This window comes from Giraffa tippelskirchi, chromosome 8, assembly GCF_054371585.1.
Source record: "Giraffa tippelskirchi isolate mGirTip1 chromosome 8, T2T-mGirTip1v1.2.pri, whole genome shotgun sequence".
In the NCBI taxonomy this organism is placed as follows: Eukaryota; Metazoa; Chordata; class Mammalia; order Artiodactyla; family Giraffidae; genus Giraffa; species Giraffa tippelskirchi.
Genome location: NC_137282.1, coordinates 66,761,513 through 66,894,864, shown reverse-complemented (window position 1 = coordinate 66,894,864; position 133,352 = coordinate 66,761,513). Strand labels below are relative to the sequence as shown.

At 54.9% G+C, this 133,352-nt stretch overlaps 16 protein-coding genes across 16 annotated transcripts; all 16 read left to right on the top strand.

Moving 5' to 3' along the window:
* The first annotated feature begins 5,573 nt into the window (after positions 1–5,573).
* Positions 5,574–7,383, top strand: LOC145517264 (uncharacterized). The gene is made up of 3 exons (XM_081519539.1): positions 5,574–5,766; positions 6,166–6,478; positions 6,731–7,383. Exons 1-3 carry the CDS (start codon positions 5,632–5,634, stop codon positions 7,357–7,359), a joined length of 1,077 nt encoding a protein of 358 aa, XP_081375665.1. The 5' UTR covers positions 5,574–5,631; the 3' UTR covers positions 7,360–7,383.
* A 5,832-nt stretch (positions 7,384–13,215) lies between these two features.
* LOC145517254 (uncharacterized) lies at positions 13,216–15,033 on the top strand. Its single transcript, XM_081519527.1, has 3 exons — positions 13,216–13,408; positions 13,808–14,120; positions 14,373–15,033. Exons 1-3 carry the CDS (start codon positions 13,274–13,276, stop codon positions 14,999–15,001), a joined length of 1,077 nt encoding a protein of 358 aa, XP_081375653.1. The 5' UTR covers positions 13,216–13,273; the 3' UTR covers positions 15,002–15,033.
* A 5,825-nt stretch (positions 15,034–20,858) lies between these two features.
* On the top strand, positions 20,859–22,665 carry LOC145517250 (uncharacterized). Its single transcript, XM_081519522.1, has 3 exons — positions 20,859–21,051; positions 21,451–21,763; positions 22,016–22,665. Exons 1-3 carry the CDS (start codon positions 20,917–20,919, stop codon positions 22,642–22,644), a joined length of 1,077 nt encoding a protein of 358 aa, XP_081375648.1. The 5' UTR covers positions 20,859–20,916; the 3' UTR covers positions 22,645–22,665.
* A 5,836-nt stretch (positions 22,666–28,501) lies between these two features.
* On the top strand, positions 28,502–30,311 carry LOC145517225 (uncharacterized). Its single transcript, XM_081519495.1, has 3 exons — positions 28,502–28,694; positions 29,094–29,406; positions 29,659–30,311. The coding sequence occupies exons 1-3, from the start codon at positions 28,560–28,562 to the stop codon at positions 30,285–30,287; spliced, it is 1,077 nt and encodes a 358-aa protein (XP_081375621.1). The 5' UTR covers positions 28,502–28,559; the 3' UTR covers positions 30,288–30,311.
* Positions 30,312–36,065: 5,754 nt separating this feature from the next.
* On the top strand, positions 36,066–37,953 carry LOC145517125 (uncharacterized). The gene is made up of 3 exons (XM_081519387.1): positions 36,066–36,336; positions 36,736–37,048; positions 37,301–37,953. Exons 1-3 carry the CDS (start codon positions 36,100–36,102, stop codon positions 37,927–37,929), a joined length of 1,179 nt encoding a protein of 392 aa, XP_081375513.1. The 5' UTR covers positions 36,066–36,099; the 3' UTR covers positions 37,930–37,953.
* Positions 37,954–43,786: 5,833 nt separating this feature from the next.
* LOC145517215 (uncharacterized) lies at positions 43,787–45,593 on the top strand. The gene is made up of 3 exons (XM_081519483.1): positions 43,787–43,979; positions 44,379–44,691; positions 44,944–45,593. The coding sequence occupies exons 1-3, from the start codon at positions 43,845–43,847 to the stop codon at positions 45,570–45,572; spliced, it is 1,077 nt and encodes a 358-aa protein (XP_081375609.1). The 5' UTR covers positions 43,787–43,844; the 3' UTR covers positions 45,573–45,593.
* A 5,835-nt stretch (positions 45,594–51,428) lies between these two features.
* LOC145517270 (uncharacterized) lies at positions 51,429–53,234 on the top strand. Its single transcript, XM_081519545.1, has 3 exons — positions 51,429–51,621; positions 52,021–52,333; positions 52,586–53,234. The coding sequence occupies exons 1-3, from the start codon at positions 51,487–51,489 to the stop codon at positions 53,212–53,214; spliced, it is 1,077 nt and encodes a 358-aa protein (XP_081375671.1). The 5' UTR covers positions 51,429–51,486; the 3' UTR covers positions 53,215–53,234.
* A 3,660-nt stretch (positions 53,235–56,894) lies between these two features.
* Positions 56,895–63,030, top strand: LOC145517187 (uncharacterized). The gene is made up of 3 exons (XM_081519453.1): positions 56,895–59,263; positions 59,663–59,975; positions 60,228–63,030. Exons 1-3 carry the CDS (start codon positions 59,027–59,029, stop codon positions 60,854–60,856), a joined length of 1,179 nt encoding a protein of 392 aa, XP_081375579.1. The 5' UTR covers positions 56,895–59,026; the 3' UTR covers positions 60,857–63,030.
* Positions 63,031–66,713: 3,683 nt separating this feature from the next.
* Positions 66,714–68,523, top strand: LOC145517291 (uncharacterized). Its single transcript, XM_081519568.1, has 3 exons — positions 66,714–66,906; positions 67,306–67,618; positions 67,871–68,523. Exons 1-3 carry the CDS (start codon positions 66,772–66,774, stop codon positions 68,497–68,499), a joined length of 1,077 nt encoding a protein of 358 aa, XP_081375694.1. The 5' UTR covers positions 66,714–66,771; the 3' UTR covers positions 68,500–68,523.
* A 3,657-nt stretch (positions 68,524–72,180) lies between these two features.
* On the top strand, positions 72,181–78,316 carry LOC145517185 (uncharacterized). Its single transcript, XM_081519450.1, has 3 exons — positions 72,181–74,549; positions 74,949–75,261; positions 75,514–78,316. The coding sequence occupies exons 1-3, from the start codon at positions 74,313–74,315 to the stop codon at positions 76,140–76,142; spliced, it is 1,179 nt and encodes a 392-aa protein (XP_081375576.1). The 5' UTR covers positions 72,181–74,312; the 3' UTR covers positions 76,143–78,316.
* A 3,694-nt stretch (positions 78,317–82,010) lies between these two features.
* Positions 82,011–85,959, top strand: LOC145517297 (uncharacterized). Its single transcript, XM_081519575.1, has 3 exons — positions 82,011–82,192; positions 82,592–82,904; positions 83,157–85,959. Exons 1-3 carry the CDS (start codon positions 82,058–82,060, stop codon positions 83,783–83,785), a joined length of 1,077 nt encoding a protein of 358 aa, XP_081375701.1. The 5' UTR covers positions 82,011–82,057; the 3' UTR covers positions 83,786–85,959.
* A 3,252-nt stretch (positions 85,960–89,211) lies between these two features.
* Positions 89,212–93,601, top strand: LOC145517186 (uncharacterized). The gene is made up of 3 exons (XM_081519452.1): positions 89,212–89,834; positions 90,234–90,546; positions 90,799–93,601. The coding sequence occupies exons 1-3, from the start codon at positions 89,598–89,600 to the stop codon at positions 91,425–91,427; spliced, it is 1,179 nt and encodes a 392-aa protein (XP_081375578.1). The 5' UTR covers positions 89,212–89,597; the 3' UTR covers positions 91,428–93,601.
* Positions 93,602–96,853: 3,252 nt separating this feature from the next.
* LOC145517183 (uncharacterized) lies at positions 96,854–99,093 on the top strand. The gene is made up of 3 exons (XM_081519448.1): positions 96,854–97,476; positions 97,876–98,188; positions 98,441–99,093. Exons 1-3 carry the CDS (start codon positions 97,240–97,242, stop codon positions 99,067–99,069), a joined length of 1,179 nt encoding a protein of 392 aa, XP_081375574.1. The 5' UTR covers positions 96,854–97,239; the 3' UTR covers positions 99,070–99,093.
* Positions 99,094–104,938: 5,845 nt separating this feature from the next.
* LOC145517300 (uncharacterized) lies at positions 104,939–108,882 on the top strand. The gene is made up of 3 exons (XM_081519579.1): positions 104,939–105,115; positions 105,515–105,827; positions 106,080–108,882. Exons 1-3 carry the CDS (start codon positions 104,981–104,983, stop codon positions 106,706–106,708), a joined length of 1,077 nt encoding a protein of 358 aa, XP_081375705.1. The 5' UTR covers positions 104,939–104,980; the 3' UTR covers positions 106,709–108,882.
* Positions 108,883–120,225: 11,343 nt separating this feature from the next.
* LOC145517276 (uncharacterized) lies at positions 120,226–122,016 on the top strand. The gene is made up of 3 exons (XM_081519551.1): positions 120,226–120,402; positions 120,802–121,114; positions 121,367–122,016. Exons 1-3 carry the CDS (start codon positions 120,268–120,270, stop codon positions 121,993–121,995), a joined length of 1,077 nt encoding a protein of 358 aa, XP_081375677.1. The 5' UTR covers positions 120,226–120,267; the 3' UTR covers positions 121,996–122,016.
* Positions 122,017–127,870: 5,854 nt separating this feature from the next.
* LOC145517241 (uncharacterized) lies at positions 127,871–129,661 on the top strand. Its single transcript, XM_081519512.1, has 3 exons — positions 127,871–128,047; positions 128,447–128,759; positions 129,012–129,661. The coding sequence occupies exons 1-3, from the start codon at positions 127,913–127,915 to the stop codon at positions 129,638–129,640; spliced, it is 1,077 nt and encodes a 358-aa protein (XP_081375638.1). The 5' UTR covers positions 127,871–127,912; the 3' UTR covers positions 129,641–129,661.
* Positions 129,662–133,352: the final 3,691 nt, after the last annotated feature.

Below are 133,352 nucleotides of genomic sequence, written 5' to 3'. Positions count from 1 at the left end.
AAGACTCCACTGGAGAGTTCTCATGTTTATGTCCTTTGAACTAGCCTTTGATAGCTGAAAGGACGTTGTACGTCCTTTCAAGATACCATGTGCCAAACGAAGCCCTTTTGGCAAATGCCATCATTATCTCCAGGCAGGCATTGCTGTTTGAAGGGTGCCATCTCAGCCAGAAGGCAGAGGCTGAGCTCCTCTTGTTGCACCAGCTCCCAAAAGAAGCCAAGAAAGGGAGCTGGAACAACAAACCACCCCAACGCCCAGGAAAGCGTTCTTCATGACAGAAGGCTAGAAAATGACCCAACATCCTTGTGGCCCAGAACCCCTCTAGAAATTCACTGTTCCATAAAAAAGAGAAACAGATGGGAAGTTCCAAGGAGAGGCAATGCCCATGGCCAGTGTATTTTAGAGACGGCCTGACCGCTCCGGGGAAGACACGCACTGACAGAACCCCTTGGGAAACAGCCGTGATAGTCCTCACTGTCGTAAGGGATTCCTCTGGGGACAACCTGCCCTGGGCACCACACGAGGGAGCAGACCGGCTTCTCTTCCTCTGCCCCCACACCATTCACTCATGAAGGCAGCTCAGGTGTTCTCATGCCCTGCCTGCCTGCCTGCCTGGCTCATCCGTGAGCTGTGACCACCTCCAGGACAGGACTCCACCTTCTGCTCTCTGTGTACCGTGAATCTGCACACAGTGGGCTTTCAGAACCTTAGGAGACTTGAGCCATTCCCACTCGAGCCAGAACCCTCCCCAGGAAGGAAAACAGCTGTGGAGTCCTTTTGGCCCCAGCACTGGTTCCGAAACCCTGGCGGCTCCTAGAGCCTCTACGGTGTGAAGAGGGAGGTCCCTTTTGACAGAGCTTTCCGGCCGTCAGATCTAAGCTGCTGTTTCACTGTCAGCTGTGTCTCTTCCGTTGCAGTGTTGCAGGTGGGCCACGCTGCTCCAAAGGAGCTCACAAGCTGAGTTTCAAGGGAGGTATTGAGAGGACAGGGATGGCTACAACGTGCTGCAAACTGAGTGAGGGTCCCCACAATCCTCAGCAAAGGTGTGTGGTGTGCAAGTGGGGAGTAGAGGGCCCCCAAGTTCCAAAGGAAGGGAGGTACTCGGGAGCTAAAGCCCTTGGCTGCTGTGGTAGCAGCTGCAGATGGCAGCTCGTCCACAGTGCACTTCGAATGAGGTCATATGAGCGGGACTCTGGAAATGGCTCCGAAATCCAGAGAAAGGGGTCAGGGTATGTGGGAATCCGGCGGGGGTGGGGGGTGGATGAAGGAAGGTGTCCTTCCTCTCTCCAGTGCAATTTGGTTTGGTGAGTCTCAAAGCTACCAGATGGCACTTCCCAAGTCAGGCCCCCGCAGGAATCAGGGTGGGCTGCATGCCTCGGCCCCTGCCACAGGGACAAGCCACACCAGTGGCCTCCCTGAGCTCCAATGGCCGGATCTGGGGGTTCTGTCTGGGTGCACACCTGCTTGTTCTGGCCAAGTTCCCCGCTTCTCTGAGCACCAGCTTCAACCTCTCGAATGAGGACATCGATTGCTACCTTGGCACGTTACTCTCTTCATCCTGTGAAGACTCATTAGGCTTATCCTACAATTACTAGCTGGCCCGAGGAGATATCTCCTGAATCCAGATTAAGCTGGAGTCTCCCAGGCTCATCTGGCATGTCTTCCCTGAAGTCTGCCAAAACCCACACCCTTGCGTTTCCAGGGACTCCCCTTAGCCAGCTGGGCAGAAAACCCAGCATGTTTCAAACAAGCTGACAGACAAGCGGGAGAGGACTCACGGGCAGACGGCTTCCCTCAGGTCTCGGGTGGAGCTCTGGGACCACAGCAGCAACAGGCCATCCCAGTCCCTGGGCTCAGCAGCGCCCTCATTCTCACGCCGGCGGCTCTGCCCTGAGGGGAGCAGGAAGGTCACCAACTGCCGCAGGCGGACCTCACGCCCCTCCCACTTATGGAGCCTGACCTCCCCCGGCCCCACCCCTTCCCCTACCCCAGCAGGACGAGAGCTCCTCTTCCCCTGGCTTCTAACGTGAGGCCCGGCCCTGGGCCCCGATTGGGCACTGCCCCAGTCCGGAGCCAATCACAGTGGCCAAGGAGGTGGAAGGCACCGATTGGCCAGGGCCAGGTCATGTGACCATACTCCCCAGGAAACTCAAATATTACCAAGATTCCCTAAGAAACCAATGAACAAAATTATCCAGTAAAGGCAAACCGTACTTTTTAATGAGGCCAAAGTCACAGAAAAAAAAAAAAAAAGCTTCACAATGAAGTGCTCAAGGAAGCTACAAAATAAACTTTCAAAAAAGTTTAGTAGTTTTTTTAATAGGGTGACGGAGAGCTATACCTATCCCATATATGTGAATTTAGGTTTAAACTAGATTTCCCTTGGCTATTTTATAAGACAAAAAAACCCACATCACCCCCTTTTACTCCCCCCCACACCCAAAAAGTGTTTTAATCTATTGAATTTTTGTGTCCTCAGTTGTGTCTGATACACGGCAACTCACGATCTCTACACAGCCAGGCTCTTCCGTCCATGGAATTCAGGGCAATTTTTTCTGTCACAGTAAATGCCCACCCTGGGTGATCCAAACGGAAGGGCTCAGAGGCTCCTGAGAGACTAACTCCTTTCAGCTGAGCACAGAGCTGGCTCCTCACTGGGATGCCTGTGGCCTGGGGCTCCCAGAGGGGAGAGCAGCACTCGCCCCACCGTGTGGTCACTGCTGGAAGTGCAGGCTGCTCCTCACTCCCCCTTGACAGTGTCCCTGAGGGCAGAACAGTGTGAAGTTAATCAAGGTGGAAACGCAAACTCCAATGCAAGCAAACTTCCCTCAAGGTCTCCAATACCACTCAGGAACAGGGTATTGGAAACTTCAGGGGATGACATGAATGAAGATGGAGACTTGACACCTTACACCGAGTTCACTTCCAGTTATCCCTAGACAAACACTCCATGAAAACTTGTCACAAATCTAGAGGAACAATGAGCCGAAACCGGACACGTGCTTTGAGTCTTCACACACAAAACTAAAAGGCAGTCCACAAAAAAAAACCAGGAGAATACAGTGGACTTTGCAAAATCAAAGATATCTACTGTGGGAAAGACCTCAGTACAAAAGCAAAAGACAGGTCATACATCGCGAGACGAATGAGTGGAAACACAAAGCTTATCAAGGATGTGTCTCCAAACAGACAAAGAACACCAACACAACAAGCCTGTGAAAACTAGGGAAAGGTCTGAAGGGACACCAGACTGAGGAAGACACACACAGAGTATCCCGGATGATGTCCAGCACTGAGGGCCTGAAGAATCAACAGTCTAGTTGTACCTCCTCAGGCCTGTGTGACCCTGGGTGAGGCCTCTGTTTCCCGGTGGCTCTGAGAGATGGACAGGGAGGAAGGGGAAGAGAAATCACTTGCATTTCTAATACTCACAGCAAAGTCTTCCAATGAGAAGGGAATTATCACCCCCACTGACAATGCCATTCACTGAAGTGATCCCCACGGGTCCATCTAACCCAGAAGGGAAGGAAGGACCTGTTCTCACAAAACGGCGAGAGATGGAAGAAGGAAGATCAAGCCCACACCAATCCCTGGAAAGAGAAGCTGTGCTCAGGGCTTGAAAGAATTCCTATTTGGAAAATGATATCCCAGCCCCACAAGGCAATCCACAGCTTCGATGCTATTCCTCCCAAAATGCCAATGCATTTTCGCACCCAACCAAGAATTGCAAAAGGGGTACGGAAACAGAAAAGAGCCTAAATTGTCAATACAATCCGACGAAAAAGCCCCGATACGGACATCCAAGGTTGTGTGAAAGGAAATTAGACGACCAAACTAGGATCCTCAGGAGAGTATCGGAGAAGGCAATGGCGACCCACTCCAGTACTCTTGCCTGGAAAATGCCCTGGACGGAGGAGCCTGGTAGGCTGCAGGCCATGGGGTCGCGCAGAGTCAGACACGACTGAAGTGACTTAGCCGCAGCAGCAGCAGCAGGAGCCGGACAGTATGCTATTGGGAATACAACAACACACACAGATCCAGATCGATGGAATAAAGTTGAGGGTCCAGACACAGACCCCAGCATCCATGCTCAACTCATCTCTGACACAGAAGGGGAGAATATCCAAATGGGAACAAGAAAGCCTCTTCAATACATGTCCATGGGAAAACCAGACAGCTACATCTGAAGAACGCTATTGGTTTTGATCTCAGACCACCTCAATATCGGGGAAAACCTCACCCTAAAGGCTGATGTCATGAGATAGCTAGAAAGAAGCGTAGGTCAAAGGCTCCTTAACATCAGAGTCTCCTTGCCATTTGCTGGGCGGAGGTAGAAATGGGTCTCTTCAAGTAAGGGAAAGAGGTACACGAAGTACACCAATGGGTTTCCATCCAATGGAACCTCTTCACAACAGAGAAGCTAAGCAAGCATTCACAAATGCAAAAGAGAGGAAACGGAACATGAGAGACTCCTTGCAAGTGGTGTATCTGAGAAGGGGTTCATATGGAAAGAGACGAAGAATGCACAGCACTCAGATTCCAAGAAACACCACCACCACCCTTGACCCTTCCCCCATGACCAACTCCGACCTAAAGCCTTTCTCTCCCTCTAACCTATCCCTAAAACATAACCCTCATCTAATCATATACATGTGCATTCCTAGCATCCATCCGTCCACACACGAGAGAGAAAGAGGAAGACACAGACTGAATTGAGAAAGGAAAAGAGAGGGACACAGCCAGAGAGAGACACGGAACCAAAGAGAGGAAAGGAGTCGATGGTCCAGACTTTTCATCAATCTGTCTCGAAGGTAGAAGCAATGACAGCGCCCATCCACCCCAGAAGGGGGAAAAGGACGGAAGGTTTGGAGAGGAAAAGACAAGAACGCAGGGAGCCATTAGAAGCTCAGCCACCCGCAGAAGCCGAGCTGGGACACTTGAACAGAATCTCAATGGAAACAGAGGACCAGAAAGTTGGCCACTCTTTTCTATAAGAGAGGGAGACCTTCGAGTCTTCCTTTCGGTCCTCCAACTTGGATGTGGGGTCTCAAAACAGTCAGGAGGGGGAGTGCCTTTTCCTGGGTACCACGGCACATCCAGGCCTCGTTCTGCCCCATTCTGTGCTGTGTCAGCCCAGGAAGGAATCTTTCTTTCTGAAGTCTCAGCGCACACGCTCCACGTGATATCGGCCCCAGGTGGAAAGGCATGGAGCTGCTCGTAGGCCGACAGACCTAGGAAGCAGATGGGAGAATGACCGCCACTCTGCAGATGGAGAGACTGGGGAAACCCTGAGGGGCATATGCTTGTCCAGGGCCACACCACTTATGAGAAGAAGGAGCCTGGTCTGAGAGCAGCGGGGCCCTCGGAGCTCAGGCCCTGGCTGCACCCAGGCCTCCCCAGGGCTGTCGGCTGGGCTGGGTGGGTGTCACTGTGCCTGCACATGGCTTAAGGGTGGTGGTCGAGCAGTCAGAAACCCAGGGATTCGCTTGGGAAGTTTTGGGGAAGGGACCTCAGCACGAACCCCAGGAAATGATGTCACCTGCCGGCAACAGAACCCAACAGAACCCGCAACCCGGGTATCCAGGCCTCGAGAGCGGAGAGGAGCCCCCAGCCAGATCACTTGCTGCCGAGATGTTCTGCTGTTTGCCCCTGCCCAGAGGCCGGGGCCTCAGGAGAGCTCACAGGCAGTGTGCGTGGGCACCCTGTCGACGTTGGCTCAGGGCACCCCCGAGACGCCTCTGGCCCTTTGCCCGGAGAAACAGAAAGGTAACACGGGGAGCCCCAGGCCGGGCCAGGCCACCTCTCCCATGCCACCCGGAAACACCGGGTCCTTTGCCTGTGTGTGTGGATGCGGGTTTCTCGGGGTGTGTCTCCCTCAAGGAAGCCCAGGTGGATGTGGGGTCAGAAGCCTGCGGACAAGTTGTGTCCACACCCCAGGGGAGAGCATGCTGGGCGGGATGGGGAGAGTGCGGGCAGGGCCGGCCGCCCAGGCTGACCTCACACCCTCAGGTGGGTCTCTTTCCTCCCGGGTGGGGATCTGAGCAGACACACGTCTCTGACCCTTCTGGGCAGAGAAGTTCGAGCAGGCCGAAGCAGCGGCTCCACTGGCCAGGCCCAGCTCGGAAAACTCCCAGCATGGCTGGCTGACGGTCACTGTCGTTGCAGAGCTTCCCACGTGATGAGGCCGAGGACGGGGACACCCCATCCAGCTCCCGGAGGGAGGGGTCGGAGCACCACCCCCCCGCCCGTGAGGCCCAGTGCAGGCTCCAGGTGAGCGTGCCCACGGAGGCATCAGCCCCACCGGGGGCGAAGCGGAGGCGGGGAAGGCCTGCTGCCGAGACACCGCCCAGGATACACCCGGCGGCCCAGTCTGAGGCTGCCACGGAGCTCAGCACACCCGGCTCCGACCCAGAGTCCCGAGAACCCCGGCCTCTGAGGCAGCAGGAGGACCTGGAGCCCAGCACGCCAGAGCACAGAGGTGAGGACGCTGGGGCTGGTGTACGGGAGTGTGTGCGGAGGGGGTGCTGAGCTACACAGGGACGAGTCCCCGAAAGCTGCTGCTGGGCCTGCAGCAAGCGCTGGCCTCACACCCCCCGCCCCCCATCTTGCACACTTCAGTCCCAAAAGACATCCGACCCTGGGTATTCTTTGGGAATCTCTTGGAAGCTTTCTGTCCCGGGATACGCACATGCCAAGGCTGGCCTGCGGGCAAACGATGCTTCTCCCACAGCTCTAGCACTGGCCTCCAACTGGAACCAGGCTCCACTTCCCAGACCTGTCCCTACAGAGGTGGTGGCTCCAGGTGCAGGACCCAGGGATCCACCGAGGGCAGATGGAGAACCGAGACTTGCCCTCGCAGAGACACCAGGCCAGCTGGGTACTGGCCAGCACACCGGGCAGATCGGATCTCCGTGCCTGCAGGACCCCCAGCCCCAGGCACTGATGTCCCACCCCCTCAGCCAGAACCTCCACCTCCACGTGCACCTCTACCTGCTCGGCCTTTGGCAGGAGAACCCGAGGCAGAGGAGGAGTCACCGCCTCGGCAGGGAGAGCCTGCCCTGGCTCCCGCGCAACACCCAGACGCCCACGATGACTCACCCACCCCTGCAGGGAGAACGAGCCCCCGCTCTGGACAGAGACCCAGAGCCCTTGCCGGAAACACCACGTCCAGGGGAGCGGTCGGCTCTGCAGCCTCCATCCCTGTCTGCTCACCGTGGACGCCGTCAACTCGGTCTGCCCCCAGGGGACATGGAGTTCCTTTCCCCCGAACTGCTTTGCATTTGGTTTGTTTCCACCTTTCTGGTGATGTTTTCTTTTTTGCGTGGTTTCCTGTATTTTTGTTGGTTAAGTTGGGATTAGTAAACTTTTTCATCATTGTTGCAATTTGGGAACACTGTTGTGTAACTCTGGTGATACTGTGTTACCATCACCACTTTGTAGTTTCAGACCCGTTCCATCTTTATGCCCCACCCCCCAACAAAGCCTGGATTCAAGGCAAGCACGCCCTGTTCATCCCTCCGCCCGATCCTGAACACAGTTTCATCTTTTCCTTCTGCATTCCTTCCTATATTCTTGGTGTCCCCAATCAATGACTCTCAGTGAAATGACTGAAGGAGTTTTTTTCGGACGCTCCACCTACTGTAAGACTCCACTGGAGAGTTCTCATGTTTATGTCCTTTGAACTAGCCTTTGATAGCTGAAAGGACGTTGTACGTCCTTTCAAGATACCATGTGCCAAACGAAGCCCTTTTGGCAAATGCCATCATTATCTCCAGGCAGGCATTGCTGTTTGAAGGGTGCCATCTCAGCCAGAAGGCAGAGGCTGAGCTCCTCTTGTTGCACCAGCTCCCAAAAGAAGCCAAGAAAGGGAGCTGGAACAACAAACCACCCCAACGCCCAGGAAAGCGTTCTTCATGACAGAAGGCTAGAAAATGACCCAACATCCTTGTGGCCCAGAACCCCTCTAGAAATTCACTGTTCCATAAAAAAGAGAAACAGATGGGAAGTTCCAAGGAGAGGCAATGCCCATGGCCAGTGTATTTTAGAGACGGCCTGACCGCTCCGGGGAAGACACGCACTGACAGAACCCCTTGGGAAACAGCCGTGATAGTCCTCACTGTCGTAAGGGATTCCTCTGGGGACAACCTGCCCTGGGCACCACACGAGGGAGCAGACCGGCTTCTCTTCCTCTGCCCCCACACCATTCACTCATGAAGGCAGCTCAGGTGTTCTCATGCCCTGCCTGCCTGCCTGCCTGGCTCATCCGTGAGCTGTGACCACCTCCAGGACAGGACTCCACCTTCTGCTCTCTGTGTACCGTGAATCTGCACACAGTGGGCTTTCAGAACCTTAGGAGACTTGAGCCATTCCCACTCGAGCCAGAACCCTCCCCAGGAAGGAAAACAGCTGTGGAGTCCTTTTGGCCCCAGCACTGGTTCCGAAACCCTGGCGGCTCCTAGAGCCTCTACGGTGTGAAGAGGGAGGTCCCTTTTGACAGAGCTTTCCGGCCGTCAGATCTAAGCTGCTGTTTCACTGTCAGCTGTGTCTCTTCCGTTGCAGTGTTGCAGGTGGGCCACGCTGCTCCAAAGGAGCTCACAAGCTGAGTTTCAAGGGAGGTATTGAGAGGACAGGGATGGCTACAACGTGCTGCAAACTGAGTGAGGGTCCCCACAATCCTCAGCAAAGGTGTGTGGTGTGCAAGTGGGGAGTAGAGGGCCCCCAAGTTCCAAAGGAAGGGAGGTACTCGGGAGCTAAAGCCCTTGGCTGCTGTGGTAGCAGCTGCAGATGGCAGCTCGTCCACAGTGCACTTCGAATGAGGTCATATGAGCGGGACTCTGGAAATGGCTCCGAAATCCAGAGAAAGGGGTCAGGGTATGTGGGAATCCGGCGGGGGTGGGGGGTGGATGAAGGAAGGTGTCCTTCCTCTCTCCAGTGCAATTTGGTTTGGTGAGTCTCAAAGCTACCAGATGGCACTTCCCAAGTCAGGCCCCCGCAGGAATCAGGGTGGGCTGCATGCCTCGGCCCCTGCCACAGGGACAAGCCACACCAGTGGCCTCCCTGAGCTCCAATGGCCGGATCTGGGGGTTCTGTCTGGGTGCACACCTGCTTGTTCTGGCCAAGTTCCCCGCTTCTCTGAGCACCAGCTTCAACCTCTCGAATGAGGACATCGATTGCTACCTTGGCACGTTACTCTCTTCATCCTGTGAAGACTCATTAGGCTTATCCTACAATTACTAGCTGGCCCGAGGAGATATCTCCTGAATCCAGATTAAGCTGGAGTCTCCCAGGCTCATCTGGCATGTCTTCCCTGAAGTCTGCCAAAACCCACACCCTTGCGTTTCCAGGGACTCCCCTTAGCCAGCTGGGCAGAAAACCCAGCATGTTTCAAACAAGCTGACAGACAAGCGGGAGAGGACTCACGGGCAGACGGCTTCCCTCAGGTCTCGGGTGGAGCTCTGGGACCACAGCAGCAACAGGCCATCCCAGTCCCTGGGCTCAGCAGCGCCCTCATTCTCACGCCGGCGGCTCTGCCCTGAGGGGAGCAGGAAGGTCACCAACTGCCGCAGGCGGACCTCACGCCCCTCCCACTTATGGAGCCTGACCTCCCCCGGCCCCACCCCTTCCCCTACCCCAGCAGGACGAGAGCTCCTCTTCCCCTGGCTTCTAACGTGAGGCCCGGCCCTGGGCCCCGATTGGGCACTGCCCCAGTCCGGAGCCAATCACAGTGGCCAAGGAGGTGGAAGGCACCGATTGGCCAGGGCCAGGTCATGTGACCATACTCCCCAGGAAACTCAAATATTACCAAGATTCCCTAAGAAACCAATGAACAAAATTATCCAGTAAAGGCAAACCGTACTTTTTAATGAGGCCAAAGTCACAGGAAAAAAAAAAAAAAAGCTTCACAATGAAGTGCTCAAGGAAGCTGCAAAATAAACTTTCAGAAAAGTTTAGTAGTTTTTTTAATAGGGTGACGGAGAGCTATACCTATCCCATATATGTGAATTTAGGTTTAAACTAGATTTCCCTTGGCTATTTTATAAGACAAAAAAACCCACATCACCCCCTTTCATTCCCCCCCACACCCAAAAAGTGTTTTAATCTATTGAATTTTTGTGTCCTCAGTTGTGTCTGATTCACGGCAACTCACGATCTCTACACAGCCAGGCTCTTCCGTCCATGGAATTCAGGGCAATTTTTTCTGTCACAGTAAATGCCCACCCTGGGTGATCCAAACGGAAGGGCTCAGAGGCTCCTGAGAGACTAACTCCTTTCAGCTGAGCACAGAGCTGGCTCCTCACTGGGATGCCTGTGGCCTGGGGCTCCCAGAGGGGAGAGCAGCACTCGCCCCACCGTGTGGTCACTGCTGGAAGTGCAGGCTGCTCCTCACTCCCCCTTGACAGTGTCCCTGAGGGCAGAACAGTGTGAAGTTAATCAAGGTGGAAACGCAAACTCCAATGCAAGCAAACTTCCCTCAAGGTCTCCAATACCACTCAGGAACAGGGTATTGGAAACTGCAGGGGATGACATGAATGAAGATGGAGACTTGACACCTTACACCGAGTTCACTTCCAGTTATCCCTAGACAAACATTCCATGAAAACTTGTCACAAATCTAGAGGAACAATGAGCCGAAACCGGACACGTGCTTTGAGTCTTCACACACAAAACTAAAAGGCAGTCCACAAAAAAAACCAGGAGAATACAGTGGACTTTGCAAAATCAAAGATATCTACTGTGGGAAAGACCTCAGTACCAAAGCAAAAGACAGGTCATACATCGCGAGATGAATGAGTGGAAACACAAAGCTTATCAAGGATGTGTCTCCAAACAGACAAAGAACACCAACACAACAAGCCTGTGAAAACTAGGGAAAGGTCTGAAGGGACACCAGACTGAGGAAGACACACACAGAGTATCCCGGATGATGTCCAGCACTGAGGGCCTGAAGAATCAACAGTCTAGTTGTACCTCCTCAGGCCTGTGTGACCCTGGGTGAGGCCTCTGTTTCCCGGTGGCCCTGAGAGATGGACAGGGAGGAAGGGGAAGAGAAATCACTTGCATTTCTAATACTCACAGCAAAGTCTTCCAATGAGAAGGGAATTATCACCCCCACTGACAATGCCATTCACTGAAGTGATCCCCACGGGTCCATCTAACCCAGAAGGGAAGGAAGGACCTGTTCTCACAAAACGGCGAGAGATGGAAGAAGGAAGATCAAGCCCACACCAATCCCTGGAAAGAGAAGCTGTGCTCAGGGCTTGAAAGAATTCCTATTTGGAAAATGATATCCCAGCCCCACAAGGCAATCCACAGCTTCGATGCTATTCCTCCCAAAATGCCAATGCATTTTCGCACCCAACCAAGAATTGCAAAAGGGGTACGGAAACAGAAAAGAGCCTAAATTGTCAATACAATCCGACGAAAAAGCCCCGATACGGACATCCAAGGTTGTGTGAAAGGAAATTAGACGACCAAACTAGGATCCTCAGGAGAGTATCGGAGAAGGCAATGGCGACCCACTCCAGTACTCTTGCCTGGAAAATGCCCTGGACGGAGGAGCCTGGTAGGCTGCAGGCCATGGGGTCGCGCAGAGTCAGACACGACTGAAGTGACTTAGCCGCAGCAGCAGCAGCAGGAGCCGGACAGTATGCTATTGGGAATACAACAACACACACAGATCCAGATCGATGGAATAAAGTTGAGGGTCCAGACACAGACCCCAGCATCCATGCTCAACTCATCTCTGACACAGAAGGGGAGAATATCCAAATGGGAACAAGAAAGCCTCTTCAATACATGTCCATGGGAAAACCAGACAGCTACATCTGAAGAACGCTATTGGTTTTGATCTCAGACCACCTCAATATCGGGGAAAACCTCACCCTAAAGGCTGATGTCATGAGATAGCTAGAAAGAAGCGTAGGTCAAAGGCTCCTTAACATCAGAGTCTCCTTGCCATTTGCTGGGCGGAGGTAGAAATGGGTCTCTTCAAGTAAGGGAAAGAGGTACACGAAGTACACCAATGGGTTTCCATCCAATGGAACCTCTTCACAACAGAGAAGCTAAGCAAGCATTCACAAATGCAAAAGAGAGGAAACGGAACACGAGAGACTCCTTGCAAGTGGTGTATCTGAGAAGGGGTTCATATGGAAAGAGACGAAGAATGCACAGCACTCAGATTCCAAGAAACACCACCACCACCCTTGACCCTTCCCCCATGACCAACTCCGACCTAAAGCCTTTCTCTCCCTCTAACCTATCCCTAAAACATAACCCTCATCTAATCATATACATGTGCATTCCTAGCATCCATCCGTCCACACACGAGAGAGAAAGAGGAAGACACAGACTGAATTGAGAAAGGAAAAGAGAGGGACACAGCCAGAGAGAGACACGGAACCAAAGAGAGGAAAGGAGTCGATGGTCCAGACTTTTCATCAATCTGTCTCGAAGGTAGAAGCAATGACAGCGCCCATCCACCCCAGAAGGGGGAAAAGGACGGAAGGTTTGGAGAGGAAAAGACAAGAACGCAGGGAGCCATTAGAAGCTCAGCCACCCGCAGAAGCCGAGCTGGGACACTTGAACAGAATCTCAATGGAAACAGAGGACCAGAAAGTTGGCCACTCTTTTCTATAAGAGAGGGAGACCTTCGAGTCTTCCTTTCGGTCCTCCAACTTGGATGCGGGGTCTCAAAACAGTCAGGAGGGGGAGTGCCTTTTCCTGGGTACCACGGCACATCCAGGCCTCGTTCTGCCCCATTCTGTGCTGTGTCAGCCCAGGAAGGAATCTTTCTTTCTGAAGTCTCAGCGCACACGCTCCACGTGATATCGGCCCCAGGTGGAAAGGCATGGAGCTGCTCGTAGGCCGACAGACCTAGGAAGCAGATGGGAGAATGACCGCCACTCTGCAGATGGAGAGACTGGGGAAACCCTGAGGGGCATATGCTTGTCCAGGGCCACACCACTTATGAGAAGAAGGAGCCTGGTCTGAGAGCAGCGGGGCCCTCGGAGCTCAGGCCCTGGCTGCACCCAGGCCTCCCCAGGGCTGTCGGCTGGGCTGGGTGGGTGTCACTGTGCCTGCACATGGCTTAAGGGTGGTGGTCGAGCAGTCAGAAACCCAGGGATTCGCTTGGGAAGTTTTGGGGAAGGGACCTCAGCACGAACCCCAGGAAATGATGTCACCTGCCGGCAACAGAACCCAACAGAACCCGCAACCCGGGTATCCAGGCCTCGAGAGCGGAGAGGAGCCCCCAGCCAGATCACTTGCTGCCGAGATGTTCTGCTGTTTGCCCCTGCCCAGAGGCCGGGGCCTCAGGAGAGCTCACAGGCAGTGTGCGTGGGCACCCTGTCGACGTTGGCTCAGGGCACCCCCGAGACGCCTCTGGCCCTTTGCCCGGAGAAACAGAAAGGTAACACGGGGAGCCCCAGGCCGGGCCAGGCCACCTCTCCCATGCCACCCGGAAACACCGGGTCCTTTGCCTGTGTGTGTGGATGCGGGTTTCTCGGGGTGTGTCTCCCTCAAGGAAGCCCAGGTGGATGTGGGGTCAGAAGCCTGCGGACAAGTTGTGTCCACACCCCAGGGGAGAGCATGCTGGGCGGGATGGGGAGAGTGCGGGCAGGGCCGGCCGCCCAGGCTGACCTCACACCCTCAGGTGGGTCTCTTTCCTCCCGGGTGGGGATCTGAGCAGACACACGTCTCTGACCCTTCTGGGCAGAGAAGTTCGAGCAGGCCGAAGCAGCGGCTCCACTGGCCAGGCCCAGCTCGGAAAACTCCCAGCATGGCTGGCTGACGGTCACTGTCGTTGCAGAGCTTCCCACGTGATGAGGCCGAGGACGGGGACACCCCATCCAGCTCCCGGAGGGAGGGGTCGGAGCACCACCCCCCCGCCCGTGAGGCCCAGTGCAGGCTCCAGGTGAGCGTGCCCACGGAGGCATCAGCCCCACCGGGGGCGAAGCGGAGGCGGGGAAGGCCTGCTGCCGAGACACCGCCCAGGATACACCCGGCGGCCCAGTCTGAGGCTGCCACGGAGCTCAGCACACCCGGCTCCGACCCAGAGTCCCGAGAACCCCGGCCTCTGAGGCAGCAGGAGGACCTGGAGCCCAGCACGCCAGAGCACAGAGGTGAGGACGCTGGGGCTGGTGTACGGGAGTGTGTGCGGAGGGGGTGCTGAGCTACACAGGGACGAGTCCCCGAAAGCTGCTGCTGGGCCTGCAGCAAGCGCTGGCCTCACACCCCCCGCCCCCCATCTTGCACACTTCAGTCCCAAAAGACATCCGACCCTGGGTATTCTTTGGGAATCTCTTGGAAGCTTTCTGTCCCGGGATACGCACATGCCAAGGCTGGCCTGCGGGCAAACGATGCTTCTCCCACAGCTCTAGCACTGGCCTCCAACTGGAACCAGGCTCCACTTCCCAGACCTGTCCCTACAGAGGTGGTGGCTCCAGGTGCAGGACCCAGGGATCCACCGAGGGCAGATGGAGAACCGAGACTTGCCCTCGCAGAGACACCAGGCCAGCTGGGTACTGGCCAGCACACCGGGCAGATCGGATCTCCGTGCCTGCAGGACCCCCAGCCCCAGGCACTGATGTCCCACCCCCTCAGCCAGAACCTCCACCTCCACGTGCACCTCTACCTGCTCGGCCTTTGGCAGGAGAACCCGAGGCAGAGGAGGAGTCACCGCCTCGGCAGGGAGAGCCTGCCCTGGCTCCCGCGCAACACCCAGACGCCCACGATGACTCACCCACCCCTGCAGGGAGAACGAGCCCCCGCTCTGGACAGAGACCCAGAGCCCTTGCCGGAAACACCACGTCCAGGGGAGCGGTCGGCTCTGCAGCCTCCATCCCTGTCTGCTCACCGTGGACGCCGTCAACTCGGTCTGCCCCCAGGGGACATGGAGTTCCTTTCCCCCGAACTGCTTTGCATTTGGTTTGTTTCCACCTTTCTGGTGATGTTTTCTTTTTTGCGTGGTTTCCTGTATTTTTGTTGGTTAAGTTGGGATTAGTAAACTTTTTCATCATTGTTGCAATTTGGGAACACTGTTGTGTAACTCTGGTGATACTGTGTTACCATCACCACTTTGTAGTTTCAGACCCGTTCCATCTTTATGCCCCACCCCCCAACAAAGCCTGGATTCAAGGCAAGCACGCCCTGTTCATCCCTCCGCCCGATCCTGAACACAGTTTCATCTTTTCCTTCTGCATTCCTTCCTATATTCTTGGTGTCCCCAATCAATGACTCTCAGTGAAATGACTGAAGGAGTTTTTTTCGGACGCTCCACCTACTGTAAGACTCCACTGGAGAGTTCTCATGTTTATGTCCTTTGAACTAGCCTTTGATAGCTGAAAGGACGTTGTACGTCCTTTCAAGATACCATGTGCCAAACGAAGCCCTTTTGGCAAATGCCATCATTATCTCCAGGCAGGCATTGCTGTTTGAAGGGTGCCATCTCAGCCAGAAGGCAGAGGCTGAGCTCCTCTTGTTGCACCAGCTCCCAAAAGAAGCCAAGAAAGGGAGCTGGAACAACAAACCACCCCAACGCCCAGGAAAGCGTTCTTCATGACAGAAGGCTAGAAAATGACCCAACATCCTTGTGGCCCAGAACCCCTCTAGAAATTCACTGTTCCATAAAAAAGAGAAACAGATGGGAAGTTCCAAGGAGAGGCAATGCCCATGGCCAGTGTATTTTAGAGACGGCCTGACCGCTCCGGGGAAGACACGCACTGACAGAACCCCTTGGGAAACAGCCGTGATAGTCCTCACTGTCGTAAGGGATTCCTCTGGGGACAACCTGCCCTGGGCACCACACGAGGGAGCAGACCGGCTTCTCTTCCTCTGCCCCCACACCATTCACTCATGAAGGCAGCTCAGGTGTTCTCATGCCCTGCCTGCCTGCCTGCCTGGCTCATCCGTGAGCTGTGACCACCTCCAGGACAGGACTCCACCTTCTGCTCTCTGTGTACCGTGAATCTGCACACAGTGGGCTTTCAGAACCTTAGGAGACTTGAGCCATTCCCACTCGAGCCAGAACCCTCCCCAGGAAGGAAAACAGCTGTGGAGTCCTTTTGGCCCCAGCACTGGTTCCGAAACCCTGGCGGCTCCTAGAGCCTCTACGGTGTGAAGAGGGAGGTCCCTTTTGACAGAGCTTTCCGGCCGTCAGATCTAAGCTGCTGTTTCACTGTCAGCTGTGTCTCTTCCGTTGCAGTGTTGCAGGTGGGCCACGCTGCTCCAAAGGAGCTCACAAGCTGAGTTTCAAGGGAGGTATTGAGAGGACAGGGATGGCTACAACGTGCTGCAAACTGAGTGAGGGTCCCCACAATCCTCAGCAAAGGTGTGTGGTGTGCAAGTGGGGAGTAGAGGGCCCCCAAGTTCCAAAGGAAGGGAGGTACTCGGGAGCTAAAGCCCTTGGCTGCTGTGGTAGCAGCTGCAGATGGCAGCTCGTCCACAGTGCACTTCGAATGAGGTCATATGAGCGGGACTCTGGAAATGGCTCCGAAATCCAGAGAAAGGGGTCAGGGTATGTGGGAATCCGGCGGGGGTGGGGGGTGGATGAAGGAAGGTGTCCTTCCTCTCTCCAGTGCAATTTGGTTTGGTGAGTCTCAAAGCTACCAGATGGCACTTCCCAAGTCAGGCCCCCGCAGGAATCAGGGTGGGCTGCATGCCTCGGCCCCTGCCACAGGGACAAGCCACACCAGTGGCCTCCCTGAGCTCCAATGGCCGGATCTGGGGGTTCTGTCTGGGTGCACACCTGCTTGTTCTGGCCAAGTTCCCCGCTTCTCTGAGCACCAGCTTCAACCTCTCGAATGAGGACATCGATTGCTACCTTGGCACGTTACTCTCTTCATCCTGTGAAGACTCATTAGGCTTATCCTACAATTACTAGCTGGCCCGAGGAGATATCTCCTGAATCCAGATTAAGCTGGAGTCTCCCAGGCTCATCTGGCATGTCTTCCCTGAAGTCTGCCAAAACCCACACCCTTGCGTTTCCAGGGACTCCCCTTAGCCAGCTGGGCAGAAAACCCAGCATGTTTCAAACAAGCTGACAGACAAGCGGGAGAGGACTCACGGGCAGACGGCTTCCCTCAGGTCTCGGGTGGAGCTCTGGGACCACAGCAGCAACAGGCCATCCCAGTCCCTGGGCTCAGCAGCGCCCTCATTCTCACGCCGGCGGCTCTGCCCTGAGGGGAGCAGGAAGGTCACCAACTGCCGCAGGCGGACCTCACGCCCCTCCCACTTATGGAGCCTGACCTCCCCCGGCCCCACCCCTTCCCCTACCCCAGCAGGACGAGAGCTCCTCTTCCCCTGGCTTCTAACGTGAGGCCCGGCCCTGGGCCCCGATTGGGCACTGCCCCAGTCCGGAGCCAATCACAGTGGCCAAGGAGGTGGAAGGCACCGATTGGCCAGGGCCAGGTCATGTGACCATACTCCCCAGGAAACTCAAATATTACCAAGATTCCCTAAGAAACCAATGAACAAAATTATCCAGTAAAGGCAAACCGTACTTTTTAATGAGGCCAAAGTCACAGAAAAAAAAAAAAAAAAAGCTTCACAATGAAGTGCTCAAGGAAGCTGCAAAATAAACTTTCAGAAAAGTTTAGTAGTTTTTTTAATAGGGTGACGGAGAGCTATACCTATCCCATATATGTGAATTTAGGTTTAAACTAGATTTCCCTTGGCTATTTTATAAGACAAAACAACCCACATCACCCCCTTTCACTCCCCCCCACACCCAAAAAGTGTTTTAATCTATTGAATTTTTGTGTCCTCAGTTGTGTCTGATTCACGGCAACTCACGATCTCTACACAGCCAGGCTCTTCCGTCCATGGAATTCAGGGCAATTTTTTCTGTCACAGTAAATGCCCACCCTGGGTGATCCAAACGGAAGGGCTCAGAGGCTCCTGAGAGACTAACTCCTTTCAGCTGAGCACAGAGCTGGCTCCTCACTGGGATGCCTGTGGCCTGGGGCTCCCAGAGGGGAGAGCAGCACTCGCCCCACCGTGTGGTCACTGCTGGAAGTGCAGGCTGCTCCTCACTCCCCCTTGACAGTGTCCCTGAGGGCAGAACAGTGTGAAGTTAATCAAGGTGGAAACGCAAACTCCAATGCAAGCAAACTTCCCTCAAGGTCTCCAATACCACTCAGGAACAGGGTATTGGAAACTGCAGGGGATGACATGAATGAAGATGGAGACTTGACACCTTACACCGAGTTCACTTCCAGTTATCCCTAGACAAACATTCCATGAAAACTTGTCACAAATCTAGAGGAACAATGAGCCGAAACCGGACACGTGCTTTGAGTCTTCACACACAAAACTAAAAGGCAGTCCACAAAAAAAACCAGGAGAATACAGTGGACTTTGCAAAATCAAAGATATCTACTGTGGGAAAGACCTCAGTACCAAAGCAAAAGACAGGTCATACATCGCGAGATGAATGAGTGGAAACACAAAGCTTATCAAGGATGTGTCTCCAAACAGACAAAGAACACCAACACAACAAGCCTGTGAAAACTAGGGAAAGGTCTGAAGGGACACCAGACTGAGGAAGACACACACAGAGTATCCCGGATGATGTCCAGCACTGAGGGCCTGAAGAATCAACAGTCTAGTTGTACCTCCTCAGGCCTGTGTGACCCTGGGTGAGGCCTCTGTTTCCCGGTGGCCCTGAGAGATGGACAGGGAGGAAGGGGAAGAGAAATCACTTGCATTTCTAATACTCACAGCAAAGTCTTCCAATGAGAAGGGAATTATCACCCCCACTGACAATGCCATTCACTGAAGTGATCCCCACGGGTCCATCTAACCCAGAAGGGAAGGAAGGACCTGTTCTCACAAAACGGCGAGAGATGGAAGAAGGAAGATCAAGCCCACACCAATCCCTGGAAAGAGAAGCTGTGCTCAGGGCTTGAAAGAATTCCTATTTGGAAAATGATATCCCAGCCCCACAAGGCAATCCACAGCTTCGATGCTATTCCTCCCAAAATGCCAATGCATTTTCGCACCCAACCAAGAATTGCAAAAGGGGTACGGAAACAGAAAAGAGCCTAAATTGTCAATACAATCCGACGAAAAAGCCCCGATACGGACATCCAAGGTTGTGTGAAAGGAAATTAGACGACCAAACTAGGATCCTCAGGAGAGTATCGGAGAAGGCAATGGCGACCCACTCCAGTACTCTTGCCTGGAAAATGCCCTGGACGGAGGAGCCTGGTAGGCTGCAGGCCATGGGGTCGCGCAGAGTCAGACACGACTGAAGTGACTTAGCCGCAGCAGCAGCAGCAGGAGCCGGACAGTATGCTATTGGGAATACAACAACACACACAGATCCAGATCGATGGAATAAAGTTGAGGGTCCAGACACAGACCCCAGCATCCATGCTCAACTCATCTCTGACACAGAAGGGGAGAATATCCAAATGGGAACAAGAAAGCCTCTTCAATACATGTCCATGGGAAAACCAGACAGCTACATCTGAAGAACGCTATTGGTTTTGATCTCAGACCACCTCAATATCGGGGAAAACCTCACCCTAAAGGCTGATGTCATGAGATAGCTAGAAAGAAGCGTAGGTCAAAGGCTCCTTAACATCAGAGTCTCCTTGCCATTTGCTGGGCGGAGGTAGAAATGGGTCTCTTCAAGTAAGGGAAAGAGGTACACGAAGTACACCAATGGGTTTCCATCCAATGGAACCTCTTCACAACAGAGAAGCTAAGCAAGCATTCACAAATGCAAAAGAGAGGAAACGGAACACGAGAGACTCCTTGCAAGTGGTGTATCTGAGAAGGGGTTCATATGGAAAGAGACGAAGAATGCACAGCACTCAGATTCCAAGAAACACCACCACCACCCTTGACCCTTCCCCCATGACCAACTCCGACCTAAAGCCTTTCTCTCCCTCTAACCTATCCCTAAAACATAACCCTCATCTAATCATATACATGTGCATTCCTAGCATCCATCCGTCCACACACGAGAGAGAAAGAGGAAGACACAGACTGAATTGAGAAAGGAAAAGAGAGGGACACAGCCAGAGAGAGACACGGAACCAAAGAGAGGAAAGGAGTCGATGGTCCAGACTTTTCATCAATCTGTCTCGAAGGTAGAAGCAATGACAGCGCCCATCCACCCCAGAAGGGGGAAAAGGACGGAAGGTTTGGAGAGGAAAAGACAAGAACGCAGGGAGCCATTAGAAGCTCAGCCACCCGCAGAAGCCGAGCTGGGACACTTGAACAGAATCTCAATGGAAACAGAGGACCAGAAAGTTGGCCACTCTTTTCTATAAGAGAGGGAGACCTTCGAGTCTTCCTTTCGGTCCTCCAACTTGGATGCGGGGTCTCAAAACAGTCAGGAGGGGGAGTGCCTTTTCCTGGGTACCACGGCACATCCAGGCCTCGTTCTGCCCCATTCTGTGCTGTGTCAGCCCAGGAAGGAATCTTTCTTTCTGAAGTCTCAGCGCACACGCTCCACGTGATATCGGCCCCAGGTGGAAAGGCATGGAGCTGCTCGTAGGCCGACAGACCTAGGAAGCAGATGGGAGAATGACCGCCACTCTGCAGATGGAGAGACTGGGGAAACCCTGAGGGGCATATGCTTGTCCAGGGCCACACCACTTATGAGAAGAAGGAGCCTGGTCTGAGAGCAGCGGGGCCCTCGGAGCTCAGGCCCTGGCTGCACCCAGGCCTCCCCAGGGCTGTCGGCTGGGCTGGGTGGGTGTCAGTGTGCCTGCACATGGCTTAAGGGTGGTGGTCGAGCAGTCAGAAACCCAGAGATTCCCTTGGGAAGTTTTGGGGAAGGGACCTCAGCACGAACCCCAGGAAATGATGTCACCTGCCGGCAACAGAACCCAACAGAACCCGCAACCCGGGTATCCAGGCCTCGAGAGCGGAGAGGAGCCCCCAGCCAGATCACTTGCTGCCGAGATGTTCTGCTGTTTGCCCCTGCCCAGAGGCCGGGGCCTCAGGAGAGCTCACAGGCAGTGTGCGTGGGCACCCTGTCGACGTTGGCTCAGGGCACCCCCGAGACGCCTCTGGCCCTTTGCCCGGAGAAACAGAAAGGTAACACGGGGAGCCCCAGGCCGGGCCAGGCCACCTCTCCCATGCCACCCGGAAACACCGGGTCCTTTGCCTGTGTGTGTGGATGCGGGTTTCTCGGGGTGTGTCTCCCTCAAGGAAGCCCAGGTGGATGTGGGGTCAGAAGCCTGCGGACAAGTTGTGTCCACACCCCAGGGGAGAGCATGCTGGGCGGGATGGGGAGAGTGCGGGCAGGGCCGGCCGCCCAGGCTGACCTCACACCCTCAGGTGGGTCTCTTTCCTCCCGGGTGGGGATCTGAGCAGACACACGTCTCTGACCCTTCTGGGCAGAGAAGTTCGAGCAGGCCGAAGCAGCGGCTCCACTGGCCAGGCCCAGCTCGGAAAACTCCCAGCATGGCTGGCTGACGGTCACTGTCGTTGCAGAGCTTCCCACGTGATGAGGCCGAGGACGGGGACACCCCATCCAGCTCCCGGAGGGAGGGGTCGGAGCACCACCCCCCCGCCCGTGAGGCCCAGTGCAGGCTCCAGGTGAGCGTGCCCACGGAGGCATCAGCCCCACCGGGGGCGAAGCGGAGGCGGGGAAGGCCTGCTGCCGAGACACCGCCCAGGATACACCCGGCGGCCCAGTCTGAGGCTGCCACGGAGCTCAGCACACCCGGCTCCGACCCAGAGTCCCGAGAACCCCGGCCTCTGAGGCAGCAGGAGGACCTGGAGCCCAGCACGCCAGAGCACAGAGGTGAGGACGCTGGGGCTGGTGTACGGGAGTGTGTGCGGAGGGGGTGCTGAGCTACACAGGGACGAGTCCCCGAAAGCTGCTGCTGGGCCTGCAGCAAGCGCTGGCCTCACACCCCCCGCCCCCCATCTTGCACACTTCAGTCCCAAAAGACATCCGACCCTGGGTATTCTTTGGGAATCTCTTGGAAGCTTTCTGTCCCGGGATACGCACATGCCAAGGCTGGCCTGCGGGCAAACGATGCTTCTCCCACAGCTCTAGCACTGGCCTCCAACTGGAACCAGGCTCCACTTCCCAGACCTGTCCCTACAGAGGTGGTGGCTCCAGGTGCAGGACCCAGGGATCCACCGAGGGCAGATGGAGAACCGAGACTTGCCCTCGCAGAGACACCAGGCCAGCTGGGTACTGGCCAGCACACCGGGCAGATCGGATCTCCGTGCCTGCAGGACCCCCAGCCCCAGGCACTGATGTCCCACCCCCTCAGCCAGAACCTCCACCTCCACGTGCACCTCTACCTGCTCGGCCTTTGGCAGGAGAACCCGAGGCAGAGGAGGAGTCACCGCCTCGGCAGGGAGAGCCTGCCCTGGCTCCCGCGCAACACCCAGACGCCCACGATGACTCACCCACCCCTGCAGGGAGAACGAGCCCCCGCTCTGGACAGAGACCCAGAGCCCTTGCCGGAAACACCACGTCCAGGGGAGCGGTCGGCTCTGCAGCCTCCATCCCTGTCTGCTCACCGTGGACGCCGTCAACTCGGTCTGCCCCCAGGGGACATGGAGTTCCTTTCCCCCGAACTGCTTTGCATTTGGTTTGTTTCCACCTTTCTGGTGATGTTTTCTTTTTTGCGTGGTTTCCTGTATTTTTGTTGGTTAAGTTGGGATTAGTAAACTTTTTCATCATTGTTGCAATTTGGGAACACTGTTGTGTAACTCTGGTGATACTGTGTTACCATCACCACTTTGTAGTTTCAGACCCGTTCCATCTTTATGCCCCACCCCCCAACAAAGCCTGGATTCAAGGCAAGCACGCCCTGTTCATCCCTCCGCCCGATCCTGAACACAATTTCATCTTTTCCTTCTGCATTCCTTCCTATATTCTTGGTGTCCCCAATCAATGACTCTCAGTGAAATGACTGAAGGAGTTTTTTTCGGACGCTCCACCTACTGTAAGACTCCACTGGAGAGTTCTCATGTTTATGTCCTTTGAACTAGCCTTTGATAGCTGAAAGGACGTTGTACGTCCTTTCAAGATACCATGTGCCAAACGAAGCCCTTTTGGCAAATGCCATCATTATCTCCAGGCAGGCATTGCTGTTTGAAGGGTGCCATCTCAGCCAGAAGGCAGAGGCTGAGCTCCTCTTGTTGCACCAGCTCCCAAAAGAAGCCAAGAAAGGGAGCTGGAACAACAAACCACCCCAACGCCCAGGAAAGCGTTCTTCATGACAGAAGGCTAGAAAATGACCCAACATCCTTGTGGCCCAGAACCCCTCTAGAAATTCACTGTTCCATAAAAAAGAGAAACAGATGGGAAGTTCCAAGGAGAGGCAATGCCCATGGCCAGTGTATTTTAGAGACGGCCTGACCGCTCCGGGGAAGACACGCACTGACAGAACCCCTTGGGAAACAGCCGTGATAGTCCTCACTGTCGTAAGGGATTCCTCTGGGGACAACCTGCCCTGGGCACCACACGAGGGAGCAGACCGGCTTCTCTTCCTCTGCCCCCACACCATTCACTCATGAAGGCAGCTCAGGTGTTCTCATGCCCTGCCTGCCTGCCTGCCTGGCTCATCCGTGAGCTGTGACCACCTCCAGGACAGGACTCCACCTTCTGCTCTCTGTGTACCGTGAATCTGCACACAGTGGGCTTTCAGAACCTTAGGAGACTTGAGCCATTCCCACTCGAGCCAGAACCCTCCCCAGGAAGGAAAACAGCTGTGGAGTCCTTTTGGCCCCAGCACTGGTTCCGAAACCCTGGCGGCTCCTAGAGCCTCTACGGTGTGAAGAGGGAGGTCCCTTTTGACAGAGCTTTCCGGCCGTCAGATCTAAGCTGCTGTTTCACTGTCAGCTGTGTCTCTTCCGTTGCAGTGTTGCAGGTGGGCCACGCTGCTCCAAAGGAGCTCACAAGCTGAGTTTCAAGGGAGGTATTGAGAGGACAGGGATGGCTACAACGTGCTGCAAACTGAGTGAGGGTCCCCACAATCCTCAGCAAAGGTGTGTGGTGTGCAAGTGGGGAGTAGAGGGCCCCCAAGTTCCAAAGGAAGGGAGGTACTCGGGAGCTAAAGCCCTTGGCTGCTGTGGTAGCAGCTGCAGATGGCAGCTCGTCCACAGTGCACTTCGAATGAGGTCATATGAGCGGGACTCTGGAAATGGCTCCGAAATCCAGAGAAAGGGGTCAGGGTATGTGGGAATCCGGCGGGGGTGGGGGGTGGATGAAGGAAGGTGTCCTTCCTCTCTCCAGTGCAATTTGGTTTGGTGAGTCTCAAAGCTACCAGATGGCACTTCCCAAGTCAGGCCCCCGCAGGAATCAGGGTGGGCTGCATGCCTCGGCCCCTGCCACAGGGACAAGCCACACCAGTGGCCTCCCTGAGCTCCAATGGCCGGATCTGGGGGTTCTGTCTGGGTGCACACCTGCTTGTTCTGGCCAAGTTCCCCGCTTCTCTGAGCACCAGCTTCAACCTCTCGAATGAGGACATCGATTGCTACCTTGGCACGTTACTCTCTTCATCCTGTGAAGACTCATTAGGCTTATCCTACAATTACTAGCTGGCCCGAGGAGATATCTCCTGAATCCAGATTAAGCTGGAGTCTCCCAGGCTCATCTGGCATGTCTTCCCTGAAGTCTGCCAAAACCCACACCCTTGCGTTTCCAGGGACTCCCCTTAGCCAGCTGGGCAGAAAACCCAGCATGTTTCAAACAAGCTGACAGACAAGCGGGAGAGGACTCACGGGCAGACGGCTTCCCTCAGGTCTCGGGTGGAGCTCTGGGACCACAGCAGCAACAGGCCATCCCAGTCCCTGGGCTCAGCAGCGCCCTCATTCTCACGCCGGCGGCTCTGCCCTGAGGGGAGCAGGAAGGTCACCAACTGCCGCAGGCGGACCTCACGCCCCTCCCACTTATGGAGCCTGACCTCCCCCGGCCCCACCCCTTCCCCTACCCCAGCAGGACGAGAGCTCCTCTTCCCCTGGCTTCTAACGTGAGGCCCGGCCCTGGGCCCCGATTGGGCACTGCCCCAGTCCGGAGCCAATCACAGTGGCCAAGGAGGTGGAAGGCACCGATTGGCCAGGGCCAGGTCATGTGACCATACTCCCCAGGAAACTCAAATATTACCAAGATTCCCTAAGAAACCAATGAACAAAATTATCCAGTAAAGGCAAACCGTACTTTTTAATGAGGCCAAAGTCACAGGAAAAAAAAAAAAAAAAGCTTCACAATGAAGTGCTCAAGGAAGCTGCAAAATAAACTTTCAGAAAAGTTTAGTAGTTTTTTTAATAGGGTGACGGAGAGCTATACCTATCCCATATATGTGAATTTAGGTTTAAACTAGATTTCCCTTGGCTATTTTATAAGACAAAACAACCCACATCACCCCCTTTCACTCCCCCCCACACCCAAAAAGTGTTTTAATCTATTGAATTTTTGTGTCCTCAGTTGTGTCTGATTCACGGCAACTCACGATCTCTACACAGCCAGGCTCTTCCGTCCATGGAATTCAGGGCAATTTTTTCTGTCACAGTAAATGCCCACCCTGGGTGATCCAAACGGAAGGGCTCAGAGGCTCCTGAGAGACTAACTCCTTTCAGCTGAGCACAGAGCTGGCTCCTCACTGGGATGCCTGTGGCCTGGGGCTCCCAGAGGGGAGAGCAGCACTCGCCCCACCGTGTGGTCACTGCTGGAAGTGCAGGCTGCTCCTCACTCCCCCTTGACAGTGTCCCTGAGGGCAGAACAGTGTGAAGTTAATCAAGGTGGAAACGCAAACTCCAATGCAAGCAAACTTCCCTCAAGGTCTCCAATACCACTCAGGAACAGGGTATTGGAAACTGCAGGGGATGACATGAATGAAGATGGAGACTTGACACCTTACACCGAGTTCACTTCCAGTTATCCCTAGACAAACATTCCATGAAAACTTGTCACAAATCTAGAGGAACAATGAGCCGAAACCGGACACGTGCTTTGAGTCTTCACACACAAAACTAAAAGGCAGTCCACAAAAAAAACCAGGAGAATACAGTGGACTTTGCAAAATCAAAGATATCTACTGTGGGAAAGACCTCAGTACCAAAGCAAAAGACAGGTCACACATCGCGAGACGAATGAGTGGAAACACAAAGCTTATCAAGGATGTGTCTCCAAACAGACAAAGAACACCAACACAACAAGCCTGTGAAAACTAGGGAAAGGTCTGAAGGGACACCAGACTGAGGAAGACACACACAGAGTATCCCGGATGATGTCCAGCACTGAGGGCCTGAAGAATCAACAGTCTAGTTGTACCTCCTCAGGCCTGTGTGACCCTGGGTGAGGCCTCTGTTTCCCGGTGGCCCTGAGAGATGGACAGGGAGGAAGGGGAAGAGAAATCACTTGCATTTGTAATACTCACAGCAAAGTCTTCCAATGAGAAGGGAATTATCACCCCCACTGACAATGCCATTCACTGAAGTGATCCCCACGGGTCCATCTAACCCAGAAGGGAAGGAAGGACCTGTTCTCACAAAACGGCGAGAGATGGAAGAAGGAAGATCAAGCCCACACCAATCCCTGGAAAGAGAAGCTGTGCTCAGGGCTTGAAAGAATTCCTATTTGGAAAATGATATCCCAGCCCCACAAGGCAATCCACAGCTTCGATGCTATTCCTCCCAAAATGCCAATGCATTTTCGCACCCAACCAAGAATTGCAAAAGGGGTACGGAAACAGAAAAGAGCCTAAATTGTCAATACAATCCGACGAAAAAGCCCCGATACGGACATCCAAGGTTGTGTGAAAGGAAATTAGACGACCAAACTAGGATCCTCAGGAGAGTATCGGAGAAGGCAATGGCGACCCACTCCAGTACTCTTGCCTGGAAAATGCCCTGGACGGAGGAGCCTGGTAGGCTGCAGGCCATGGGGTCGCGCAGAGTCAGACACGACTGAAGTGACTTAGCCGCAGCAGCAGCAGCAGGAGCCGGACAGTATGCTATTGGGAATACAACAACACACACAGATCCAGATCGATGGAATAAAGTTGAGGGTCCAGACACAGACCCCAGCATCCATGCTCAACTCATCTCTGACACAGAAGGGGAGAATATCCAAATGGGAACAAGAAAGCCTCTTCAATACATGTCCATGGGAAAACCAGACAGCTACATCTGAAGAACGCTATTGGTTTTGATCTCAGACCACCTCAATATCGGGGAAAACCTCACCCTAAAGGCTGATGTCATGAGATAGCTAGAAAGAAGCGTAGGTCAAAGGCTCCTTAACATCAGAGTCTCCTTGCCATTTGCTGGGCGGAGGTAGAAATGGGTCTCTTCAAGTAAGGGAAAGAGGTACACGAAGTACACCAATGGGTTTCCATCCAATGGAACCTCTTCACAACAGAGAAGCTAAGCAAGCATTCACAAATGCAAAAGAGAGGAAACGGAACACGAGAGACTCCTTGCAAGTGGTGTATCTGAGAAGGGGTTCATATGGAAAGAGACGAAGAATGCACAGCACTCAGATTCCAAGAAACACCACCACCACCCTTGACCCTTCCCCCATGACCAACTCCGACCTAAAGCCTTTCTCTCCCTCTAACCTATCCCTAAAACATAACCCTCATCTAATCATATACATGTGCATTCCTAGCATCCATCCGTCCACACACGAGAGAGAAAGAGGAAGACACAGACTGAATTGAGAAAGGAAAAGAGAGGGACACAGCCAGAGAGAGACACGGAACCAAAGAGAGGAAAGGAGTCGATGGTCCAGACTTTTCATCAATCTGTCTCGAAGGTAGAAGCAATGACAGCGCCCATCCACCCCAGAAGGGGGAAAAGGACGGAAGGTTTGGAGAGGAAAAGACAAGAACGCAGGGAGCCATTAGAAGCTCAGCCACCCGCAGAAGCCGAGCTGGGACACTTGAACAGAATCTCAATGGAAACAGAGGACCAGAAAGTTGGCCACTCTTTTCTATAAGAGAGGGAGACCTTCGAGTCTTCCTTTCGGTCCTCCAACTTGGATGCGGGGTCTCAAAACAGTCAGGAGGGGGAGTGCCTTTTCCTGGGTACCACGGCACATCCAGGCCTCGTTCTGCCCCATTCTGTGCTGTGTCAGCCCAGGAAGGAATCTTTCTTTCTGAAGTCTCAGCGCACACGCTCCACGTGATATCGGCCCCAGGTGGAAAGGCATGGAGCTGCTCGTAGGCCGACAGACCTAGGAAGCAGATGGGAGAATGACCGCCACTCTGCAGATGGAGAGACTGGGGAAACCCTGAGGGGCATATGCTTGTCCAGGGCCACACCACTTATGAGAAGAAGGAGCCTGGTCTGAGAGCAGCGGGGCCCTCGGAGCTCAGGCCCTGGCTGCACCCAGGCCTCCCCAGGGCTGTCGGCTGGGCTGGGTGGGTGTCACTGTGCCTGCACATGGCTTAAGGGTGGTGGTCGAGCAGTCAGAAACCCAGAGATTCCCTTGGGAAGTTTTGGGGAAGGGACCTCAGCACGAACCCCAGGAAATGATGTCACCTGCCGGCAACAGAACCCAACAGAACCCGCAACCCGGGTATCCAGGCCTCGAGAGCGGAGAGGAGCCCCCAGCCAGATCACTTGCTGCCGAGATGTTCTGCTGTTTGCCCCTGCCCAGAGGCCGGGGCCTCAGGAGAGCTCACAGGCAGTGTGCGTGGGCACCCTGTCGACGTTGGCTCAGGGCACCCCCGAGACGCCTCTGGCCCTTTGCCCGGAGAAACAGAAAGGTAACACGGGGAGCCCCAGGCCGGGCCAGGCCACCTCTCCCATGCCACCCGGAAACACCGGGTCCTTTGCCTGTGTGTGTGGATGCGGGTTTCTCGGGGTGTGTCTCCCTCAAGGAAGCCCAGGTGGATGTGGGGTCAGAAGCCTGCGGACAAGTTGTGTCCACACCCCAGGGGAGAGCATGCTGGGCGGGATGGGGAGAGTGCGGGCAGGGCCGGCCGCCCAGGCTGACCTCACACCCTCAGGTGGGTCTCTTTCCTCCCGGGTGGGGATCTGAGCAGACACACGTCTCTGACCCTTCTGGGCAGAGAAGTTCGAGCAGGCCGAAGCAGCGGCTCCACTGGCCAGGCCCAGCTCGGAAAACTCCCAGCATGGCTGGCTGACGGTCACTGTCGTTGCAGAGCTTCCCACGTGATGAGGCCGAGGACGGGGACACCCCATCCAGCTCCCGGAGGGAGGGGTCGGAGCACCACCCCCCCGCCCGTGAGGCCCAGTGCAGGCTCCAGGTGAGCGTGCCCACGGAGGCATCAGCCCCACCGGGGGCGAAGCGGAGGCGGGGAAGGCCTGCTGCCGAGACACCGCCCAGGATACACCCGGCGGCCCAGTCTGAGGCTGCCACGGAGCTCAGCACACCCGGCTCCGACCCAGAGTCCCGAGAACCCCGGCCTCTGAGGCAGCAGGAGGACCTGGAGCCCAGCACGCCAGAGCACAGAGGTGAGGACGCTGGGGCTGGTGTACGGGAGTGTGTGCGGAGGGGGTGCTGAGCTACACAGGGACGAGTCCCCGAAAGCTGCTGCTGGGCCTGCAGCAAGCGCTGGCCTCACACCCCCCGCCCCCCATCTTGCACACTTCAGTCCCAAAAGACATCCGACCCTGGGTATTCTTTGGGAATCTCTTGGAAGCTTTCTGTCCCGGGATACGCACATGCCAAGGCTGGCCTGCGGGCAAACGATGCTTCTCCCACAGCTCTAGCACTGGCCTCCAACTGGAACCAGGCTCCACTTCCCAGACCTGTCCCTACAGAGGTGGTGGCTCCAGGTGCAGGACCCAGGGATCCACCGAGGGCAGATGGAGAACCGAGACTTGCCCTCGCAGAGACACCAGGCCAGCTGGGTACTGGCCAGCACACCGGGCAGATCGGATCTCCGTGCCTGCAGGACCCCCAGCCCCAGGCACTGATGTCCCACCCCCTCAGCCAGAACCTCCACCTCCACGTGCACCTCTACCTGCTCGGCCTTTGGCAGGAGAACCCGAGGCAGAGGAGGAGTCACCGCCTCGGCAGGGAGAGCCTGCCCTGGCTCCCGCGCAACACCCAGACGCCCACGATGACTCACCCACCCCTGCAGGGAGAACGAGCCCCCGCTCTGGACAGAGACCCAGAGCCCTTGCCGGAAACACCACGTCCAGGGGAGCGGTCGGCTCTGCAGCCTCCATCCCTGTCTGCTCACCGTGGACGCCGTCAACTCGGTCTGCCCCCAGGGGACATGGAGTTCCTTTCCCCCGAACTGCTTTGCATTTGGTTTGTTTCCACCTTTCTGGTGATGTTTTCTTTTTTGCGTGGTTTCCTGTATTTTTGTTGGTTAAGTTGGGATTAGTAAACTTTTTCATCATTGTTGCAATTTGGGAACACTGTTGTGTAACTCTGGTGATACTGTGTTACCATCACCACTTTGTAGTTTCAGACCCGTTCCATCTTTATGCCCCACCCCCCAACAAAGCCTGGATTCAAGGCAAGCACGCCCTGTTCATCCCTCCGCCCGATCCTGAACACAATTTCATCTTTTCCTTCTGCATTCCTTCCTATATTCTTGGTGTCCCCAATCAATGACTCTCAGTGAAATGACTGAAGGAGTTTTTTTCGGACGCTCCACCTACTGTAAGACTCCACTGGAGAGTTCTCATGTTTATGTCCTTTGAACTAGCCTTTGATAGCTGAAAGGACGTTGTACGTCCTTTCAAGATACCATGTGCCAAACGAAGCCCTTTTGGCAAATGCCATCATTATCTCCAGGCAGGCATTGCTGTTTGAAGGGTGCCATCTCAGCCAGAAGGCAGAGGCTGAGCTCCTCTTGTTGCACCAGCTCCCAAAAGAAGCCAAGAAAGGGAGCTGGAACAACAAACCACCCCAACGCCCAGGAAAGCGTTCTTCATGACAGAAGGCTAGAAAATGACCCAACATCCTTGTGGCCCAGAACCCCTCTAGAAATTCACTGTTCCATAAAAAAGAGAAACAGATGGGAAGTTCCAAGGAGAGGCAATGCCCATGGCCAGTGTATTTTAGAGACGGCCTGACCGCTCCGGGGAAGACACGCACTGACAGAACCCCTTGGGAAACAGCCGTGATAGTCCTCACTGTCGTAAGGGATTCCTCTGGGGACAACCTGCCCTGGGCACCACACGAGGGAGCAGACCGGCTTCTCTTCCTCTGCCCCCACACCATTCACTCATGAAGGCAGCTCAGGTGTTCTCATGCCCTGCCTGCCTGCCTGCCTGGCTCATCCGTGAGCTGTGACCACCTCCAGGACAGGACTCCACCTTCTGCTCTCTGTGTACCGTGAATCTGCACACAGTGGGCTTTCAGAACCTTAGGAGACTTGAGCCATTCCCACTCGAGCCAGAACCCTCCCCAGGAAGGAAAACAGCTGTGGAGTCCTTTTGGCCCCAGCACTGGTTCCGAAACCCTGGCGGCTCCTAGAGCCTCTACGGTGTGAAGAGGGAGGTCCCTTTTGACAGAGCTTTCCGGCCGTCAGATCTAAGCTGCTGTTTCACTGTCAGCTGTGTCTCTTCCGTTGCAGTGTTGCAGGTGGGCCACGCTGCTCCAAAGGAGCTCACAAGCTGAGTTTCAAGGGAGGTATTGAGAGGACAGGGATGGCTACAACGTGCTGCAAACTGAGTGAGGGTCCCCACAATCCTCAGCAAAGGTGTGTGGTGTGCAAGTGGGGAGTAGAGGGCCCCCAAGTTCCAAAGGAAGGGAGGTACTCGGGAGCTAAAGCCCTTGGCTGCTGTGGTAGCAGCTGCAGATGGCAGCTCGTCCACAGTGCACTTCGAATGAGGTCATATGAGCGGGACTCTGGAAATGGCTCCGAAATCCAGAGAAAGGGGTCAGGGTATGTGGGAATCCGGCGGGGGTGGGGGGTGGATGAAGGAAGGTGTCCTTCCTCTCTCCAGTGCAATTTGGTTTGGTGAGTCTCAAAGCTACCAGATGGCACTTCCCAAGTCAGGCCCCCGCAGGAATCAGGGTGGGCTGCATGCCTCGGCCCCTGCCACAGGGACAAGCCACACCAGTGGCCTCCCTGAGCTCCAATGGCCGGATCTGGGGGTTCTGTCTGGGTGCACACCTGCTTGTTCTGGCCAAGTTCCCCGCTTCTCTGAGCACCAGCTTCAACCTCTCGAATGAGGACATCGATTGCTACCTTGGCACGTTACTCTCTTCATCCTGTGAAGACTCATTAGGCTTATCCTACAATTACTAGCTGGCCCGAGGAGATATCTCCTGAATCCAGATTAAGCTGGAGTCTCCCAGGCTCATCTGGCATGTCTTCCCTGAAGTCTGCCAAAACCCACACCCTTGCGTTTCCAGGGACTCCCCTTAGCCAGCTGGGCAGAAAACCCAGCATGTTTCAAACAAGCTGACAGACAAGCGGGAGAGGACTCACGGGCAGACGGCTTCCCTCAGGTCTCGGGTGGAGCTCTGGGACCACAGCAGCAACAGGCCATCCCAGTCCCTGGGCTCAGCAGCGCCCTCATTCTCACGCCGGCGGCTCTGCCCTGAGGGGAGCAGGAAGGTCACCAACTGCCGCAGGCGGACCTCACGCCCCTCCCACTTATGGAGCCTGACCTCCCCCGGCCCCACCCCTTCCCCTACCCCAGCAGGACGAGAGCTCCTCTTCCCCTGGCTTCTAACGTGAGGCCCGGCCCTGGGCCCCGATTGGGCACTGCCCCAGTCCGGAGCCAATCACAGTGGCCAAGGAGGTGGAAGGCACCGATTGGCCAGGGCCAGGTCATGTGACCATACTCCCCAGGAAACTCAAATATTACCAAGATTCCCTAAGAAACCAATGAACAAAATTATCCAGTAAAGGCAAACCGTACTTTTTAATGAGGCCAAAGTCACAGGAAAAAAAAAAAAAAAGCTTCACAATGAAGTGCTCAAGGAAGCTGCAAAATAAACTTTCAGAAAAGTTTAGTAGTTTTTTTAATAGGGTGACGGAGAGCTATACCTATCCCATATATGTGAATTTAGGTTTAAACTAGATTTCCCTTGGCTATTTTATAAGACAAAACAACCCACATCACCCCCTTTCACTCCCCCCCACACCCAAAAAGTGTTTTAATCTATTGAATTTTTGTGTCCTCAGTTGTGTCTGATTCACGGCAACTCACGATCTCTACACAGCCAGGCTCTTCCGTCCATGGAATTCAGGGCAATTTTTTCTGTCACAGTAAATGCCCACCCTGGGTGATCCAAACGGAAGGGCTCAGAGGCTCCTGAGAGACTAACTCCTTTCAGCTGAGCACAGAGCTGGCTCCTCACTGGGATGCCTGTGGCCTGGGGCTCCCAGAGGGGAGAGCAGCACTCGCCCCACCGTGTGGTCACTGCTGGAAGTGCAGGCTGCTCCTCACTCCCCCTTGACAGTGTCCCTGAGGGCAGAACAGTGTGAAGTTAATCAAGGTGGAAACGCAAACTCCAATGCAAGCAAACTTCCCTCAAGGTCTCCAATACCACTCAGGAACAGGGTATTGGAAACTGCAGGGGATGACATGAATGAAGATGGAGACTTGACACCTTACACCGAGTTCACTTCCAGTTATCCCTAGACAAACATTCCATGAAAACTTGTCACAAATCTAGAGGAACAATGAGCCGAAACCGGACACGTGCTTTGAGTCTTCACACACAAAACTAAAAGGCAGTCCACAAAAAAAACCAGGAGAATACAGTGGACTTTGCAAAATCAAAGATATCTACTGTGGGAAAGACCTCAGTACCAAAGCAAAAGACAGGTCACACATCGCGAGACGAATGAGTGGAAACACAAAGCTTATCAAGGATGTGTCTCCAAACAGACAAAGAACACCAACACAACAAGCCTGTGAAAACTAGGGAAAGGTCTGAAGGGACACCAGACTGAGGAAGACACACACAGAGTATCCCGGATGATGTCCAGCACTGAGGGCCTGAAGAATCAACAGTCTAGTTGTACCTCCTCAGGCCTGTGTGACCCTGGGTGAGGCCTCTGTTTCCCGGTGGCCCTGAGAGATGGACAGGGAGGAAGGGGAAGAGAAATCACTTGCATTTCTAATACTCACAGCAAAGTCTTCCAATGAGAAGGGAATTATCACCCCCACTGACAATGCCATTCACTGAAGTGATCCCCACGGGTCCATCTAACCCAGAAGGGAAGGAAGGACCTGTTCTCACAAAACGGCGAGAGATGGAAGAAGGAAGATCAAGCCCACACCAATCCCTGGAAAGAGAAGCTGTGCTCAGGGCTTGAAAGAATTCCTATTTGGAAAATGATATCCCAGCCCCACAAGGCAATCCACAGCTTCGATGCTATTCCTCCCAAAATGCCAATGCATTTTCGCACCCAACCAAGAATTGCAAAAGGGGTACGGAAACAGAAAAGAGCCTAAATTGTCAATACAATCCGACGAAAAAGCCCCGATACGGACATCCAAGGTTGTGTGAAAGGAAATTAGACGACCAAACTAGGATCCTCAGGAGAGTATCGGAGAAGGCAATGGCGACCCACTCCAGTACTCTTGCCTGGAAAATGCCCTGGACGGAGGAGCCTGGTAGGCTGCAGGCCATGGGGTCGCGCAGAGTCAGACACGACTGAAGTGACTTAGCCGCAGCAGCAGCAGCAGGAGCCGGACAGTATGCTATTGGGAATACAACAACACACACAGATCCAGATCGATGGAATAAAGTTGAGGGTCCAGACACAGACCCCAGCATCCATGCTCAACTCATCTCTGACACAGAAGGGGAGAATATCCAAATGGGAACAAGAAAGCCTCTTCAATACATGTCCATGGGAAAACCAGACAGCTACATCTGAAGAACGCTATTGGTTTTGATCTCAGACCACCTCAATATCGGGGAAAACCTCACCCTAAAGGCTGATGTCATGAGATAGCTAGAAAGAAGCGTAGGTCAAAGGCTCCTTAACATCAGAGTCTCCTTGCCATTTGCTGGGCGGAGGTAGAAATGGGTCTCTTCAAGTAAGGGAAAGAGGTACACGAAGTACACCAATGGGTTTCCATCCAATGGAACCTCTTCACAACAGAGAAGCTAAGCAAGCATTCACAAATGCAAAAGAGAGGAAACGGAACACGAGAGACTCCTTGCAAGTGGTGTATCTGAGAAGGGGTTCATATGGAAAGAGACGAAGAATGCACAGCACTCAGATTCCAAGAAACACCACCACCACCCTTGACCCTTCCCCCATGACCAACTCCGACCTAAAGCCTTTCTCTCCCTCTAACCTATCCCTAAAACATAACCCTCATCTAATCATATACATGTGCATTCCTAGCATCCATCCGTCCACACACGAGAGAGAAAGAGGAAGACACAGACTGAATTGAGAAAGGAAAAGAGAGGGACACAGCCAGAGAGAGACACGGAACCAAAGAGAGGAAAGGAGTCGATGGTCCAGACTTTTCATCAATCTGTCTCGAAGGTAGAAGCAATGACAGCGCCCATCCACCCCAGAAGGGGGAAAAGGACGGAAGGTTTGGAGAGGAAAAGACAAGAACGCAGGGAGCCATTAGAAGCTCAGCCACCCGCAGAAGCCGAGCTGGGACACTTGAACAGAATCTCAATGGAAACAGAGGACCAGAAAGTTGGCCACTCTTTTCTATAAGAGAGGGAGACCTTCGAGTCTTCCTTTCGGTCCTCCAACTTGGATGCGGGGTCTCAAAACAGTCAGGAGGGGGAGTGCCTTTTCCTGGGTACCACGGCACATCCAGGCCTCGTTCTGCCCCATTCTGTGCTGTGTCAGCCCAGGAAGGAATCTTTCTTTCTGAAGTCTCAGCGCACACGCTCCACGTGATATCGGCCCCAGGTGGAAAGGCATGGAGCTGCTCGTAGGCCGACAGACCTAGGAAGCAGATGGGAGAATGACCGCCACTCTGCAGATGGAGAGACTGGGGAAACCCTGAGGGGCATATGCTTGTCCAGGGCCACACCACTTATGAGAAGAAGGAGCCTGGTCTGAGAGCAGCGGGGCCCTCGGAGCTCAGGCCCTGGCTGCACCCAGGCCTCCCCAGGGCTGTCGGCTGGGCTGGGTGGGTGTCAGTGTGCCTGCACATGGCTTAAGGGTGGTGGTCGAGCAGTCAGAAACCCAGAGATTCCCTTGGGAAGTTTTGGGGAAGGGACCTCAGCACGAACCCCAGGAAATGATGTCACCTGCCGGCAACAGAACCCAACAGAACCCGCAACCCGGGTATCCAGGCCTCGAGAGCGGAGAGGAGCCCCCAGCCAGATCACTTGCTGCCGAGATGTTCTGCTGTTTGCCCCTGCCCAGAGGCCGGGGCCTCAGGAGAGCTCACAGGCAGTGTGCGTGGGCACCCTGTCGACGTTGGCTCAGGGCACCCCCGAGACGCCTCTGGCCCTTTGCCCGGAGAAACAGAAAGGTAACACGGGGAGCCCCAGGCCGGGCCAGGCCACCTCTCCCATGCCACCCGGAAACACCGGGTCCTTTGCCTGTGTGTGTGGATGCGGGTTTCTCGGGGTGTGTCTCCCTCAAGGAAGCCCAGGTGGATGTGGGGTCAGAAGCCTGCGGACAAGTTGTGTCCACACCCCAGGGGAGAGCATGCTGGGCGGGATGGGGAGAGTGCGGGCAGGGCCGGCCGCCCAGGCTGACCTCACACCCTCAGGTGGGTCTCTTTCCTCCCGGGTGGGGATCTGAGCAGACACACGTCTCTGACCCTTCTGGGCAGAGAAGTTCGAGCAGGCCGAAGCAGCGGCTCCACTGGCCAGGCCCAGCTCGGAAAACTCCCAGCATGGCTGGCTGACGGTCACTGTCGTTGCAGAGCTTCCCACGTGATGAGGCCGAGGACGGGGACACCCCATCCAGCTCCCGGAGGGAGGGGTCGGAGCACCACCCCCCCGCCCGTGAGGCCCAGTGCAGGCTCCAGGTGAGCGTGCCCACGGAGGCATCAGCCCCACCGGGGGCGAAGCGGAGGCGGGGAAGGCCTGCTGCCGAGACACCGCCCAGGATACACCCGGCGGCCCAGTCTGAGGCTGCCACGGAGCTCAGCACACCCGGCTCCGACCCAGAGTCCCGAGAACCCCGGCCTCTGAGGCAGCAGGAGGACCTGGAGCCCAGCACGCCAGAGCACAGAGGTGAGGACGCTGGGGCTGGTGTACGGGAGTGTGTGCGGAGGGGGTGCTGAGCTACACAGGGACGAGTCCCCGAAAGCTGCTGCTGGGCCTGCAGCAAGCGCTGGCCTCACACCCCCCGCCCCCCATCTTGCACACTTCAGTCCCAAAAGACATCCGACCCTGGGTATTCTTTGGGAATCTCTTGGAAGCTTTCTGTCCCGGGATACGCACATGCCAAGGCTGGCCTGCGGGCAAACGATGCTTCTCCCACAGCTCTAGCACTGGCCTCCAACTGGAACCAGGCTCCACTTCCCAGACCTGTCCCTACAGAGGTGGTGGCTCCAGGTGCAGGACCCAGGGATCCACCGAGGGCAGATGGAGAACCGAGACTTGCCCTCGCAGAGACACCAGGCCAGCTGGGTACTGGCCAGCACACCGGGCAGATCGGATCTCCGTGCCTGCAGGACCCCCAGCCCCAGGCACTGATGTCCCACCCCCTCAGCCAGAACCTCCACCTCCACGTGCACCTCTACCTGCTCGGCCTTTGGCAGGAGAACCCGAGGCAGAGGAGGAGTCACCGCCTCGGCAGGGAGAGCCTGCCCTGGCTCCCGCGCAACACCCAGACGCCCACGATGACTCACCCACCCCTGCAGGGAGAACGAGCCCCCGCTCTGGACAGAGACCCAGAGCCCTTGCCGGAAACACCACGTCCAGGGGAGCGGTCGGCTCTGCAGCCTCCATCCCTGTCTGCTCACCGTGGACGCCGTCAACTCGGTCTGCCCCCAGGGGACATGGAGTTCCTTTCCCCCGAACTGCTTTGCATTTGGTTTGTTTCCACCTTTCTGGTGATGTTTTCTTTTTTGCGTGGTTTCCTGTATTTTTGTTGGTTAAGTTGGGATTAGTAAACTTTTTCATCATTGTTGCAATTTGGGAACACTGTTGTGTAACTCTGGTGATACTGTGTTACCATCACCACTTTGTAGTTTCAGACCCGTTCCATCTTTATGCCCCACCCCCCAACAAAGCCTGGATTCAAGGCAAGCACGCCCTGTTCATCCCTCCGCCCGATCCTGAACACAGTTTCATCTTTTCCTTCTGCATTCCTTCCTATATTCTTGGTGTCCCCAATCAATGACTCTCAGTGAAATGACTGAAGGAGTTTTTTTCGGACGCTCCACCTACTGTAAGACTCCACTGGAGAGTTCTCATGTTTATGTCCTTTGAACTAGCCTTTGATAGCTGAAAGGACGTTGTACGTCCTTTCAAGATACCATGTGCCAAACGAAGCCCTTTTGGCAAATGCCATCATTATCTCCAGGCAGGCATTGCTGTTTGAAGGGTGCCATCTCAGCCAGAAGGCAGAGGCTGAGCTCCTCTTGTTGCACCAGCTCCCAAAAGAAGCCAAGAAAGGGAGCTGGAACAACAAACCACCCCAACGCCCAGGAAAGCGTTCTTCATGACAGAAGGCTAGAAAATGACCCAACATCCTTGTGGCCCAGAACCCCTCTAGAAATTCACTGTTCCATAAAAAAGAGAAACAGATGGGAAGTTCCAAGGAGAGGCAATGCCCATGGCCAGTGTATTTTAGAGACGGCCTGACCGCTCCGGGGAAGACACGCACTGACAGAACCCCTTGGGAAACAGCCGTGATAGTCCTCACTGTCGTAAGGGATTCCTCTGGGGACAACCTGCCCTGGGCACCACACGAGGGAGCAGACCGGCTTCTCTTCCTCTGCCCCCACACCATTCACTCATGAAGGCAGCTCAGGTGTTCTCATGCCCTGCCTGCCTGCCTGCCTGGCTCATCCGTGAGCTGTGACCACCTCCAGGACAGGACTCCACCTTCTGCTCTCTGTGTACCGTGAATCTGCACACAGTGGGCTTTCAGAACCTTAGGAGACTTGAGCCATTCCCACTCGAGCCAGAACCCTCCCCAGGAAGGAAAACAGCTGTGGAGTCCTTTTGGCCCCAGCACTGGTTCCGAAACCCTGGCGGCTCCTAGAGCCTCTACGGTGTGAAGAGGGAGGTCCCTTTTGACAGAGCTTTCCGGCCGTCAGATCTAAGCTGCTGTTTCACTGTCAGCTGTGTCTCTTCCGTTGCAGTGTTGCAGGTGGGCCACGCTGCTCCAAAGGAGCTCACAAGCTGAGTTTCAAGGGAGGTATTGAGAGGACAGGGATGGCTACAACGTGCTGCAAACTGAGTGAGGGTCCCCACAATCCTCAGCAAAGGTGTGTGGTGTGCAAGTGGGGAGTAGAGGGCCCCCAAGTTCCAAAGGAAGGGAGGTACTCGGGAGCTAAAGCCCTTGGCTGCTGTGGTAGCAGCTGCAGATGGCAGCTCGTCCACAGTGCACTTCGAATGAGGTCATATGAGCGGGACTCTGGAAATGGCTCCGAAATCCAGAGAAAGGGGTCAGGGTATGTGGGAATCCGGCGGGGGTGGGGGGTGGATGAAGGAAGGTGTCCTTCCTCTCTCCAGTGCAATTTGGTTTGGTGAGTCTCAAAGCTACCAGATGGCACTTCCCAAGTCAGGCCCCCGCAGGAATCAGGGTGGGCTGCATGCCTCGGCCCCTGCCACAGGGACAAGCCACACCAGTGGCCTCCCTGAGCTCCAATGGCCGGATCTGGGGGTTCTGTCTGGGTGCACACCTGCTTGTTCTGGCCAAGTTCCCCGCTTCTCTGAGCACCAGCTTCAACCTCTCGAATGAGGACATCGATTGCTACCTTGGCACGTTACTCTCTTCATCCTGTGAAGACTCATTAGGCTTATCCTACAATTACTAGCTGGCCCGAGGAGATATCTCCTGAATCCAGATTAAGCTGGAGTCTCCCAGGCTCATCTGGCATGTCTTCCCTGAAGTCTGCCAAAACCCACACCCTTGCGTTTCCAGGGACTCCCCTTAGCCAGCTGGGCAGAAAACCCAGCATGTTTCAAACAAGCTGACAGACAAGCGGGAGAGGACTCACGGGCAGACGGCTTCCCTCAGGTCTCGGGTGGAGCTCTGGGACCACAGCAGCAACAGGCCATCCCAGTCCCTGGGCTCAGCAGCGCCCTCATTCTCACGCCGGCGGCTCTGCCCTGAGGGGAGCAGGAAGGTCACCAACTGCCGCAGGCGGACCTCACGCCCCTCCCACTTATGGAGCCTGACCTCCCCCGGCCCCACCCCTTCCCCTACCCCAGCAGGACGAGAGCTCCTCTTCCCCTGGCTTCTAACGTGAGGCCCGGCCCTGGGCCCCGATTGGGCACTGCCCCAGTCCGGAGCCAATCACAGTGGCCAAGGAGGTGGAAGGCACCGATTGGCCAGGGCCAGGTCATGTGACCATACTCCCCAGGAAACTCAAATATTACCAAGATTCCCTAAGAAACCAATGAACAAAATTATCCAGTAAAGGCAAACCGTACTTTTTAATGAGGCCAAAGTCACAGGAAAAAAAAAAAAAAAAGCTTCACAATGAAGTGCTCAAGGAAGCTGCAAAATAAACTTTCAGAAAAGTTTAGTAGTTTTTTTAATAGGGTGACGGAGAGCTATACCTATCCCATATATGTGAATTTAGGTTTAAACTAGATTTCCCTTGGCTATTTTATAAGACAAAAAAACCCACATCACCCCCTTTCACTCCCCCCCACACCCAAAAAGTGTTTTAATCTATTGAATTTTTGTGTCCTCAGTTGTGTCTGATTCACGGCAACTCACGATCTCTACACAGCCAGGCTCTTCCGTCCATGGAATTCAGGGCAATTTTTTCTGTCACAGTAAATGCCCACCCTGGGTGATCCAAACGGAAGGGCTCAGAGGCTCCTGAGAGACTAACTCCTTTCAGCTGAGCACAGAGCTGGCTCCTCACTGGGATGCCTGTGGCCTGGGGCTCCCAGAGGGGAGAGCAGCACTCGCCCCACCGTGTGGTCACTGCTGGAAGTGCAGGCTGCTCCTCACTCCCCCTTGACAGTGTCCCTGAGGGCAGAACAGTGTGAAGTTAATCAAGGTGGAAACGCAAACTCCAATGCAAGCAAACTTCCCTCAAGGTCTCCAATACCACTCAGGAACAGGGTATTGGAAACTGCAGGGGATGACATGAATGAAGATGGAGACTTGACACCTTACACCGAGTTCACTTCCAGTTATCCCTAGACAAACATTCCATGAAAACTTGTCACAAATCTAGAGGAACAATGAGCCGAAACCGGACACGTGCTTTGAGTCTTCACACACAAAACTAAAAGGCAGTCCACAAAAAAAACCAGGAGAATACAGTGGACTTTGCAAAATCAAAGATATCTACTGTGGGAAAGACCTCAGTACAAAAGCAAAAGACAGGTCACACATCGCGAGACGAATGAGTGGAAACACAAAGCTTATCAAGGATGTGTCTCCAAACAGACAAAGAACACCAACACAACAAGCCTGTGAAAACTAGGGAAAGGTCTGAAGGGACACCAGACTGAGGAAGACACACACAGAGTATCCCGGATGATGTCCAGCACTGAGGGCCTGAAGAATCAACAGTCTAGTTGTACCTCCTCAGGCCTGTGTGACCCTGGGTGAGGCCTCTGTTTCCCGGTGGCCCTGAGAGATGGACAGGGAGGAAGGGGAAGAGAAATCACTTGCATTTCTAATACTCACAGCAAAGTCTTCCAATGAGAAGGGAATTATCACCCCCACTGACAATGCCATTCACTGAAGTGATCCCCACGGGTCCATCTAACCCAGAAGGGAAGGAAGGACCTGTTCTCACAAAACGGCGAGAGATGGAAGAAGGAAGATCAAGCCCACACCAATCCCTGGAAAGAGAAGCTGTGCTCAGGGCTTGAAAGAATTCCTATTTGGAAAATGATATCCCAGCCCCACAAGGCAATCCACAGCTTCGATGCTATTCCTCCCAAAATGCCAATGCATTTTCGCACCCAACCAAGAATTGCAAAAGGGGTACGGAAACAGAAAAGAGCCTAAATTGTCAATACAATCCGACGAAAAAGCCCCGATACGGACATCCAAGGTTGTGTGAAAGGAAATTAGACGACCAAACTAGGATCCTCAGGAGAGTATCGGAGAAGGCAATGGCGACCCACTCCAGTACTCTTGCCTGGAAAATGCCCTGGACGGAGGAGCCTGGTAGGCTGCAGGCCATGGGGTCGCGCAGAGTCAGACACGACTGAAGTGACTTAGCCGCAGCAGCAGCAGCAGGAGCCGGACAGTATGCTATTGGGAATACAACAACACACACAGATCCAGATCGATGGAATAAAGTTGAGGGTCCAGACACAGACCCCAGCATCCATGCTCAACTCATCTCTGACACAGAAGGGGAGAATATCCAAATGGGAACAAGAAAGCCTCTTCAATACATGTCCATGGGAAAACCAGACAGCTACATCTGAAGAACGCTATTGGTTTTGATCTCAGACCACCTCAATATCGGGGAAAACCTCACCCTAAAGGCTGATGTCATGAGATAGCTAGAAAGAAGCGTAGGTCAAAGGCTCCTTAACATCAGAGTCTCCTTGCCATTTGCTGGGCGGAGGTAGAAATGGGTCTCTTCAAGTAAGGGAAAGAGGTACACGAAGTACACCAATGGGTTTCCATCCAATGGAACCTCTTCACAACAGAGAAGCTAAGCAAGCATTCACAAATGCAAAAGAGAGGAAACGGAACACGAGAGACTCCTTGCAAGTGGTGTATCTGAGAAGGGGTTCATATGGAAAGAGACGAAGAATGCACAGCACTCAGATTCCAAGAAACACCACCACCACCCTTGACCCTTCCCCCATGACCAACTCCGACCTAAAGCCTTTCTCTCCCTCTAACCTATCCCTAAAACATAACCCTCATCTAATCATATACATGTGCATTCCTAGCATCCATCCGTCCACACACGAGAGAGAAAGAGGAAGACACAGACTGAATTGAGAAAGGAAAAGAGAGGGACACAGCCAGAGAGAGACACGGAACCAAAGAGAGGAAAGGAGTCGATGGTCCAGACTTTTCATCAATCTGTCTCGAAGGTAGAAGCAATGACAGCGCCCATCCACCCCAGAAGGGGGAAAAGGACGGAAGGTTTGGAGAGGAAAAGACAAGAACGCAGGGAGCCATTAGAAGCTCAGCCACCCGCAGAAGCCGAGCTGGGACACTTGAACAGAATCTCAATGGAAACAGAGGACCAGAAAGTTGGCCACTCTTTTCTATAAGAGAGGGAGACCTTCGAGTCTTCCTTTCGGTCCTCCAACTTGGATGCGGGGTCTCAAAACAGTCAGGAGGGGGAGTGCCTTTTCCTGGGTACCACGGCACATCCAGGCCTCGTTCTGCCCCATTCTGTGCTGTGTCAGCCCAGGAAGGAATCTTTCTTTCTGAAGTCTCAGCGCACACGCTCCACGTGATATCGGCCCCAGGTGGAAAGGCATGGAGCTGCTCGTAGGCCGACAGACCTAGGAAGCAGATGGGAGAATGACCGCCACTCTGCAGATGGAGAGACTGGGGAAACCCTGAGGGGCATATGCTTGTCCAGGGCCACACCACTTATGAGAAGAAGGAGCCTGGTCTGAGAGCAGCGGGGCCCTCGGAGCTCAGGCCCTGGCTGCACCCAGGCCTCCCCAGGGCTGTCGGCTGGGCTGGGTGGGTGTCAGTGTGCCTGCACATGGCTTAAGGGTGGTGGTCGAGCAGTCAGAAACCCAGAGATTCCCTTGGGAAGTTTTGGGGAAGGGACCTCAGCACGAACCCCAGGAAATGATGTCACCTGCCGGCAACAGAACCCAACAGAACCCGCAACCCGGGTATCCAGGCCTCGAGAGCGGAGAGGAGCCCCCAGCCAGATCACTTGCTGCCGAGATGTTCTGCTGTTTGCCCCTGCCCAGAGGCCGGGGCCTCAGGAGAGCTCACAGGCAGTGTGCGTGGGCACCCTGTCGACGTTGGCTCAGGGCACCCCCGAGACGCCTCTGGCCCTTTGCCCGGAGAAACAGAAAGGTAACACGGGGAGCCCCAGGCCGGGCCAGGCCACCTCTCCCATGCCACCCGGAAACACCGGGTCCTTTGCCTGTGTGTGTGGATGCGGGTTTCTCGGGGTGTGTCTCCCTCAAGGAAGCCCAGGTGGATGTGGGGTCAGAAGCCTGCGGACAAGTTGTGTCCACACCCCAGGGGAGAGCATGCTGGGCGGGATGGGGAGAGTGCGGGCAGGGCCGGCCGCCCAGGCTGACCTCACACCCTCAGGTGGGTCTCTTTCCTCCCGGGTGGGGATCTGAGCAGACACACGTCTCTGACCCTTCTGGGCAGAGAAGTTCGAGCAGGCCGAAGCAGCGGCTCCACTGGCCAGGCCCAGCTCGGAAAACTCCCAGCATGGCTGGCTGACGGTCACTGTCGTTGCAGAGCTTCCCACGTGATGAGGCCGAGGACGGGGACACCCCATCCAGCTCCCGGAGGGAGGGGTCGGAGCACCACCCCCCCGCCCGTGAGGCCCAGTGCAGGCTCCAGGTGAGCGTGCCCACGGAGGCATCAGCCCCACCGGGGGCGAAGCGGAGGCGGGGAAGGCCTGCTGCCGAGACACCGCCCAGGATACACCCGGCGGCCCAGTCTGAGGCTGCCACGGAGCTCAGCACACCCGGCTCCGACCCAGAGTCCCGAGAACCCCGGCCTCTGAGGCAGCAGGAGGACCTGGAGCCCAGCACGCCAGAGCACAGAGGTGAGGACGCTGGGGCTGGTGTACGGGAGTGTGTGCGGAGGGGGTGCTGAGCTACACAGGGACGAGTCCCCGAAAGCTGCTGCTGGGCCTGCAGCAAGCGCTGGCCTCACACCCCCCGCCCCCCATCTTGCACACTTCAGTCCCAAAAGACAGCCGACCCTGGGTATTCTTTGGGAATCTCTTGGAAGCTTTCTGTCCCGGGATACGCACATGCCAAGGCTGGCCTGCGGGCAAACGATGCTTCTCCCACAGCTCTAGCACTGGCCTCCAACTGGAACCAGGCTCCACTTCCCAGACCTGTCCCTACAGAGGTGGTGGCTCCAGGTGCAGGACCCAGGGATCCACCGAGGGCAGATGGAGAACCGAGACTTGCCCTCGCAGAGACACCAGGCCAGCTGGGTACTGGCCAGCACACCGGGCAGATCGGATCTCCGTGCCTGCAGGACCCCCAGCCCCAGGCACTGATGTCCCACCCCCTCAGCCAGAACCTCCACCTCCACGTGCACCTCTACCTGCTCGGCCTTTGGCAGGAGAACCCGAGGCAGAGGAGGAGTCACCGCCTCGGCAGGGAGAGCCTGCCCTGGCTCCCGCGCAACACCCAGACGCCCACGATGACTCACCCACCCCTGCAGGGAGAACGAGCCCCCGCTCTGGACAGAGACCCAGAGCCCTTGCCGGAAACACCACGTCCAGGGGAGCGGTCGGCTCTGCAGCCTCCATCCCTGTCTGCTCACCGTGGACGCCGTCAACTCGGTCTGCCCCCAGGGGACATGGAGTTCCTTTCCCCCGAACTGCTTTGCATTTGGTTTGTTTCCACCTTTCTGGTGATGTTTTCTTTTTTGCGTGGTTTCCTGTATTTTTGTTGGTTAAGTTGGGATTAGTAAACTTTTTCATCATTGTTGCAATTTGGGAACACTGTTGTGTAACTCTGGTGATACTGTGTTACCATCACCACTTTGTAGTTTCAGACCCGTTCCATCTTTATGCCCCACCCCCCAACAAAGCCTGGATTCAAGGCAAGCACGCCCTGTTCATCCCTCCGCCCGATCCTGAACACAATTTCATCTTTTCCTTCTGCATTCCTTCCTATATTCTTGGTGTCCCCAATCAATGACTCTCAGTGAAATGACTGAAGGAGTTTTTTTCGGACGCTCCACCTACTGTAAGACTCCACTGGAGAGTTCTCATGTTTATGTCCTTTGAACTAGCCTTTGATAGCTGAAAGGACGTTGTACGTCCTTTCAAGATACCATGTGCCAAACGAAGCCCTTTTGGCAAATGCCATCATTATCTCCAGGCAGGCATTGCTGTTTGAAGGGTGCCATCTCAGCCAGAAGGCAGAGGCTGAGCTCCTCTTGTTGCACCAGCTCCCAAAAGAAGCCAAGAAAGGGAGCTGGAACAACAAACCACCCCAACGCCCAGGAAAGCGTTCTTCATGACAGAAGGCTAGAAAATGACCCAACATCCTTGTGGCCCAGAACCCCTCTAGAAATTCACTGTTCCATAAAAAAGAGAAACAGATGGGAAGTTCCAAGGAGAGGCAATGCCCATGGCCAGTGTATTTTAGAGACGGCCTGACCGCTCCGGGGAAGACACGCACTGACAGAACCCCTTGGGAAACAGCCGTGATAGTCCTCACTGTCGTAAGGGATTCCTCTGGGGACAACCTGCCCTGGGCACCACACGAGGGAGCAGACCGGCTTCTCTTCCTCTGCCCCCACACCATTCACTCATGAAGGCAGCTCAGGTGTTCTCATGCCCTGCCTGCCTGCCTGCCTGGCTCATCCGTGAGCTGTGGCCACCTCCAGGACAGGACTCCACCTTCTGCTCTCTGTGTACCGTGAATCTGCACACAGTGGGCTTTCAGAACCTTAGGAGACTTGAGCCATTCCCACTCGAGCCAGAACCCTCCCCAGGAAGGAAAACAGCTGTGGAGTCCTTTTGGCCCCAGCACTGGTTCCGAAACCCTGGCGGCTCCTAGAGCCTCTACGGTGTGAAGAGGGAGGTCCCTTTTGACAGAGCTTTCCGGCCGTCAGATCTAAGCTGCTGTTTCACTGTCAGCTGTGTCTCTTCCATTGCAGTGTTGCAGGTGGGCCACGCTGCTCCAAAGGAGCTCACAAGCTGAGTTTCAAGGGAGGTATTGAGAGGACAGGGATGGCTACAACGTGCTGCAAACTGAGTGAGGGTCCCCACAATCCTCAGCAAAGGTGTGTGGTGTGCAAGTGGGGAGTAGAGGGCCCCCAAGTTCCAAAGGAAGGGAGGTACTCGGGAGCTAAAGCCCTTGGCTGCTGTGGTAGCAGCTGCAGATGGCAGCTCGTCCACAGTGCACTTCGAATGAGGTCATATGAGCGGGACTCTGGAAATGGCTCCGAAATCCAGAGAAAGGGGTCAGGGTATGTGGGAATCCGGCGGGGGTGGGGGGTGGATGAAGGAAGGTGTCCTTCCTCTCTCCAGTGCAATTTGGTTTGGTGAGTCTCAAAGCTACCAGATGGCACTTCCCAAGTCAGGCCCCCGCAGGAATCAGGGTGGGCTGCATGCCTCGGCCCCTGCCACAGGGACAAGCCACACCAGTGGCCTCCCTGAGCTCCAATGGCCGGATCTGGGGGTTCTGTCTGGGTGCACACCTGCTTGTTCTGGCCAAGTTCCCCGCTTCTCTGAGCACCAGCTTCAACCTCTCGAATGAGGACATCGATTGCTACCTTGGCACGTTACTCTCTTCATCCTGTGAAGACTCATTAGGCTTATCCTACAATTACTAGCTGGCCCGAGGAGATATCTCCTGAATCCAGATTAAGCTGGAGTCTCCCAGGCTCATCTGGCATGTCTTCCCTGAAGTCTGCCAAAACCCACACCCTTGCGTTTCCAGGGACTCCCCTTAGCCAGCTGGGCAGAAAACCCAGCATGTTTCAAACAAGCTGACAGACAAGCGGGAGAGGACTCACGGGCAGACGGCTTCCCTCAGGTCTCGGGTGGAGCTCTGGGACCACAGCAGCAACAGGCCATCCCAGTCCCTGGGCTCAGCAGCGCCCTCATTCTCACGCCGGCGGCTCTGCCCTGAGGGGAGCAGGAAGGTCACCAACTGCCGCAGGCGGACCTCACGCCCCTCCCACTTATGGAGCCTGACCTCCCCCGGCCCCACCCCTTCCCCTACCCCAGCAGGACGAGAGCTCCTCTTCCCCTGGCTTCTAACGTGAGGCCCGGCCCTGGGCCCCGATTGGGCACTGCCCCAGTCCGGAGCCAATCACAGTGGCCAAGGAGGTGGAAGGCACCGATTGGCCAGGGCCAGGTCATGTGACCATACTCCCCAGGAAACTCAAATATTACCAAGATTCCCTAAGAAACCAATGAACAAAATTATCCAGTAAAGGCAAACCGTACTTTTTAATGAGGCCAAAGTCACAGGAAAAAAAAAAAAAAAGCTTCACAATGAAGTGCTCAAGGAAGCTGCAAAATAAACTTTCAGAAAAGTTTAGTAGTTTTTTTAATAGGGTGACGGAGAGCTATACCTATCCCATATATGTGAATTTAGGTTTAAACTAGATTTCCCTTGGCTATTTTATAAGACAAAAAAACCCACATCACCCCCTTTCACTCCCCCCCACACCCAAAAAGTGTTTTAATCTATTGAATTTTTGTGTCCTCAGTTGTGTCTGATTCACGGCAACTCACGATCTCTACACAGCCAGGCTCTTCCGTCCATGGAATTCAGGGCAATTTTTTCTGTCACAGTAAATGCCCACCCTGGGTGATCCAAACGGAAGGGCTCAGAGGCTCCTGAGAGACTAACTCCTTTCAGCTGAGCACAGAGCTGGCTCCTCACTGGGATGCCTGTGGCCTGGGGCTCCCAGAGGGGAGAGCAGCACTCGCCCCACCGTGTGGTCACTGCTGGAAGTGCAGGCTGCTCCTCACTCCCCCTTGACAGTGTCCCTGAGGGCAGAACAGTGTGAAGTTAATCAAGGTGGAAACGCAAACTCCAATGCAAGCAAACTTCCCTCAAGGTCTCCAATACCACTCAGGAACAGGGTATTGGAAACTGCAGGGGATGACATGAATGAAGATGGAGACTTGACACCTTACACCGAGTTCACTTCCAGTTATCCCTAGACAAACATTCCATGAAAACTTGTCACAAATCTAGAGGAACAATGAGCCGAAACCGGACACGTGCTTTGAGTCTTCACACACAAAACTAAAAGGCAGTCCACAAAAAAAACCAGGAGAATACAGTGGACTTTGCAAAATCAAAGATATCTACTGTGGGAAAGACCTCAGTACAAAAGCAAAAGACAGGTCACACATCGCGAGACGAATGAGTGGAAACACAAAGCTTATCAAGGATGTGTCTCCAAACAGACAAAGAACACCAACACAACAAGCCTGTGAAAACTAGGGAAAGGTCTGAAGGGACACCAGACTGAGGAAGACACACACAGAGTATCCCGGATGATGTCCAGCACTGAGGGCCTGAAGAATCAACAGTCTAGTTGTACCTCCTCAGGCCTGTGTGACCCTGGGTGAGGCCTCTGTTTCCCGGTGGCTCTGAGAGATGGACAGGGAGGAAGGGGAAGAGAAATCACTTGCATTTCTAATACTCACAGCAAAGTCTTCCAATGAGAAGGGAATTATCACCCCCACTGACAATGCCATTCACTGAAGTGATCCCCACGGGTCCATCTAACCCAGAAGGGAAGGAAGGACCTGTTCTCACAAAACGGCGAGAGATGGAAGAAGGAAGATCAAGCCCACACCAATCCCTGGAAAGAGAAGCTGTGCTCAGGGCTTGAAAGAATTCCTATTTGGAAAATGATATCCCAGCCCCACAAGGCAATCCACAGCTTCGATGCTATTCCTCCCAAAATGCCAATGCATTTTCGCACCCAACCAAGAATTGCAAAAGGGGTACGGAAACAGAAAAGAGCCTAAATTGTCAATACAATCCGACGAAAAAGCCCCGATACGGACATCCAAGGTTGTGTGAAAGGAAATTAGACGACCAAACTAGGATCCTCAGGAGAGTATCGGAGAAGGCAATGGCGACCCACTCCAGTACTCTTGCCTGGAAAATGCCCTGGACGGAGGAGCCTGGTAGGCTGCAGGCCATGGGGTCGCGCAGAGTCAGACACGACTGAAGTGACTTAGCCGCAGCAGCAGCAGCAGGAGCCGGACAGTATGCTATTGGGAATACAACAACACACACAGATCCAGATCGATGGAATAAAGTTGAGGGTCCAGACACAGACCCCAGCATCCATGCTCAACTCATCTCTGACACAGAAGGGGAGAATATCCAAATGGGAACAAGAAAGCCTCTTCAATACATGTCCATGGGAAAACCAGACAGCTACATCTGAAGAACGCTATTGGTTTTGATCTCAGACCACCTCAATATCGGGGAAAACCTCACCCTAAAGGCTGATGTCATGAGATAGCTAGAAAGAAGCGTAGGTCAAAGGCTCCTTAACATCAGAGTCTCCTTGCCATTTGCTGGGCGGAGGTAGAAATGGGTCTCTTCAAGTAAGGGAAAGAGGTACACGAAGTACACCAATGGGTTTCCATCCAATGGAACCTCTTCACAACAGAGAAGCTAAGCAAGCATTCACAAATGCAAAAGAGAGGAAACGGAACACGAGAGACTCCTTGCAAGTGGTGTATCTGAGAAGGGGTTCATATGGAAAGAGACGAAGAATGCACAGCACTCAGATTCCAAGAAACACCACCACCACCCTTGACCCTTCCCCCATGACCAACTCCGACCTAAAGCCTTTCTCTCCCTCTAACCTATCCCTAAAACATAACCCTCATCTAATCATATACATGTGCATTCCTAGCATCCATCCGTCCACACACGAGAGAGAAAGAGGAAGACACAGACTGAATTGAGAAAGGAAAAGAGAGGGACACAGCCAGAGAGAGACACGGAACCAAAGAGAGGAAAGGAGTCGATGGTCCAGACTTTTCATCAATCTGTCTCGAAGGTAGAAGCAATGACAGCGCCCATCCACCCCAGAAGGGGGAAAAGGACGGAAGGTTTGGAGAGGAAAAGACAAGAACGCAGGGAGCCATTAGAAGCTCAGCCACCCGCAGAAGCCGAGCTGGGACACTTGAACAGAATCTCAATGGAAACAGAGGACCAGAAAGTTGGCCACTCTTTTCTATAAGAGAGGGAGACCTTCGAGTCTTCCTTTCGGTCCTCCAACTTGGATGCGGGGTCTCAAAACAGTCAGGAGGGGGAGTGCCTTTTCCTGGGTACCACGGCACATCCAGGCCTCGTTCTGCCCCATTCTGTGCTGTGTCAGCCCAGGAAGGAATCTTTCTTTCTGAAGTCTCAGCGCACACGCTCCACGTGATATCGGCCCCAGGTGGAAAGGCATGGAGCTGCTCGTAGGCCGACAGACCTAGGAAGCAGATGGGAGAATGACCGCCACTCTGCAGATGGAGAGACTGGGGAAACCCTGAGGGGCATATGCTTGTCCAGGGCCACACCACTTATGAGAAGAAGGAGCCTGGTCTGAGAGCAGCGGGGCCCTCGGAGCTCAGGCCCTGGCTGCACCCAGGCCTCCCCAGGGCTGTCGGCTGGGCTGGGTGGGTGTCAGTGTGCCTGCACATGGCTTAAGGGTGGTGGTCGAGCAGTCAGAAACCCAGAGATTCCCTTGGGAAGTTTTGGGGAAGGGACCTCAGCACGAACCCCAGGAAATGATGTCACCTGCCGGCAACAGAACCCAACAGAACCCGCAACCCGGGTATCCAGGCCTCGAGAGCGGAGAGGAGCCCCCAGCCAGATCACTTGCTGCCGAGATGTTCTGCTGTTTGCCCCTGCCCAGAGGCCGGGGCCTCAGGAGAGCTCACAGGCAGTGTGCGTGGGCACCCTGTCGACGTTGGCTCAGGGCACCCCCGAGACGCCTCTGGCCCTTTGCCCGGAGAAACAGAAAGGTAACACGGGGAGCCCCAGGCCGGGCCAGGCCACCTCTCCCATGCCACCCGGAAACACCGGGTCCTTTGCCTGTGTGTGTGGATGCGGGTTTCTCGGGGTGTGTCTCCCTCAAGGAAGCCCAGGTGGATGTGGGGTCAGAAGCCTGCGGACAAGTTGTGTCCACACCCCAGGGGAGAGCATGCTGGGCGGGATGGGGAGAGTGCGGGCAGGGCCGGCCGCCCAGGCTGACCTCACACCCTCAGGTGGGTCTCTTTCCTCCCGGGTGGGGATCTGAGCAGACACACGTCTCTGACCCTTCTGGGCAGAGAAGTTCGAGCAGGCCGAAGCAGCGGCTCCACTGGCCAGGCCCAGCTCGGAAAACTCCCAGCATGGCTGGCTGACGGTCACTGTCGTTGCAGAGCTTCCCACGTGATGAGGCCGAGGACGGGGACACCCCATCCAGCTCCCGGAGGGAGGGGTCGGAGCACCACCCCCCCGCCCGTGAGGCCCAGTGCAGGCTCCAGGTGAGCGTGCCCACGGAGGCATCAGCCCCACCGGGGGCGAAGCGGAGGCGGGGAAGGCCTGCTGCCGAGACACCGCCCAGGATACACCCGGCGGCCCAGTCTGAGGCTGCCACGGAGCTCAGCACACCCGGCTCCGACCCAGAGTCCCGAGAACCCCGGCCTCTGAGGCAGCAGGAGGACCTGGAGCCCAGCACGCCAGAGCACAGAGGTGAGGACGCTGGGGCTGGTGTACGGGAGTGTGTGCAGAGGGGGTGCTGAGCTACACAGGGACGAGTCCCCGAAAGCTGCTGCTGGGCCTGCAGCAAGCGCTGGCCTCACACCCCCCGCCCCCCATCTTGCACACTTCAGTCCCAAAAGACATCCGACCCTGGGTATTCTTTGGGAATCTCTTGGAAGCTTTCTGTCCCGGGATACGCACATGCCAAGGCTGGCCTGCGGGCAAACGATGCTTCTCCCACAGCTCTAGCACTGGCCTCCAACTGGAACCAGGCTCCACTTCCCAGACCTGTCCCTACAGAGGTGGTGGCTCCAGGTGCAGGACCCAGGGATCCACCGAGGGCAGATGGAGAACCGAGACTTGCCCTCGCAGAGACACCAGGCCAGCTGGGTACTGGCCAGCACACCGGGCAGATCGGATCTCCGTGCCTGCAGGACCCCCAGCCCCAGGCACTGATGTCCCACCCCCTCAGCCAGAACCTCCACCTCCACGTGCACCTCTACCTGCTCGGCCTTTGGCAGGAGAACCCGAGGCAGAGGAGGAGTCACCGCCTCGGCAGGGAGAGCCTGCCCTGGCTCCCGCGCAACACCCAGACGCCCACGATGACTCACCCACCCCTGCAGGGAGAACGAGCCCCCGCTCTGGACAGAGACCCAGAGCCCTTGCCGGAAACACCACGTCCAGGGGAGCGGTCGGCTCTGCAGCCTCCATCCCTGTCTGCTCACCGTGGACGCCGTCAACTCGGTCTGCCCCCAGGGGACATGGAGTTCCTTTCCCCCGAACTGCTTTGCATTTGGTTTGTTTCCACCTTTCTGGTGATGTTTTCTTTTTTGCGTGGTTTCCTGTATTTTTGTTGGTTAAGTTGGGATTAGTAAACTTTTTCATCATTGTTGCAATTTGGGAACACTGTTGTGTAACTCTGGTGATACTGTGTTACCATCACCACTTTGTAGTTTCAGACCCGTTCCATCTTTATGCCCCACCCCCCAACAAAGCCTGGATTCAAGGCAAGCACGCCCTGTTCATCCCTCCGCCCGATCCTGAACACAATTTCATCTTTTCCTTCTGCATTCCTTCCTATATTCTTGGTGTCCCCAATCAATGACTCTCAGTGAAATGACTGAAGGAGTTTTTTTCGGACGCTCCACCTACTGTAAGACTCCACTGGAGAGTTCTCATGTTTATGTCCTTTGAACTAGCCTTTGATAGCTGAAAGGACGTTGTACGTCCTTTCAAGATACCATGTGCCAAACGAAGCCCTTTTGGCAAATGCCATCATTATCTCCAGGCAGGCATTGCTGTTTGAAGGGTGCCATCTCAGCCAGAAGGCAGAGGCTGAGCTCCTCTTGTTGCACCAGCTCCCAAAAGAAGCCAAGAAAGGGAGCTGGAACAACAAACCACCCCAACGCCCAGGAAAGCGTTCTTCATGACAGAAGGCTAGAAAATGACCCAACATCCTTGTGGCCCAGAACCCCTCTAGAAATTCACTGTTCCATAAAAAAGAGAAACAGATGGGAAGTTCCAAGGAGAGGCAATGCCCATGGCCAGTGTATTTTAGAGACGGCCTGACCGCTCCGGGGAAGACACGCACTGACAGAACCCCTTGGGAAACAGCCGTGATAGTCCTCACTGTCGTAAGGGATTCCTCTGGGGACAACCTGCCCTGGGCACCACACGAGGGAGCAGACCGGCTTCTCTTCCTCTGCCCCCACACCATTCACTCATGAAGGCAGCTCAGGTGTTCTCATGCCCTGCCTGCCTGCCTGCCTGGCTCATCCGTGAGCTGTGGCCACCTCCAGGACAGGACTCCACCTTCTGCTCTCTGTGTACCGTGAATCTGCACACAGTGGGCTTTCAGAACCTTAGGAGACTTGAGCCATTCCCACTCGAGCCAGAACCCTCCCCAGGAAGGAAAACAGCTGTGGAGTCCTTTTGGCCCCAGCACTGGTTCCGAAACCCTGGCGGCTCCTAGAGCCTCTACGGTGTGAAGAGGGAGGTCCCTTTTGACAGAGCTTTCCGGCCGTCAGATCTAAGCTGCTGTTTCACTGTCAGCTGTGTCTCTTCCGTTGCAGTGTTGCAGGTGGGCCACGCTGCTCCAAAGGAGCTCACAAGCTGAGTTTCAAGGGAGGTATTGAGAGGACAGGGATGGCTACAACGTGCTGCAAACTGAGTGAGGGTCCCCACAATCCTCAGCAAAGGTGTGTGGTGTGCAAGTGGGGAGTAGAGGGCCCCCAAGTTCCAAAGGAAGGGAGGTACTCGGGAGCTAAAGCCCTTGGCTGCTGTGGTAGCAGCTGCAGATGGCAGCTCGTCCACAGTGCACTTCGAATGAGGTCATATGAGCGGGACTCTGGAAATGGCTCCGAAATCCAGAGAAAGGGGTCAGGGTATGTGGGAATCCGGCGGGGGTGGGGGGTGGATGAAGGAAGGTGTCCTTCCTCTCTCCAGTGCAATTTGGTTTGGTGAGTCTCAAAGCTACCAGATGGCACTTCCCAAGTCAGGCCCCCGCAGGAATCAGGGTGGGCTGCATGCCTCGGCCCCTGCCACAGGGACAAGCCACACCAGTGGCCTCCCTGAGCTCCAATGGCCGGATCTGGGGGTTCTGTCTGGGTGCACACCTGCTTGTTCTGGCCAAGTTCCCCGCTTCTCTGAGCACCAGCTTCAACCTCTCGAATGAGGACATCGATTGCTACCTTGGCACGTTACTCTCTTCATCCTGTGAAGACTCATTAGGCTTATCCTACAATTACTAGCTGGCCCGAGGAGATATCTCCTGAATCCAGATTAAGCTGGAGTCTCCCAGGCTCATCTGGCATGTCTTCCCTGAAGTCTGCCAAAACCCACACCCTTGCGTTTCCAGGGACTCCCCTTAGCCAGCTGGGCAGAAAACCCAGCATGTTTCAAACAAGCTGACAGACAAGCGGGAGAGGACTCACGGGCAGACGGCTTCCCTCAGGTCTCGGGTGGAGCTCTGGGACCACAGCAGCAACAGGCCATCCCAGTCCCTGGGCTCAGCAGCGCCCTCATTCTCACGCCGGCGGCTCTGCCCTGAGGGGAGCAGGAAGGTCACCAACTGCCGCAGGCGGACCTCACGCCCCTCCCACTTATGGAGCCTGACCTCCCCCGGCCCCACCCCTTCCCCTACCCCAGCAGGACGAGAGCTCCTCTTCCCCTGGCTTCTAACGTGAGGCCCGGCCCTGGGCCCCGATTGGGCACTGCCCCAGTCCGGAGCCAATCACAGTGGCCAAGGAGGTGGAAGGCACCGATTGGCCAGGGCCAGGTCATGTGACCATACTCCCCAGGAAACTCAAATATTACCAAGATTCCCTAAGAAACCAATGAACAAAATTATCCAGTAAAGGCAAACCGTACTTTTTAATGAGGCCAAAGTCACAGGAAAAAAAAAAAAAAAGCTTCACAATGAAGTGCTCAAGGAAGCTGCAAAATAAACTTTCAGAAAAGTTTAGTAGTTTTTTTAATAGGGTGACGGAGAGCTATACCTATCCCATATATGTGAATTTAGGTTTAAACTAGATTTCCCTTGGCTATTTTATAAGACAAAAAAACCCACATCACCCCCTTTCACTCCCCCCCACACCCAAAAAGTGTTTTAATCTATTGAATTTTTGTGTCCTCAGTTGTGTCTGATTCACGGCAACTCACGATCTCTACACAGCCAGGCTCTTCCGTCCATGGAATTCAGGGCAATTTTTTCTGTCACAGTAAATGCCCACCCTGGGTGATCCAAACGGAAGGGCTCAGAGGCTCCTGAGAGACTAACTCCTTTCAGCTGAGCACAGAGCTGGCTCCTCACTGGGATGCCTGTGGCCTGGGGCTCCCAGAGGGGAGAGCAGCACTCGCCCCACCGTGTGGTCACTGCTGGAAGTGCAGGCTGCTCCTCACTCCCCCTTGACAGTGTCCCTGAGGGCAGAACAGTGTGAAGTTAATCAAGGTGGAAACGCAAACTCCAATGCAAGCAAACTTCCCTCAAGGTCTCCAATACCACTCAGGAACAGGGTATTGGAAACTGCAGGGGATGACATGAATGAAGATGGAGACTTGACACCTTACACCGAGTTCACTTCCAGTTATCCCTAGACAAACATTCCATGAAAACTTGTCACAAATCTAGAGGAACAATGAGCCGAAACCGGACACGTGCTTTGAGTCTTCACACACAAAACTAAAAGGCAGTCCACAAAAAAAACCAGGAGAATACAGTGGACTTTGCAAAATCAAAGATATCTACTGTGGGAAAGACCTCAGTACAAAAGCAAAAGACAGGTCACACATCGCGAGACGAATGAGTGGAAACACAAAGCTTATCAAGGATGTGTCTCCAAACAGACAAAGAACACCAACACAACAAGCCTGTGAAAACTAGGGAAAGGTCTGAAGGGACACCAGACTGAGGAAGACACACACAGAGTATCCCGGATGATGTCCAGCACTGAGGGCCTGAAGAATCAACAGTCTAGTTGTACCTCCTCAGGCCTGTGTGACCCTGGGTGAGGCCTCTGTTTCCCGGTGGCCCTGAGAGATGGACAGGGAGGAAGGGGAAGAGAAATCACTTGCATTTCTAATACTCACAGCAAAGTCTTCCAATGAGAAGGGAATTATCACCCCCACTGACAATGCCATTCACTGAAGTGATCCCCACGGGTCCATCTAACCCAGAAGGGAAGGAAGGACCTGTTCTCACAAAACGGCGAGAGATGGAAGAAGGAAGATCAAGCCCACACCAATCCCTGGAAAGAGAAGCTGTGCTCAGGGCTTGAAAGAATTCCTATTTGGAAAATGATATCCCAGCCCCACAAGGCAATCCACAGCTTCGATGCTATTCCTCCCAAAATGCCAATGCATTTTCGCACCCAACCAAGAATTGCAAAAGGGGTACGGAAACAGAAAAGAGCCTAAATTGTCAATACAATCCGACGAAAAAGCCCCGATACGGACATCCAAGGTTGTGTGAAAGGAAATTAGACGACCAAACTAGGATCCTCAGGAGAGTATCGGAGAAGGCAATGGCGACCCACTCCAGTACTCTTGCCTGGAAAATGCCCTGGACGGAGGAGCCTGGTAGGCTGCAGGCCATGGGGTCGCGCAGAGTCAGACACGACTGAAGTGACTTAGCCGCAGCAGCAGCAGCAGGAGCCGGACAGTATGCTATTGGGAATACAACAACACACACAGATCCAGATCGATGGAATAAAGTTGAGGGTCCAGACACAGACCCCAGCATCCATGCTCAACTCATCTCTGACACAGAAGGGGAGAATATCCAAATGGGAACAAGAAAGCCTCTTCAATACATGTCCATGGGAAAACCAGACAGCTACATCTGAAGAACGCTATTGGTTTTGATCTCAGACCACCTCAATATCGGGGAAAACCTCACCCTAAAGGCTGATGTCATGAGATAGCTAGAAAGAAGCGTAGGTCAAAGGCTCCTTAACATCAGAGTCTCCTTGCCATTTGCTGGGCGGAGGTAGAAATGGGTCTCTTCAAGTAAGGGAAAGAGGTACACGAAGTACACCAATGGGTTTCCATCCAATGGAACCTCTTCACAACAGAGAAGCTAAGCAAGCATTCACAAATGCAAAAGAGAGGAAACGGAACACGAGAGACTCCTTGCAAGTGGTGTATCTGAGAAGGGGTTCATATGGAAAGAGACGAAGAATGCACAGCACTCAGATTCCAAGAAACACCACCACCACCCTTGACCCTTCCCCCATGACCAACTCCGACCTAAAGCCTTTCTCTCCCTCTAACCTATCCCTAAAACATAACCCTCATCTAATCATATACATGTGCATTCCTAGCATCCATCCGTCCACACACGAGAGAGAAAGAGGAAGACACAGACTGAATTGAGAAAGGAAAAGAGAGGGACACAGCCAGAGAGAGACACGGAACCAAAGAGAGGAAAGGAGTCGATGGTCCAGACTTTTCATCAATCTGTCTCGAAGGTAGAAGCAATGACAGCGCCCATCCACCCCAGAAGGGGGAAAAGGACGGAAGGTTTGGAGAGGAAAAGACAAGAACGCAGGGAGCCATTAGAAGCTCAGCCACCCGCAGAAGCCGAGCTGGGACACTTGAACAGAATCTCAATGGAAACAGAGGACCAGAAAGTTGGCCACTCTTTTCTATAAGAGAGGGAGACCTTCGAGTCTTCCTTTCGGTCCTCCAACTTGGATGCGGGGTCTCAAAACAGTCAGGAGGGGGAGTGCCTTTTCCTGGGTACCACGGCACATCCAGGCCTCGTTCTGCCCCATTCTGTGCTGTGTCAGCCCAGGAAGGAATCTTTCTTTCTGAAGTCTCAGCGCACACGCTCCACGTGATATCGGCCCCAGGTGGAAAGGCATGGAGCTGCTCGTAGGCCGACAGACCTAGGAAGCAGATGGGAGAATGACCGCCACTCTGCAGATGGAGAGACTGGGGAAACCCTGAGGGGCATATGCTTGTCCAGGGCCACACCACTTATGAGAAGAAGGAGCCTGGTCTGAGAGCAGCGGGGCCCTCGGAGCTCAGGCCCTGGCTGCACCCAGGCCTCCCCAGGGCTGTCGGCTGGGCTGGGTGGGTGTCACTGTGCCTGCACATGGCTTAAGGGTGGTGGTCGAGCAGTCAGAAACCCAGGGATTCGCTTGGGAAGTTTTGGGGAAGGGACCTCAGCACGAACCCCAGGAAATGATGTCACCTGCCGGCAACAGAACCCAACAGAACCCGCAACCCGGGTATCCAGGCCTCGAGAGCGGAGAGGAGCCCCCAGCCAGATCACTTGCTGCCGAGATGTTCTGCTGTTTGCCCCTGCCCAGAGGCCGGGGCCTCAGGAGAGCTCACAGGCAGTGTGCGTGGGCACCCTGTCGACGTTGGCTCAGGGCACCCCCGAGACGCCTCTGGCCCTTTGCCCGGAGAAACAGAAAGGTAACACGGGGAGCCCCAGGCCGGGCCAGGCCACCTCTCCCATGCCACCCGGAAACACCGGGTCCTTTGCCTGTGTGTGTGGATGCGGGTTTCTCGGGGTGTGTCTCCCTCAAGGAAGCCCAGGTGGATGTGGGGTCAGAAGCCTGCGGACAAGTTGTGTCCACACCCCAGGGGAGAGCATGCTGGGCGGGATGGGGAGAGTGCGGGCAGGGCCGGCCGCCCAGGCTGACCTCACACCCTCAGGTGGGTCTCTTTCCTCCCGGGTGGGGATCTGAGCAGACACACGTCTCTGACCCTTCTGGGCAGAGAAGTTCGAGCAGGCCGAAGCAGCGGCTCCACTGGCCAGGCCCAGCTCGGAAAACTCCCAGCATGGCTGGCTGACGGTCACTGTCGTTGCAGAGCTTCCCACGTGATGAGGCCGAGGACGGGGACACCCCACCCAGCTCCCGGAGGGAGGGGTCGGAGCACCACCCCCCCGCCCGTGAGGCCCAGTGCAGGCTCCAGGTGAGCGTGCCCACGGAGGCATCAGCCCCACCGGGGGCGAAGCGGAGGCGGGGAAGGCCTGCTGCCGAGACACCGCCCAGGATACACCCGGCGGCCCAGTCTGAGGCTGCCACGGAGCTCAGCACACCCGGCTCCGACCCAGAGTCCCGAGAACCCCGGCCTCTGAGGCAGCAGGAGGACCTGGAGCCCAGCACGCCAGAGCACAGAGGTGAGGACGCTGGGGCTGGTGTACGGGAGTGTGTGCGGAGGGGGTGCTGAGCTACACAGGGACGAGTCCCCGAAAGCTGCTGCTGGGCCTGCAGCAAGCGCTGGCCTCACACCCCCCGCCCCCCATCTTGCACACTTCAGTCCCAAAAGACATCCGACCCTGGGTATTCTTTGGGAATCTCTTGGAAGCTTTCTGTCCCGGGATACGCACATGCCAAGGCTGGCCTGCGGGCAAACGATGCTTCTCCCACAGCTCTAGCACTGGCCTCCAACTGGAACCAGGCTCCACTTCCCAGACCTGTCCCTACAGAGGTGGTGGCTCCAGGTGCAGGACCCAGGGATCCACCGAGGGCAGATGGAGAACCGAGACTTGCCCTCGCAGAGACACCAGGCCAGCTGGGTACTGGCCAGCACACCGGGCAGATCGGATCTCCGTGCCTGCAGGACCCCCAGCCCCAGGCACTGATGTCCCACCCCCTCAGCCAGAACCTCCACCTCCACGTGCACCTCTACCTGCTCGGCCTTTGGCAGGAGAACCCGAGGCAGAGGAGGAGTCACCGCCTCGGCAGGGAGAGCCTGCCCTGGCTCCCGCGCAACACCCAGACGCCCACGATGACTCACCCACCCCTGCAGGGAGAACGAGCCCCCGCTCTGGACAGAGACCCAGAGCCCTTGCCGGAAACACCACGTCCAGGGGAGCGGTCGGCTCTGCAGCCTCCATCCCTGTCTGCTCACCGTGGACGCCGTCAACTCGGTCTGCCCCCAGGGGACATGGAGTTCCTTTCCCCCGAACTGCTTTGCATTTGGTTTGTTTCCACCTTTCTGGTGATGTTTTCTTTTTTGCGTGGTTTCCTGTATTTTTGTTGGTTAAGTTGGGATTAGTAAACTTTTTCATCATTGTTGCAATTTGGGAACACTGTTGTGTAACTCTGGTGATACTGTGTTACCATCACCACTTTGTAGTTTCAGACCCGTTCCATCTTTATGCCCCACCCCCCAACAAAGCCTGGATTCAAGGCAAGCACGCCCTGTTCATCCCTCCGCCCGATCCTGAACACAGTTTCATCTTTTCCTTCTGCATTCCTTCCTATATTCTTGGTGTCCCCAATCAATGACTCTCAGTGAAATGACTGAAGGAGTTTTTTTCGGACGCTCCACCTACTGTAAGACTCCACTGGAGAGTTCTCATGTTTATGTCCTTTGAACTAGCCTTTGATAGCTGAAAGGACGTTGTACGTCCTTTCAAGATACCATGTGCCAAACGAAGCCCTTTTGGCAAATGCCATCATTATCTCCAGGCAGGCATTGCTGTTTGAAGGGTGCCATCTCAGCCAGAAGGCAGAGGCTGAGCTCCTCTTGTTGCACCAGCTCCCAAAAGAAGCCAAGAAAGGGAGCTGGAACAACAAACCACCCCAACGCCCAGGAAAGCGTTCTTCATGACAGAAGGCTAGAAAATGACCCAACATCCTTGTGGCCCAGAACCCCTCTAGAAATTCACTGTTCCATAAAAAAGAGAAACAGATGGGAAGTTCCAAGGAGAGGCAATGCCCATGGCCAGTGTATTTTAGAGACGGCCTGACCGCTCCGGGGAAGACACGCACTGACAGAACCCCTTGGGAAACAGCCGTGATAGTCCTCACTGTCGTAAGGGATTCCTCTGGGGACAACCTGCCCTGGGCACCACACGAGGGAGCAGACCGGCTTCTCTTCCTCTGCCCCCACACCATTCACTCATGAAGGCAGCTCAGGTGTTCTCATGCCCTGCCTGCCTGCCTGCCTGGCTCATCCGTGAGCTGTGGCCACCTCCAGGACAGGACTCCACCTTCTGCTCTCTGTGTACCGTGAATCTGCACACAGTGGGCTTTCAGAACCTTAGGAGACTTGAGCCATTCCCACTCGAGCCAGAACCCTCCCCAGGAAGGAAAACAGCTGTGGAGTCCTTTTGGCCCCAGCACTGGTTCCGAAACCCTGGCGGCTCCTAGAGCCTCTACGGTGTGAAGAGGGAGGTCCCTTTTGACAGAGCTTTCCGGCCGTCAGATCTAAGCTGCTGTTTCACTGTCAGCTGTGTCTCTTCCGTTGCAGTGTTGCAGGTGGGCCACGCTGCTCCAAAGGAGCTCACAAGCTGAGTTTCAAGGGAGGTATTGAGAGGACAGGGATGGCTACAACGTGCTGCAAACTGAGTGAGGGTCCCCACAATCCTCAGCAAAGGTGTGTGGTGTGCAAGTGGGGAGTAGAGGGCCCCCAAGTTCCAAAGGAAGGGAGGTACTCGGGAGCTAAAGCCCTTGGCTGCTGTGGTAGCAGCTGCAGATGGCAGCTCGTCCACAGTGCACTTCGAATGAGGTCATATGAGCGGGACTCTGGAAATGGCTCCGAAATCCAGAGAAAGGGGTCAGGGTATGTGGGAATCCGGCGGGGGTGGGGGGTGGATGAAGGAAGGTGTCCTTCCTCTCTCCAGTGCAATTTGGTTTGGTGAGTCTCAAAGCTACCAGATGGCACTTCCCAAGTCAGGCCCCCGCAGGAATCAGGGTGGGCTGCATGCCTCGGCCCCTGCCACAGGGACAAGCCACACCAGTGGCCTCCCTGAGCTCCAATGGCCGGATCTGGGGGTTCTGTCTGGGTGCACACCTGCTTGTTCTGGCCAAGTTCCCCGCTTCTCTGAGCACCAGCTTCAACCTCTCGAATGAGGACATCGATTGCTACCTTGGCACGTTACTCTCTTCATCCTGTGAAGACTCATTAGGCTTATCCTACAATTACTAGCTGGCCCGAGGAGATATCTCCTGAATCCAGATTAAGCTGGAGTCTCCCAGGCTCATCTGGCATGTCTTCCCTGAAGTCTGCCAAAACCCACACCCTTGCGTTTCCAGGGACTCCCCTTAGCCAGCTGGGCAGAAAACCCAGCATGTTTCAAACAAGCTGACAGACAAGCGGGAGAGGACTCACGGGCAGACGGCTTCCCTCAGGTCTCGGGTGGAGCTCTGGGACCACAGCAGCAACAGGCCATCCCAGTCCCTGGGCTCAGCAGCGCCCTCATTCTCACGCCGGCGGCTCTGCCCTGAGGGGAGCAGGAAGGTCACCAACTGCCGCAGGCGGACCTCACGCCCCTCCCACTTATGGAGCCTGACCTCCCCCGGCCCCACCCCTTCCCCTACCCCAGCAGGACGAGAGCTCCTCTTCCCCTGGCTTCTAACGTGAGGCCCGGCCCTGGGCCCCGATTGGGCACTGCCCCAGTCCGGAGCCAATCACAGTGGCCAAGGAGGTGGAAGGCACCGATTGGCCAGGGCCAGGTCATGTGACCATACTCCCCAGGAAACTCAAATATTACCAAGATTCCCTAAGAAACCAATGAACAAAATTATCCAGTAAAGGCAAACCGTACTTTTTAATGAGGCCAAAGTCACAGGAAAAAAAAAAAAAAAAGCTTCACAATGAAGTGCTCAAGGAAGCTGCAAAATAAACTTTCAGAAAAGTTTAGTAGTTTTTTTAATAGGGTGACGGAGAGCTATACCTATCCCATATATGTGAATTTAGGTTTAAACTAGATTTCCCTTGGCTATTTTATAAGACAAAAAAACCCACATCACCCCCTTTCACTCCCCCCCACACCCAAAAAGTGTTTTAATCTATTGAATTTTTGTGTCCTCAGTTGTGTCTGATTCACGGCAACTCACGATCTCTACACAGCCAGGCTCTTCCGTCCATGGAATTCAGGGCAATTTTTTCTGTCACAGTAAATGCCCACCCTGGGTGATCCAAACGGAAGGGCTCAGAGGCTCCTGAGAGACTAACTCCTTTCAGCTGAGCACAGAGCTGGCTCCTCACTGGGATGCCTGTGGCCTGGGGCTCCCAGAGGGGAGAGCAGCACTCGCCCCACCGTGTGGTCACTGCTGGAAGTGCAGGCTGCTCCTCACTCCCCCTTGACAGTGTCCCTGAGGGCAGAACAGTGTGAAGTTAATCAAGGTGGAAACGCAAACTCCAATGCAAGCAAACTTCCCTCAAGGTCTCCAATACCACTCAGGAACAGGGTATTGGAAACTGCAGGGGATGACATGAATGAAGATGGAGACTTGACACCTTACACCGAGTTCACTTCCAGTTATCCCTAGACAAACATTCCATGAAAACTTGTCACAAATCTAGAGGAACAATGAGCCGAAACCGGACACGTGCTTTGAGTCTTCACACACAAAACTAAAAGGCAGTCCACAAAAAAAACCAGGAGAATACAGTGGACTTTGCAAAATCAAAGATATCTACTGTGGGAAAGACCTCAGTACAAAAGCAAAAGACAGGTCACACATCGCGAGACGAATGAGTGGAAACACAAAGCTTATCAAGGATGTGTCTCCAAACAGACAAAGAACACCAACACAACAAGCCTGTGAAAACTAGGGAAAGGTCTGAAGGGACACCAGACTGAGGAAGACACACACAGAGTATCCCGGATGATGTCCAGCACTGAGGGCCTGAAGAATCAACAGTCTAGTTGTACCTCCTCAGGCCTGTGTGACCCTGGGTGAGGCCTCTGTTTCCCGGTGGCCCTGAGAGATGGACAGGGAGGAAGGGGAAGAGAAATCACTTGCATTTCTAATACTCACAGCAAAGTCTTCCAATGAGAAGGGAATTATCACCCCCACTGACAATGCCATTCACTGAAGTGATCCCCACGGGTCCATCTAACCCAGAAGGGAAGGAAGGACCTGTTCTCACAAAACGGCGAGAGATGGAAGAAGGAAGATCAAGCCCACACCAATCCCTGGAAAGAGAAGCTGTGCTCAGGGCTTGAAAGAATTCCTATTTGGAAAATGATATCCCAGCCCCACAAGGCAATCCACAGCTTCGATGCTATTCCTCCCAAAATGCCAATGCATTTTCGCACCCAACCAAGAATTGCAAAAGGGGTACGGAAACAGAAAAGAGCCTAAATTGTCAATACAATCCGACGAAAAAGCCCCGATACGGACATCCAAGGTTGTGTGAAAGGAAATTAGACGACCAAACTAGGATCCTCAGGAGAGTATCGGAGAAGGCAATGGCGACCCACTCCAGTACTCTTGCCTGGAAAATGCCCTGGACGGAGGAGCCTGGTAGGCTGCAGGCCATGGGGTCGCGCAGAGTCAGACACGACTGAAGTGACTTAGCCGCAGCAGCAGCAGCAGGAGCCGGACAGTATGCTATTGGGAATACAACAACACACACAGATCCAGATCGATGGAATAAAGTTGAGGGTCCAGACACAGACCCCAGCATCCATGCTCAACTCATCTCTGACACAGAAGGGGAGAATATCCAAATGGGAACAAGAAAGCCTCTTCAATACATGTCCATGGGAAAACCAGACAGCTACATCTGAAGAACGCTATTGGTTTTGATCTCAGACCACCTCAATATCGGGGAAAACCTCACCCTAAAGGCTGATGTCATGAGATAGCTAGAAAGAAGCGTAGGTCAAAGGCTCCTTAACATCAGAGTCTCCTTGCCATTTGCTGGGCGGAGGTAGAAATGGGTCTCTTCAAGTAAGGGAAAGAGGTACACGAAGTACACCAATGGGTTTCCATCCAATGGAACCTCTTCACAACAGAGAAGCTAAGCAAGCATTCACAAATGCAAAAGAGAGGAAACGGAACACGAGAGACTCCTTGCAAGTGGTGTATCTGAGAAGGGGTTCATATGGAAAGAGACGAAGAATGCACAGCACTCAGATTCCAAGAAACACCACCACCACCCTTGACCCTTCCCCCATGACCAACTCCGACCTAAAGCCTTTCTCTCCCTCTAACCTATCCCTAAAACATAACCCTCATCTAATCATATACATGTGCATTCCTAGCATCCATCCGTCCACACACGAGAGAGAAAGAGGAAGACACAGACTGAATTGAGAAAGCAAAAGAGAGGGACACAGCCAGAGAGAGACACGGAACCAAAGAGAGGAAAGGAGTCGATGGTCCAGACTTTTCATCAATCTGTCTCGAAGGTAGAAGCAATGACAGCGCCCATCCACCCCAGAAGGGGGAAAAGGACGGAAGGTTTGGAGAGGAAAAGACAAGAACGCAGGGAGCCATTAGAAGCTCAGCCACCCGCAGAAGCCGAGCTGGGACACTTGAACAGAATCTCAATGGAAACAGAGGACCAGAAAGTTGGCCACTCTTTTCTATAAGAGAGGGAGACCTTCGAGTCTTCCTTTCGGTCCTCCAACTTGGATGCGGGGTCTCAAAACAGTCAGGAGGGGGAGTGCCTTTTCCTGGGTACCACGGCACATCCAGGCCTCGTTCTGCCCCATTCTGTGCTGTGTCAGCCCAGGAAGGAATCTTTCTTTCTGAAGTCTCAGCGCACACGCTCCACGTGATATCGGCCCCAGGTGGAAAGGCATGGAGCTGCTCGTAGGCCGACAGACCTAGGAAGCAGATGGGAGAATGACCGCCACTCTGCAGATGGAGAGACTGGGGAAACCCTGAGGGGCATATGCTTGTCCAGGGCCACACCACTTATGAGAAGAAGGAGCCTGGTCTGAGAGCAGCGGGGCCCTCGGAGCTCAGGCCCTGGCTGCACCCAGGCCTCCCCAGGGCTGTCGGCTGGGCTGGGTGGGTGTCAGTGTGCCTGCACATGGCTTAAGGGTGGTGGTCGAGCAGTCAGAAACCCAGAGATTCCCTTGGGAAGTTTTGGGGAAGGGACCTCAGCACGAACCCCAGGAAATGATGTCACCTGCCGGCAACAGAACCCAACAGAACCCGCAACCCGGGTATCCAGGCCTCGAGAGCGGAGAGGAGCCCCCAGCCAGATCACTTGCTGCCGAGATGTTCTGCTGTTTGCCCCTGCCCAGAGGCCGGGGCCTCAGGAGAGCTCACAGGCAGTGTGCGTGGGCACCCTGTCGACGTTGGCTCAGGGCACCCCCGAGACGCCTCTGGCCCTTTGCCCGGAGAAACAGAAAGGTAACACGGGGAGCCCCAGGCCGGGCCAGGCCACCTCTCCCATGCCACCCGGAAACACCGGGTCCTTTGCCTGTGTGTGTGGATGCGGGTTTCTCGGGGTGTGTCTCCCTCAAGGAAGCCCAGGTGGATGTGGGGTCAGAAGCCTGCGGACAAGTTGTGTCCACACCCCAGGGGAGAGCATGCTGGGCGGGATGGGGAGAGTGCGGGCAGGGCCGGCCGCCCAGGCTGACCTCACACCCTCAGGTGGGTCTCTTTCCTCCCGGGTGGGGATCTGAGCAGACACACGTCTCTGACCCTTCTGGGCAGAGAAGTTCGAGCAGGCCGAAGCAGCGGCTCCACTGGCCAGGCCCAGCTCGGAAAACTCCCAGCATGGCTGGCTGACGGTCACTGTCGTTGCAGAGCTTCCCACGTGATGAGGCCGAGGACGGGGACACCCCATCCAGCTCCCGGAGGGAGGGGTCGGAGCACCACCCCCCCGCCCGTGAGGCCCAGTGCAGGCTCCAGGTGAGCGTGCCCACGGAGGCATCAGCCCCACCGGGGGCGAAGCGGAGGCGGGGAAGGCCTGCTGCCGAGACACCGCCCAGGATACACCCGGCGGCCCAGTCTGAGGCTGCCACGGAGCTCAGCACACCCGGCTCCGACCCAGAGTCCCGAGAACCCCGGCCTCTGAGGCAGCAGGAGGACCTGGAGCCCAGCACGCCAGAGCACAGAGGTGAGGACGCTGGGGCTGGTGTACGGGAGTGTGTGCAGAGGGGGTGCTGAGCTACACAGGGACGAGTCCCCGAAAGCTGCTGCTGGGCCTGCAGCAAGCGCTGGCCTCACACCCCCCGCCCCCCATCTTGCACACTTCAGTCCCAAAAGACATCCGACCCTGGGTATTCTTTGGGAATCTCTTGGAAGCTTTCTGTCCCGGGATACGCACATGCCAAGGCTGGCCTGCGGGCAAACGATGCTTCTCCCACAGCTCTAGCACTGGCCTCCAACTGGAACCAGGCTCCACTTCCCAGACCTGTCCCTACAGAGGTGGTGGCTCCAGGTGCAGGACCCAGGGATCCCCCGAGGGCAGATGGAGAACCGAGACTTGCCCTCGCAGAGACACCAGGCCAGCTGGGTACTGGCCAGCACACCGGGCAGATCGGATCTCCGTGCCTGCAGGACCCCCAGCCCCAGGCACTGATGTCCCACCCCCTCAGCCAGAACCTCCACCTCCACGTGCACCTCTACCTGCTCGGCCTTTGGCAGGAGAACCCGAGGCAGAGGAGGAGTCACCGCCTCGGCAGGGAGAGCCTGCCCTGGCTCCCGCGCAACACCCAGACGCCCACGATGACTCACCCACCCCTGCAGGGAGAACGAGCCCCCGCTCTGGACAGAGACCCAGAGCCCTTGCCGGAAACACCACGTCCAGGGGAGCGGTCGGCTCTGCAGCCTCCATCCCTGTCTGCTCACCGTGGACGCCGTCAACTCGGTCTGCCCCCAGGGGACATGGAGTTCCTTTCCCCCGAACTGCTTTGCATTTGGTTTGTTTCCACCTTTCTGGTGATGTTTTCTTTTTTGCGTGGTTTCCTGTATTTTTGTTGGTTAAGTTGGGATTAGTAAACTTTTTCATCATTGTTGCAATTTGGGAACACTGTTGTGTAACTCTGGTGATACTGTGTTACCATCACCACTTTGTAGTTTCAGACCCGTTCCATCTTTATGCCCCACCCCCCAACAAAGCCTGGATTCAAGGCAAGCACGCCCTGTTCATCCCTCCGCCCGATCCTGAACACAATTTCATCTTTTCCTTCTGCATTCCTTCCTATATTCTTGGTGTCCCCAATCAATGACTCTCAGTGAAATGACTGAAGGAGTTTTTTTCGGACGCTCCACCTACTGTAAGACTCCACTGGAGAGTTCTCATGTTTATGTCCTTTGAACTAGCCTTTGATAGCTGAAAGGACGTTGTACGTCCTTTCAAGATACCATGTGCCAAACGAAGCCCTTTTGGCAAATGCCATCATTATCTCCAGGCAGGCATTGCTGTTTGAAGGGTGCCATCTCAGCCAGAAGGCAGAGGCTGAGCTCCTCTTGTTGCACCAGCTCCCAAAAGAAGCCAAGAAAGGGAGCTGGAACAACAAACCACCCCAACGCCCAGGAAAGCGTTCTTCATGACAGAAGGCTAGAAAATGACCCAACATCCTTGTGGCCCAGAACCCCTCTAGAAATTCACTGTTCCATAAAAAAGAGAAACAGATGGGAAGTTCCAAGGAGAGGCAATGCCCATGGCCAGTGTATTTTAGAGACGGCCTGACCGCTCCGGGGAAGACACGCACTGACAGAACCCCTTGGGAAACAGCCGTGATAGTCCTCACTGTCGTAAGGGATTCCTCTGGGGACAACCTGCCCTGGGCACCACACGAGGGAGCAGACCGGCTTCTCTTCCTCTGCCCCCACACCATTCACTCATGAAGGCAGCTCAGGTGTTCTCATGCCCTGCCTGCCTGCCTGCCTGGCTCATCCGTGAGCTGTGGCCACCTCCAGGACAGGACTCCACCTTCTGCTCTCTGTGTACCGTGAATCTGCACACAGTGGGCTTTCAGAACCTTAGGAGACTTGAGCCATTCCCACTCGAGCCAGAACCCTCCCCAGGAAGGAAAACAGCTGTGGAGTCCTTTTGGCCCCAGCACTGGTTCCGAAACCCTGGCGGCTCCTAGAGCCTCTACGGTGTGAAGAGGGAGGTCCCTTTTGACAGAGCTTTCCGGCCGTCAGATCTAAGCTGCTGTTTCACTGTCAGCTGTGTCTCTTCCGTTGCAGTGTTGCAGGTGGGCCACGCTGCTCCAAAGGAGCTCACAAGCTGAGTTTCAAGGGAGGTATTGAGAGGACAGGGATGGCTACAACGTGCTGCAAACTGAGTGAGGGTCCCCACAATCCTCAGCAAAGGTGTGTGGTGTGCAAGTGGGGAGTAGAGGGCCCCCAAGTTCCAAAGGAAGGGAGGTACTCGGGAGCTAAAGCCCTTGGCTGCTGTGGTAGCAGCTGCAGATGGCAGCTCGTCCACAGTGCACTTCGAATGAGGTCATATGAGCGGGACTCTGGAAATGGCTCCGAAATCCAGAGAAAGGGGTCAGGGTATGTGGGAATCCGGCGGGGGTGGGGGGTGGATGAAGGAAGGTGTCCTTCCTCTCTCCAGTGCAATTTGGTTTGGTGAGTCTCAAAGCTACCAGATGGCACTTCCCAAGTCAGGCCCCCGCAGGAATCAGGGTGGGCTGCATGCCTCGGCCCCTGCCACAGGGACAAGCCACACCAGTGGCCTCCCTGAGCTCCAATGGCCGGATCTGGGGGTTCTGTCTGGGTGCACACCTGCTTGTTCTGGCCAAGTTCCCCGCTTCTCTGAGCACCAGCTTCAACCTCTCGAATGAGGACATCGATTGCTACCTTGGCACGTTACTCTCTTCATCCTGTGAAGACTCATTAGGCTTATCCTACAATTACTAGCTGGCCCGAGGAGATATCTCCTGAATCCAGATTAAGCTGGAGTCTCCCAGGCTCATCTGGCATGTCTTCCCTGAAGTCTGCCAAAACCCACACCCTTGCGTTTCCAGGGACTCCCCTTAGCCAGCTGGGCAGAAAACCCAGCATGTTTCAAACAAGCTGACAGACAAGCGGGAGAGGACTCACGGGCAGACGGCTTCCCTCAGGTCTCGGGTGGAGCTCTGGGACCACAGCAGCAACAGGCCATCCCAGTCCCTGGGCTCAGCAGCGCCCTCATTCTCACGCCGGCGGCTCTGCCCTGAGGGGAGCAGGAAGGTCACCAACTGCCGCAGGCGGACCTCACGCCCCTCCCACTTATGGAGCCTGACCTCCCCCGGCCCCACCCCTTCCCCTACCCCAGCAGGACGAGAGCTCCTCTTCCCCTGGCTTCTAACGTGAGGCCCGGCCCTGGGCCCCGATTGGGCACTGCCCCAGTCCGGAGCCAATCACAGTGGCCAAGGAGGTGGAAGGCACCGATTGGCCAGGGCCAGGTCATGTGACCATACTCCCCAGGAAACTCAAATATTACCAAGATTCCCTAAGAAACCAATGAACAAAATTATCCAGTAAAGGCAAACCGTACTTTTTAATGAGGCCAAAGTCACAGGAAAAAAAAAAAAAAAAGCTTCACAATGAAGTGCTCAAGGAAGCTGCAAAATAAACTTTCAGAAAAGTTTAGTAGTTTTTTTAATAGGGTGACGGAGAGCTATACCTATCCCATATATGTGAATTTAGGTTTAAACTAGATTTCCCTTGGCTATTTTATAAGACAAAAAAACCCACATCACCCCCTTTCACTCCCCCCCACACCCAAAAAGTGTTTTAATCTATTGAATTTTTGTGTCCTCAGTTGTGTCTGATTCACGGCAACTCACGATCTCTACACAGCCAGGCTCTTCCGTCCATGGAATTCAGGGCAATTTTTTCTGTCACAGTAAATGCCCACCCTGGGTGATCCAAACGGAAGGGCTCAGAGGCTCCTGAGAGACTAACTCCTTTCAGCTGAGCACAGAGCTGGCTCCTCACTGGGATGCCTGTGGCCTGGGGCTCCCAGAGGGGAGAGCAGCACTCGCCCCACCGTGTGGTCACTGCTGGAAGTGCAGGCTGCTCCTCACTCCCCCTTGACAGTGTCCCTGAGGGCAGAACAGTGTGAAGTTAATCAAGGTGGAAACGCAAACTCCAATGCAAGCAAACTTCCCTCAAGGTCTCCAATACCACTCAGGAACAGGGTATTGGAAACTGCAGGGGATGACATGAATGAAGATGGAGACTTGACACCTTACACCGAGTTCACTTCCAGTTATCCCTAGACAAACATTCCATGAAAACTTGTCACAAATCTAGAGGAACAATGAGCCGAAACCGGACACGTGCTTTGAGTCTTCACACACAAAACTAAAAGGCAGTCCACAAAAAAAACCAGGAGAATACAGTGGACTTTGCAAAATCAAAGATATCTACTGTGGGAAAGACCTCAGTACAAAAGCAAAAGACAGGTCACACATCGCGAGACGAATGAGTGGAAACACAAAGCTTATCAAGGATGTGTCTCCAAACAGACAAAGAACACCAACACAACAAGCCTGTGAAAACTAGGGAAAGGTCTGAAGGGACACCAGACTGAGGAAGACACACACAGAGTATCCCGGATGATGTCCAGCACTGAGGGCCTGAAGAATCAACAGTCTAGTTGTACCTCCTCAGGCCTGTGTGACCCTGGGTGAGGCCTCTGTTTCCCGGTGGCCCTGAGAGATGGACAGGGAGGAAGGGGAAGAGAAATCACTTGCATTTCTAATACTCACAGCAAAGTCTTCCAATGAGAAGGGAATTATCACCCCCACTGACAATGCCATTCACTGAAGTGATCCCCACGGGTCCATCTAACCCAGAAGGGAAGGAAGGACCTGTTCTCACAAAACGGCGAGAGATGGAAGAAGGAAGATCAAGCCCACACCAATCCCTGGAAAGAGAAGCTGTGCTCAGGGCTTGAAAGAATTCCTATTTGGAAAATGATATCCCAGCCCCACAAGGCAATCCACAGCTTCGATGCTATTCCTCCCAAAATGCCAATGCATTTTCGCACCCAACCAAGAATTGCAAAAGGGGTACGGAAACAGAAAAGAGCCTAAATTGTCAATACAATCCGACGAAAAAGCCCCGATACGGACATCCAAGGTTGTGTGAAAGGAAATTAGACGACCAAACTAGGATCCTCAGGAGAGTATCGGAGAAGGCAATGGCGACCCACTCCAGTACTCTTGCCTGGAAAATGCCCTGGACGGAGGAGCCTGGTAGGCTGCAGGCCATGGGGTCGCGCAGAGTCAGACACGACTGAAGTGACTTAGCCGCAGCAGCAGCAGCAGGAGCCGGACAGTATGCTATTGGGAATACAACAACACACACAGATCCAGATCGATGGAATAAAGTTGAGGGTCCAGACACAGACCCCAGCATCCATGCTCAACTCATCTCTGACACAGAAGGGGAGAATATCCAAATGGGAACAAGAAAGCCTCTTCAATACATGTCCATGGGAAAACCAGACAGCTACATCTGAAGAACGCTATTGGTTTTGATCTCAGACCACCTCAATATCGGGGAAAACCTCACCCTAAAGGCTGATGTCATGAGATAGCTAGAAAGAAGCGTAGGTCAAAGGCTCCTTAACATCAGAGTCTCCTTGCCATTTGCTGGGCGGAGGTAGAAATGGGTCTCTTCAAGTAAGGGAAAGAGGTACACGAAGTACACCAATGGGTTTCCATCCAATGGAACCTCTTCACAACAGAGAAGCTAAGCAAGCATTCACAAATGCAAAAGAGAGGAAACGGAACACGAGAGACTCCTTGCAAGTGGTGTATCTGAGAAGGGGTTCATATGGAAAGAGACGAAGAATGCACAGCACTCAGATTCCAAGAAACACCACCACCACCCTTGACCCTTCCCCCATGACCAACTCCGACCTAAAGCCTTTCTCTCCCTCTAACCTATCCCTAAAACATAACCCTCATCTAATCATATACATGTGCATTCCTAGCATCCATCCGTCCACACACGAGAGAGAAAGAGGAAGACACAGACTGAATTGAGAAAGGAAAAGAGAGGGACACAGCCAGAGAGAGACACGGAACCAAAGAGAGGAAAGGAGTCGATGGTCCAGACTTTTCATCAATCTGTCTCGAAGGTAGAAGCAATGACAGCGCCCATCCACCCCAGAAGGGGGAAAAGGACGGAAGGTTTGGAGAGGAAAAGACAAGAACGCAGGGAGCCATTAGAAGCTCAGCCACCCGCAGAAGCCGAGCTGGGACACTTGAACAGAATCTCAATGGAAACAGAGGACCAGAAAGTTGGCCACTCTTTTCTATAAGAGAGGGAGACCTTCGAGTCTTCCTTTCGGTCCTCCAACTTGGATGCGGGGTCTCAAAACAGTCAGGAGGGGGAGTGCCTTTTCCTGGGTACCACGGCACATCCAGGCCTCGTTCTGCCCCATTCTGTGCTGTGTCAGCCCAGGAAGGAATCTTTCTTTCTGAAGTCTCAGCGCACACGCTCCACGTGATATCGGCCCCAGGTGGAAAGGCATGGAGCTGCTCGTAGGCCGACAGACCTAGGAAGCAGATGGGAGAATGACCGCCACTCTGCAGATGGAGAGACTGGGGAAACCCTGAGGGGCATATGCTTGTCCAGGGCCACACCACTTATGAGAAGAAGGAGCCTGGTCTGAGAGCAGCGGGGCCCTCGGAGCTCAGGCCCTGGCTGCACCCAGGCCTCCCCAGGGCTGTCGGCTGGGCTGGGTGGGTGTCACTGTGCCTGCACATGGCTTAAGGGTGGTGGTCGAGCAGTCAGAAACCCAGGGATTCGCTTGGGAAGTTTTGGGGAAGGGACCTCAGCACGAACCCCAGGAAATGATGTCACCTGCCGGCAACAGAACCCAACAGAACCCGCAACCCGGGTATCCAGGCCTCGAGAGCGGAGAGGAGCCCCCAGCCAGATCACTTGCTGCCGAGATGTTCTGCTGTTTGCCCCTGCCCAGAGGCCGGGGCCTCAGGAGAGCTCACAGGCAGTGTGCGTGGGCACCCTGTCGACGTTGGCTCAGGGCACCCCCGAGACGCCTCTGGCCCTTTGCCCGGAGAAACAGAAAGGTAACACGGGGAGCCCCAGGCCGGGCCAGGCCACCTCTCCCATGCCACCCGGAAACACCGGGTCCTTTGCCTGTGTGTGTGGATGCGGGTTTCTCGGGGTGTGTCTCCCTCAAGGAAGCCCAGGTGGATGTGGGGTCAGAAGCCTGCGGACAAGTTGTGTCCACACCCCAGGGGAGAGCATGCTGGGCGGGATGGGGAGAGTGCGGGCAGGGCCGGCCGCCCAGGCTGACCTCACACCCTCAGGTGGGTCTCTTTCCTCCCGGGTGGGGATCTGAGCAGACACACGTCTCTGACCCTTCTGGGCAGAGAAGTTCGAGCAGGCCGAAGCAGCGGCTCCACTGGCCAGGCCCAGCTCGGAAAACTCCCAGCATGGCTGGCTGACGGTCACTGTCGTTGCAGAGCTTCCCACGTGATGAGGCCGAGGACGGGGACACCCCACCCAGCTCCCGGAGGGAGGGGTCGGAGCACCACCCCCCCGCCCGTGAGGCCCAGTGCAGGCTCCAGGTGAGCGTGCCCACGGAGGCATCAGCCCCACCGGGGGCGAAGCGGAGGCGGGGAAGGCCTGCTGCCGAGACACCGCCCAGGATACACCCGGCGGCCCAGTCTGAGGCTGCCACGGAGCTCAGCACACCCGGCTCCGACCCAGAGTCCCGAGAACCCCGGCCTCTGAGGCAGCAGGAGGACCTGGAGCCCAGCACGCCAGAGCACAGAGGTGAGGACGCTGGGGCTGGTGTACGGGAGTGTGTGCGGAGGGGGTGCTGAGCTACACAGGGACGAGTCCCCGAAAGCTGCTGCTGGGCCTGCAGCAAGCGCTGGCCTCACACCCCCCGCCCCCCATCTTGCACACTTCAGTCCCAAAAGACATCCGACCCTGGGTATTCTTTGGGAATCTCTTGGAAGCTTTCTGTCCCGGGATACGCACATGCCAAGGCTGGCCTGCGGGCAAACGATGCTTCTCCCACAGCTCTAGCACTGGCCTCCAACTGGAACCAGGCTCCACTTCCCAGACCTGTCCCTACAGAGGTGGTGGCTCCAGGTGCAGGACCCAGGGATCCACCGAGGGCAGATGGAGAACCGAGACTTGCCCTCGCAGAGACACCAGGCCAGCTGGGTACTGGCCAGCACACCGGGCAGATCGGATCTCCGTGCCTGCAGGACCCCCAGCCCCAGGCACTGATGTCCCACCCCCTCAGCCAGAACCTCCACCTCCACGTGCACCTCTACCTGCTCGGCCTTTGGCAGGAGAACCCGAGGCAGAGGAGGAGTCACCGCCTCGGCAGGGAGAGCCTGCCCTGGCTCCCGCGCAACACCCAGACGCCCACGATGACTCACCCACCCCTGCAGGGAGAACGAGCCCCCGCTCTGGACAGAGACCCAGAGCCCTTGCCGGAAACACCACGTCCAGGGGAGCGGTCGGCTCTGCAGCCTCCATCCCTGTCTGCTCACCGTGGACGCCGTCAACTCGGTCTGCCCCCAGGGGACATGGAGTTCCTTTCCCCCGAACTGCTTTGCATTTGGTTTGTTTCCACCTTTCTGGTGATGTTTTCTTTTTTGCGTGGTTTCCTGTATTTTTGTTGGTTAAGTTGGGATTAGTAAACTTTTTCATCATTGTTGCAATTTGGGAACACTGTTGTGTAACTCTGGTGATACTGTGTTACCATCACCACTTTGTAGTTTCAGACCCGTTCCATCTTTATGCCCCACCCCCCAACAAAGCCTGGATTCAAGGCAAGCACGCCCTGTTCATCCCTCCGCCCGATCCTGAACACAGTTTCATCTTTTCCTTCTGCATTCCTTCCTATATTCTTGGTGTCCCCAATCAATGACTCTCAGTGAAATGACTGAAGGAGTTTTTTTCGGACGCTCCACCTACTGTAAGACTCCACTGGAGAGTTCTCATGTTTATGTCCTTTGAACTAGCCTTTGATAGCTGAAAGGACGTTGTACGTCCTTTCAAGATACCATGTGCCAAACGAAGCCCTTTTGGCAAATGCCATCATTATCTCCAGGCAGGCATTGCTGTTTGAAGGGTGCCATCTCAGCCAGAAGGCAGAGGCTGAGCTCCTCTTGTTGCACCAGCTCCCAAAAGAAGCCAAGAAAGGGAGCTGGAACAACAAACCACCCCAACGCCCAGGAAAGCGTTCTTCATGACAGAAGGCTAGAAAATGACCCAACATCCTTGTGGCCCAGAACCCCTCTAGAAATTCACTGTTCCATAAAAAAGAGAAACAGATGGGAAGTTCCAAGGAGAGGCAATGCCCATGGCCAGTGTATTTTAGAGACGGCCTGACCGCTCCGGGGAAGACACGCACTGACAGAACCCCTTGGGAAACAGCCGTGATAGTCCTCACTGTCGTAAGGGATTCCTCTGGGGACAACCTGCCCTGGGCACCACACGAGGGAGCAGACCGGCTTCTCTTCCTCTGCCCCCACACCATTCACTCATGAAGGCAGCTCAGGTGTTCTCATGCCCTGCCTGCCTGCCTGCCTGGCTCATCCGTGAGCTGTGGCCACCTCCAGGACAGGACTCCACCTTCTGCTCTCTGTGTACCGTGAATCTGCACACAGTGGGCTTTCAGAACCTTAGGAGACTTGAGCCATTCCCACTCGAGCCAGAACCCTCCCCAGGAAGGAAAACAGCTGTGGAGTCCTTTTGGCCCCAGCACTGGTTCCGAAACCCTGGCGGCTCCTAGAGCCTCTACGGTGTGAAGAGGGAGGTCCCTTTTGACAGAGCTTTCCGGCCGTCAGATCTAAGCTGCTGTTTCACTGTCAGCTGTGTCTCTTCCGTTGCAGTGTTGCAGGTGGGCCACGCTGCTCCAAAGGAGCTCACAAGCTGAGTTTCAAGGGAGGTATTGAGAGGACAGGGATGGCTACAACGTGCTGCAAACTGAGTGAGGGTCCCCACAATCCTCAGCAAAGGTGTGTGGTGTGCAAGTGGGGAGTAGAGGGCCCCCAAGTTCCAAAGGAAGGGAGGTACTCGGGAGCTAAAGCCCTTGGCTGCTGTGGTAGCAGCTGCAGATGGCAGCTCGTCCACAGTGCACTTCGAATGAGGTCATATGAGCGGGACTCTGGAAATGGCTCCGAAATCCAGAGAAAGGGGTCAGGGTATGTGGGAATCCGGCGGGGGTGGGGGGTGGATGAAGGAAGGTGTCCTTCCTCTCTCCAGTGCAATTTGGTTTGGTGAGTCTCAAAGCTACCAGATGGCACTTCCCAAGTCAGGCCCCCGCAGGAATCAGGGTGGGCTGCATGCCTCGGCCCCTGCCACAGGGACAAGCCACACCAGTGGCCTCCCTGAGCTCCAATGGCCGGATCTGGGGGTTCTGTCTGGGTGCACACCTGCTTGTTCTGGCCAAGTTCCCCGCTTCTCTGAGCACCAGCTTCAACCTCTCGAATGAGGACATCGATTGCTACCTTGGCACGTTACTCTCTTCATCCTGTGAAGACTCATTAGGCTTATCCTACAATTACTAGCTGGCCCGAGGAGATATCTCCTGAATCCAGATTAAGCTGGAGTCTCCCAGGCTCATCTGGCATGTCTTCCCTGAAGTCTGCCAAAACCCACACCCTTGCGTTTCCAGGGACTCCCCTTAGCCAGCTGGGCAGAAAACCCAGCATGTTTCAAACAAGCTGACAGACAAGCGGGAGAGGACTCACGGGCAGACGGCTTCCCTCAGGTCTCGGGTGGAGCTCTGGGACCACAGCAGCAACAGGCCATCCCAGTCCCTGGGCTCAGCAGCGCCCTCATTCTCACGCCGGCGGCTCTGCCCTGAGGGGAGCAGGAAGGTCACCAACTGCCGCAGGCGGACCTCACGCCCCTCCCACTTATGGAGCCTGACCTCCCCCGGCCCCACCCCTTCCCCTACCCCAGCAGGACGAGAGCTCCTCTTCCCCTGGCTTCTAACGTGAGGCCCGGCCCTGGGCCCCGATTGGGCACTGCCCCAGTCCGGAGCCAATCACAGTGGCCAAGGAGGTGGAAGGCACCGATTGGCCAGGGCCAGGTCATGTGACCATACTCCCCAGGAAACTCAAATATTACCAAGATTCCCTAAGAAACCAATGAACAAAATTATCCAGTAAAGGCAAACCGTACTTTTTAATGAGGCCAAAGTCACAGGAAAAAAAAAAAAAAAAGCTTCACAATGAAGTGCTCAAGGAAGCTGCAAAATAAACTTTCAGAAAAGTTTAGTAGTTTTTTTAATAGGGTGACGGAGAGCTATACCTATCCCATATATGTGAATTTAGGTTTAAACTAGATTTCCCTTGGCTATTTTATAAGACAAAAAAACCCACATCACCCCCTTTCACTCCCCCCCACACCCAAAAAGTGTTTTAATCTATTGAATTTTTGTGTCCTCAGTTGTGTCTGATTCACGGCAACTCACGATCTCTACACAGCCAGGCTCTTCCGTCCATGGAATTCAGGGCAATTTTTTCTGTCACAGTAAATGCCCACCCTGGGTGATCCAAACGGAAGGGCTCAGAGGCTCCTGAGAGACTAACTCCTTTCAGCTGAGCACAGAGCTGGCTCCTCACTGGGATGCCTGTGGCCTGGGGCTCCCAGAGGGGAGAGCAGCACTCGCCCCACCGTGTGGTCACTGCTGGAAGTGCAGGCTGCTCCTCACTCCCCCTTGACAGTGTCCCTGAGGGCAGAACAGTGTGAAGTTAATCAAGGTGGAAACGCAAACTCCAATGCAAGCAAACTTCCCTCAAGGTCTCCAATACCACTCAGGAACAGGGTATTGGAAACTGCAGGGGATGACATGAATGAAGATGGAGACTTGACACCTTACACCGAGTTCACTTCCAGTTATCCCTAGACAAACATTCCATGAAAACTTGTCACAAATCTAGAGGAACAATGAGCCGAAACCGGACACGTGCTTTGAGTCTTCACACACAAAACTAAAAGGCAGTCCACAAAAAAAACCAGGAGAATACAGTGGACTTTGCAAAATCAAAGATATCTACTGTGGGAAAGACCTCAGTACAAAAGCAAAAGACAGGTCACACATCGCGAGACGAATGAGTGGAAACACAAAGCTTATCAAGGATGTGTCTCCAAACAGACAAAGAACACCAACACAACAAGCCTGTGAAAACTAGGGAAAGGTCTGAAGGGACACCAGACTGAGGAAGACACACACAGAGTATCCCGGATGATGTCCAGCACTGAGGGCCTGAAGAATCAACAGTCTAGTTGTACCTCCTCAGGCCTGTGTGACCCTGGGTGAGGCCTCTGTTTCCCGGTGGCCCTGAGAGATGGACAGGGAGGAAGGGGAAGAGAAATCACTTGCATTTCTAATACTCACAGCAAAGTCTTCCAATGAGAAGGGAATTATCACCCCCACTGACAATGCCATTCACTGAAGTGATCCCCACGGGTCCATCTAACCCAGAAGGGAAGGAAGGACCTGTTCTCACAAAACGGCGAGAGATGGAAGAAGGAAGATCAAGCCCACACCAATCCCTGGAAAGAGAAGCTGTGCTCAGGGCTTGAAAGAATTCCTATTTGGAAAATGATATCCCAGCCCCACAAGGCAATCCACAGCTTCGATGCTATTCCTCCCAAAATGCCAATGCATTTTCGCACCCAACCAAGAATTGCAAAAGGGGTACGGAAACAGAAAAGAGCCTAAATTGTCAATACAATCCGACGAAAAAGCCCCGATACGGACATCCAAGGTTGTGTGAAAGGAAATTAGACGACCAAACTAGGATCCTCAGGAGAGTATCGGAGAAGGCAATGGCGACCCACTCCAGTACTCTTGCCTGGAAAATGCCCTGGACGGAGGAGCCTGGTAGGCTGCAGGCCATGGGGTCGCGCAGAGTCAGACACGACTGAAGTGACTTAGCCGCAGCAGCAGCAGCAGGAGCCGGACAGTATGCTATTGGGAATACAACAACACACACAGATCCAGATCGATGGAATAAAGTTGAGGGTCCAGACACAGACCCCAGCATCCATGCTCAACTCATCTCTGACACAGAAGGGGAGAATATCCAAATGGGAACAAGAAAGCCTCTTCAATACATGTCCATGGGAAAACCAGACAGCTACATCTGAAGAACGCTATTGGTTTTGATCTCAGACCACCTCAATATCGGGGAAAACCTCACCCTAAAGGCTGATGTCATGAGATAGCTAGAAAGAAGCGTAGGTCAAAGGCTCCTTAACATCAGAGTCTCCTTGCCATTTGCTGGGCGGAGGTAGAAATGGGTCTCTTCAAGTAAGGGAAAGAGGTACACGAAGTACACCAATGGGTTTCCATCCAATGGAACCTCTTCACAACAGAGAAGCTAAGCAAGCATTCACAAATGCAAAAGAGAGGAAACGGAACACAAGAGACTCCTTGCAAGTGGTGTATCTGAGAAGGGGTTCATATGGAAAGAGACGAAGAATGCACAGCACTCAGATTCCAAGAAACACCACCACCACCCTTGACCCTTCCCCCATGACCAACTCCGACCTAAAGCCTTTCTCTCCCTCTAACCTATCCCTAAAACATAACCCTCATCTAATCATATACATGTGCATTCCTAGCATCCATCCGTCCACACACGAGAGAGAAAGAGGAAGACACAGACTGAATTGAGAAAGCAAAAGAGAGGGACACAGCCAGAGAGAGACACGGAACCAAAGAGAGGAAAGGAGTCGATGGTCCAGACTTTTCATCAATCTGTCTCGAAGGTAGAAGCAATGACAGCGCCCATCCACCCCAGAAGGGGGAAAAGGACGGAAGGTTTGGAGAGGAAAAGACAAGAACGCAGGGAGCCATTAGAAGCTCAGCCACCCGCAGAAGCCGAGCTGGGACACTTGAACAGAATCTCAATGGAAACAGAGGACCAGAAAGTTGGCCACTCTTTTCTATAAGAGAGGGAGACCTTCGAGTCTTCCTTTCGGTCCTCCAACTTGGATGCGGGGTCTCAAAACAGTCAGGAGGGGGAGTGCCTTTTCCTGGGTACCACGGCACATCCAGGCCTCGTTCTGCCCCATTCTGTGCTGTGTCAGCCCAGGAAGGAATCTTTCTTTCTGAAGTCTCAGCGCACACGCTCCACGTGATATCGGCCCCAGGTGGAAAGGCATGGAGCTGCTCGTAGGCCGACAGACCTAGGAAGCAGATGGGAGAATGACCGCCACTCTGCAGATGGAGAGACTGGGGAAACCCTGAGGGGCATATGCTTGTCCAGGGCCACACCACTTATGAGAAGAAGGAGCCTGGTCTGAGAGCAGCGGGGCCCTCGGAGCTCAGGCCCTGGCTGCACCCAGGCCTCCCCAGGGCTGTCGGCTGGGCTGGGTGGGTGTCACTGTGCCTGCACATGGCTTAAGGGTGGTGGTCGAGCAGTCAGAAACCCAGGGATTCGCTTGGGAAGTTTTGGGGAAGGGACCTCAGCACGAACCCCAGGAAATGATGTCACCTGCCGGCAACAGAACCCAACAGAACCCGCAACCCGGGTATCCAGGCCTCGAGAGCGGAGAGGAGCCCCCAGCCAGATCACTTGCTCCCGAGATGTTCTGCTGTTTGCCCCTGCCCAGAGGCCGGGGCCTCAGGAGAGCTCACAGGCAGTGTGCGTGGGCACCCTGTCGACGTTGGCTCAGGGCACCCCCGAGACGCCTCTGGCCCTTTGCCCGGAGAAACAGAAAGGTAACACGGGGAGCCCCAGGCCGGGCCAGGCCACCTCTCCCATGCCACCCGGAAACACCGGGTCCTTTGCCTGTGTGTGTGGATGCGGGTTTCTCGGGGTGTGTCTCCCTCAAGGAAGCCCAGGTGGATGTGGGGTCAGAAGCCTGCGGACAAGTTGTGTCCACACCCCAGGGGAGAGCATGCTGGGCGGGATGGGGAGAGTGCGGGCAGGGCCGGCCGCCCAGGCTGACCTCACACCCTCAGGTGGGTCTCTTTCCTCCCGGGTGGGGATCTGAGCAGACACACGTCTCTGACCCTTCTGGGCAGAGAAGTTCGAGCAGGCCGAAGCAGCGGCTCCACTGGCCAGGCCCAGCTCGGAAAACTCCCAGCATGGCTGGCTGACGGTCACTGTCGTTGCAGAGCTTCCCACGTGATGAGGCCGAGGACGGGGACACCCCACCCAGCTCCCGGAGGGAGGGGTCGGAGCACCACCCCCCCGCCCGTGAGGCCCAGTGCAGGCTCCAGGTGAGCGTGCCCACGGAGGCATCAGCCCCACCGGGGGCGAAGCGGAGGCGGGGAAGGCCTGCTGCCGAGACACCGCCCAGGATACACCCGGCGGCCCAGTCTGAGGCTGCCACGGAGCTCAGCACACCCGGCTCCGACCCAGAGTCCCGAGAACCCCGGCCTCTGAGGCAGCAGGAGGACCTGGAGCCCAGCACGCCAGAGCACAGAGGTGAGGACGCTGGGGCTGGTGTACGGGAGTGTGTGCGGAGGGGGTGCTGAGCTACACAGGGACGAGTCCCCGAAAGCTGCTGCTGGGCCTGCAGCAAGCGCTGGCCTCACACCCCCCGCCCCCCATCTTGCACACTTCAGTCCCAAAAGACATCCGACCCTGGGTATTCTTTGGGAATCTCTTGGAAGCTTTCTGTCCCGGGATACGCACATGCCAAGGCTGGCCTGCGGGCAAACGATGCTTCTCCCACAGCTCTAGCACTGGCCTCCAACTGGAACCAGGCTCCACTTCCCAGACCTGTCCCTACAGAGGTGGTGGCTCCAGGTGCAGGACCCAGGGATCCACCGAGGGCAGATGGAGAACCGAGACTTGCCCTCGCAGAGACACCAGGCCAGCTGGGTACTGGCCAGCACACCGGGCAGATCGGATCTCCGTGCCTGCAGGACCCCCAGCCCCAGGCACTGATGTCCCACCCCCTCAGCCAGAACCTCCACCTCCACGTGCACCTCTACCTGCTCGGCCTTTGGCAGGAGAACCCGAGGCAGAGGAGGAGTCACCGCCTCGGCAGGGAGAGCCTGCCCTGGCTCCCGCGCAACACCCAGACGCCCACGATGACTCACCCACCCCTGCAGGGAGAACGAGCCCCCGCTCTGGACAGAGACCCAGAGCCCTTGCCGGAAACACCACGTCCAGGGGAGCGGTCGGCTCTGCAGCCTCCATCCCTGTCTGCTCACCGTGGACGCCGTCAACTCGGTCTGCCCCCAGGGGACATGGAGTTCCTTTCCCCCGAACTGCTTTGCATTTGGTTTGTTTCCACCTTTCTGGTGATGTTTTCTTTTTTGCGTGGTTTCCTGTATTTTTGTTGGTTAAGTTGGGATTAGTAAACTTTTTCATCATTGTTGCAATTTGGGAACACTGTTGTGTAACTCTGGTGATACTGTGTTACCATCACCACTTTGTAGTTTCAGACCCGTTCCATCTTTATGCCCCACCCCCCAACAAAGCCTGGATTCAAGGCAAGCACGCCCTGTTCATCCCTCCGCCCGATCCTGAACACAGTTTCATCTTTTCCTTCTGCATTCCTTCCTATATTCTTGGTGTCCCCAATCAATGACTCTCAGTGAAATGACTGAAGGAGTTTTTTTCGGACGCTCCACCTACTGTAAGACTCCACTGGAGAGTTCTCATGTTTATGTCCTTTGAACTAGCCTTTGATAGCTGAAAGGACGTTGTACGTCCTTTCAAGATACCATGTGCCAAACGAAGCCCTTTTGGCAAATGCCATCATTATCTCCAGGCAGGCATTGCTGTTTGAAGGGTGCCATCTCAGCCAGAAGGCAGAGGCTGAGCTCCTCTTGTTGCACCAGCTCCCAAAAGAAGCCAAGAAAGGGAGCTGGAACAACAAACCACCCCAACGCCCAGGAAAGCGTTCTTCATGACAGAAGGCTAGAAAATGACCCAACATCCTTGTGGCCCAGAACCCCTCTAGAAATTCACTGTTCCATAAAAAAGAGAAACAGATGGGAAGTTCCAAGGAGAGGCAATGCCCATGGCCAGTGTATTTTAGAGACGGCCTGACCGCTCCGGGGAAGACACGCACTGACAGAACCCCTTGGGAAACAGCCGTGATAGTCCTCACTGTCGTAAGGGATTCCTCTGGGGACAACCTGCCCTGGGCACCACACGAGGGAGCAGACCGGCTTCTCTTCCTCTGCCCCCACACCATTCACTCATGAAGGCAGCTCAGGTGTTCTCATGCCCTGCCTGCCTGCCTGCCTGGCTCATCCGTGAGCTGTGGCCACCTCCAGGACAGGACTCCACCTTCTGCTCTCTGTGTACCGTGAATCTGCACACAGTGGGCTTTCAGAACCTTAGGAGACTTGAGCCATTCCCACTCGAGCCAGAACCCTCCCCAGGAAGGAAAACAGCTGTGGAGTCCTTTTGGCCCCAGCACTGGTTCCGAAACCCTGGCGGCTCCTAGAGCCTCTACGGTGTGAAGAGGGAGGTCCCTTTTGACAGAGCTTTCCGGCCGTCAGATCTAAGCTGCTGTTTCACTGTCAGCTGTGTCTCTTCCGTTGCAGTGTTGCAGGTGGGCCACGCTGCTCCAAAGGAGCTCACAAGCTGAGTTTCAAGGGAGGTATTGAGAGGACAGGGATGGCTACAACGTGCTGCAAACTGAGTGAGGGTCCCCACAATCCTCAGCAAAGGTGTGTGGTGTGCAAGTGGGGAGTAGAGGGCCCCCAAGTTCCAAAGGAAGGGAGGTACTCGGGAGCTAAAGCCCTTGGCTGCTGTGGTAGCAGCTGCAGATGGCAGCTCGTCCACAGTGCACTTCGAATGAGGTCATATGAGCGGGACTCTGGAAATGGCTCCGAAATCCAGAGAAAGGGGTCAGGGTATGTGGGAATCCGGCGGGGGTGGGGGGTGGATGAAGGAAGGTGTCCTTCCTCTCTCCAGTGCAATTTGGTTTGGTGAGTCTCAAAGCTACCAGATGGCACTTCCCAAGTCAGGCCCCCGCAGGAATCAGGGTGGGCTGCATGCCTCGGCCCCTGCCACAGGGACAAGCCACACCAGTGGCCTCCCTGAGCTCCAATGGCCGGATCTGGGGGTTCTGTCTGGGTGCACACCTGCTTGTTCTGGCCAAGTTCCCCGCTTCTCTGAGCACCAGCTTCAACCTCTCGAATGAGGACATCGATTGCTACCTTGGCACGTTACTCTCTTCATCCTGTGAAGACTCATTAGGCTTATCCTACAATTACTAGCTGGCCCGAGGAGATATCTCCTGAATCCAGATTAAGCTGGAGTCTCCCAGGCTCATCTGGCATGTCTTCCCTGAAGTCTGCCAAAACCCACACCCTTGCGTTTCCAGGGACTCCCCTTAGCCAGCTGGGCAGAAAACCCAGCATGTTTCAAACAAGCTGACAGACAAGCGGGAGAGGACTCACGGGCAGACGGCTTCCCTCAGGTCTCGGGTGGAGCTCTGGGACCACAGCAGCAACAGGCCATCCCAGTCCCTGGGCTCAGCAGCGCCCTCATTCTCACGCCGGCGGCTCTGCCCTGAGGGGAGCAGGAAGGTCACCAACTGCCGCAGGCGGACCTCACGCCCCTCCCACTTATGGAGCCTGACCTCCCCCGGCCCCACCCCTTCCCCTACCCCAGCAGGACGAGAGCTCCTCTTCCCCTGGCTTCTAACGTGAGGCCCGGCCCTGGGCCCCGATTGGGCACTGCCCCAGTCCGGAGCCAATCACAGTGGCCAAGGAGGTGGAAGGCACCGATTGGCCAGGGCCAGGTCATGTGACCATACTCCCCAGGAAACTCAAATATTACCAAGATTCCCTAAGAAACCAATGAACAAAATTATCCAGTAAAGGCAAACCGTACTTTTTAATGAGGCCAAAGTCACAGGAAAAAAAAAAAAAAAGCTTCACAATGAAGTGCTCAAGGAAGCTGCAAAATAAACTTTCAGAAAAGTTTAGTAGTTTTTTTAATAGGGTGACGGAGAGCTATACCTATCCCATATATGTGAATTTAGGTTTAAACTAGATTTCCCTTGGCTATTTTATAAGACAAAAAAACCCACATCACCCCCTTTCACTCCCCCCCACACCCAAAAAGTGTTTTAATCTATTGAATTTTTGTGTCCTCAGTTGTGTCTGATTCACGGCAACTCACGATCTCTACACAGCCAGGCTCTTCCGTCCATGGAATTCAGGGCAATTTTTTCTGTCACAGTAAATGCCCACCCTGGGTGATCCAAACGGAAGGGCTCAGAGGCTCCTGAGAGACTAACTCCTTTCAGCTGAGCACAGAGCTGGCTCCTCACTGGGATGCCTGTGGCCTGGGGCTCCCAGAGGGGAGAGCAGCACTCGCCCCACCGTGTGGTCACTGCTGGAAGTGCAGGCTGCTCCTCACTCCCCCTTGACAGTGTCCCTGAGGGCAGAACAGTGTGAAGTTAATCAAGGTGGAAACGCAAACTCCAATGCAAGCAAACTTCCCTCAAGGTCTCCAATACCACTCAGGAACAGGGTATTGGAAACTGCAGGGGATGACATGAATGAAGATGGAGACTTGACACCTTACACCGAGTTCACTTCCAGTTATCCCTAGACAAACATTCCATGAAAACTTGTCACAAATCTAGAGGAACAATGAGCCGAAACCGGACACGTGCTTTGAGTCTTCACACACAAAACTAAAAGGCAGTCCACAAAAAAAACCAGGAGAATACAGTGGACTTTGCAAAATCAAAGATATCTACTGTGGGAAAGACCTCAGTACAAAAGCAAAAGACAGGTCACACATCGCGAGACGAATGAGTGGAAACACAAAGCTTATCAAGGATGTGTCTCCAAACAGACAAAGAACACCAACACAACAAGCCTGTGAAAACTAGGGAAAGGTCTGAAGGGACACCAGACTGAGGAAGACACACACAGAGTATCCCGGATGATGTCCAGCACTGAGGGCCTGAAGAATCAACAGTCTAGTTGTACCTCCTCAGGCCTGTGTGACCCTGGGTGAGGCCTCTGTTTCCCGGTGGCCCTGAGAGATGGACAGGGAGGAAGGGGAAGAGAAATCACTTGCATTTCTAATACTCACAGCAAAGTCTTCCAATGAGAAGGGAATTATCACCCCCACTGACAATGCCATTCACTGAAGTGATCCCCACGGGTCCATCTAACCCAGAAGGGAAGGAAGGACCTGTTCTCACAAAACGGCGAGAGATGGAAGAAGGAAGATCAAGCCCACACCAATCCCTGGAAAGAGAAGCTGTGCTCAGGGCTTGAAAGAATTCCTATTTGGAAAATGATATCCCAGCCCCACAAGGCAATCCACAGCTTCGATGCTATTCCTCCCAAAATGCCAATGCATTTTCGCACCCAACCAAGAATTGCAAAAGGGGTACGGAAACAGAAAAGAGCCTAAATTGTCAATACAATCCGACGAAAAAGCCCCGATACGGACATCCAAGGTTGTGTGAAAGGAAATTAGACGACCAAACTAGGATCCTCAGGAGAGTATCGGAGAAGGCAATGGCGACCCACTCCAGTACTCTTGCCTGGAAAATGCCCTGGACGGAGGAGCCTGGTAGGCTGCAGGCCATGGGGTCGCGCAGAGTCAGACACGACTGAAGTGACTTAGCCGCAGCAGCAGCAGCAGGAGCCGGACAGTATGCTATTGGGAATACAACAACACACACAGATCCAGATCGATGGAATAAAGTTGAGGGTCCAGACACAGACCCCAGCATCCATGCTCAACTCATCTCTGACACAGAAGGGGAGAATATCCAAATGGGAACAAGAAAGCCTCTTCAATACATGTCCATGGGAAAACCAGACAGCTACATCTGAAGAACGCTATTGGTTTTGATCTCAGACCACCTCAATATCGGGGAAAACCTCACCCTAAAGGCTGATGTCATGAGATAGCTAGAAAGAAGCGTAGGTCAAAGGCTCCTTAACATCAGAGTCTCCTTGCCATTTGCTGGGCGGAGGTAGAAATGGGTCTCTTCAAGTAAGGGAAAGAGGTACACGAAGTACACCAATGGGTTTCCATCCAATGGAACCTCTTCACAACAGAGAAGCTAAGCAAGCATTCACAAATGCAAAAGAGAGGAAACGGAACACGAGAGACTCCTTGCAAGTGGTGTATCTGAGAAGGGGTTCATATGGAAAGAGACGAAGAATGCACAGCACTCAGATTCCAAGAAACACCACCACCACCCTTGACCCTTCCCCCATGACCAACTCCGACCTAAAGCCTTTCTCTCCCTCTAACCTATCCCTAAAACATAACCCTCATCTAATCATATACATGTGCATTCCTAGCATCCATCCGTCCACACACGAGAGAGAAAGAGGAAGACACAGACTGAATTGAGAAAGCAAAAGAGAGGGACACAGCCAGAGAGAGACACGGAACCAAAGAGAGGAAAGGAGTCGATGGTCCAGACTTTTCATCAATCTGTCTCGAAGGTAGAAGCAATGACAGCGCCCATCCACCCCAGAAGGGGGAAAAGGACGGAAGGTTTGGAGAGGAAAAGACAAGAACGCAGGGAGCCATTAGAAGCTCAGCCACCCGCAGAAGCCGAGCTGGGACACTTGAACAGAATCTCAATGGAAACAGAGGACCAGAAAGTTGGCCACTCTTTTCTATAAGAGAGGGAGACCTTCGAGTCTTCCTTTCGGTCCTCCAACTTGGATGCGGGGTCTCAAAACAGTCAGGAGGGGGAGTGCCTTTTCCTGGGTACCACGGCACATCCAGGCCTCGTTCTGCCCCATTCTGTGCTGTGTCAGCCCAGGAAGGAATCTTTCTTTCTGAAGTCTCAGCGCACACGCTCCACGTGATATCGGCCCCAGGTGGAAAGGCATGGAGCTGCTCGTAGGCCGACAGACCTAGGAAGCAGATGGGAGAATGACCGCCACTCTGCAGATGGAGAGACTGGGGAAACCCTGAGGGGCATATGCTTGTCCAGGGCCACACCACTTATGAGAAGAAGGAGCCTGGTCTGAGAGCAGCGGGGCCCTCGGAGCTCAGGCCCTGGCTGCACCCAGGCCTCCCCAGGGCTGTCGGCTGGGCTGGGTGGGTGTCACTGTGCCTGCACATGGCTTAAGGGTGGTGGTCGAGCAGTCAGAAACCCAGGGATTCGCTTGGGAAGTTTTGGGGAAGGGACCTCAGCACGAACCCCAGGAAATGATGTCACCTGCCGGCAACAGAACCCAACAGAACCCGCAACCCGGGTATCCAGGCCTCGAGAGCGGAGAGGAGCCCCCAGCCAGATCACTTGCTGCCGAGATGTTCTGCTGTTTGCCCCTGCCCAGAGGCCGGGGCCTCAGGAGAGCTCACAGGCAGTGTGCGTGGGCACCCTGTCGACGTTGGCTCAGGGCACCCCCGAGACGCCTCTGGCCCTTTGCCCGGAGAAACAGAAAGGTAACACGGGGAGCCCCAGGCCGGGCCAGGCCACCTCTCCCATGCCACCCGGAAACACCGGGTCCTTTGCCTGTGTGTGTGGATGCGGGTTTCTCGGGGTGTGTCTCCCTCAAGGAAGCCCAGGTGGATGTGGGGTCAGAAGCCTGCGGACAAGTTGTGTCCACACCCCAGGGGAGAGCATGCTGGGCGGGATGGGGAGAGTGCGGGCAGGGCCGGCCGCCCAGGCTGACCTCACACCCTCAGGTGGGTCTCTTTCCTCCCGGGTGGGGATCTGAGCAGACACACGTCTCTGACCCTTCTGGGCAGAGAAGTTCGAGCAGGCCGAAGCAGCGGCTCCACTGGCCAGGCCCAGCTCGGAAAACTCCCAGCATGGCTGGCTGACGGTCACTGTCGTTGCAGAGCTTCCCACGTGATGAGGCCGAGGACGGGGACACCCCACCCAGCTCCCGGAGGGAGGGGTCGGAGCACCACCCCCCCGCCCGTGAGGCCCAGTGCAGGCTCCAGGTGAGCGTGCCCACGGAGGCATCAGCCCCACCGGGGGCGAAGCGGAGGCGGGGAAGGCCTGCTGCCGAGACACCGCCCAGGATACACCCGGCGGCCCAGTCTGAGGCTGCCACGGAGCTCAGCACACCCGGCTCCGACCCAGAGTCCCGAGAACCCCGGCCTCTGAGGCAGCAGGAGGACCTGGAGCCCAGCACGCCAGAGCACAGAGGTGAGGACGCTGGGGCTGGTGTACGGGAGTGTGTGCGGAGGGGGTGCTGAGCTACACAGGGACGAGTCCCCGAAAGCTGCTGCTGGGCCTGCAGCAAGCGCTGGCCTCACACCCCCCGCCCCCCATCTTGCACACTTCAGTCCCAAAAGACATCCGACCCTGGGTATTCTTTGGGAATCTCTTGGAAGCTTTCTGTCCCGGGATACGCACATGCCAAGGCTGGCCTGCGGGCAAACGATGCTTCTCCCACAGCTCTAGCACTGGCCTCCAACTGGAACCAGGCTCCACTTCCCAGACCTGTCCCTACAGAGGTGGTGGCTCCAGGTGCAGGACCCAGGGATCCACCGAGGGCAGATGGAGAACCGAGACTTGCCCTCGCAGAGACACCAGGCCAGCTGGGTACTGGCCAGCACACCGGGCAGATCGGATCTCCGTGCCTGCAGGACCCCCAGCCCCAGGCACTGATGTCCCACCCCCTCAGCCAGAACCTCCACCTCCACGTGCACCTCTACCTGCTCGGCCTTTGGCAGGAGAACCCGAGGCAGAGGAGGAGTCACCGCCTCGGCAGGGAGAGCCTGCCCTGGCTCCCGCGCAACACCCAGACGCCCACGATGACTCACCCACCCCTGCAGGGAGAACGAGCCCCCGCTCTGGACAGAGACCCAGAGCCCTTGCCGGAAACACCACGTCCAGGGGAGCGGTCGGCTCTGCAGCCTCCATCCCTGTCTGCTCACCGTGGACGCCGTCAACTCGGTCTGCCCCCAGGGGACATGGAGTTCCTTTCCCCCGAACTGCTTTGCATTTGGTTTGTTTCCACCTTTCTGGTGATGTTTTCTTTTTTGCGTGGTTTCCTGTATTTTTGTTGGTTAAGTTGGGATTAGTAAACTTTTTCATCATTGTTGCAATTTGGGAACACTGTTGTGTAACTCTGGTGATACTGTGTTACCATCACCACTTTGTAGTTTCAGACCCGTTCCATCTTTATGCCCCACCCCCCAACAAAGCCTGGATTCAAGGCAAGCACGCCCTGTTCATCCCTCCGCCCGATCCTGAACACAGTTTCATCTTTTCCTTCTGCATTCCTTCCTATATTCTTGGTGTCCCCAATCAATGACTCTCAGTGAAATGACTGAAGGAGTTTTTTTCGGACGCTCCACCTACTGTAAGACTCCACTGGAGAGTTCTCATGTTTATGTCCTTTGAACTAGCCTTTGATAGCTGAAAGGACGTTGTACGTCCTTTCAAGATACCATGTGCCAAACGAAGCCCTTTTGGCAAATGCCATCATTATCTCCAGGCAGGCATTGCTGTTTGAAGGGTGCCATCTCAGCCAGAAGGCAGAGGCTGAGCTCCTCTTGTTGCACCAGCTCCCAAAAGAAGCCAAGAAAGGGAGCTGGAACAACAAACCACCCCAACGCCCAGGAAAGCGTTCTTCATGACAGAAGGCTAGAAAATGACCCAACATCCTTGTGGCCCAGAACCCCTCTAGAAATTCACTGTTCCATAAAAAAGAGAAACAGATGGGAAGTTCCAAGGAGAGGCAATGCCCATGGCCAGTGTATTTTAGAGACGGCCTGACCGCTCCGGGGAAGACACGCACTGACAGAACCCCTTGGGAAACAGCCGTGATAGTCCTCACTGTCGTAAGGGATTCCTCTGGGGACAACCTGCCCTGGGCACCACACGAGGGAGCAGACCGGCTTCTCTTCCTCTGCCCCCACACCATTCACTCATGAAGGCAGCTCAGGTGTTCTCATGCCCTGCCTGCCTGCCTGCCTGGCTCATCCGTGAGCTGTGGCCACCTCCAGGACAGGACTCCACCTTCTGCTCTCTGTGTACCGTGAATCTGCACACAGTGGGCTTTCAGAACCTTAGGAGACTTGAGCCATTCCCACTCGAGCCAGAACCCTCCCCAGGAAGGAAAACAGCTGTGGAGTCCTTTTGGCCCCAGCACTGGTTCCGAAACCCTGGCGGCTCCTAGAGCCTCTACGGTGTGAAGAGGGAGGTCCCTTTTGACAGAGCTTTCCGGCCGTCAGATCTAAGCTGCTGTTTCACTGTCAGCTGTGTCTCTTCCGTTGCAGTGTTGCAGGTGGGCCACGCTGCTCCAAAGGAGCTCACAAGCTGAGTTTCAAGGGAGGTATTGAGAGGACAGGGATGGCTACAACGTGCTGCAAACTGAGTGAGGGTCCCCACAATCCTCAGCAAAGGTGTGTGGTGTGCAAGTGGGGAGTAGAGGGCCCCCAAGTTCCAAAGGAAGGGAGGTACTCGGGAGCTAAAGCCCTTGGCTGCTGTGGTAGCAGCTGCAGATGGCAGCTCGTCCACAGTGCACTTCGAATGAGGTCATATGAGCGGGACTCTGGAAATGGCTCCGAAATCCAGAGAAAGGGGTCAGGGTATGTGGGAATCCGGCGGGGGTGGGGGGTGGATGAAGGAAGGTGTCCTTCCTCTCTCCAGTGCAATTTGGTTTGGTGAGTCTCAAAGCTACCAGATGGCACTTCCCAAGTCAGGCCCCCGCAGGAATCAGGGTGGGCTGCATGCCTCGGCCCCTGCCACAGGGACAAGCCACACCAGTGGCCTCCCTGAGCTCCAATGGCCGGATCTGGGGGTTCTGTCTGGGTGCACACCTGCTTGTTCTGGCCAAGTTCCCCGCTTCTCTGAGCACCAGCTTCAACCTCTCGAATGAGGACATCGATTGCTACCTTGGCACGTTACTCTCTTCATCCTGTGAAGACTCATTAGGCTTATCCTACAATTACTAGCTGGCCCGAGGAGATATCTCCTGAATCCAGATTAAGCTGGAGTCTCCCAGGCTCATCTGGCATGTCTTCCCTGAAGTCTGCCAAAACCCACACCCTTGCGTTTCCAGGGACTCCCCTTAGCCAGCTGGGCAGAAAACCCAGCATGTTTCAAACAAGCTGACAGACAAGCGGGAGAGGACTCACGGGCAGACGGCTTCCCTCAGGTCTCGGGTGGAGCTCTGGGACCACAGCAGCAACAGGCCATCCCAGTCCCTGGGCTCAGCAGCGCCCTCATTCTCACGCCGGCGGCTCTGCCCTGAGGGGAGCAGGAAGGTCACCAACTGCCGCAGGCGGACCTCACGCCCCTCCCACTTATGGAGCCTGACCTCCCCCGGCCCCACCCCTTCCCCTACCCCAGCAGGACGAGAGCTCCTCTTCCCCTGGCTTCTAACGTGAGGCCCGGCCCTGGGCCCCGATTGGGCACTGCCCCAGTCCGGAGCCAATCACAGTGGCCAAGGAGGTGGAAGGCACCGATTGGCCAGGGCCAGGTCATGTGACCATACTCCCCAGGAAACTCAAATATTACCAAGATTCCCTAAGAAACCAATGAACAAAATTATCCAGTAAAGGCAAACCGTACTTTTTAATGAGGCCAAAGTCACAGGAAAAAAAAAAAAAAAGCTTCACAATGAAGTGCTCAAGGAAGCTGCAAAATAAACTTTCAGAAAAGTTTAGTAGTTTTTTTAATAGGGTGACGGAGAGCTATACCTATCCCATATATGTGAATTTAGGTTTAAACTAGATTTCCCTTGGCTATTTTATAAGACAAAAAAACCCACATCACCCCCTTTCACTCCCCCCCACACCCAAAAAGTGTTTTAATCTATTGAATTTTTGTGTCCTCAGTTGTGTCTGATTCACGGCAACTCACGATCTCTACACAGCCAGGCTCTTCCGTCCATGGAATTCAGGGCAATTTTTTCTGTCACAGTAAATGCCCACCCTGGGTGATCCAAACGGAAGGGCTCAGAGGCTCCTGAGAGACTAACTCCTTTCAGCTGAGCACAGAGCTGGCTCCTCACTGGGATGCCTGTGGCCTGGGGCTCCCAGAGGGGAGAGCAGCACTCGCCCCACCGTGTGGTCACTGCTGGAAGTGCAGGCTGCTCCTCACTCCCCCTTGACAGTGTCCCTGAGGGCAGAACAGTGTGAAGTTAATCAAGGTGGAAACGCAAACTCCAATGCAAGCAAACTTCCCTCAAGGTCTCCAATACCACTCAGGAACAGGGTATTGGAAACTGCAGGGGATGACATGAATGAAGATGGAGACTTGACACCTTACACCGAGTTCACTTCCAGTTATCCCTAGACAAACATTCCATGAAAACTTGTCACAAATCTAGAGGAACAATGAGCCGAAACCGGACACGTGCTTTGAGTCTTCACACACAAAACTAAAAGGCAGTCCACAAAAAAAACCAGGAGAATACAGTGGACTTTGCAAAATCAAAGATATCTACTGTGGGAAAGACCTCAGTACAAAAGCAAAAGACAGGTCACACATCGCGAGACGAATGAGTGGAAACACAAAGCTTATCAAGGATGTGTCTCCAAACAGACAAAGAACACCAACACAACAAGCCTGTGAAAACTAGGGAAAGGTCTGAAGGGACACCAGACTGAGGAAGACACACACAGAGTATCCCGGATGATGTCCAGCACTGAGGGCCTGAAGAATCAACAGTCTAGTTGTACCTCCTCAGGCCTGTGTGACCCTGGGTGAGGCCTCTGTTTCCCGGTGGCCCTGAGAGATGGACAGGGAGGAAGGGGAAGAGAAATCACTTGCATTTCTAATACTCACAGCAAAGTCTTCCAATGAGAAGGGAATTATCACCCCCACTGACAATGCCATTCACTGAAGTGATCCCCACGGGTCCATCTAACCCAGAAGGGAAGGAAGGACCTGTTCTCACAAAACGGCGAGAGATGGAAGAAGGAAGATCAAGCCCACACCAATCCCTGGAAAGAGAAGCTGTGCTCAGGGCTTGAAAGAATTCCTATTTGGAAAATGATATCCCAGCCCCACAAGGCAATCCACAGCTTCGATGCTATTCCTCCCAAAATGCCAATGCATTTTCGCACCCAACCAAGAATTGCAAAAGGGGTACGGAAACAGAAAAGAGCCTAAATTGTCAATACAATCCGACGAAAAAGCCCCGATACGGACATCCAAGGTTGTGTGAAAGGAAATTAGACGACCAAACTAGGATCCTCAGGAGAGTATCGGAGAAGGCAATGGCGACCCACTCCAGTACTCTTGCCTGGAAAATGCCCTGGACGGAGGAGCCTGGTAGGCTGCAGGCCATGGGGTCGCGCAGAGTCAGACACGACTGAAGTGACTTAGCCGCAGCAGCAGCAGCAGGAGCCGGACAGTATGCTATTGGGAATACAACAACACACACAGATCCAGATCGATGGAATAAAGTTGAGGGTCCAGACACAGACCCCAGCATCCATGCTCAACTCATCTCTGACACAGAAGGGGAGAATATCCAAATGGGAACAAGAAAGCCTCTTCAATACATGTCCATGGGAAAACCAGACAGCTACATCTGAAGAACGCTATTGGTTTTGATCTCAGACCACCTCAATATCGGGGAAAACCTCACCCTAAAGGCTGATGTCATGAGATAGCTAGAAAGAAGCGTAGGTCAAAGGCTCCTTAACATCAGAGTCTCCTTGCCATTTGCTGGGCGGAGGTAGAAATGGGTCTCTTCAAGTAAGGGAAAGAGGTACACGAAGTACACCAATGGGTTTCCATCCAATGGAACCTCTTCACAACAGAGAAGCTAAGCAAGCATTCACAAATGCAAAAGAGAGGAAACGGAACACGAGAGACTCCTTGCAAGTGGTGTATCTGAGAAGGGGTTCATATGGAAAGAGACGAAGAATGCACAGCACTCAGATTCCAAGAAACACCACCACCACCCTTGACCCTTCCCCCATGACCAACTCCGACCTAAAGCCTTTCTCTCCCTCTAACCTATCCCTAAAACATAACCCTCATCTAATCATATACATGTGCATTCCTAGCATCCATCCGTCCACACACGAGAGAGAAAGAGGAAGACACAGACTGAATTGAGAAAGCAAAAGAGAGGGACACAGCCAGAGAGAGACACGGAACCAAAGAGAGGAAAGGAGTCGATGGTCCAGACTTTTCATCAATCTGTCTCGAAGGTAGAAGCAATGACAGCGCCCATCCACCCCAGAAGGGGGAAAAGGACGGAAGGTTTGGAGAGGAAAAGACAAGAACGCAGGGAGCCATTAGAAGCTCAGCCACCCGCAGAAGCCGAGCTGGGACACTTGAACAGAATCTCAATGGAAACAGAGGACCAGAAAGTTGGCCACTCTTTTCTATAAGAGAGGGAGACCTTCGAGTCTTCCTTTCGGTCCTCCAACTTGGATGCGGGGTCTCAAAACAGTCAGGAGGGGGAGTGCCTTTTCCTGGGTACCACGGCACATCCAGGCCTCGTTCTGCCCCATTCTGTGCTGTGTCAGCCCAGGAAGGAATCTTTCTTTCTGAAGTCTCAGCGCACACGCTCCACGTGATATCGGCCCCAGGTGGAAAGGCATGGAGCTGCTCGTAGGCCGACAGACCTAGGAAGCAGATGGGAGAATGACCGCCACTCTGCAGATGGAGAGACTGGGGAAACCCTGAGGGGCATATGCTTGTCCAGGGCCACACCACTTATGAGAAGAAGGAGCCTGGTCTGAGAGCAGCGGGGCCCTCGGAGCTCAGGCCCTGGCTGCACCCAGGCCTCCCCAGGGCTGTCGGCTGGGCTGGGTGGGTGTCACTGTGCCTGCACATGGCTTAAGGGTGGTGGTCGAGCAGTCAGAAACCCAGGGATTCGCTTGGGAAGTTTTGGGGAAGGGACCTCAGCACGAACCCCAGGAAATGATGTCACCTGCCGGCAACAGAACCCAACAGAACCCGCAACCCGGGTATCCAGGCCTCGAGAGCGGAGAGGAGCCCCCAGCCAGATCACTTGCTGCCGAGATGTTCTGCTGTTTGCCCCTGCCCAGAGGCCGGGGCCTCAGGAGAGCTCACAGGCAGTGTGCGTGGGCACCCTGTCGACGTTGGCTCAGGGCACCCCCGAGACGCCTCTGGCCCTTTGCCCGGAGAAACAGAAAGGTAACACGGGGAGCCCCAGGCCGGGCCAGGCCACCTCTCCCATGCCACCCGGAAACACCGGGTCCTTTGCCTGTGTGTGTGGATGCGGGTTTCTCGGGGTGTGTCTCCCTCAAGGAAGCCCAGGTGGATGTGGGGTCAGAAGCCTGCGGACAAGTTGTGTCCACACCCCAGGGGAGAGCATGCTGGGCGGGATGGGGAGAGTGCGGGCAGGGCCGGCCGCCCAGGCTGACCTCACACCCTCAGGTGGGTCTCTTTCCTCCCGGGTGGGGATCTGAGCAGACACACGTCTCTGACCCTTCTGGGCAGAGAAGTTCGAGCAGGCCGAAGCAGCGGCTCCACTGGCCAGGCCCAGCTCGGAAAACTCCCAGCATGGCTGGCTGACGGTCACTGTCGTTGCAGAGCTTCCCACGTGATGAGGCCGAGGACGGGGACACCCCACCCAGCTCCCGGAGGGAGGGGTCGGAGCACCACCCCCCCGCCCGTGAGGCCCAGTGCAGGCTCCAGGTGAGCGTGCCCACGGAGGCATCAGCCCCACCGGGGGCGAAGCGGAGGCGGGGAAGGCCTGCTGCCGAGACACCGCCCAGGATACACCCGGCGGCCCAGTCTGAGGCTGCCACGGAGCTCAGCACACCCGGCTCCGACCCAGAGTCCCGAGAACCCCGGCCTCTGAGGCAGCAGGAGGACCTGGAGCCCAGCACGCCAGAGCACAGAGGTGAGGACGCTGGGGCTGGTGTACGGGAGTGTGTGCGGAGGGGGTGCTGAGCTACACAGGGACGAGTCCCCGAAAGCTGCTGCTGGGCCTGCAGCAAGCGCTGGCCTCACACCCCCCGCCCCCCATCTTGCACACTTCAGTCCCAAAAGACATCCGACCCTGGGTATTCTTTGGGAATCTCTTGGAAGCTTTCTGTCCCGGGATACGCACATGCCAAGGCTGGCCTGCGGGCAAACGATGCTTCTCCCACAGCTCTAGCACTGGCCTCCAACTGGAACCAGGCTCCACTTCCCAGACCTGTCCCTACAGAGGTGGTGGCTCCAGGTGCAGGACCCAGGGATCCACCGAGGGCAGATGGAGAACCGAGACTTGCCCTCGCAGAGACACCAGGCCAGCTGGGTACTGGCCAGCACACCGGGCAGATCGGATCTCCGTGCCTGCAGGACCCCCAGCCCCAGGCACTGATGTCCCACCCCCTCAGCCAGAACCTCCACCTCCACGTGCACCTCTACCTGCTCGGCCTTTGGCAGGAGAACCCGAGGCAGAGGAGGAGTCACCGCCTCGGCAGGGAGAGCCTGCCCTGGCTCCCGCGCAACACCCAGACGCCCACGATGACTCACCCACCCCTGCAGGGAGAACGAGCCCCCGCTCTGGACAGAGACCCAGAGCCCTTGCCGGAAACACCACGTCCAGGGGAGCGGTCGGCTCTGCAGCCTCCATCCCTGTCTGCTCACCGTGGACGCCGTCAACTCGGTCTGCCCCCAGGGGACATGGAGTTCCTTTCCCCCGAACTGCTTTGCATTTGGTTTGTTTCCACCTTTCTGGTGATGTTTTCTTTTTTGCGTGGTTTCCTGTATTTTTGTTGGTTAAGTTGGGATTAGTAAACTTTTTCATCATTGTTGCAATTTGGGAACACTGTTGTGTAACTCTGGTGATACTGTGTTACCATCACCACTTTGTAGTTTCAGACCCGTTCCATCTTTATGCCCCACCCCCCAACAAAGCCTGGATTCAAGGCAAGCACGCCCTGTTCATCCCTCCGCCCGATCCTGAACACAGTTTCATCTTTTCCTTCTGCATTCCTTCCTATATTCTTGGTGTCCCCAATCAATGACTCTCAGTGAAATGACTGAAGGAGTTTTTTTCGGACGCTCCACCTACTGTAAGACTCCACTGGAGAGTTCTCATGTTTATGTCCTTTGAACTAGCCTTTGATAGCTGAAAGGACGTTGTACGTCCTTTCAAGATACCATGTGCCAAACGAAGCCCTTTTGGCAAATGCCATCATTATCTCCAGGCAGGCATTGCTGTTTGAAGGGTGCCATCTCAGCCAGAAGGCAGAGGCTGAGCTCCTCTTGTTGCACCAGCTCCCAAAAGAAGCCAAGAAAGGGAGCTGGAACAACAAACCACCCCAACGCCCAGGAAAGCGTTCTTCATGACAGAAGGCTAGAAAATGACCCAACATCCTTGTGGCCCAGAACCCCTCTAGAAATTCACTGTTCCATAAAAAAGAGAAACAGATGGGAAGTTCCAAGGAGAGGCAATGCCCATGGCCAGTGTATTTTAGAGACGGCCTGACCGCTCCGGGGAAGACACGCACTGACAGAACCCCTTGGGAAACAGCCGTGATAGTCCTCACTGTCGTAAGGGATTCCTCTGGGGACAACCTGCCCTGGGCACCACACGAGGGAGCAGACCGGCTTCTCTTCCTCTGCCCCCACACCATTCACTCATGAAGGCAGCTCAGGTGTTCTCATGCCCTGCCTGCCTGCCTGGCTCATCCGTGAGCTGTGGCCACCTCCAGGACAGGACTCCACCTTCTGCTCTCTGTGTACCGTGAATCTGCACACAGTGGGCTTTCAGAACCTTAGGAGACTTGAGCCATTCCCACTCGAGCCAGAACCCTCCCCAGGAAGGAAAACAGCTGTGGAGTCCTTTTGGCCCCAGCACTGGTTCCGAAACCCTGGCGGCTCCTAGAGCCTCTACGGTGTGAAGAGGGAGGTCCCTTTTGACAGAGCTTTCCGGCCGTCAGATCTAAGCTGCTGTTTCACTGTCAGCTGTGTCTCTTCCGTTGCAGTGTTGCAGGTGGGCCACGCTGCTCCAAAGGAGCTCACAAGCTGAGTTTCAAGGGAGGTATTGAGAGGACAGGGATGGCTACAACGTGCTGCAAACTGAGTGAGGGTCCCCACAATCCTCAGCAAAGGTGTGTGGTGTGCAAGTGGGGAGTAGAGGGCCCCCAAGTTCCAAAGGAAGGGAGGTACTCGGGAGCTAAAGCCCTTGGCTGCTGTGGTAGCAGCTGCAGATGGCAGCTCGTCCACAGTGCACTTCGAATGAGGTCATATGAGCGGGACTCTGGAAATGGCTCCGAAATCCAGAGAAAGGGGTCAGGGTATGTGGGAATCCGGCGGGGGTGGGGGGTGGATGAAGGAAGGTGTCCTTCCTCTCTCCAGTGCAATTTGGTTTGGTGAGTCTCAAAGCTACCAGATGGCACTTCCCAAGTCAGGCCCCCGCAGGAATCAGGGTGGGCTGCATGCCTCGGCCCCTGCCACAGGGACAAGCCACACCAGTGGCCTCCCTGAGCTCCAATGGCCGGATCTGGGGGTTCTGTCTGGGTGCACACCTGCTTGTTCTGGCCAAGTTCCCCGCTTCTCTGAGCACCAGCTTCAACCTCTCGAATGAGGACATCGATTGCTACCTTGGCACGTTACTCTCTTCATCCTGTGAAGACTCATTAGGCTTATCCTACAATTACTAGCTGGCCCGAGGAGATATCTCCTGAATCCAGATTAAGCTGGAGTCTCCCAGGCTCATCTGGCATGTCTTCCCTGAAGTCTGCCAAAACCCACACCCTTGCGTTTCCAGGGACTCCCCTTAGCCAGCTGGGCAGAAAACCCAGCATGTTTCAAACAAGCTGACAGACAAGCGGGAGAGGACTCACGGGCAGACGGCTTCCCTCAGGTCTCGGGTGGAGCTCTGGGACCACAGCAGCAACAGGCCATCCCAGTCCCTGGGCTCAGCAGCGCCCTCATTCTCACGCCGGCGGCTCTGCCCTGAGGGGAGCAGGAAGGTCACCAACTGCCGCAGGCGGACCTCACGCCCCTCCCACTTATGGAGCCTGACCTCCCCCGGCCCCACCCCTTCCCCTACCCCAGCAGGACGAGAGCTCCTCTTCCCCTGGCTTCTAACGTGAGGCCCGGCCCTGGGCCCCGATTGGGCACTGCCCCAGTCCGGAGCCAATCACAGTGGCCAAGGAGGTGGAAGGCACCGATTGGCCAGGGCCAGGTCATGTGACCATACTCCCCAGGAAACTCAAATATTACCAAGATTCCCTAAGAAACCAATGAACAAAATTATCCAGTAAAGGCAAACCGTACTTTTTAATGAGGCCAAAGTCACAGGAAAAAAAAAAAAAAAAGCTTCACAATGAAGTGCTCAAGGAAGCTGCAAAATAAACTTTCAGAAAAGTTTAGTAGTTTTTTTAATAGGGTGACGGAGAGCTATACCTATCCCATATATGTGAATTTAGGTTTAAACTAGATTTCCCTTGGCTATTTTATAAGACAAAAAAACCCACATCACCCCCTTTCACTCCCCCCCACACCCAAAAAGTGTTTTAATCTATTGAATTTTTGTGTCCTCAGTTGTGTCTGATTCACGGCAACTCACGATCTCTACACAGCCAGGCTCTTCCGTCCATGGAATTCAGGGCAATTTTTTCTGTCACAGTAAATGCCCACCCTGGGTGATCCAAACGGAAGGGCTCAGAGGCTCCTGAGAGACTAACTCCTTTCAGCTGAGCACAGAGCTGGCTCCTCACTGGGATGCCTGTGGCCTGGGGCTCCCAGAGGGGAGAGCAGCACTCGCCCCACCGTGTGGTCACTGCTGGAAGTGCAGGCTGCTCCTCACTCCCCCTTGACAGTGTCCCTGAGGGCAGAACAGTGTGAAGTTAATCAAGGTGGAAACGCAAACTCCAATGCAAGCAAACTTCCCTCAAGGTCTCCAATACCACTCAGGAACAGGGTATTGGAAACTGCAGGGGATGACATGAATGAAGATGGAGACTTGACACCTTACACCGAGTTCACTTCCAGTTATCCCTAGACAAACATTCCATGAAAACTTGTCACAAATCTAGAGGAACAATGAGCCGAAACCGGACACGTGCTTTGAGTCTTCACACACAAAACTAAAAGGCAGTCCACAAAAAAAACCAGGAGAATACAGTGGACTTTGCAAAATCAAAGATATCTACTGTGGGAAAGACCTCAGTACAAAAGCAAAAGACAGGTCACACATCGCGAGACGAATGAGTGGAAACACAAAGCTTATCAAGGATGTGTCTCCAAACAGACAAAGAACACCAACACAACAAGCCTGTGAAAACTAGGGAAAGGTCTGAAGGGACACCAGACTGAGGAAGACACACACAGAGTATCCCGGATGATGTCCAGCACTGAGGGCCTGAAGAATCAACAGTCTAGTTGTACCTCCTCAGGCCTGTGTGACCCTGGGTGAGGCCTCTGTTTCCCGGTGGCCCTGAGAGATGGACAGGGAGGAAGGGGAAGAGAAATCACTTGCATTTCTAATACTCACAGCAAAGTCTTCCAATGAGAAGGGAATTATCACCCCCACTGACAATGCCATTCACTGAAGTGATCCCCACGGGTCCATCTAACCCAGAAGGGAAGGAAGGACCTGTTCTCACAAAACGGCGAGAGATGGAAGAAGGAAGATCAAGCCCACACCAATCCCTGGAAAGAGAAGCTGTGCTCAGGGCTTGAAAGAATTCCTATTTGGAAAATGATATCCCAGCCCCACAAGGCAATCCACAGCTTCGATGCTATTCCTCCCAAAATGCCAATGCATTTTCGCACCCAACCAAGAATTGCAAAAGGGGTACGGAAACAGAAAAGAGCCTAAATTGTCAATACAATCCGACGAAAAAGCCCCGATACGGACATCCAAGGTTGTGTGAAAGGAAATTAGACGACCAAACTAGGATCCTCAGGAGAGTATCGGAGAAGGCAATGGCGACCCACTCCAGTACTCTTGCCTGGAAAATGCCCTGGACGGAGGAGCCTGGTAGGCTGCAGGCCATGGGGTCGCGCAGAGTCAGACACGACTGAAGTGACTTAGCCGCAGCAGCAGCAGCAGGAGCCGGACAGTATGCTATTGGGAATACAACAACACACACAGATCCAGATCGATGGAATAAAGTTGAGGGTCCAGACACAGACCCCAGCATCCATGCTCAACTCATCTCTGACACAGAAGGGGAGAATATCCAAATGGGAACAAGAAAGCCTCTTCAATACATGTCCATGGGAAAACCAGACAGCTACATCTGAAGAACGCTATTGGTTTTGATCTCAGACCACCTCAATATCGGGGAAAACCTCACCCTAAAGGCTGATGTCATGAGATAGCTAGAAAGAAGCGTAGGTCAAAGGCTCCTTAACATCAGAGTCTCCTTGCCATTTGCTGGGCGGAGGTAGAAATGGGTCTCTTCAAGTAAGGGAAAGAGGTACACGAAGTACACCAATGGGTTTCCATCCAATGGAACCTCTTCACAACAGAGAAGCTAAGCAAGCATTCACAAATGCAAAAGAGAGGAAACGGAACACGAGAGACTCCTTGCAAGTGGTGTATCTGAGAAGGGGTTCATATGGAAAGAGACGAAGAATGCACAGCACTCAGATTCCAAGAAACACCACCACCACCCTTGACCCTTCCCCCATGACCAACTCCGACCTAAAGCCTTTCTCTCCCTCTAACCTATCCCTAAAACATAACCCTCATCTAATCATATACATGTGCATTCCTAGCATCCATCCGTCCACACACGAGAGAGAAAGAGGAAGACACAGACTGAATTGAGAAAGCAAAAGAGAGGGACACAGCCAGAGAGAGACACGGAACCAAAGAGAGGAAAGGAGTCGATGGTCCAGACTTTTCATCAATCTGTCTCGAAGGTAGAAGCAATGACAGCGCCCATCCACCCCAGAAGGGGGAAAAGGACGGAAGGTTTGGAGAGGAAAAGACAAGAACGCAGGGAGCCATTAGAAGCTCAGCCACCCGCAGAAGCCGAGCTGGGACACTTGAACAGAATCTCAATGGAAACAGAGGACCAGAAAGTTGGCCACTCTTTTCTATAAGAGAGGGAGACCTTCGAGTCTTCCTTTCGGTCCTCCAACTTGGATGCGGGGTCTCAAAACAGTCAGGAGGGGGAGTGCCTTTTCCTGGGTACCACGGCACATCCAGGCCTCGTTCTGCCCCATTCTGTGCTGTGTCAGCCCAGGAAGGAATCTTTCTTTCTGAAGTCTCAGCGCACACGCTCCACGTGATATCGGCCCCAGGTGGAAAGGCATGGAGCTGCTCGTAGGCCGACAGACCTAGGAAGCAGATGGGAGAATGACCGCCACTCTGCAGATGGAGAGACTGGGGAAACCCTGAGGGGCATATGCTTGTCCAGGGCCACACCACTTATGAGAAGAAGGAGCCTGGTCTGAGAGCAGCGGGGCCCTCGGAGCTCAGGCCCTGGCTGCACCCAGGCCTCCCCAGGGCTGTCGGCTGGGCTGGGTGGGTGTCACTGTGCCTGCACATGGCTTAAGGGTGGTGGTCGAGCAGTCAGAAACCCAGGGATTCGCTTGGGAAGTTTTGGGGAAGGGACCTCAGCACGAACCCCAGGAAATGATGTCACCTGCCGGCAACAGAACCCAACAGAACCCGCAACCCGGGTATCCAGGCCTCGAGAGCGGAGAGGAGCCCCCAGCCAGATCACTTGCTGCCGAGATGTTCTGCTGTTTGCCCCTGCCCAGAGGCCGGGGCCTCAGGAGAGCTCACAGGCAGTGTGCGTGGGCACCCTGTCGACGTTGGCTCAGGGCACCCCCGAGACGCCTCTGGCCCTTTGCCCGGAGAAACAGAAAGGTAACACGGGGAGCCCCAGGCCGGGCCAGGCCACCTCTCCCATGCCACCCGGAAACACCGGGTCCTTTGCCTGTGTGTGTGGATGCGGGTTTCTCGGGGTGTGTCTCCCTCAAGGAAGCCCAGGTGGATGTGGGGTCAGAAGCCTGCGGACAAGTTGTGTCCACACCCCAGGGGAGAGCATGCTGGGCGGGATGGGGAGAGTGCGGGCAGGGCCGGCCGCCCAGGCTGACCTCACACCCTCAGGTGGGTCTCTTTCCTCCCGGGTGGGGATCTGAGCAGACACACGTCTCTGACCCTTCTGGGCAGAGAAGTTCGAGCAGGCCGAAGCAGCGGCTCCACTGGCCAGGCCCAGCTCGGAAAACTCCCAGCATGGCTGGCTGACGGTCACTGTCGTTGCAGAGCTTCCCACGTGATGAGGCCGAGGACGGGGACACCCCACCCAGCTCCCGGAGGGAGGGGTCGGAGCACCACCCCCCCGCCCGTGAGGCCCAGTGCAGGCTCCAGGTGAGCGTGCCCACGGAGGCATCAGCCCCACCGGGGGCGAAGCGGAGGCGGGGAAGGCCTGCTGCCGAGACACCGCCCAGGATACACCCGGCGGCCCAGTCTGAGGCTGCCACGGAGCTCAGCACACCCGGCTCCGACCCAGAGTCCCGAGAACCCCGGCCTCTGAGGCAGCAGGAGGACCTGGAGCCCAGCACGCCAGAGCACAGAGGTGAGGACGCTGGGGCTGGTGTACGGGAGTGTGTGCGGAGGGGGTGCTGAGCTACACAGGGACGAGTCCCCGAAAGCTGCTGCTGGGCCTGCAGCAAGCGCTGGCCTCACACCCCCCGCCCCCCATCTTGCACACTTCAGTCCCAAAAGACATCCGACCCTGGGTATTCTTTGGGAATCTCTTGGAAGCTTTCTGTCCCGGGATACGCACATGCCAAGGCTGGCCTGCGGGCAAACGATGCTTCTCCCACAGCTCTAGCACTGGCCTCCAACTGGAACCAGGCTCCACTTCCCAGACCTGTCCCTACAGAGGTGGTGGCTCCAGGTGCAGGACCCAGGGATCCACCGAGGGCAGATGGAGAACCGAGACTTGCCCTCGCAGAGACACCAGGCCAGCTGGGTACTGGCCAGCACACCGGGCAGATCGGATCTCCGTGCCTGCAGGACCCCCAGCCCCAGGCACTGATGTCCCACCCCCTCAGCCAGAACCTCCACCTCCACGTGCACCTCTACCTGCTCGGCCTTTGGCAGGAGAACCCGAGGCAGAGGAGGAGTCACCGCCTCGGCAGGGAGAGCCTGCCCTGGCTCCCGCGCAACACCCAGACGCCCACGATGACTCACCCACCCCTGCAGGGAGAACGAGCCCCCGCTCTGGACAGAGACCCAGAGCCCTTGCCGGAAACACCACGTCCAGGGGAGCGGTCGGCTCTGCAGCCTCCATCCCTGTCTGCTCACCGTGGACGCCGTCAACTCGGTCTGCCCCCAGGGGACATGGAGTTCCTTTCCCCCGAACTGCTTTGCATTTGGTTTGTTTCCACCTTTCTGGTGATGTTTTCTTTTTTGCGTGGTTTCCTGTATTTTTGTTGGTTAAGTTGGGATTAGTAAACTTTTTCATCATTGTTGCAATTTGGGAACACTGTTGTGTAACTCTGGTGATACTGTGTTACCATCACCACTTTGTAGTTTCAGACCCGTTCCATCTTTATGCCCCACCCCCCAACAAAGCCTGGATTCAAGGCAAGCACGCCCTGTTCATCCCTCCGCCCGATCCTGAACACAGTTTCATCTTTTCCTTCTGCATTCCTTCCTATATTCTTGGTGTCCCCAATCAATGACTCTCAGTGAAATGACTGAAGGAGTTTTTTTCGGACGCTCCACCTACTGTAAGACTCCACTGGAGAGTTCTCATGTTTATGTCCTTTGAACTAGCCTTTGATAGCTGAAAGGACGTTGTACGTCCTTTCAAGATACCATGTGCCAAACGAAGCCCTTTTGGCAAATGCCATCATTATCTCCAGGCAGGCATTGCTGTTTGAAGGGTGCCATCTCAGCCAGAAGGCAGAGGCTGAGCTCCTCTTGTTGCACCAGCTCCCAAAAGAAGCCAAGAAAGGGAGCTGGAACAACAAACCACCCCAACGCCCAGGAAAGCGTTCTTCATGACAGAAGGCTAGAAAATGACCCAACATCCTTGTGGCCCAGAACCCCTCTAGAAATTCACTGTTCCATAAAAAAGAGAAACAGATGGGAAGTTCCAAGGAGAGGCAATGCCCATGGCCAGTGTATTTTAGAGACGGCCTGACCGCTCCGGGGAAGACACGCACTGACAGAACCCCTTGGGAAACAGCCGTGATAGTCCTCACTGTCGTAAGGGATTCCTCTGGGGACAACCTGCCCTGGGCACCACACGAGGGAGCAGACCGGCTTCTCTTCCTCTGCCCCCACACCATTCACTCATGAAGGCAGCTCAGGTGTTCTCATGCCCTGCCTGCCTGCCTGCCTGGCTCATCCGTGAGCTGTGGCCACCTCCAGGACAGGACTCCACCTTCTGCTCTCTGTGTACCGTGAATCTGCACACAGTGGGCTTTCAGAACCTTAGGAGACTTGAGCCATTCCCACTCGAGCCAGAACCCTCCCCAGGAAGGAAAACAGCTGTGGAGTCCTTTTGGCCCCAGCACTGGTTCCGAAACCCTGGCGGCTCCTAGAGCCTCTACGGTGTGAAGAGGGAGGTCCCTTTTGACAGAGCTTTCCGGCCGTCAGATCTAAGCTGCTGTTTCACTGTCAGCTGTGTCTCTTCCGTTGCAGTGTTGCAGGTGGGCCACGCTGCTCCAAAGGAGCTCACAAGCTGAGTTTCAAGGGAGGTATTGAGAGGACAGGGATGGCTACAACGTGCTGCAAACTGAGTGAGGGTCCCCACAATCCTCAGCAAAGGTGTGTGGTGTGCAAGTGGGGAGTAGAGGGCCCCCAAGTTCCAAAGGAAGGGAGGTACTCGGGAGCTAAAGCCCTTGGCTGCTGTGGTAGCAGCTGCAGATGGCAGCTCGTCCACAGTGCACTTCGAATGAGGTCATATGAGCGGGACTCTGGAAATGGCTCCGAAATCCAGAGAAAGGGGTCAGGGTATGTGGGAATCCGGCGGGGGTGGGGGGTGGATGAAGGAAGGTGTCCTTCCTCTCTCCAGTGCAATTTGGTTTGGTGAGTCTCAAAGCTACCAGATGGCACTTCCCAAGTCAGGCCCCCGCAGGAATCAGGGTGGGCTGCATGCCTCGGCCCCTGCCACAGGGACAAGCCACACCAGTGGCCTCCCTGAGCTCCAATGGCCGGATCTGGGGGTTCTGTCTGGGTGCACACCTGCTTGTTCTGGCCAAGTTCCCCGCTTCTCTGAGCACCAGCTTCAACCTCTCGAATGAGGACATCGATTGCTACCTTGGCACGTTACTCTCTTCATCCTGTGAAGACTCATTAGGCTTATCCTACAATTACTAGCTGGCCCGAGGAGATATCTCCTGAATCCAGATTAAGCTGGAGTCTCCCAGGCTCATCTGGCATGTCTTCCCTGAAGTCTGCCAAAACCCACACCCTTGCGTTTCCAGGGACTCCCCTTAGCCAGCTGGGCAGAAAACCCAGCATGTTTCAAACAAGCTGACAGACAAGCGGGAGAGGACTCACGGGCAGACGGCTTCCCTCAGGTCTCGGGTGGAGCTCTGGGACCACAGCAGCAACAGGCCATCCCAGTCCCTGGGCTCAGCAGCGCCCTCATTCTCACGCCGGCGGCTCTGCCCTGAGGGGAGCAGGAAGGTCACCAACTGCCGCAGGCGGACCTCACGCCCCTCCCACTTATGGAGCCTGACCTCCCCCGGCCCCACCCCTTCCCCTACCCCAGCAGGACGAGAGCTCCTCTTCCCCTGGCTTCTAACGTGAGGCCCGGCCCTGGGCCCCGATTGGGCACTGCCCCAGTCCGGAGCCAATCACAGTGGCCAAGGAGGTGGAAGGCACCGATTGGCCAGGGCCAGGTCATGTGACCATACTCCCCAGGAAACTCAAATATTACCAAGATTCCCTAAGAAACCAATGAACAAAATTATCCAGTAAAGGCAAACCGTACTTTTTAATGAGGCCAAAGTCACAGGAAAAAAAAAAAAAAAAGCTTCACAATGAAGTGCTCAAGGAAGCTGCAAAATAAACTTTCAGAAAAGTTTAGTAGTTTTTTTAATAGGGTGACGGAGAGCTATACCTATCCCATATATGTGAATTTAGGTTTAAACTAGATTTCCCTTGGCTATTTTATAAGACAAAAAAACCCACATCACCCCCTTTCACTCCCCCCCACACCCAAAAAGTGTTTTAATCTATTGAATTTTTGTGTCCTCAGTTGTGTCTGATTCACGGCAACTCACGATCTCTACACAGCCAGGCTCTTCCGTCCATGGAATTCAGGGCAATTTTTTCTGTCACAGTAAATGCCCACCCTGGGTGATCCAAACGGAAGGGCTCAGAGGCTCCTGAGAGACTAACTCCTTTCAGCTGAGCACAGAGCTGGCTCCTCACTGGGATGCCTGTGGCCTGGGGCTCCCAGAGGGGAGAGCAGCACTCGCCCCACCGTGTGGTCACTGCTGGAAGTGCAGGCTGCTCCTCACTCCCCCTTGACAGTGTCCCTGAGGGCAGAACAGTGTGAAGTTAATCAAGGTGGAAACGCAAACTCCAATGCAAGCAAACTTCCCTCAAGGTCTCCAATACCACTCAGGAACAGGGTATTGGAAACTGCAGGGGATGACATGAATGAAGATGGAGACTTGACACCTTACACCGAGTTCACTTCCAGTTATCCCTAGACAAACATTCCATGAAAACTTGTCACAAATCTAGAGGAACAATGAGCCGAAACCGGACACGTGCTTTGAGTCTTCACACACAAAACTAAAAGGCAGTCCACAAAAAAAACCAGGAGAATACAGTGGACTTTGCAAAATCAAAGATATCTACTGTGGGAAAGACCTCAGTACAAAAGCAAAAGACAGGTCACACATCGCGAGACGAATGAGTGGAAACACAAAGCTTATCAAGGATGTGTCTCCAAACAGACAAAGAACACCAACACAACAAGCCTGTGAAAACTAGGGAAAGGTCTGAAGGGACACCAGACTGAGGAAGACACACACAGAGTATCCCGGATGATGTCCAGCACTGAGGGCCTGAAGAATCAACAGTCTAGTTGTACCTCCTCAGGCCTGTGTGACCCTGGGTGAGGCCTCTGTTTCCCGGTGGCCCTGAGAGATGGACAGGGAGGAAGGGGAAGAGAAATCACTTGCATTTCTAATACTCACAGCAAAGTCTTCCAATGAGAAGGGAATTATCACCCCCACTGACAATGCCATTCACTGAAGTGATCCCCACGGGTCCATCTAACCCAGAAGGGAAGGAAGGACCTGTTCTCACAAAACGGCGAGAGATGGAAGAAGGAAGATCAAGCCCACACCAATCCCTGGAAAGAGAAGCTGTGCTCAGGGCTTGAAAGAATTCCTATTTGGAAAATGATATCCCAGCCCCACAAGGCAATCCACAGCTTCGATGCTATTCCTCCCAAAATGCCAATGCATTTTCGCACCCAACCAAGAATTGCAAAAGGGGTACGGAAACAGAAAAGAGCCTAAATTGTCAATACAATCCGACGAAAAAGCCCCGATACGGACATCCAAGGTTGTGTGAAAGGAAATTAGACGACCAAACTAGGATCCTCAGGAGAGTATCGGAGAAGGCAATGGCGACCCACTCCAGTACTCTTGCCTGGAAAATGCCCTGGACGGAGGAGCCTGGTAGGCTGCAGGCCATGGGGTCGCGCAGAGTCAGACACGACTGAAGTGACTTAGCCGCAGCAGCAGCAGCAGGAGCCGGACAGTATGCTATTGGGAATACAACAACACACACAGATCCAGATCGATGGAATAAAGTTGAGGGTCCAGACACAGACCCCAGCATCCATGCTCAACTCATCTCTGACACAGAAGGGGAGAATATCCAAATGGGAACAAGAAAGCCTCTTCAATACATGTCCATGGGAAAACCAGACAGCTACATCTGAAGAACGCTATTGGTTTTGATCTCAGACCACCTCAATATCGGGGAAAACCTCACCCTAAAGGCTGATGTCATGAGATAGCTAGAAAGAAGCGTAGGTCAAAGGCTCCTTAACATCAGAGTCTCCTTGCCATTTGCTGGGCGGAGGTAGAAATGGGTCTCTTCAAGTAAGGGAAAGAGGTACACGAAGTACACCAATGGGTTTCCATCCAATGGAACCTCTTCACAACAGAGAAGCTAAGCAAGCATTCACAAATGCAAAAGAGAGGAAACGGAACACGAGAGACTCCTTGCAAGTGGTGTATCTGAGAAGGGGTTCATATGGAAAGAGACGAAGAATGCACAGCACTCAGATTCCAAGAAACACCACCACCACCCTTGACCCTTCCCCCATGACCAACTCCGACCTAAAGCCTTTCTCTCCCTCTAACCTATCCCTAAAACATAACCCTCATCTAATCATATACATGTGCATTCCTAGCATCCATCCGTCCACACACGAGAGAGAAAGAGGAAGACACAGACTGAATTGAGAAAGGAAAAGAGAGGGACACAGCCAGAGAGAGACACGGAACCAAAGAGAGGAAAGGAGTCGATGGTCCAGACTTTTCATCAATCTGTCTCGAAGGTAGAAGCAATGACAGCGCCCATCCACCCCAGAAGGGGGAAAAGGACGGAAGGTTTGGAGAGGAAAAGACAAGAACGCAGGGAGCCATTAGAAGCTCAGCCACCCGCAGAAGCCGAGCTGGGACACTTGAACAGAATCTCAATGGAAACAGAGGACCAGAAAGTTGGCCACTCTTTTCTATAAGAGAGGGAGACCTTCGAGTCTTCCTTTCGGTCCTCCAACTTGGATGCGGGGTCTCAAAACAGTCAGGAGGGGGAGTGCCTTTTCCTGGGTACCACGGCACATCCAGGCCTCGTTCTGCCCCATTCTGTGCTGTGTCAGCCCAGGAAGGAATCTTTCTTTCTGAAGTCTCAGCGCACACGCTCCACGTGATATCGGCCCCAGGTGGAAAGGCATGGAGCTGCTCGTAGGCCGACAGACCTAGGAAGCAGATGGGAGAATGACCGCCACTCTGCAGATGGAGAGACTGGGGAAACCCTGAGGGGCATATGCTTGTCCAGGGCCACACCACTTATGAGAAGAAGGAGCCTGGTCTGAGAGCAGCGGGGCCCTCGGAGCTCAGGCCCTGGCTGCACCCAGGCCTCCCCAGGGCTGTCGGCTGGGCTGGGTGGGTGTCACTGTGCCTGCACATGGCTTAAGGGTGGTGGTCGAGCAGTCAGAAACCCAGGGATTCGCTTGGGAAGTTTTGGGGAAGGGACCTCAGCACGAACCCCAGGAAATGATGTCACCTGCCGGCAACAGAACCCAACAGAACCCGCAACCCGGGTATCCAGGCCTCGAGAGCGGAGAGGAGCCCCCAGCCAGATCACTTGCTGCCGAGATGTAATGCTGTTTGCCCCTGCCCAGAGGCCGGGGCCTCAGGAGAGCTCACAGGCAGTGTGCGTGGGCACCCTGTCGACGTTGGCTCAGGGCACCCCCGAGACGCCTCTGGCCCTTTGCCCGGAGAAACAGAAAGGTAACACGGGGAGCCCCAGGCCGGGCCAGGCCACCTCTCCCATGCCACCCGGAAACACCGGGTCCTTTGCCTGTGTGTGTGGATGCGGGTTTCTCGGGGTGTGTCTCCCTCAAGGAAGCCCAGGTGGATGTGGGGTCAGAAGCCTGCGGACAAGTTGTGTCCACACCCCAGGGGAGAGCATGCTGGGCGGGATGGGGAGAGTGCGGGCAGGGCCGGCCGCCCAGGCTGACCTCACACCCTCAGGTGGGTCTCTTTCCTCCCGGGTGGGGATCTGAGCAGACACACGTCTCTGACCCTTCTGGGCAGAGAAGTTCGAGCAGGCCGAAGCAGCGGCTCCACTGGCCAGGCCCAGCTCGGAAAACTCCCAGCATGGCTGGCTGACGGTCACTGTCGTTGCAGAGCTTCCCACGTGATGAGGCCGAGGACGGGGACACCCCATCCAGCTCCCGGAGGGAGGGGTCGGAGCACCACCCCCCCGCCCGTGAGGCCCAGTGCAGGCTCCAGGTGAGCATGCCCACGGAGGCATCAGCCCCACCGGGGGCGAAGCGGAGGCGGGGAAGGCCTGCTGCCGAGACACCGCCCAGGATACACCCGGCGGCCCAGTCTGAGGCTGCCACGGAGCTCAGCACACCCGGCTCTGACCCAGAGTCCCGAGAACCCCGGCCTCTGAGGCAGCAGGAGGACCTGGAGCCCAGCACGCCAGAGCACAGAGGTGAGGACGCTGGGGCTGGTGTACGGGAGTGTGTGCGGAGGGGGTGCTGAGCTACACAGGGACGAGTCCCCGAAAGCTGCTGCTGGGCCTGCAGCAAGCGCTGGCCTCACACCCCCCGCCCCCCATCTTGCACACTTCAGTCCCAAAAGACATCCGACCCTGGGTATTCTTTGGGAATCTCTTGGAAGCTTTCTGTCCCGGGATACGCACATGCCAAGGCTGGCCTGCGGGCAAACGATGCTTCTCCCACAGCTCTAGCACTGGCCTCCAACTGGAACCAGGCTCCACTTCCCAGACCTGTCCCTACAGAGGTGGTGGCTCCAGGTGCAGGACCCAGGGATCCACCGAGGGCAGATGGAGAACCGAGACTTGCCCTCGCAGAGACACCAGGCCAGCTGGGTACTGGCCAGCACACCGGGCAGATCGGATCTCCGTGCCTGCAGGACCCCCAGCCCCAGGCACTGATGTCCCACCCCCTCAGCCAGAACCTCCACCTCCACGTGCACCTCTACCTGCTCGGCCTTTGGCAGGAGAACCCGAGGCAGAGGAGGAGTCACCGCCTCGGCAGGGAGAGCCTGCCCTGGCTCCCGCGCAACACCCAGACGCCCACGATGACTCACCCACCCCTGCAGGGAGAACGAGCCCCCGCTCTGGACAGAGACCCAGAGCCCTTGCCGGAAACACCACGTCCAGGGGAGCGGTCGGCTCTGCAGCCTCCATCCCTGTCTGCTCACCGTGGACGCCGTCAACTCGGTCTGCCCCCAGGGGACATGGAGTTCCTTTCCCCCGAACTGCTTTGCATTTGGTTTGTTTCCACCTTTCTGGTGATGTTTTCTTTTTTGCGTGGTTTCCTGTATTTTTGTTGGTTAAGTTGGGATTAGTAAACTTTTTCATCATTGTTGCAATTTGGGAACACTGTTGTGTAACTCTGGTGATACTGTGTTACCATCACCACTTTGTAGTTTCAGACCCGTTCCATCTTTATGCCCCACCCCCCAACAAAGCCTGGATTCAAGGCAAGCACGCCCTGTTCATCCCTCCGCCCGATCCTGAACACAGTTTCATCTTTTCCTTCTGCATTCCTTCCTATATTCTTGGTGTCCCCAATCAATGACTCTCAGTGAAATGACTGAAGGAGTTTTTTTCGGACGCTCCACCTACTGTAAGACTCCACTGGAGAGTTCTCATGTTTATGTCCTTTGAACTAGCCTTTGATAGCTGAAAGGACGTTGTACGTCCTTTCAAGATACCATGTGCCAAACGAAGCCCTTTTGGCAAATGCCATCATTATCTCCAGGCAGGCATTGCTGTTTGAAGGGTGCCATCTCAGCCAGAAGGCAGAGGCTGAGCTCCTCTTGTTGCACCAGCTCCCAAAAGAAGCCAAGAAAGGGAGCTGGAACAACAAACCACCCCAACGCCCAGGAAAGCGTTCTTCATGACAGAAGGCTAGAAAATGACCCAACATCCTTGTGGCCCAGAACCCCTCTAGAAATTCACTGTTCCATAAAAAAGAGAAACAGATGGGAAGTTCCAAGGAGAGGCAATGCCCATGGCCAGTGTATTTTAGAGACGGCCTGACCGCTCCGGGGAAGACACGCACTGACAGAACCCCTTGGGAAACAGCCGTGATAGTCCTCACTGTCGTAAGGGATTCCTCTGGGGACAACCTGCCCTGGGCACCACACGAGGGAGCAGACCGGCTTCTCTTCCTCTGCCCCCACACCATTCACTCATGAAGGCAGCTCAGGTGTTCTCATGCCCTGCCTGCCTGCCTGCCTGGCTCATCCGTGAGCTGTGGCCACCTCCAGGACAGGACTCCACCTTCTGCTCTCTGTGTACCGTGAATCTGCACACAGTGGGCTTTCAGAACCTTAGGAGACTTGAGCCATTCCCACTCGAGCCAGAACCCTCCCCAGGAAGGAAAACAGCTGTGGAGTCCTTTTGGCCCCAGCACTGGTTCCGAAACCCTGGCGGCTCCTAGAGCCTCTACGGTGTGAAGAGGGAGGTCCCTTTTGACAGAGCTTTCCGGCCGTCAGATCTAAGCTGCTGTTTCACTGTCAGCTGTGTCTCTTCCGTTGCAGTGTTGCAGGTGGGCCACGCTGCTCCAAAGGAGCTCACAAGCTGAGTTTCAAGGGAGGTATTGAGAGGACAGGGATGGCTACAACGTGCTGCAAACTGAGTGAGGGTCCCCACAATCCTCAGCAAAGGTGTGTGGTGTGCAAGTGGGGAGTAGAGGGCCCCCAAGTTCCAAAGGAAGGGAGGTACTCGGGAGCTAAAGCCCTTGGCTGCTGTGGTAGCAGCTGCAGATGGCAGCTCGTCCACAGTGCACTTCGAATGAGGTCATATGAGCGGGACTCTGGAAATGGCTCCGAAATCCAGAGAAAGGGGTCAGGGTATGTGGGAATCCGGCGGGGGTGGGGGGTGGATGAAGGAAGGTGTCCTTCCTCTCTCCAGTGCAATTTGGTTTGGTGAGTCTCAAAGCTACCAGATGGCACTTCCCAAGTCAGGCCCCCGCAGGAATCAGGGTGGGCTGCATGCCTCGGCCCCTGCCACAGGGACAAGCCACACCAGTGGCCTCCCTGAGCTCCAATGGCCGGATCTGGGGGTTCTGTCTGGGTGCACACCTGCTTGTTCTGGCCAAGTTCCCCGCTTCTCTGAGCACCAGCTTCAACCTCTCGAATGAGGACATCGATTGCTACCTTGGCACGTTACTCTCTTCATCCTGTGAAGACTCATTAGGCTTATCCTACAATTACTAGCTGGCCCGAGGAGATATCTCCTGAATCCAGATTAAGCTGGAGTCTCCCAGGCTCATCTGGCATGTCTTCCCTGAAGTCTGCCAAAACCCACACCCTTGCGTTTCCAGGGACTCCCCTTAGCCAGCTGGGCAGAAAACCCAGCATGTTTCAAACAAGCTGACAGACAAGCGGGAGAGGACTCACGGGCAGACGGCTTCCCTCAGGTCTCGGGTGGAGCTCTGGGACCACAGCAGCAACAGGCCATCCCAGTCCCTGGGCTCAGCAGCGCCCTCATTCTCACGCCGGCGGCTCTGCCCTGAGGGGAGCAGGAAGGTCACCAACTGCCGCAGGCGGACCTCACGCCCCTCCCACTTATGGAGCCTGACCTCCCCCGGCCCCACCCCTTCCCCTACCCCAGCAGGACGAGAGCTCCTCTTCCCCTGGCTTCTAACGTGAGGCCCGGCCCTGGGCCCCGATTGGGCACTGCCCCAGTCCGGAGCCAATCACAGTGGCCAAGGAGGTGGAAGGCACCGATTGGCCAGGGCCAGGTCATGTGACCATACTCCCCAGGAAACTCAAATATTACCAAGATTCCCTAAGAAACCAATGAACAAAATTATCCAGTAAAGGCAAACCGTACTTTTTAATGAGGCCAAAGTCACAGAAAAAAAAAAAAAAAAAGCTTCACAATGAAGTGCTCAAGGAAGCTACAAAATAAACTTTCAAAAAAGTTTAGTAGTTTTTTTAATAGGGTGACGGAGAGCTATACCTATCCCATATATGTGAATTTAGGTTTAAACTAGATTTCCCTTGGCTATTTTATAAGACAAAAAAAACCCACATCACCCCCTTTTACTCCCCCCCACACCCAAAAAGTGTTTTAATCTATTGAATTTTTGTGTCCTCAGTTGTGTCTGATTCACGGCAACTCACGATCTCTACACAGCCAGGCTCTTCCGTCCATGGAATTCAGGGCAATTTTTTCTGTCACAGTAAATGCCCACCCTGGGTGATCCAAACGGAAGGGCTCAGAGGCTCCTGAGAGACTAACTCCTTTCAGCTGAGCACAGAGCTGGCTCCTCACTGGGATGCCTGTGGCCTGGGGCTCCCAGAGGGGAGAGCAGCACTCGCCCCACCGTGTGGTCACTGCTGGAAGTGCAGGCTGCTCCTCACTCCCCCTTGACAGTGTCCCTGAGGGCAGAACAGTGTGAAGTTAATCAAGGTGGAAACGCAAACTCCAATGCAAGCAAACTTCCCTCAAGGTCTCCAATACCACTCAGGAACAGGGTATTGGAAACTGCAGGGGATGACATGAATGAAGATGGAGACTTGACACCTTACACCGAGTTCACTTCCAGTTATCCCTAGACAAACATTCCATGAAAACTTGTCACAAATCTAGAGGAACAATGAGCCGAAACCGGACACGTGCTTTGAGTCTTCACACACAAAACTAAAAGGCAGTCCACAAAAAAAACCAGGAGAATACAGTGGACTTTGCAAAATCAAAGATATCTACTGTGGGAAAGACCTCAGTACAAAAGCAAAAGACAGGTCACACATCGCGAGACGAATGAGTGGAAACACAAAGCTTATCAAGGATGTGTCTCCAAACAGACAAAGAACACCAACACAACAAGCCTGTGAAAACTAGGGAAAGGTCTGAAGGGACACCAGACTGAGGAAGACACACACAGAGTATCCCGGATGATGTCCAGCACTGAGGGCCTGAAGAATCAACAGTCTAGTTGTACCTCCTCAGGCCTGTGTGACCCTGGGTGAGGCCTCTGTTTCCCGGTGGCCCTGAGAGATGGACAGGGAGGAAGGGGAAGAGAAATCACTTGCATTTCTAATACTCACAGCAAAGTCTTCCAATGAGAAGGGAATTATCACCCCCACTGACAATGCCATTCACTGAAGTGATCCCCACGGGTCCATCTAACCCAGAAGGGAAGGAAGGACCTGTTCTCACAAAACGGCGAGAGATGGAAGAAGGAAGATCAAGCCCACACCAATCCCTGGAAAGAGAAGCTGTGCTCAGGGCTTGAAAGAATTCCTATTTGGAAAATGATATCCCAGCCCCACAAGGCAATCCACAGCTTCGATGCTATTCCTCCCAAAATGCCAATGCATTTTCGCACCCAACCAAGAATTGCAAAAGGGGTACGGAAACAGAAAAGAGCCTAAATTGTCAATACAATCCGACGAAAAAGCCCCGATACGGACATCCAAGGTTGTGTGAAAGGAAATTAGACGACCAAACTAGGATCCTCAGGAGAGTATCGGAGAAGGCAATGGCGACCCACTCCAGTACTCTTGCCTGGAAAATGCCCTGGACGGAGGAGCCTGGTAGGCTGCAGGCCATGGGGTCGCGCAGAGTCAGACACGACTGAAGTGACTTAGCCGCAGCAGCAGCAGCAGGAGCCGGACAGTATGCTATTGGGAATACAACAACACACACAGATCCAGATCGATGGAATAAAGTTGAGGGTCCAGACACAGACCCCAGCATCCATGCTCAACTCATCTCTGACACAGAAGGGGAGAATATCCAAATGGGAACAAGAAAGCCTCTTCAATACATGTCCATGGGAAAACCAGACAGCTACATCTGAAGAACGCTATTGGTTTTGATCTCAGACCACCTCAATATCGGGGAAAACCTCACCCTAAAGGCTGATGTCATGAGATAGCTAGAAAGAAGCGTAGGTCAAAGGCTCCTTAACATCAGAGTCTCCTTGCCATTTGCTGGGCGGAGGTAGAAATGGGTCTCTTCAAGTAAGGGAAAGAGGTACACGAAGTACACCAATGGGTTTCCATCCAATGGAACCTCTTCACAACAGAGAAGCTAAGCAAGCATTCACAAATGCAAAAGAGAGGAAACGGAACACGAGAGACTCCTTGCAAGTGGTGTATCTGAGAAGGGGTTCATATGGAAAGAGACGAAGAATGCACAGCACTCAGATTCCAAGAAACACCACCACCACCCTTGACCCTTCCCCCATGACCAACTCCGACCTAAAGCCTTTCTCTCCCTCTAACCTATCCCTAAAACATAACCCTCATCTAATCATATACATGTGCATTCCTAGCATCCATCCGTCCACACACGAGAGAGAAAGAGGAAGACACAGACTGAATTGAGAAAGCAAAAGAGAGGGACACAGCCAGAGAGAGACACGGAACCAAAGAGAGGAAAGGAGTCGATGGTCCAGACTTTTCATCAATCTGTCTCGAAGGTAGAAGCAATGACAGCGCCCATCCACCCCAGAAGGGGGAAAAGGACGGAAGGTTTGGAGAGGAAAAGACAAGAACGCAGGGAGCCATTAGAAGCTCAGCCACCCGCAGAAGCCGAGCTGGGACACTTGAACAGAATCTCAATGGAAACAGAGGACCAGAAAGTTGGCCACTCTTTTCTATAAGAGAGGGAGACCTTCGAGTCTTCCTTTCGGTCCTCCAACTTGGATGCGGGGTCTCAAAACAGTCAGGAGGGGGAGTGCCTTTTCCTGGGTACCACGGCACATCCAGGCCTCGTTCTGCCCCATTCTGTGCTGTGTCAGCCCAGGAAGGAATCTTTCTTTCTGAAGTCTCAGCGCACACGCTCCACGTGATATCGGCCCCAGGTGGAAAGGCATGGAGCTGCTCGTAGGCCGACAGACCTAGGAAGCAGATGGGAGAATGACCGCCACTCTGCAGATGGAGAGACTGGGGAAACCCTGAGGGGCATATGCTTGTCCAGGGCCACACCACTTATGAGAAGAAGGAGCCTGGTCTGAGAGCAGCGGGGCCCTCGGAGCTCAGGCCCTGGCTGCACCCAGGCCTCCCCAGGGCTGTCGGCTGGGCTGGGTGGGTGTCACTGTGCCTGCACATGGCTTAAGGGTGGTGGTCGAGCAGTCAGAAACCCAGGGATTCGCTTGGGAAGTTTTGGGGAAGGGACCTCAGCACGAACCCCAGGAAATGATGTCACCTGCCGGCAACAGAACCCAACAGAACCCGCAACCCGGGTATCCAGGCCTCGAGAGCGGAGAGGAGCCCCCAGCCAGATCACTTGCTCCCGAGATGTTCTGCTGTTTGCCCCTGCCCAGAGGCCGGGGCCTCAGGAGAGCTCACAGGCAGTGTGCGTGGGCACCCTGTCGACGTTGGCTCAGGGCACCCCCGAGACGCCTCTGGCCCTTTGCCCGGAGAAACAGAAAGGTAACACGGGGAGCCCCAGGCCGGGCCAGGCCACCTCTCCCATGCCACCCGGAAACACCGGGTCCTTTGCCTGTGTGTGTGGATGCGGGTTTCTCAGGGTGTGTCTCCCTCAAGGAAGCCCAGGTGGATGTGGGGTCAGAAGCCTGCGGACAAGTTGTGTCCACACCCCAGGGGAGAGCATGCTGGGCGGGATGGGGAGAGTGCGGGCAGGGCCGGCCGCCCAGGCTGACCTCACACCCTCAGGTGGGTCTCTTTCCTCCCGGGTGGGGATCTGAGCAGACACACGTCTCTGACCCTTCTGGGCAGAGAAGTTCGAGCAGGCCGAAGCAGCGGCTCCACTGGCCAGGCCCAGCTCGGAAAACTCCCAGCATGGCTGGCTGACGGTCACTGTCGTTGCAGAGCTTCCCACGTGATGAGGCCGAGGACGGGGACACCCCATCCAGCTCCCGGAGGGAGGGGTCGGAGCACCACCCCCCCGCCCGTGAGGCCCAGTGCAGGCTCCAGGTGAGCGTGCCCACGGAGGCATCAGCCCCACCGGGGGCGAAGCGGAGGCGGGGAAGGCCTGCTGCCGAGACACCGCCCAGGATACACCCGGCGGCCCAGTCTGAGGCTGCCACGGAGCTCAGCACACCCGGCTCCGACCCAGAGTCCCGAGAACCCCGGCCTCTGAGGCAGCAGGAGGACCTGGAGCCCAGCACGCCAGAGCACAGAGGTGAGGACGCTGGGGCTGGTGTACGGGAGTGTGTGCGGAGGGGGTGCTGAGCTACACAGGGACGAGTCCCCGAAAGCTGCTGCTGGGCCTGCAGCAAGCGCTGGCCTCACACCCCCCGCCCCCCATCTTGCACACTTCAGTCCCAAAAGACATCCGACCCTGGGTATTCTTTGGGAATCTCTTGGAAGCTTTCTGTCCCGGGATACGCACATGCCAAGGCTGGCCTGCGGGCAAACGATGCTTCTCCCACAGCTCTAGCACTGGCCTCCAACTGGAACCAGGCTCCACTTCCCAGACCTGTCCCTACAGAGGTGGTGGCTCCAGGTGCAGGACCCAGGGATCCACCGAGGGCAGATGGAGAACCGAGACTTGCCCTCGCAGAGACACCAGGCCAGCTGGGTACTGGCCAGCACACCGGGCAGATCGGATCTCCGTGCCTGCAGGACCCCCAGCCCCAGGCACTGATGTCCCACCCCCTCAGCCAGAACCTCCACCTCCACGTGCACCTCTACCTGCTCGGCCTTTGGCAGGAGAACCCGAGGCAGAGGAGGAGTCACCGCCTCGGCAGGGAGAGCCTGCCCTGGCTCCCGCGCAACACCCAGACGCCCACGATGACTCACCCACCCCTGCAGGGAGAACGAGCCCCCGCTCTGGACAGAGACCCAGAGCCCTTGCCGGAAACACCACGTCCAGGGGAGCGGTCGGCTCTGCAGCCTCCATCCCTGTCTGCTCACCGTGGACGCCGTCAACTCGGTCTGCCCCCAGGGGACATGGAGTTCCTTTCCCCCGAACTGCTTTGCATTTGGTTTGTTTCCACCTTTCTGGTGATGTTTTCTTTTTTGCGTGGTTTCCTGTATTTTTGTTGGTTAAGTTGGGATTAGTAAACTTTTTCATCATTGTTGCAATTTGGGAACACTGTTGTGTAACTCTGGTGATACTGTGTTACCATCACCACTTTGTAGTTTCAGACCCGTTCCATCTTTATGCCCCACCCCCCAACAAAGCCTGGATTCAAGGCAAGCACGCCCTGTTCATCCCTCCGCCCGATCCTGAACACAGTTTCATCTTTTCCTTCTGCATTCCTTCCTATATTCTTGGTGTCCCCAATCAATGACTCTCAGTGAAATGACTGAAGGAGTTTTTTTCGGACGCTCCACCTACTGTAAGACTCCACTGGAGAGTTCTCATGTTTATGTCCTTTGAACTAGCCTTTGATAGCTGAAAGGACGTTGTACGTCCTTTCAAGATACCATGTGCCAAACGAAGCCCTTTTGGCAAATGCCATCATTATCTCCAGGCAGGCATTGCTGTTTGAAGGGTGCCATCTCAGCCAGAAGGCAGAGGCTGAGCTCCTCTTGTTGCACCAGCTCCCAAAAGAAGCCAAGAAAGGGAGCTGGAACAACAAACCACCCCAACGCCCAGGAAAGCGTTCTTCATGACAGAAGGCTAGAAAATGACCCAACATCCTTGTGGCCCAGAACCCCTCTAGAAATTCACTGTTCCATAAAAAAGAGAAACAGATGGGAAGTTCCAAGGAGAGGCAATGCCCATGGCCAGTGTATTTTAGAGACGGCCTGACCGCTCCGGGGAAGACACGCACTGACAGAACCCCTTGGGAAACAGCCGTGATAGTCCTCACTGTCGTAAGGGATTCCTCTGGGGACAACCTGCCCTGGGCACCACACGAGGGAGCAGACCGGCTTCTCTTCCTCTGCCCCCACACCATTCACTCATGAAGGCAGCTCAGGTGTTCTCATGCCCTGCCTGCCTGCCTGCCTGGCTCATCCGTGAGCTGTGACCACCTCCAGGACAGGACTCCACCTTCTGCTCTCTGTGTACCGTGAATCTGCACACAGTGGGCTTTCAGAACCTTAGGAGACTTGAGCCATTCCCACTCGAGCCAGAACCCTCCCCAGGAAGGAAAACAGCTGTGGAGTCCTTTTGGCCCCAGCACTGGTTCCGAAACCCTGGTGGCTCCTAGAGCCTCTACGGTGTGAAGAGGGAGGTCCCTTTTGACAGAGCTTTCCGGCCGTCAGATCTAAGCTGCTGTTTCACTGTCAGCTGTGTCTCTTCCGTTGCAGTGTTGCAGGTGGGCCACGCTGCTCCAAAGGAGCTCACAAGCTGAGTTTCAAGGGAGGTATTGAGAGGACAGGGATGGCTACAACGTGCTGCAAACTGAGTGAGGGTCCCCACAATCCTCAGCAAAGGTGTGTGGTGTGCAAGTGGGGAGTAGAGGGCCCCCAAGTTCCAAAGGAAGGGAGGTACTCGGGAGCTAAAGCCCTTGGCTGCTGTGGTAGCAGCTGCAGATGGCAGCTCGTCCACAGTGCACTTCGAATGAGGTCATATGAGCGGGACTCTGGAAATGGCTCCGAAATCCAGAGAAAGGGGTCAGGGTATGTGGGAATCCGGCGGGGGTGGGGGGTGGATGAAGGAAGGTGTCCTTCCTCTCTCCAGTGCAATTTGGTTTGGTGAGTCTCAAAGCTACCAGATGGCACTTCCCAAGTCAGGCCCCCGCAGGAATCAGGGTGGGCTGCATGCCTCGGCCCCTGCCACAGGGACAAGCCACACCAGTGGCCTCCCTGAGCTCCAATGGCCGGATCTGGGGGTTCTGTCTGGGTGCACACCTGCTTGTTCTGGCCAAGTTCCCCGCTTCTCTGAGCACCAGCTTCAACCTCTCGAATGAGGACATCGATTGCTACCTTGGCACGTTACTCTCTTCATCCTGTGAAGACTCATTAGGCTTATCCTACAATTACTAGCTGGCCCGAGGAGATATCTCCTGAATCCAGATTAAGCTGGAGTCTCCCAGGCTCATCTGGCATGTCTTCCCTGAAGTCTGCCAAAACCCACACCCTTGCGTTTCCAGGGACTCCCCTTAGCCAGCTGGGCAGAAAACCCAGCATGTTTCAAACAAGCTGACAGACAAGCGGGAGAGGACTCACGGGCAGACGGCTTCCCTCAGGTCTCGGGTGGAGCTCTGGGACCACAGCAGCAACAGGCCATCCCAGTCCCTGGGCTCAGCAGCGCCCTCATTCTCACGCCGGCGGCTCTGCCCTGAGGGGAGCAGGAAGGTCACCAACTGCCGCAGGCGGACCTCACGCCCCTCCCACTTATGGAGCCTGACCTCCCCCGGCCCCACCCCTTCCCCTACCCCAGCAGGACGAGAGCTCCTCTTCCCCTGGCTTCTAACGTGAGGCCCGGCCCTGGGCCCCGATTGGGCACTGCCCCAGTCCGGAGCCAATCACAGTGGCCAAGGAGGTGGAAGGCACCGATTGGCCAGGGCCAGGTCATGTGACCATACTCCCCAGGAAACTCAAATATTACCAAGATTCCCTAAGAAACCAATGAACAAAATTATCCAGTAAAGGCAAACCGTACTTTTTAATGAGGCCAAAGTCACAGAAAAAAAAAAAAAAAAAAGCTTCACAATGAAGTGCTCAAGGAAGCTACAAAATAAACTTTCAAAAAAGTTTAGTAGTTTTTTTAATAGGGTGACGGAGAGCTATACCTATCCCATATATGTGAATTTAGGTTTAAACTAGATTTCCCTTGGCTATTTTATAAGACAAAAAAAACCCACATCACCCCCTTTTACTCCCCCCCACACCCAAAAAGTGTTTTAATCTATTGAATTTTTGTGTCCTCAGTTGTGTCTGATTCACGGCAACTCACGATCTCTACACAGCCAGGCTCTTCCGTCCATGGAATTCAGGGCAATTTTTTCTGTCACAGTAAATGCCCACCCTGGGTGATCCAAACGGAAGGGCTCAGAGGCTCCTGAGAGACTAACTCCTTTCAGCTGAGCACAGAGCTGGCTCCTCACTGGGATGCCTGTGGCCTGGGGCTCCCAGAGGGGAGAGCAGCACTCGCCCCACCGTGTGGTCACTGCTGGAAGTGCAGGCTGCTCCTCACTCCCCCTTGACAGTGTCCCTGAGGGCAGAACAGTGTGAAGTTAATCAAGGTGGAAACGCAAACTCCAATGCAAGCAAACTTCCCTCAAGGTCTCCAATACCACTCAGGAACAGGGTATTGGAAACTGCAGGGGATGACATGAATGAAGATGGAGACTTGACACCTTACACCGAGTTCACTTCCAGTTATCCCTAGACAAACATTCCATGAAAACTTGTCACAAATCTAGAGGAACAATGAGCCGAAACCGGACACGTGCTTTGAGTCTTCACACACAAAACTAAAAGGCAGTCCACAAAAAAAACCAGGAGAATACAGTGGACTTTGCAAAATCAAAGATATCTACTGTGGGAAAGACCTCAGTACAAAAGCAAAAGACAGGTCACACATCGCGAGACGAATGAGTGGAAACACAAAGCTTATCAAGGATGTGTCTCCAAACAGACAAAGAACACCAACACAACAAGCCTGTGAAAACTAGGGAAAGGTCTGAAGGGACACCAGACTGAGGAAGACACACACAGAGTATCCCGGATGATGTCCAGCACTGAGGGCCTGAAGAATCAACAGTCTAGTTGTACCTCCTCAGGCCTGTGTGACCCTGGGTGAGGCCTCTGTTTCCCGGTGGCTCTGAGAGATGGACAGGGAGGAAGGGGAAGAGAAATCACTTGCATTTCTAATACTCACAGCAAAGTCTTCCAATGAGAAGGGAATTATCACCCCCACTGACAATGCCATTCACTGAAGTGATCCCCACGGGTCCATCTAACCCAGAAGGGAAGGAAGGACCTGTTCTCACAAAACGGCGAGAGATGGAAGAAGGAAGATCAAGCCCACACCAATCCCTGGAAAGAGAAGCTGTGCTCAGGGCTTGAAAGAATTCCTATTTGGAAAATGATATCCCAGCCCCACAAGGCAATCCACAGCTTCGATGCTATTCCTCCCAAAATGCCAATGCATTTTCGCACCCAACCAAGAATTGCAAAAGGGGTACGGAAACAGAAAAGAGCCTAAATTGTCAATACAATCCGACGAAAAAGCCCCGATACGGACATCCAAGGTTGTGTGAAAGGAAATTAGACGACCAAACTAGGATCCTCAGGAGAGTATCGGAGAAGGCAATGGCGACCCACTCCAGTACTCTTGCCTGGAAAATGCCCTGGACGGAGGAGCCTGGTAGGCTGCAGGCCATGGGGTCGCGCAGAGTCAGACACGACTGAAGTGACTTAGCCGCAGCAGCAGCAGCAGGAGCCGGACAGTATGCTATTGGGAATACAACAACACACACAGATCCAGATCGATGGAATAAAGTTGAGGGTCCAGACACAGACCCCAGCATCCATGCTCAACTCATCTCTGACACAGAAGGGGAGAATATCCAAATGGGAACAAGAAAGCCTCTTCAATACATGTCCATGGGAAAACCAGACAGCTACATCTGAAGAACGCTATTGGTTTTGATCTCAGACCACCTCAATATCGGGGAAAACCTCACCCTAAAGGCTGATGTCATGAGATAGCTAGAAAGAAGCGTAGGTCAAAGGCTCCTTAACATCAGAGTCTCCTTGCCATTTGCTGGGCGGAGGTAGAAATGGGTCTCTTCAAGTAAGGGAAAGAGGTACACGAAGTACACCAATGGGTTTCCATCCAATGGAACCTCTTCACAACAGAGAAGCTAAGCAAGCATTCACAAATGCAAAAGAGAGGAAACGGAACACGAGAGACTCCTTGCAAGTGGTGTATCTGAGAAGGGGTTCATATGGAAAGAGACGAAGAATGCACAGCACTCAGATTCCAAGAAACACCACCACCACCCTTGACCCTTCCCCCATGACCAACTCCGACCTAAAGCCTTTCTCTCCCTCTAACCTATCCCTAAAACATAACCCTCATCTAATCATATACATGTGCATTCCTAGCATCCATCCGTCCACACACGAGAGAGAAAGAGGAAGACACAGACTGAATTGAGAAAGGAAAAGAGAGGGACACAGCCAGAGAGAGACACGGAACCAAAGAGAGGAAAGGAGTCGATGGTCCAGACTTTTCATCAATCTGTCTCGAAGGTAGAAGCAATGACAGCGCCCATCCACCCCAGAAGGGGGAAAAGGACGGAAGGTTTGGAGAGGAAAAGACAAGAACGCAGGGAGCCATTAGAAGCTCAGCCACCCGCAGAAGCCGAGCTGGGACACTTGAACAGAATCTCAATGGAAACAGAGGACCAGAAAGTTGGCCACTCTTTTCTATAAGAGAGGGAGACCTTCGAGTCTTCCTTTCGGTCCTCCAACTTGGATGCGGGGTCTCAAAACAGTCAGGAGGGGGAGTGCCTTTTCCTGGGTACCACGGCACATCCAGGCCTCGTTCTGCCCCATTCTGTGCTGTGTCAGCCCAGGAAGGAATCTTTCTTTCTGAAGTCTCAGCGCACACGCTCCACGTGATATCGGCCCCAGGTGGAAAGGCATGGAGCTGCTCGTAGGCCGACAGACCTAGGAAGCAGATGGGAGAATGACCGCCACTCTGCAGATGGAGAGACTGGGGAAACCCTGAGGGGCATATGCTTGTCCAGGGCCACACCACTTATGAGAAGAAGGAGCCTGGTCTGAGAGCAGCGGGGCCCTCGGAGCTCAGGCCCTGGCTGCACCCAGGCCTCCCCAGGGCTGTCGGCTGGGCTGGGTGGGTGTCACTGTGCCTGCACATGGCTTAAGGGTGGTGGTCGAGCAGTCAGAAACCCAGGGATTCGCTTGGGAAGTTTTGGGGAAGGGACCTCAGCACGAACCCCAGGAAATGATGTCACCTGCCGGCAACAGAACCCAACAGAACCCGCAACCCGGGTATCCAGGCCTCGAGAGCGGAGAGGAGCCCCCAGCCAGATCACTTGCTCCCGAGATGTTCTGCTGTTTGCCCCTGCCCAGAGGCCGGGGCCTCAGGAGAGCTCACAGGCAGTGTGCGTGGGCACCCTGTCGACGTTGGCTCAGGGCACCCCCGAGACGCCTCTGGCCCTTTGCCCGGAGAAACAGAAAGGTAACACGGGGAGCCCCAGGCCGGGCCAGGCCACCTCTCCCATGCCACCCGGAAACACCGGGTCCTTTGCCTGTGTGTGTGGATGCGGGTTTCTCGGGGTGTGTCTCCCTCAAGGAAGCCCAGGTGGATGTGGGGTCAGAAGCCTGCGGACAAGTTGTGTCCACACCCCAGGGGAGAGCATGCTGGGCGGGATGGGGAGAGTGCGGGCAGGGCCGGCCGCCCAGGCTGACCTCACACCCTCAGGTGGGTCTCTTTCCTCCCGGGTGGGGATCTGAGCAGACACACGTCTCTGACCCTTCTGGGCAGAGAAGTTCGAGCAGGCCGAAGCAGCGGCTCCACTGGCCAGGCCCAGCTCGGAAAACTCCCAGCATGGCTGGCTGACGGTCACTGTCGTTGCAGAGCTTCCCACGTGATGAGGCCGAGGACGGGGACACCCCATCCAGCTCCCGGAGGGAGGGGTCGGAGCACCACCCCCCCGCCCGTGAGGCCCAGTGCAGGCTCCAGGTGAGCGTGCCCACGGAGGCATCAGCCCCACCGGGGGCGAAGCGGAGGCGGGGAAGGCCTGCTGCCGAGACACCGCCCAGGATACACCCGGCGGCCCAGTCTGAGGCTGCCACGGAGCTCAGCACACCCGGCTCCGACCCAGAGTCCCGAGAACCCCGGCCTCTGAGGCAGCAGGAGGACCTGGAGCCCAGCACGCCAGAGCACAGAGGTGAGGACGCTGGGGCTGGTGTACGGGAGTGTGTGCGGAGGGGGTGCTGAGCTACACAGGGACGAGTCCCCGAAAGCTGCTGCTGGGCCTGCAGCAAGCGCTGGCCTCACACCCCCCGCCCCCCATCTTGCACACTTCAGTCCCAAAAGACATCCGACCCTGGGTATTCTTTGGGAATCTCTTGGAAGCTTTCTGTCCCGGGATACGCACATGCCAAGGCTGGCCTGCGGGCAAACGATGCTTCTCCCACAGCTCTAGCACTGGCCTCCAACTGGAACCAGGCTCCACTTCCCAGACCTGTCCCTACAGAGGTGGTGGCTCCAGGTGCAGGACCCAGGGATCCACCGAGGGCAGATGGAGAACCGAGACTTGCCCTCGCAGAGACACCAGGCCAGCTGGGTACTGGCCAGCACACCGGGCAGATCGGATCTCCGTGCCTGCAGGACCCCCAGCCCCAGGCACTGATGTCCCACCCCCTCAGCCAGAACCTCCACCTCCACGTGCACCTCTACCTGCTCGGCCTTTGGCAGGAGAACCCGAGGCAGAGGAGGAGTCACCGCCTCGGCAGGGAGAGCCTGCCCTGGCTCCCGCGCAACACCCAGACGCCCACGATGACTCACCCACCCCTGCAGGGAGAACGAGCCCCCGCTCTGGACAGAGACCCAGAGCCCTTGCCGGAAACACCACGTCCAGGGGAGCGGTCGGCTCTGCAGCCTCCATCCCTGTCTGCTCACCGTGGACGCCGTCAACTCGGTCTGCCCCCAGGGGACATGGAGTTCCTTTCCCCCGAACTGCTTTGCATTTGGTTTGTTTCCACCTTTCTGGTGATGTTTTCTTTTTTGCGTGGTTTCCTGTATTTTTGTTGGTTAAGTTGGGATTAGTAAACTTTTTCATCATTGTTGCAATTTGGGAACACTGTTGTGTAACTCTGGTGATACTGTGTTACCATCACCACTTTGTAGTTTCAGACCCGTTCCATCTTTATGCCCCACCCCCCAACAAAGCCTGGATTCAAGGCAAGCACGCCCTGTTCATCCCTCCGCCCGATCCTGAACACAGTTTCATCTTTTCCTTCTGCATTCCTTCCTATATTCTTGGTGTCCCCAATCAATGACTCTCAGTGAAATGACTGAAGGAGTTTTTTTCGGACGCTCCACCTACTGTAAGACTCCACTGGAGAGTTCTCATGTTTATGTCCTTTGAACTAGCCTTTGATAGCTGAAAGGACGTTGTACGTCCTTTCAAGATACCATGTGCCAAACGAAGCCCTTTTGGCAAATGCCATCATTATCTCCAGGCAGGCATTGCTGTTTGAAGGGTGCCATCTCAGCCAGAAGGCAGAGGCTGAGCTCCTCTTGTTGCACCAGCTCCCAAAAGAAGCCAAGAAAGGGAGCTGGAACAACAAACCACCCCAACGCCCAGGAAAGCGTTCTTCATGACAGAAGGCTAGAAAATGACCCAACATCCTTGTGGCCCAGAACCCCTCTAGAAATTCACTGTTCCATAAAAAAGAGAAACAGATGGGAAGTTCCAAGGAGAGGCAATGCCCATGGCCAGTGTATTTTAGAGACGGCCTGACCGCTCCGGGGAAGACACGCACTGACAGAACCCCTTGGGAAACAGCCGTGATAGTCCTCACTGTCGTAAGGGATTCCTCTGGGGACAACCTGCCCTGGGCACCACACGAGGGAGCAGACCGGCTTCTCTTCCTCTGCCCCCACACCATTCACTCATGAAGGCAGCTCAGGTGTTCTCATGCCCTGCCTGCCTGCCTGCCTGGCTCATCCGTGAGCTGTGACCACCTCCAGGACAGGACTCCACCTTCTGCTCTCTGTGTACCGTGAATCTGCACACAGTGGGCTTTCAGAACCTTAGGAGACTTGAGCCATTCCCACTCGAGCCAGAACCCTCCCCAGGAAGGAAAACAGCTGTGGAGTCCTTTTGGCCCCAGCACTGGTTCCGAAACCCTGGTGGCTCCTAGAGCCTCTACGGTGTGAAGAGGGAGGTCCCTTTTGACAGAGCTTTCCGGCCGTCAGATCTAAGCTGCTGTTTCACTGTCAGCTGTGTCTCTTCCGTTGCAGTGTTGCAGGTGGGCCACGCTGCTCCAAAGGAGCTCACAAGCTGAGTTTCAAGGGAGGTATTGAGAGGACAGGGATGGCTACAACGTGCTGCAAACTGAGTGAGGGTCCCCACAATCCTCAGCAAAGGTGTGTGGTGTGCAAGTGGGGAGTAGAGGGCCCCCAAGTTCCAAAGGAAGGGAGGTACTCGGGAGCTAAAGCCCTTGGCTGCTGTGGTAGCAGCTGCAGATGGCAGCTCGTCCACAGTGCACTTCGAATGAGGTCATATGAGCGGGACTCTGGAAATGGCTCCGAAATCCAGAGAAAGGGGTCAGGGTATGTGGGAATCCGGCGGGGGTGGGGGGTGGATGAAGGAAGGTGTCCTTCCTCTCTCCAGTGCAATTTGGTTTGGTGAGTCTCAAAGCTACCAGATGGCACTTCCCAAGTCAGGCCCCCGCAGGAATCAGGGTGGGCTGCATGCCTCGGCCCCTGCCACAGGGACAAGCCACACCAGTGGCCTCCCTGAGCTCCAATGGCCGGATCTGGGGGTTCTGTCTGGGTGCACACCTGCTTGTTCTGGCCAAGTTCCCCGCTTCTCTGAGCACCAGCTTCAACCTCTCGAATGAGGACATCGATTGCTACCTTGGCACGTTACTCTCTTCATCCTGTGAAGACTCATTAGGCTTATCCTACAATTACTAGCTGGCCCGAGGAGATATCTCCTGAATCCAGATTAAGCTGGAGTCTCCCAGGCTCATCTGGCATGTCTTCCCTGAAGTCTGCCAAAACCCACACCCTTGCGTTTCCAGGGACTCCCCTTAGCCAGCTGGGCAGAAAACCCAGCATGTTTCAAACAAGCTGACAGACAAGCGGGAGAGGACTCACGGGCAGACGGCTTCCCTCAGGTCTCGGGTGGAGCTCTGGGACCACAGCAGCAACAGGCCATCCCAGTCCCTGGGCTCAGCAGCGCCCTCATTCTCACGCCGGCGGCTCTGCCCTGAGGGGAGCAGGAAGGTCACCAACTGCCGCAGGCGGACCTCACGCCCCTCCCACTTATGGAGCCTGACCTCCCCCGGCCCCACCCCTTCCCCTACCCCAGCAGGACGAGAGCTCCTCTTCCCCTGGCTTCTAACGTGAGGCCCGGCCCTGGGCCCCGATTGGGCACTGCCCCAGTCCGGAGCCAATCACAGTGGCCAAGGAGGTGGAAGGCACCGATTGGCCAGGGCCAGGTCATGTGACCATACTCCCCAGGAAACTCAAATATTACCAAGATTCCCTAAGAAACCAATGAACAAAATTATCCAGTAAAGGCAAACCGTACTTTTTAATGAGGCCAAAGTCACAGAAAAAAAAAAAAAAAAAGCTTCACAATGAAGTGCTCAAGGAAGCTACAAAATAAACTTTCAAAAAAGTTTAGTAGTTTTTTTAATAGGGTGACGGAGAGCTATACCTATCCCATATATGTGAATTTAGGTTTAAACTAGATTTCCCTTGGCTATTTTATAAGACAAAAAAACCCACATCACCCCCTTTCACTCCCCCCCACACCCAAAAAGTGTTTTAATCTATTGAATTTTTGTGTCCTCAGTTGTGTCTGATTCACGGCAACTCACGATCTCTACACAGCCAGGCTCTTCCGTCCATGGAATTCAGGGCAATTTTTTCTGTCACAGTAAATGCCCACCCTGGGTGATCCAAACGGAAGGGCTCAGAGGCTCCTGAGAGACTAACTCCTTTCAGCTGAGCACAGAGCTGGCTCCTCACTGGGATGCCTGTGGCCTGGGGCTCCCAGAGGGGAGAGCAGCACTCGCCCCACCGTGTGGTCACTGCTGGAAGTGCAGGCTGCTCCTCACTCCCCCTTGACAGTGTCCCTGAGGGCAGAACAGTGTGAAGTTAATCAAGGTGGAAACGCAAACTCCAATGCAAGCAAACTTCCCTCAAGGTCTCCAATACCACTCAGGAACAGGGTATTGGAAACTGCAGGGGATGACATGAATGAAGATGGAGACTTGACACCTTACACCGAGTTCACTTCCAGTTATCCCTAGACAAACATTCCATGAAAACTTGTCACAAATCTAGAGGAACAATGAGCCGAAACCGGACACGTGCTTTGAGTCTTCACACACAAAACTAAAAGGCAGTCCACAAAAAAAACCAGGAGAATACAGTGGACTTTGCAAAATCAAAGATATCTACTGTGGGAAAGACCTCAGTACAAAAGCAAAAGACAGGTCACACATCGCGAGACGAATGAGTGGAAACACAAAGCTTATCAAGGATGTGTCTCCAAACAGACAAAGAACACCAACACAACAAGCCTGTGAAAACTAGGGAAAGGTCTGAAGGGACACCAGACTGAGGAAGACACACACAGAGTATCCCGGATGATGTCCAGCACTGAGGGCCTGAAGAATCAACAGTCTAGTTGTACCTCCTCAGGCCTGTGTGACCCTGGGTGAGGCCTCTGTTTCCCGGTGGCTCTGAGAGATGGACAGGGAGGAAGGGGAAGAGAAATCACTTGCATTTCTAATAC

What these genes read in the sequence shown, in the direction of transcription:
- LOC145517264 (XM_081519539.1), top strand. Translation starts at nt 5,632, where the DNA reads ATGTTCTGCTGTTTGCCCCTGCCCAGAGGCCGGGGCCTCAGGAGAGCT. An exon ending in TTGCCCGGAGAAACAGAAAG is followed by an intron (nt 5,767 to 6,165) that starts GTAACACGGGGA and finishes CTGTCGTTGCAG; the next exon opens with AGCTTCCCACGTGATGAGGC. An exon ending in CAGCACGCCAGAGCACAGAG is followed by an intron (nt 6,479 to 6,730) that starts GTGAGGACGCTG and finishes CTTCTCCCACAG; the next exon opens with CTCTAGCACTGGCCTCCAAC.
- LOC145517254 (XM_081519527.1), top strand. Translation starts at nt 13,274, where the DNA reads ATGTTCTGCTGTTTGCCCCTGCCCAGAGGCCGGGGCCTCAGGAGAGCT. An exon ending in TTGCCCGGAGAAACAGAAAG is followed by an intron (nt 13,409 to 13,807) that starts GTAACACGGGGA and finishes CTGTCGTTGCAG; the next exon opens with AGCTTCCCACGTGATGAGGC. An exon ending in CAGCACGCCAGAGCACAGAG is followed by an intron (nt 14,121 to 14,372) that starts GTGAGGACGCTG and finishes CTTCTCCCACAG; the next exon opens with CTCTAGCACTGGCCTCCAAC.
- LOC145517250 (XM_081519522.1), top strand. Translation starts at nt 20,917, where the DNA reads ATGTTCTGCTGTTTGCCCCTGCCCAGAGGCCGGGGCCTCAGGAGAGCT. An exon ending in TTGCCCGGAGAAACAGAAAG is followed by an intron (nt 21,052 to 21,450) that starts GTAACACGGGGA and finishes CTGTCGTTGCAG; the next exon opens with AGCTTCCCACGTGATGAGGC. An exon ending in CAGCACGCCAGAGCACAGAG is followed by an intron (nt 21,764 to 22,015) that starts GTGAGGACGCTG and finishes CTTCTCCCACAG; the next exon opens with CTCTAGCACTGGCCTCCAAC.
- LOC145517225 (XM_081519495.1), top strand. Translation starts at nt 28,560, where the DNA reads ATGTTCTGCTGTTTGCCCCTGCCCAGAGGCCGGGGCCTCAGGAGAGCT. An exon ending in TTGCCCGGAGAAACAGAAAG is followed by an intron (nt 28,695 to 29,093) that starts GTAACACGGGGA and finishes CTGTCGTTGCAG; the next exon opens with AGCTTCCCACGTGATGAGGC. An exon ending in CAGCACGCCAGAGCACAGAG is followed by an intron (nt 29,407 to 29,658) that starts GTGAGGACGCTG and finishes CTTCTCCCACAG; the next exon opens with CTCTAGCACTGGCCTCCAAC.
- LOC145517125 (XM_081519387.1), top strand. Translation starts at nt 36,100, where the DNA reads ATGATGTCACCTGCCGGCAACAGAACCCAACAGAACCCGCAACCCGGG. An exon ending in TTGCCCGGAGAAACAGAAAG is followed by an intron (nt 36,337 to 36,735) that starts GTAACACGGGGA and finishes CTGTCGTTGCAG; the next exon opens with AGCTTCCCACGTGATGAGGC. An exon ending in CAGCACGCCAGAGCACAGAG is followed by an intron (nt 37,049 to 37,300) that starts GTGAGGACGCTG and finishes CTTCTCCCACAG; the next exon opens with CTCTAGCACTGGCCTCCAAC.
- LOC145517215 (XM_081519483.1), top strand. Translation starts at nt 43,845, where the DNA reads ATGTTCTGCTGTTTGCCCCTGCCCAGAGGCCGGGGCCTCAGGAGAGCT. An exon ending in TTGCCCGGAGAAACAGAAAG is followed by an intron (nt 43,980 to 44,378) that starts GTAACACGGGGA and finishes CTGTCGTTGCAG; the next exon opens with AGCTTCCCACGTGATGAGGC. An exon ending in CAGCACGCCAGAGCACAGAG is followed by an intron (nt 44,692 to 44,943) that starts GTGAGGACGCTG and finishes CTTCTCCCACAG; the next exon opens with CTCTAGCACTGGCCTCCAAC.
- LOC145517270 (XM_081519545.1), top strand. Translation starts at nt 51,487, where the DNA reads ATGTTCTGCTGTTTGCCCCTGCCCAGAGGCCGGGGCCTCAGGAGAGCT. An exon ending in TTGCCCGGAGAAACAGAAAG is followed by an intron (nt 51,622 to 52,020) that starts GTAACACGGGGA and finishes CTGTCGTTGCAG; the next exon opens with AGCTTCCCACGTGATGAGGC. An exon ending in CAGCACGCCAGAGCACAGAG is followed by an intron (nt 52,334 to 52,585) that starts GTGAGGACGCTG and finishes CTTCTCCCACAG; the next exon opens with CTCTAGCACTGGCCTCCAAC.
- LOC145517187 (XM_081519453.1), top strand. Translation starts at nt 59,027, where the DNA reads ATGATGTCACCTGCCGGCAACAGAACCCAACAGAACCCGCAACCCGGG. An exon ending in TTGCCCGGAGAAACAGAAAG is followed by an intron (nt 59,264 to 59,662) that starts GTAACACGGGGA and finishes CTGTCGTTGCAG; the next exon opens with AGCTTCCCACGTGATGAGGC. An exon ending in CAGCACGCCAGAGCACAGAG is followed by an intron (nt 59,976 to 60,227) that starts GTGAGGACGCTG and finishes CTTCTCCCACAG; the next exon opens with CTCTAGCACTGGCCTCCAAC.
- LOC145517291 (XM_081519568.1), top strand. Translation starts at nt 66,772, where the DNA reads ATGTTCTGCTGTTTGCCCCTGCCCAGAGGCCGGGGCCTCAGGAGAGCT. An exon ending in TTGCCCGGAGAAACAGAAAG is followed by an intron (nt 66,907 to 67,305) that starts GTAACACGGGGA and finishes CTGTCGTTGCAG; the next exon opens with AGCTTCCCACGTGATGAGGC. An exon ending in CAGCACGCCAGAGCACAGAG is followed by an intron (nt 67,619 to 67,870) that starts GTGAGGACGCTG and finishes CTTCTCCCACAG; the next exon opens with CTCTAGCACTGGCCTCCAAC.
- LOC145517185 (XM_081519450.1), top strand. Translation starts at nt 74,313, where the DNA reads ATGATGTCACCTGCCGGCAACAGAACCCAACAGAACCCGCAACCCGGG. An exon ending in TTGCCCGGAGAAACAGAAAG is followed by an intron (nt 74,550 to 74,948) that starts GTAACACGGGGA and finishes CTGTCGTTGCAG; the next exon opens with AGCTTCCCACGTGATGAGGC. An exon ending in CAGCACGCCAGAGCACAGAG is followed by an intron (nt 75,262 to 75,513) that starts GTGAGGACGCTG and finishes CTTCTCCCACAG; the next exon opens with CTCTAGCACTGGCCTCCAAC.
- LOC145517297 (XM_081519575.1), top strand. Translation starts at nt 82,058, where the DNA reads ATGTTCTGCTGTTTGCCCCTGCCCAGAGGCCGGGGCCTCAGGAGAGCT. An exon ending in TTGCCCGGAGAAACAGAAAG is followed by an intron (nt 82,193 to 82,591) that starts GTAACACGGGGA and finishes CTGTCGTTGCAG; the next exon opens with AGCTTCCCACGTGATGAGGC. An exon ending in CAGCACGCCAGAGCACAGAG is followed by an intron (nt 82,905 to 83,156) that starts GTGAGGACGCTG and finishes CTTCTCCCACAG; the next exon opens with CTCTAGCACTGGCCTCCAAC.
- LOC145517186 (XM_081519452.1), top strand. Translation starts at nt 89,598, where the DNA reads ATGATGTCACCTGCCGGCAACAGAACCCAACAGAACCCGCAACCCGGG. An exon ending in TTGCCCGGAGAAACAGAAAG is followed by an intron (nt 89,835 to 90,233) that starts GTAACACGGGGA and finishes CTGTCGTTGCAG; the next exon opens with AGCTTCCCACGTGATGAGGC. An exon ending in CAGCACGCCAGAGCACAGAG is followed by an intron (nt 90,547 to 90,798) that starts GTGAGGACGCTG and finishes CTTCTCCCACAG; the next exon opens with CTCTAGCACTGGCCTCCAAC.
- LOC145517183 (XM_081519448.1), top strand. Translation starts at nt 97,240, where the DNA reads ATGATGTCACCTGCCGGCAACAGAACCCAACAGAACCCGCAACCCGGG. An exon ending in TTGCCCGGAGAAACAGAAAG is followed by an intron (nt 97,477 to 97,875) that starts GTAACACGGGGA and finishes CTGTCGTTGCAG; the next exon opens with AGCTTCCCACGTGATGAGGC. An exon ending in CAGCACGCCAGAGCACAGAG is followed by an intron (nt 98,189 to 98,440) that starts GTGAGGACGCTG and finishes CTTCTCCCACAG; the next exon opens with CTCTAGCACTGGCCTCCAAC.
- LOC145517300 (XM_081519579.1), top strand. Translation starts at nt 104,981, where the DNA reads ATGTTCTGCTGTTTGCCCCTGCCCAGAGGCCGGGGCCTCAGGAGAGCT. An exon ending in TTGCCCGGAGAAACAGAAAG is followed by an intron (nt 105,116 to 105,514) that starts GTAACACGGGGA and finishes CTGTCGTTGCAG; the next exon opens with AGCTTCCCACGTGATGAGGC. An exon ending in CAGCACGCCAGAGCACAGAG is followed by an intron (nt 105,828 to 106,079) that starts GTGAGGACGCTG and finishes CTTCTCCCACAG; the next exon opens with CTCTAGCACTGGCCTCCAAC.
- LOC145517276 (XM_081519551.1), top strand. Translation starts at nt 120,268, where the DNA reads ATGTTCTGCTGTTTGCCCCTGCCCAGAGGCCGGGGCCTCAGGAGAGCT. An exon ending in TTGCCCGGAGAAACAGAAAG is followed by an intron (nt 120,403 to 120,801) that starts GTAACACGGGGA and finishes CTGTCGTTGCAG; the next exon opens with AGCTTCCCACGTGATGAGGC. An exon ending in CAGCACGCCAGAGCACAGAG is followed by an intron (nt 121,115 to 121,366) that starts GTGAGGACGCTG and finishes CTTCTCCCACAG; the next exon opens with CTCTAGCACTGGCCTCCAAC.
- LOC145517241 (XM_081519512.1), top strand. Translation starts at nt 127,913, where the DNA reads ATGTTCTGCTGTTTGCCCCTGCCCAGAGGCCGGGGCCTCAGGAGAGCT. An exon ending in TTGCCCGGAGAAACAGAAAG is followed by an intron (nt 128,048 to 128,446) that starts GTAACACGGGGA and finishes CTGTCGTTGCAG; the next exon opens with AGCTTCCCACGTGATGAGGC. An exon ending in CAGCACGCCAGAGCACAGAG is followed by an intron (nt 128,760 to 129,011) that starts GTGAGGACGCTG and finishes CTTCTCCCACAG; the next exon opens with CTCTAGCACTGGCCTCCAAC.